The sequence below is a fragment of the Anomaloglossus baeobatrachus genome, chromosome 6 (genome assembly GCF_048569485.1).
Source record: "Anomaloglossus baeobatrachus isolate aAnoBae1 chromosome 6, aAnoBae1.hap1, whole genome shotgun sequence".
NCBI classification, from domain to species: Eukaryota; Metazoa; Chordata; class Amphibia; order Anura; family Aromobatidae; genus Anomaloglossus; species Anomaloglossus baeobatrachus.
In genome coordinates this window covers 479,392,439-479,536,617 of record NC_134358.1, presented here as the reverse complement: position 1 = coordinate 479,536,617, position 144,179 = coordinate 479,392,439, and the positions used below count along the sequence as shown (strand labels likewise).

Sequence of the window (144,179 nt, the reverse complement as noted above, 5' to 3'; positions counted from 1 at the left end):
GGAGGGTCTAATGAAACTGTCGCAGACCTTTGATTGGGTTCCCCTGCCTCTGTTGGACCTGATATGTCTACCTCATTTCTCCTTTTTGGTTGCCCAAGGAACTATAACCTCTTCCACCAGCATTGTTAGATGGTAATTTTTGTACTAATTGTTCGACTGGGACCTTTGGGTATTGCACCATTTTACTGGTCTTCTCCGCTGCAGGAAGGAGAGATGGAAAGTTCTCTTTGTAGCGTTAGTTGAGAAGGGTTAACAACCAGTAATCAGTGTTTGCTAAAAATTATAGGACCTCACAGACGTCAGACATTCATTGCCACTCATTTGTTAGTATACAGTTAGGTCCAGAAATATTTGGACAGTGACACAAGTTTTGTTATTTTAGCTGTTTACAAAAACATGTTCAGAAATACAATTATATATATATAATATGGACTGAACGTGCACACTCCCAGCTGCAATATGAGAGTTTTCACATCCAAATTGGAGAAAGGGTTTAGGAATCATAGCTCTGTAATGCATAGCCTCCTCTTTTTCAAGGGACCAAAAGTAATTGGACAAGGGACTCTAAGGGCTGCAATTAACTCTGAAGGCGTCTCCCTCGTTAACCTGTAATCAATGAAGTAGTTAAACGGTCTGGGGTTGATTACAGGTGTGTGGTTTTGCATTTGGAAGCTGTTGCTGTGACCAGACAACATGCGGTCTAAGGAACTCTCAATTGAGGTGAAGCAGAACATCCTGAGGCTGAAAAAAAGGAAAAAATCCATCAGAGAGATAGCAGACATGCTTGGAGTAGCAAAATCAACAGTCGGGTACATTCTGAGAAAAAAGGAATTGACTGGTGAGCTTGGGAACTCAAAAAGGCCTGGGCGTCCACGGATGACAACAGTGGTGGATGATCGCCGCATACTTTCTTTGGTTGAGAAGAACCCGTTCACAACATCAACTGAAGTCCAGAACACTCTCAGTGAAGTAGGTGTATCTGTCTCTAAGTCAACAGTAAAGAGAAGACTCCATGAAAGTAAATACAAAGGGTTCACATCTAGATGCAAACCATTCATCAATTCCAAAAATAGACAGGCCAGAGTTAAATTTGCTGAAAAACACCTCATGAAGCCAGCTCAGTTCTGGAAAAGTATTCTATGGACAGATGAGACAAAGATCAACCTGTACCAGAATGATGGGAAGAAAAAAGTTTGGAGAAGAAAGGGAACGGCACATGATCCAAGGCACACCACATCCTCTGTAAAACATGGTGGAGGCAACGTGTCGGCATGGGCATGCATGGCTTTCAATGGCACTGGGTCACTTGTGTTTATTGATGACATAACAGCAGACAAGAGTAGCCGGATGAATTCTGAAGTGTACCGGGATATACTTTCAGCCCAGATTCAGCCAAATGCCGCAAAGTTGATCGGACGGCGCTTCATAGTACAGATGGACAATGACCCCAAGCATACAGCCAAAGTCACCCAGGAGTTCGAGTGCAAAAAAGTGGAACATTCTGGAATGGCCAAGTCAGTCACCAGATCTTAACCCAATTGAGCATGCATTTCACTTGCTCAAATCCAGACTTAAGACGGAAAGACCCACAAACAAGCAAGACCTGAAGGCTGCGGCTGTAAAGGCCTGGCAAAGCATTAAGAAGGAGGAAACCCAGCGTTTGGTGATGTCCATGGGTTCCAGACTTAAGGCAGTGATTGCCTCCAAAGGATTCGCAACAAAATATTGAAAATATAAATATTTTGTTTGGGTTTGGTTTATTTGTCCAATTACTTTTGACCTCCTAAAATGTGGAGTGTTTGTAAAGAAATGTGTACAATTCCTACAATTTCTATCAGATATTTTTGTTCAAACCTTCAAATTAAACGTTACAATCTGCACTTGAATTCTGTTGTAGAGGTTTCATTTCAAATTCAATGTGGTGGCATGCAGAGCCCAACTCGCGAAAATTGTGTCACTGTCCAAATATTTCTGGACCTAACTGTATGCAGAGGCTGACCGTAATACAGATGGACATATTTTAGCTGGCATACAACTACTGCTCTCTGCTTCTCACAAAACCTTGCCAACATTTGTAATGTGGAGTTCCAGCACATAGGCACGTTGCACACCAGTCTGTGAACGGGCACTTGAAAATGCTGTTGCAGCACTGTCAGACCGGTGGCAGCTGTAGCTGTCTTGGAGAAATGGGCACATATGAGGCGCACCTTCACAAGTAGCTCAGGCAAATCTGGGTAGGTTTTCAGAAACCACTGAACCACTAAGTTGAGCACATCGGCCAGACTTGGTATGTGTGCGAGTTTGCCAAGCTTCAGAGCAACCACCAGGTTATGGCCTTTATTACATAACCATGCTTGGTTGTAGGTTCAGCGGTGAGAGCCACAGATCTGTCTAGTCTGTTATAGCTTTCCACAACTCTGTGGCAGTGTGCTGTTTGTCACCTAACCAAATTAGTTTCAGCAGAGCCTGATGGCACTTGACTGAGATGACAATTCGGAGGTGGAGGATGAGGAGGGGATGCAGGAACTGGTTTAGGAGGTAAAAGAAACTCTGATAGAACTAAGGCCTGTAGTGCTCAACGTCGGTACTCTGCGTGAAGTCCAAAGTTCTGAATCGGTCCAAGCTTCAACAGAGTTCACCCAGTGTGCTGTCAGTTAAATGTAATGTTCCTAGCCACAAGCACTTGTCCATGTGTCGGTTGGTAGACCTTCCATTATCTGCTTTGGTCAGTGTGTGGTGCCCCTGACCTGGTCAGGCACCACTGAGTACTGCACCCATGCTGGGACAGTGCTTCCAGGTAATTCCAAAAGGCCAGAATGAGGTGTGTACGCACAGACACATAGCAACCAGATCTCCCACACCATTAGATGGGACCCTTGGGTAGCCGCTGGAAGAGGCTAGCTTTCAATTCCTGTCAAGGGGTGGAGGGGAGGGGCTGGAAGCTAAGCTGCAGAGGCTGTAAGGAAAGTAGGAGGAGTGAGCCAGTCTGGGGGGCGGAGTGCAGCAGTTGCTGAGAGACGCAGTGACACGGACACTCTAGTCAGACCCTGCACGTGTAGTAGCTGTTAGCGGGAGAGAACAGTGACCAGAAAGTCAGTCAGAAAGACACCTGAAGAGAGGCAGGCGAGTACGGGGACTGCTGGTGACTAAGCACGCACAGGGAACAGGTCCCTAGAGCAGACGTTCATTTAGTGATCTGCTGAACCTGTCGGTGAGGGGACTGGAGGTCCCTCGCCAACCATCTAGAGTCCGAGCCTCAGCAGTAACAGGGGACCCATAAGGAGATAGGGCCAGAAGCCATCTCACCTGGTCCACGTTGCCGGCAAATGGGCCAGAAAGGGGAGAAAAAGCAGTAGCGACTTCCCTGGATGAATCCCACGATACTGCAAGTAAGGGGTTATCCGAAACAAAAGGAGTGCTAGGAAGGCGAGTTAACGGCTACCCTCAGTTCGGCCTGAAGGAGTTCCTGGTTCCACCTGGTATAATCTCAGCATCGCCTGGGTATCTCACCAACCATCTAAAAGTGAGTAAACAAGTTGAAAGACACTTTGGACTGAGACTGAGTTCTTCTGCGACCTCTTGTTCTACACACATACACCCGAGCCCCTGGGGCCAGCCTCACTCTCGGGAGGCCACACTATCCGACTGCAGACCCCATCAGCCCCAGACAAACTGCAGTGGCGGTCACCCATAACCCCGACCCCAAACCGAGAGTGGCATCACGACTCAGATGTAAATAACCTGACATACCTGTTGCCAGCGGTAATCAAGTGGAGCCCCTGTGGCGTCCCAGAAGGTGGAGTGACGTCCCTGAGGCGACCGCTACAGGTGGGCGACACAAGTGCACGGGTGATGTTATAGGGCATGTGCTGGTGTAAGGCGGGCACAGCACACTAGGAACAATAGTTGTGGCCGGGGACTAAGTAAAAAGGGATGGCCACCACCATAAGGTTCCGGAAAGCCTCAATGTCCACAAGCCTAAACATGAACATTTCCAGGGCAAGCAGTCTGTAAATTTGCCCATTTAGTGTATGGGCCTGTGGGTGGGTGGCTGGGTATTTAATTTTGCTTTCCAAGACCTGGCATAGGGACAGTCAAACGCTGCGATTGAAGAAAGACCCAGTCATGGTTGCTGATGGTGCTGTAGAATGTGCAATAACAAGTGCAGGTCGGGAGGCATCCGCTCCTGAGTACTGAACAGGGGACTGACAAGCACATGGCACAGGGAAAAAGGCAGTGATGTCAACAGTAGACACTGTTTGTGGACCAAAGTGTTCGGCCCGATGCTGTGATGACATGTACCTGAGCATGCTAATGGTGGTCAGGCTGGTAGTTGTCTGGCCCTTGCTGATCTTGGTACGGCACAGGTTCAAATGACCATATTTTTATCATCCGTACTTTCACCAAAAAAGTGCCAGACTGGGGAACACTTAACCCTTGAACTGGGAACTTGCCACATGTTGGTGCTACTGGATACAGTATACTGCCTTATCTCTCTGGCTACCCCACTGCCTCTTCCTTCCTGTTGCAGTACGGTGGATCCTTCCCCCTCTGCACTGCTGCTCTGCATTGCACCCTCCCAGGGTGGGTCAGTGACTTCATCATCCACCTACTTGTCTTCCATTTCTGCACTATGGTTCTCCTGATTTGTTGACTTAACAACATCACTTGTTGGCAATTATGTCCAATCATCTACATCTTGAGACACTAATTGCCGTTCCCAACCGTCGTCTTCTGACTATGGATGCTCAAATATTTGGGCATCACTACACACAATTCCCTCATGTCCCTCTTGAAACATGAAGGAGAACATTGTGCAAAGGGCCATAGTGGATCCTTACCAAATTCCTATCCAACGACTTCAAGTTCCCATAGCTGTGACATGTATGAATCTAAAACCTTTGACAGAGGTTGTCCAGTTCATCACCAAGGAAGTGGAGCTCTGGATGGAAATGCTGTACTATGAGAAGATCTCCTTCTACGTGTTGATTTGCCAAATCCACTGCTACTGGGACTGCAGTGGCTTCGTTAGCACAAACCGGTTTTGGACTGGAGAATCAGAGATGTGCTCAGATGGGGTACTGTCACAAAAGAAATGCCTCATTCCAGTTCATCCTGCCAGACCACCTGTGACGCCTTTAAATCTTCCTGGTCTGCCATCCGTCTACTGGTCCTAAACGGACATCTTCAACAAGAAAGAGGCTTAGACGCTACTGTCACATTGGCTGTATGATTGCCCTATCAACCTACGTCCGGATTGCTCACGTCCCCGTGGCCAAATTTACTCTCTGTCCCAGGCGGAGACTCCAGCCATGTCAGAGTACATTAAGGAGAATTTGTCAAGGTGATTTAACCAGCAAGAGCCGGGCTCTTCTTTGTAAATAAAAATATGGTTATCTCCGACCATGTATTGACTATAGACGTCCCAATCAAATCATGGTCAAGAATAAGTATCCGCTACCGCTTTCTCCAGGCTTGACCTCCAAGGTCCATACAATCTTGTCTGTATAAGGTTGGGAGATGAATGGAAGACTGCTTTTAACACTAGACGTCCCAGAGAGGGGTCATTTAACATTTCTACCACTGGAACCCTATGGAGCTCGAAATTTTTGGGACTTCTAGTGTTAACAAATGCGAAGGCCACTATGAGTATTGGGTAATGCCTTTTGGCCTCAGCAATGCTCTGGCGGTTTTCAGGTCCTTCTCTACTTGTGCGTGGTCATGTACCTTGACGACATCCTTGTGTTCTCTCCTGATCTGCCAACACACAGGAGAGATGTTTGCCAGGTTCTGCAGCAATTGAAGGATAATCGTCAATACGCTAAATTTGAGAATTGTATCTTTGAGCAGACTTCCCTTCCCTTCTTAGGCTACATAATCTCCAACACCGGTTGGAGGTTGGATCCGGAGAAGGCGTCAGCGGTCCTAAAGTGGTCTCGCCCTGATGGAGGGAAAGCAATTCAGCGGTTCCTAGGCTTTGTAAATTACTACCAACAATTCATTCAGCATTTCTCGTCCCAGATCATCCCTACCTCTTCCCTGACCCGCAAGGGGGCAAATCCTAAGATGTTGGCTCCAGGAGCAGAGAGTGCAGTTATCTCCTTCAAGCAAGCTTTCTCATTGGCTCTGCCACTGCATAGACTGGAGTTCAACAAGCAGTTTTTGGAAGTGGATGCTTCTTCCTCTGGGGTCAGTGCAGTTGTCAAGCAGAAATCTGCCACCAGTGAAAAGGTAACCTGCGGCTTCTTTTTCAGGCCTTCTCTGCTCTTGAATGCAACTTCTCAATTGGTGACCGAGAATTGTTGGCAATCAAGGTGGCTCTAGAGGAGTGGCAATACCTACTGAAGGTGCATCCCTCTGTCATCTACACCGACCAGAAGAACTGGTAGGACTACCTACAGTCAGCTCAAAAGCTCAATCCACACCAAGCCCTATGGTCACTGTCTTTAGCCCACTTTGACTTTGTTCTCTATTTCCGGACGGCTGAAAAGAATGACAAAGCAGATGCACTCTCCGAATCCTTACTGTTGGCTGACCAGGAGGAGGAGCCTCAATACATAATGGAGCCTTCCAAAATGCTCACAGTAGCTCCAGTAAGCTTGTGTCGGGGACCACCCCAAAAGACGTTCGTTCTGGAAGCGGACAGGAAGCATATGTTGCAGTGGGGTCATTCCTCTAAGCTGGCTGGTCATGCCAAATAGAAGACGATACTTCTTATCTCTATGTATTATTGGAGGCCAACTCTGCACAAGGACGTTGTGCACTTTGTCTCAGCCTGTCCCTCGTCTGCCCACAATAATACCGCAAATACGCTTCCTGCTGGGTGACTTGTACCTCTACCTGTGCTGTCAGTTTCTTGGCAACACATATCAATGGACTTCATCACCAAACTGCCAGTGTCCTCTGGTTGCTCCGTCATCTGGGTAGTAGTAGACAGGTTCTCTAAAATGGCCCACGTCTCTCCGTTGTCCGGTCTTTCTTCTGCACCTGTGCTCGCTTAGCACATCATCCAGCATATCTTCTGCCTGCACAGCCTACCCCTCCACATTGTGTATGATAGAATTGTCCAAGTCACATCTCGGTTCTGGAGGGCTACCTGTAAGCTGCTGGATGTCACCTTGGACATCTTGTCAGCCTTCCAGCCATAGTCCAATGGTGAAGTGGAGAGGGTCAACCAGATCCTGATGAATTTCCTTCGGCAGTTTGTCAACAAACACCACAGTGATTGGGTCAAGCTTTTACCATGGACGGAGTTCACCTAACATAATCAAGTAAGTCCTCCGCTAACTCTCCGTTCTTCATAGTATATGGACAGCAGTCCAAAATCACTTTCTTTTTGGCTATCGACTCCGGCAATCCTGTGGCCATTGCTCTCAACAATTACTCTGAAATCTGGGAGGAAACGAAGCTCTCTCTGGAGCAGTCCTCTATTCGGATGAAAAGGAAGAGAATAAGAGATGCCTGGATCCTCTCACGTTCCAGCCCAGAGACAAGGTATGGCTCTCTTCCAGATATGTCCATCTCAAGATGACTTCCTACAAGTTGGGTTCCATTCCAGTTTTATTGGTCCCTTTGAGGGGCACCAGCAGATCAATGCCATGTCCTATAAGCTTGTAGTCCTAATCCGCTTCTTCAGGAATCCTGGTATTCTGCTTTCACTGGTCAGTGCGAAGGAGGTCTTTGAGGTAAAAACTATTCCTGCTATGAACAAAAGTGAAAAGTAAAACCCTCTGGTTGGGAGACTAGAAGGGTTTTGGTCCTTAGGAGGGGTTAATGGGAGCCCAAGTAGAATATAATTCCCTTTCCTTTCTGGGGTGGAAAAGAGAGAGCATAAGGGGGGGGTGGTAACGCAATTACCGATGTCCCTGCATTGTCTCTTTTCCTTCCGGCAGGGACATCGGCATATTCACCCTCCTGTCCACTCAGTGGTGGCGTCTTGTCCGGTCTTTCTAAGGGTCTGTGCACGCTGCACAGATCTCCTGGGAGAGCGGTTAGGTCATGTGCAAGTTCGTGCACCTACTCTTAGGGGCTGTATGCCCTAACCAAGAAGTGCCTGTTAGCATAATGCAAAGAGGAACTAGGTACTTAAGGCATCCTCCCCCTAAGGGAGGTGCCTGGGCAATGTGGCCTATTGCTACAGACACATTGCTAATTGTCAGGTCCTGTTCCCGTGTTCATACGTGTACCTATGCTTGCTAATCCGTACCTTTATCCCAGAACCTGCCATACCTACTGCACCTGTCAATACATGTCATCCCACCTATATCTGTTACACCTGCCCAAACAGCTGTACACTCCATACCAGCTGCCCAGGCTGCATCAGCCGTTCAGGCTGCACCATAGACTGTACCTGCCTACACGTGTACCAATACCTGCATTCCCTACCAGGTCAGCTGTCCCAGTACCGTGTCTCCCTGAGTAGCACTTGGCGGCTACCTTCCAGCACAAGCCCATGCTCACCATCAGAGGCCCTCGTGAAGATGAGTTAGTCGCTTAATTACACCCCTCAGGTTGAGCCAGTACTGTGGCTCAGTGGGGCCACTCCTGCTTACATCTGCAATCATAAAACCCAGTTTCATGTGCAGAGGTGGGAATAAAATGTTCTTTCTGACAACAAGTGGCTCAAATAGAATGTTTGGATCACAAGGTTTGAGGTCAGATCTTGGAAACCAATTACTGTCCACCCAATGCTTCTCACGATCTCTGCTATTCTGCATGCACAGAAAAGAGGGGCACCTGGTGTAAACACATTGTGGACCAAGTAGTAAGCCTACCATTTTAAGGTCAATACAGATGATCCAATTATGTTTGTTATATTGTGACAACTCAATGATTCATTATGTTTCCATATTCCTTACAAAGAAAAACCATTGCGGACCAAGTAGTAAGCCTACCATTTTAACCCTCAACTGGTGAGGTGGGATTTTTGTCACGCAACTGGTGATGTAGGGCTTCATATACCCCAGTGTTTATAAATCTCTAATTTTTACAGAAAATGCAAAGATCACGTTTTTTCTAATCGTTTTCTGATTGGCGATTGATTACACATGAGTATACCGAATTTTTGACACCCACAAGTATCGAAAAATGTAATACGTTGATGATTCATACCAGCATTTTCCAATGAATGCCAGCTGAACAAAATTTCCCTGGGGTGTTGCAAACCCCACCTTACCAGTTGAGGGTTAAGGTCAATACAGATGATTCAATTGTGTTTGTTATATTGTGACAACTCAATGACTCATTATGCTTCCATATTCTTGACAAAGAGAAACGGAATATCCAATTGAGACTGTACCACATAAATTGCCATTGTGGAGGACACACTTTAAGCTCTGCTTTGAGCTATCGATGAACAGTTGCCATTCATTTAAGTTGAAGGTTGGAATTCTCAATTTCTCAATTAAACCATGTATGTGTCATGAGTGTGTAGCACCCTATTGTGACCTCGGGGAGATCTAGGATCAGAAGGTCTCAGAGTTTGTTTGATTGCAGATCAGTTTTAGATTCCGTTCATTGTTTATCCTGAGTAGGAGCGAATTTAATTCCATTCGGTGCTAAAGGGGTTAAGGTCTTTTTCTATCCTGCTGAAATTGACTTGTAGCTGTTAAATCTCAGCTGCAACCACACCTTTCTGCCTTATAAACTTACTGCTCACTCTCTCCTATGCCAGCTATAGCCCATTTTATAACTGATTTGTTTGTAGGAGCCAGGTTCTGGAGGTGCTGAGGTATTCAACAGATACAGTTAGGTCCAGAAATATTTGGACAGTGACACAATTTGCGCGAGTTGGGCTCTGCATGCCACCACATTGGATTTGAAATGAAACCTCTACAACAGAATTCAAGTGCAGATTGTAACGTTTAATTTGAAGGTTTGAACAAAAATATCTGATAGAAATTGTAGGAATTGTACACATTTCTTTACAAACACTCCACATTTTAGGAGGTCAAAAGTAATTGGACAAATAAACCAAACCCAAACAAAATATTTATATTTTCAATATTTTGTTGCGAATCCTTTGGAGGCAATCACTGCCTTAAGTCTGGAACCCATGGACATCACCAAACGCTGGGTTTCCTCCTTCTTAATGCTTTGCCAGGCCTTTACAGCCGCAGCCTTCAGGTCTTGCTTGTTTGTGGGTCTTTCCGTCTTAAGTCTGGATTTGAGCAAGTGAAATGCATGCTCAATTGGGTTAAGATCTGGTGATTGACTTGGCCATTGCAGAATGTTCCACTTTTTTGCACTCATGAACTCCTGGGTAGCTTTGGCTGTATGCTTGGGGACATTGTCCATCTGTACTATGAAGCGCCGTCCGATCAACTTTGCAGCATTTGGCTGAATCTGGGCTGAAAGTATATCCCGGTACACTTCAGAATTCATCCGGCTACTCTTGTCTGCTGTTATGTCATCAATAAACACAAGTGACCCAGTGCCATTGAATGCCATGCATGCCCATGCCATCACGTTGCCTCCACCATGTTTTACAGAGGATGTGGTGTGCCTTGGATCATGTGCCGTTCCATTTCTTCTCCAAACTTTTTTCTTCCCATCATTCTGGTACAGGTTGATCTTTGTCTGATCTGTCTATAGAATACTTTTCCAGAACTGAGCTGGCTTCATGAGGTGTTTTTCAGCAAATTTAACTCTGGCCTGTCTATTTTTTGAATTGATGAATGGTTTGCATCTAGATGTGAACCCTTTGTATTTACTTTCATGGAGTCTTCTCTTTACTGTTGACTTAGAGACAGATACACCTACTTCACTGAGAGTGTTCTGGACTTCAGTTGATGTGGTGAACGGGTTCTTCTTCACCAAAGAAAGTATGCGGCGATAATCCACCACTGTTATCATCCGTGGATGCCCAGGCCTTTTTGAGTTCCCAAGCTCACCAGTCAATTCCTTTTTTCTCAGAATGTACCCGACTGTTGATTTTGCTACTTCAAGCATGTCTGCTATCTCTCTGATGGATTTTTTCTTTTTTTTCAGCCTCAGGATGTTCTGCTTCACCTCAATTGAGAGTTCCTTAGACCGCATGTTGTCTGGTCTCAGCAACAGCTTCCAAATGCAAAACCACACACCTGTAATCAACCCCAGACCTTTTAACTACTTCATTGATTACAGGTTAACGAGGGAGACGCCTTCAGAGTTAATTGCAGCCCTTAGAGTCCCTTGTCCAATTACTTTTGGTCCCTTGAAAAAGAGGAGGCTATGCATTACAGAGCTGTGATTCCTAAACCCTTTCTCCGATTTGGATGTGAAAACTCTCATATTGCAGCTGGGAGTGTGCACTTTCAGCCCATATTATATATATAATTGTATTTCTGAACATGTTTTTGTAAACAGCTAAAATAACAAAACTTGTGTCACTGTCCAAATATTTCTGGACCTGACTGTATACTAGAAAGCCAGCTCCCCCTTTAGGATGCTGTGGAGAGGACTCAGTAAATCCGCACGGATAATACCCTGGCTTGGGCTTCAGCTTCAGGAGAAACAGTGAAAGGATTGCAGTGGAGAAGGCAGGGATAAAATCTTCATTCTTTAATAGAAACCATTAAAATGATATGTACAGCGGCATTGGCACCAAACAGACCCCTTAGGGGGTGTATCTGACTTGTTTCGATAGAGGTAGAATCTTATTCATGGATGAATGAAAATTTTATCCCTGCCTTCTTCGCTGGAATCCTTTCACTGTTTCTTCTGGTGCTGAGGTATTGTTACATTTTTAACTGTGAAGTGTCTTGCCTTAGCCGCTGTGGAGAACTATTTGTTGTGTCTTTCCCATTTGTCCTACCTCCCTAATGTTTTGTTGTAGTGGTGAAAGTAGCGTCTCGTTGGCCTTGGCATTAGTCAGTGTGAGTTCAGGGCCAGTGAGGACCAAGGCATGTGACGGTGCACAGGGGGAAGGACTCGTCTAGGGATGTTAGGGAAAGCAGGGATCAGCCTCAGGTGAGTGTTAGGAGGTGACCCCACTCCCTCGCACCAGTGCCATCTGTTGTCTTGTTTCCCTGGTGTACCCTTTGTGTTGCATTGCTTGCTGGGGGTCCCCGAAGTAACATTACGTTATGACAATACGCAAAGCCACTGTCACTTTTAAAGTATTGCAGAAATGCACACTTTCTGGATCAAAAGTCGGATACGTTTGATACATTTTCAAGCAAGTTTTTCTCATGCAGTCTTGATAAAAGGAGTTCGGAAGACTTTTTTGATAGTGCCAAATCGTGTACCAACTCATGCTGGTCAAATCACTTACGAATTGACACATCTTCAATTTTAAAAGCATCATCATCGCTGTAACTTTGTTCTTCACCATACTGATGTTCTTAAAAAAGAGGGTAGTTCAAGAAAAACTGGGTCTGGGATTTCCGCTGAATGATGCACCGGACATATGATGGCTGATGGAAGACTAGAATACTCTATTATATATTTATTTATCCTGAAGCTTTCATTATACAAAAGTAACACTCACTAGAATGATCTCTTGACTCTAACCAGATCAATAGGTACACAAGTGGGCAAAACTGTTGGTACCTCTCGTTTAATGAAAAAAAAAACAATGGTCACAGAAATAACTTGAATCAGACAAAAGTAATAATAAATAAAAAATCTATGAAAATGAACAAATGAAAGTCAGACATTGCTTTTCAACCATGCTTCCACAGACTTTTTAAAAAAAATAAAACTCATGAAATAGGCCTGGACAGAAATGATGGTACCCACCCCTGAAAATAATGAGACAAAAGGGACATGTTAAATCAAGATATGTCCACTAATTAGCATCACAGGTGTCTACAATCTTGTAATCAGCCAGTGGGCTTGCATATAGGGCTAGAGATACTCACTGTGCTGTTTGGTGACGTGGTGTGTACCATGGACCAGAGGAAGCGAAGGAAAGAGTTGTCTCTGGAGATTAAAAAGAAAATTATAGACAAGCATGTTAAAGGTAAAGGTTTTAGTTTTGAGAAGGAAGAAATGCAGGGCACTACTCTGAAGGATCGGAGAAGGTTCACAGTAAGCGTTTTCACCAATTAAATTACTGCCGATCTTGCATATAGGTAATATACTGCCAGGAACTATACAGCAACGTGGTGCTCATGTACAAAGTCCACAAAAATCCAAGCATCCAAAGGTAAGAAAAACATGGGCACTCACCGCTTGCTGCTGTGTAGAAAAAACGTAGTTAAACCCGTCGAAGTACTGCAGGTGTGCGAAACGGCCGTCGTCTAACGTGCTGTCCGCTCCCTCTCACTCCCCCTCAGCACAGCATGTAACTCCGAAGCCTGAATAAAGCATTTTTTTCTACACAGCAGCAAGAGGTGAGTGCCCATGTTTTTCTTACCTTTGGATGAAAGGTAAAGGTCTTAAGACCATCTCCAAGCAGCTTGATGTTCTTATGACTACAGTTGCACATATTATTCAGATATTTAAGATCCATGGGACTGTAGCCAACCTCCCTGAATGTGGCCGCAGGAGGAAAATTGATGACAAATCAAGGAGACGGATAATACGGATGGTAACAAAAGAGCGCAGAAAAACTTCTAAAGAGATTAAAGGTGAACTTCAAGCTCAAGGAAGCTCAGTGTCAGATCACTCCATCTGTCGTTGTTTGAGCCAAAGTAGACTTCATGGGAGATGACCAAGGAGGACACCATTGTTGGAAAAAAAACCAAAACATAAAAAGCCAGACTGGAATTTGCCAAGCTACATGTTGACAAACCACAAAGCTTCTGGGAGAATGTCTTATGGACAGATGAGATAAAAATGGAACTTTTTGACAAGGCACAACATCTCTATGTTCACAGATGGAAAACTCATATCAAGAAAAGAACACCATCCCTACTGTGAAACATGGAGGAGGTTCGGTTATGTTCTTGGGATGCTTTGCTGCATCTGGCACAGGGTGTCATGAATCTATGCAGGGTACAATGAAATCTCAAGACTATCAAGGGATTCTAGAGAAAAATTTGCTGCCCAATGTCAGAAAGCTTGGTCTCAGTTGCAGGTCATGGGTCTTGCAACAGGATAATGACCTAAAACAAACAGCTATAAACACCCATGAATGGCTAAAGGCCCCGTTACACGCAACGACATTGCTAACGAGATGTCGTTGGGGTCATGGAATTCTTGACGCACATCCGGCCTCATTAGCGACGTCGTTGCGTGTGACACATACGAGCGACCGCTAACGATGCAAAATACTCACCAAATCGTTGATTGTTCACACGTCGTCCATTTCCCAAATATCGTTGCTGGTGCTGGACGCAGGTTGTTCGTCGTTCCTGAGGCAGCACATATCGCTACGTGTGACACCCTAGGAACGACGAACAACACCGTACCTGCGTCCTCCGGCAACGAGATGGGCGTGACTGCTGTGTGACGTCACTGTGACGTCGTAAGGAAGGTAAATATGTGTGACGGAAGCTAGCGATTTTGTTCGCCACGGGCAGCGATTTGCCCAATGCACACAAACGACGGGGGCGGATGCTTTCTTGAGCGACTTTGCTAGCGATGTCGCTGCGTGTAAAGCCCCCTTAAGAGGAAAACATTGGACTATTCTGAAGTGGCCTTCTATGAGCCCTGACCTAAATCCTATTGAGCATCTTTTGGAAGAGCTGAAACATGCCATCTGGAAAAGGCAACCTTCAAACACGAGACAACTGGAGCAGTTTGCTCTTGAGGAGTGGGCTAAAATTCCTGTTGAGAGGTGCAGAAGTCTCATTGACCGTTAAAGGAATCGTTTGATTGCAGTGATTGCCTCAAAAGTTTGTGCATCAAAATATTAAATTAAGGGTACCTTCATTTATGTCCAGGCCCATTTCATGAGTTTTATATTTTTTTTTAAATTCTGTGGAAGCATGGTTGAAAAGCAATGTCTTACTTTTATTTGTTCATTTTCAAAGATTTTTTATTTATTATTACTTATGTCAGCTTCAAGTTACTTCTGTGACCATTGTGGGCTTTTCTTTCATTAAACAAGGGGCACCTATAATGATATTAGCTCCATAAACTGTTGACACAATACTTGTACACCCTATGAGGGTCTTATTTCGAAATATGTAAAATAGGTTTGCTTCACAAATGTGTTGATGTTCATCCTTTGACTAGGAATGTTGAAACTGCCACAGATACTGTATAACAAAAGGAATCAGGGCTGTTTAGGTACTTACGGAGAGAAATAGCAAAGACAGACATGATCTGAAAGAAAATAAATGAGAAAGCAAATTCTGCTAAACCCTTGTATACAGACTATCAGAATCAGCTTCACATTTTTGAGCGGAATACACAACCTCTCCCCACACTGTCTATACACAACCTCTCTCCACACTGTCTACCGTGTAACTGAATAGCTTAGGCCAGTTTCACACATCCTTCTTTTTGCCGGTTTGGCGGATCCGGCGGGCTCCCGTACAGTGAATACAGTACAATGACAGCGCTGTAACTTCCGGGTCACATGCGCCGGTCACATGCTGTCATGTGACCGGCGCTTGTTGCGCTGTCATTGTACTGTATTCACTGTACGGGAGCGCGCCGGATCCGCCAAACCGGCAAAAAGAAGGATGTGTGAAACTGGCCTTAGACAAATAATATGTTACCGATCGCCAAGGTGATCCTCCCCACTAGAGGGCGGTTCGCTCTCAGTCAATAGGAAAACCCTAGTGCTATCCTCAATCCAGCCTAGAGTATTAGGATTCAGATAAGCTGTAGAGAAAAAACCTGATATGATAGAAGAACACTAAGGCCTCTTTCACACGTCTGTGTTTTCGGTCCGTGTGACATCCGTTTTCACATGTACCGAAGACACAGACACACGTAGACCCATTAAAATTAATGAGTTTGCGCACACATCCGTGTTTTCTCGCAGACGTGTGTCTTTGTGGAGCACACGTGTGTCCGAATGTTCCGCACAGAGTCCGTTTTACTCCGGCAGCATGGATATCACATGAACCACATACTGATGTAATCCATATGATATCAGTGTGACACATACAGGAGAAAACAAGTGTCTCTGAAATAAAATAATTTTCTATTCTCTCCAGCCCTGCTGTCACTTGCTTTCGGGTCAGCTCATTGTGGTCATGCATATTCATTGCACTGCGGACCCAGAAGCAGCAGCGCCGGAGACAGCAGCACTGGGGACAGGTGAGTATAGAAGTTCCTGCTGTCTGTGTGTTATTGATCACACTGAAAGCACACGCTGAACACACACACGCAACACGCACACACATACGCACCCACATGACGGGCCGTGAAATACGTGCGTTTTATCACAGAAATATGAAGGGGGCCTAGCACAGTTTTGAAAACAGCATGCCTATTTTAGTCTAAATCAGTAGAAAAATCACACCCAACAAAAATGATGTTCAAAATTAAAGAAGTTGTCTGGTCAGAACAAATTGATGACTGAACCACATGATAGATCAATAATAAGAGTTCATTGAAGGTCTGAACCCTGCTACCTCCAGTGATCAGCTGTTAGGGTATGTGCTGACATTTTCTTCAGGTCATCAAAAATGATAAGTTTTCAAGAGAAAAACATTTCAGGAAATTTTTTTACAATGTGGAGGTAATAGACGTTTTCTTGCCCTGAAGTGTGTTTTATTGTTTCCTGAAGTGTTTTTTTGTAATAATTTTGCTTTTTTGGAGGTGATTTTCTCACGTTGACCAATGAATAAGACAGCAAAAACACCTAGGTACAGGTGTTCAAAAGTTTACATTCCCCGGCAGATTTTTTTGCTTTCTTGGCCTTCTTTCAGAGAATATAAATGATAACATAAAAAAATGTCCACTCATGGTTAGTGGTTAGTTGAGCCATTTATTGTCAAACTACTGTGTTTTCTCTTTTTAAATCATAATGACAACCAAAAATATCCAAATGACCCTGATCAAAAGTTCACATACCACAGTTCTTAATACCGTGTTTTGGACCCCTCTAACATCAATGACAGCTTGAAGTCTTTTCTGGTAGTTGTTGATGAAGCTCTTTATTTTATCAGATGGTAAAGCTGTGCATTCTTCTTGGCAAAAAGCCTCCAGTTCCTGTAGATTCCTGGGCTTTCTTGCATGAATTGTGTGCTTGAGTTCTCCTCAGAGTGGCTCAATGATATTGAGGTCAAGAGACTGAGATGGCCACTCCAGAACCTTCACTTTGTTCCTCTGTAGCCAATGAGAGATCAACTTGGCCTTGTGTTTTGGATCGTTGTCATGTCGATGTCCAAGTACTTCCCATGCTTAGCTTTCGGGCTGATAGGTGCAAATTTGCCTCCAATATTTGCTGATAACGTGCTGCATTCATCTTTTCTTCAAGATTGACCACGTTTCCTGTGACTTTGTAGCTCATTCCCCCCCCCCCCCCCCCCCACATCATCAGCGATCCACCTCCATGCTTTACAGTAGGAACAGCGTTCCTTTCATCATAGGCCTTGTTGACACCTCTCCAAATGCGGCATTTATGGTTGTGGCCAAAAAGTTCGACTTTAGTCTCATCACTCCAAATTACCTTGTTTCAGAAGTTTGGAGGCTTGTCTTTGTGCTATTTGGCATATTGTAGGCGAGATACTTTGTGGCATTTGCGCAGTAAATTTTTTCTTCTGGCGACTCGACCATGCAGCCCATTTTCCTCCAGTGCCTCATTATTGTGCATCTTGAAACAGCCACACCACTAGTTTTCAGTGAGTCCAGTAATTCAGCTGATGTTATTTGTGGGTTTTTCCTGGCATCTCGAACAATTTTCTTGGCAGTTATGGCCGAAATCTTTGATGATCAACTTGATCGTGGTTTGGTTTTTATAGAGCCCCTTATTTTCCATTTGTTGATCACAGTTTGAACACTGCTGACAGGCATTATCTATTCCTTGGAGATCTTTTTGTATCCCTTTCCTGTTGTATACAGTTCAACTATCTTTTCTCGTAGATCTATTGACAATTCTTTTGCTTTCCCCATGACTCATAATTCAGAAACGTCAGTGGCTGGATGAACGATGCAAGAGTCTGTCTGGATCCCAGAAACTCACTCAGCTTTTATGCACACGCACTGATTACAAGCAAACAGGTCACTGAGTATGTTACCTTTATTAGCCATTCAAACCAATTTGTGTCAACTTCTGTGCATGTTGTCAGGTCAAAATCACCAGGGTATGTGAACTTTTCATAAGGGTCATTTGGATGTTTTTATTTTGTCATTATGATTTAAAAAGAGAGAACAGTAGTTTGACAATAAATGGCTTCATCCAACTACTAACCATTAGTGGAAAAAAAGTTTTTGTGTTATCATTCATATTCTCTGAAAAAAGGCCAGGAAAGCCAAAAATCTGCTGGGGTATGTAAACTTTTGAGCACAACTGTATGTGCCCACGTTGCTTTTTTATATGCTTCTTTTCTGCACACAAAAAATGTTTTGGCAGGAAAAAAGCAGCTGAAACAAATGTGCATTTTTTATTGCATTTGCGAAATTTTTCACTTGCTTTTTCCTGCTTCTATTTGTGCTTTTTTTTATATTCATGGCAATCGCAGGGGTTCAGGTGCTGTACCCCTGCAATTGCTGCTGGGTCTTCAGCTTATGTTACAACTGGGACTTGGCTCTCTCTGCTTGGAGTGGTGCCCGCACAACTCATGGCAGTTTAACCCCCTGAATGCTGCGATCAGTGCGATCGTAGCATTCAGAAGGCAAGAGAGGAATCGATTACCTCTCCCTGATGATCGGGTCCCTGTAATGCGATCAAAGGGACCCGATCGCTGCCATGTTAACCCTGTGTTGTCACCATGACGACCCCGGTTACTAAGCTATGGATAGCCTCACAGACCTCGCTGTATGCACAGTGTGTGAGGTAAAGTGCTGCGTTATAATCCCCTGTAATGATAAAGCACTGAAGGTAAGTAGAGAAATGCAGAAAATAAACACAGAAACAATTGACATGCTGCTCTTTCTTTCAGCAACAAAATCTGCAAGGAAAAAAGAAGCAGTGTGTTCACAGCAAGTGACGAGTCTCATAAATAACGCCTTTTCCTTACTTTTATTAAAATCTACAAGGAAAAACGCATGAAAAAACACACAAAAAAAATCGCCACATGGGCACATAGCTTCAAAGAAATGCTCAAAAAGACACAGTCAATTTTCTAGCCTCCTTATTGCCTTGTATTGTAAAGTGGCTTCATAGTGGAAAATGCCTGAAGATTTGTCAGGTCAAGACTTTTGTCATTTTTGAAAATGCTGAACAAATGAACAGCAGGTTGTTTTTCAGTAGAAATAAATATGGAGAGCATTTCTCATATTTTGTCTGCAAGTGTTTCCATGGATAAAAGTGTCCCACTGAGAGTGCTCGGGCCAATCTTGTTCAATAAGGCTGTTCAGAACGGTTTTTACATTAACTGAATGTCCATGTGAAAAAAATCCCAGCATGCACTGGTGTAATAGTAGCATTCACTGGTGTAATCGTAGTATGCACTGGTGTAATAGTAGCATTCGCTGGTGTAATCGTAGTATGCACTGGTGTAAGACTGTCGAGACCCACCCACCGGTTCCCCTCCCCGTCGTGCAATGAATGAAAACACACATGGATTATCTTTTCTTTTGTACTTTATTGAAAGGTATCCACATAACAGCATTCAATATTGATATCAAAAGGGGGTTGCTTGTTATTTTTGGCCACAGCTCTATCCACAGGCACAAATCCGCCTTAAACCTGAGGGAGGAGGCCCGATGCCTACGGCTGTCCGTGGCAGGTTGGCTCTTACCAAATCCCTCTTCCACCGGCTGTGACTTCCAAACTTGTAACAAAAAACCTTCTTAAGTGAGGGAGGGCAGGCGATGCTCACCCTGAGGGCAGAGTGTGGTAAGAGGAAGGATGGACTCCGGACACTGCTTATAAGGCCTGGGGGAGGTCCCAGGAACAGGGAAGGGGGGGCAGCGGGGGGCATTGCACCGCGGAGAGAGGGAGAGGTGAACGTGGGAGGCCGTAGCAGGGGCTCAGCAGTCAGGGGCAGTGCCCAGCAGACTGCCGAGACCCACCCACCGGTTCCCCTCCCCGCCGCGCAATTAATGAGACCACACATGGATGATCTTTTCTTTTGTACTTTATTGAAAGGTATCCACATTACACCATTCAATATTGATATCAAAAGGGGGTTGCTTGTTATTTTTGCCCACAGCTCTATCCAAGGCACAAATCCGTCTTAAACCTGAGGGAGGAGGCCCGATGCCTACGGCAGGCCATGGCAGGTTGGCCCTCACCAAATCTCTTTTCCACCGGCCACGGAATGGCGAAAGCCTAAGCCTGAGCTGTGACCCCCACACAGAACCCTTACAGCCTGTTCGACCCCATCCTGAATGTCCGACAGGAATATATTTAGGCCTATATCATTGAGGCTAAAATCATCCTCTAAAACCAATCGGCTGATGTCTGACTCCAACAGCTTGTGCCCCACCATGATACCTCTTCTTGCCGTTACGAATTTTGCGATCCGCATGTTAACGTGCCGCCTTGACCGTTCCACAGCTGCTATATTCCTTGCCCTCGTCCAACTCAATCTCGGCACTATACTGGACCATACTATAAGTACGTTGTTAAAGAAACCGCTGAACCTATCCAGGTCCGCTTGCATGACCGCAAACAGGTCCTGGATCCTCACATTTACCAGGTCTTTTCCACCCACGTGGATGACCAGCACTGCTGGGCCCGTGGCTATTCTGGATATGCTCACTGCCTCGGGCAGGACCTGGGCCCAGGCCAGGCCCCGAACTCCTCTCCAGTGAAACTTGAGGTGACGAAATCCTAGCACACTTCCACCCGGTCTCGACTCGGCCCACCGTGCTGCCCAGAATATGTGGGAGTGACCTAAGATCCAGATGCTAGGTCTCGACTGATCTAAAAGAAAAACTGTTAGCTACTGTATGCAGACTTTTTTCATCATAGTGTCAGTGAACATAATTGTATTAATGTTTCCTTAGTTTTGAAGGTGCTTAGATAACCGAAAATGATTTTTCTTTTTTTTTTGGTGTGTGTAATATAAACGTGCTAAACAGTGGACACCTGGTGGCGGGGAACTACAGGACTGCACGGATAGGTATGACTAGCTATCTAAGGGATGGGGAAATGGAGTAGCAACAATCGCGGTTGGCGGGAGAGGAAACTTGGTGGTTAGTAGGGATCAGGGGGTCAAATTAGGTCTGGCCTGATATAGCAGAAGAAACCGTCTGATCGCCATCGCCTATCCGCTGTATCTCTTCATTCATGAAGCCGGCCCTTGCTGCCTCGGTTGCCGCGCCGATGCGGAAGGAGTGCATGCCATAATCTCCTGGCTGTAGGCCCAGTCTGGAAATTGACATTTTGAGCAATGCCGAAAACTGCGTTGCCATGAGCGGGGATCCATCTGCATGCTCTAAGAAGAATTTGTTGGGAACACGAGACTCTAATGCGGGTGTCACACGGTACGATCTATCGTGCGATCGCACGAGCGATCGTACTCGCCCCCATTGTTTGGGCGTCACAGGCAATTAGTTGCCTGTGGCGCACAAAGTCGTTAAACACCCGTCACATGTACTTACCTGCTGAGCGACCTCGCTGTGGGCGGCGAACATCCACTTCCTGAAGGGGGAGGGACGTTCGGCGTCACAGCGACGTCACACAGTGGCCGGCCAATAGAAGCGGAGGGGCAGAGATGAGCGGGACGTAAACATCCCGCCCACCTCCTTTCTTCCGCATTGCTGGCGGGAGCCGCGGGATGCAGGCAAGCTGTGTTCATCGTTTCCGGGGTGTCACACAAAGCGATGTCTGCTGCCCCGGGTACGATGAACAACCGGCGCCATTAAAAATAAACAATTTTTTAAAAATAAGCGACGAGTACACGACTCACGATTTGTGAGCGATTCTGCGTCGCTTTGAGGTGTCAAGCGAAAAGAAGTCGCAAGCGATGCCGGATGTGCGTCACGAAAACCGTGACCCCGACGATGCATCGCGCGATAGCTCGTCTCGTGTGACGCCCGCATAAGTATCGGTGCAAGATAAGGATGGGACACAGGGGCCTGGAAAATAGGGAACCAAACTCCTCTACCGAGCTGATCTGTTTTGGAGCGCCTTATGCGAACCCGTACTCCACCATTGTAAATTATAACATCGTCGCGGAGCAGACCACTGGGACGACCTAAGGACCTGCTAACTAAGTCGCTGACCCGCAATACTCCGAAGAATACGAGCGAGAAGGCGGCTGACAACAAGAGGACCTCGCTGTCGTTGGTGCAGACGTCGCCTAGCTGGTTTATTATGCCCGAAAGGATGGCAAACGAAATTGGCCTCCTGATTTCCATGTACCAATGCTTCCGCTTCCAGCCTTTACCAGCCTGCGTGAACAGAAAGGCCTTGGTGACATCGGGACATCCGCTAACCCGAAAGTGAATAGCAATACCTGCGAGCTGCTGGTATGTAGATGCGTTATGTATCGAGCAACAGAATTGCTGAGAAAGACCGCGGACACCTGGCTAGGCAGCGGTTGAGCTATATTGAACCATTCGTCCCAAGCCTTACCGTACAATCGCCACGTTAATGGAGCCTGGACCAAAGGCATGAGCTGTTCTCGGGGACCGTCCAGAGGAACTGTGGACACTTCTGGCCATTGCTGTCCGATTCTGGGTGCAATGCTATAAACTTCTGAAAATCAAAACGCGATAAGGCATCAGCAATACTGTTATTGATCCCCGACACGTGGCTGGCCCTGAACAAGATATTATGTTCGAGGCATTTGAGAACTAAGTATCGCAGCAAGCTGATCACCGGCGGGGAGGAAGATGCAAGGTGGTTAACGGCGTGGACGACACTTATGTTGTCAGTCCAGAAGCGGATCCGTTTGTTCGCCAGCTGTTCAGCCCAAAGAGCCGTGGCTACTATTATGGGGAACAGCTCAAGTAGAGTGATGTTTTTTGTCAAGCCTGACAGGTGCCATGTGTTGGGCCAGCGACTAGTGCACCAATTAGAACCTAGGAAAACTCCAAAACCGGTGGACCTGGCAGCATCCGAAAATAGAGATATATCAGAGCTGGAAACTTTCTGTTCCTGGAAACACGTGCATCCATAGTAAGTGGCTAGAAAGGACCTCCATACACCTAGGTCCTCACGTAGAGCCCTGGTGATGCGAATCCTGTGATGGGGGTCAGCTCTGCCCCTAGTGGCCAAACATAGCCTCTGGGAAAAGACCCTTCCCATGGGCATGACTGCATGCGAAGGTGAGTAAGCCTAAAAGAGATTGCATTTGCACCAGGGTTACCTTGCAAACAGTGCAGAACCCGTCAACGAGTGATGTGTTTTTTTTTACCTTTTCCAGAAGTAACTGAAACGTCATTTTATCGTTTTAATGTTTTGTTTATTGAACCAATATTAACAAAATGTATGCACATAACAAAGAGCATAGACATCACTAGCATCACAGTTAAACTAAATTGCATTAAACCGCATTAAACCGCCTTCCAGGTGCAATGTCTTCTGTGGGATAGAATCTCAAATCGATTAGAAGTCATTATATCAGGCGAGTATTGGAAGGCGAGCCAGACCATGCCTTGCTCTCATAACATTATAAAAAGGAGGAACAATTTTATCCTTTTTCTTATTGAAAGGAGAAAAAATAAAGGAGAAAACACATAGAGGAAACAAGAAAATAGAAAGGGGGGGGAATCACTGAGGATTCTGGAAAAAGCCTTTCAGCCCCTACAGCTCAGTTTTAGGAAGGGAGATAGAGGGTCTAAGAGATTTGAGAAAGGGAGAATAGATAGGGGGGGAATGGAGTAGGAAGAGGGTGTTGGTCTAGGGTCCATTCATCATATGTCTATAGTAATCAGGACTAGGTTATCAGCTCACTCTGTCCCCTAATGGGGGGGAGGAGACAACCTAGGTTTCTTTATGGCGTCTCCTGCGCAACCGCCATCAAAAAAGAAGATTTGGATTTGTAGTCCTTCCAGGCCTTCCAAACTTGCCCAAAGAAGAACACTTGTTGTCGTGAAAGGGCAGAGAGCTCCTCCGCGTAGTATAATTGGTCAATTTTCTGTAACAGCTGCGAGATGGTGGGTATCACAGTTGTGCGCCACAGTTGAGCAATCAGCAGTTTGCAGGCTGAGCTCACAAAAGACACGAGTTTCGAGTTAGCCTTATCATTAGGCCACAATGGGAAATTTAGTAGCAGATGCATGGGTTCTGGGTCCCCCTGCTTGTTTGTAAGGTCAAAAATCAGCTGGATTGCCATCTTCCAGAATATCTGGAGGCGAGGGCACTTCCACCAAATGTGCAGATACGTTCCTCTATCCCCCTCACATCTCCAGCAGAGATCCGAAGAGGCAGACTGCCAAGTTGCGGCCGTGTCCGGGACTATGTACCATCTCGCAACTACTTTGAAGGAACTCTCTTGAACCCTCACACAACATGACGGTCCATGCGAGGCACCGTAAATTTGGCTCGTTTGAGCGTCAGTAAATGTGGTGTTTAGATCTTTTTCCCACTTCAATATGTAAGCTCTTTTTACTACCAATTCCTTTGTAAGTAGAGTGTTATATAAGCGAGATAAGACTTTTTTAGGAGACCTTGTTTGCGAGCAATATGATTCAAATGTGGTTAAGGGTCTAGTGAGGTTGGACTGTGACAGTAATGGTTGAATTGTGCGTTTTATTGTCATATAATGAAGAAATGTGAGTTTAGAAAGGAGGGGGATCTCACCCATCTCCTGTCTCGAGACCAAAGAACCGTCTTTTAGGAGATCTATAGCTGGGATCTTTGCATTACTTAGATATGGAGGTTTCGCGGTGTTGGCGAGATTCAGGCTGGAGTCTAGTATATCGGAGATTAGAGTGAGTGGTGAAAGAGGAGGGGCCAGGAGCTCTATGTTACGATTCCAATTGTCCAGAAGTGTTCTAGTCAGGTCGTTGGTACAGAATCTTTTATTTCCCTGACAGGGGGGGGCGAGTAAAAGAGCTCGTAAGGGGGAGGGGGCCAGGTGTTCCTCTATTGTCGTCCACAACTTATTCGGAGGGCATCTGACCCAGTCTACTGCTCTAGAGAGGACAGCAGCTTTATAATATATGGCTATGTTGGGGAGTCCCATTCCCCCTTTGTCCTTTGGGAGACTTAGAGTGTGAAAATTGATTCTTGGTTTGTGCTTGTTCCAGATGTAATTGGAAATTAAAGAATTACATTGAGAAAGGAAAGATTTGGGGACTGGTATAGGTAACATTTGAAAGAGGTATATGAATTTTGGGAGTACGATGCTTTTGATTAGATTTTTCCGGCCTATCCAAGAGATGAAAGGCGCTTTCCATGAGGCTATTTGCGTGGTGAGTTTGGGAAGGAGAGATTTATAATTTAGGTCAAAGAGTGATTTGGGGGCTTTCCCTATTTTGATGCCGAGATAGGTAATGTGGCTTTTTGGCCATCTGAATGGGAACGACTTCTGGAGACGTTTGATGACATTGCTCGGGATGTTTAGACTCAGTGCTTCAGATTTGGAGAGATTGATTTTAAAGTTGGACCATTGGCTGTATTCTTCTAGTGTGTTCATGAAGGCAGGGAGGCCTCTTTCGGGTCTGGACATTACTACCAACAAGTCATCAGCAAAGGCGGCGGACTTGTGGTGAATCCCCTGTAGGTTAATCCCCTCAATTCCCAGGTTTTGTTGGATGGAGCATATCAATGGCTCCATTACCATGACAAAGAGTAGAGGGGACAAGGGGCAACCCTGCCTGGTTCCATTCTTGATGTCGAAGGGGTCAGTCAGCGTGTTATTTATTTTGATTCTGGCTGTGGGGGATGTGTACATCTGTAGTATTGCATGTATGACAATCTGAGGAAAATGAAAAGCCTCCAACGTGCCCCGCAAGAAGGTCCAGTCCACCCTATCGAATGCCTTCTCGGCATCCGTTCCCAAAAGCAGAAGGGGCAAGCTCCGAGTCCTAGCATATTACATTAGATGATGTAAGCGTAGCGCGTTATCCTTCCCTTCACTTCCCCGTATAAATCCGGATTGCTCCGGAGATATAAGGTCAGGAAGGATTTCCGCAACCCGGTTAGCGATTAAGCTTGCGTAGATTTTTAGGTCCACATTCAAAAGCGAGATGGGCCTATAACTTCCACAGCTTTCCGGGTCCTTCCCTTCCTTATGTATTAATGATATGTGGGCTTCCAGAGCTTGTTTGGGAATAGGATCACCCAGGAGTAGAGCATTGCATGTTGCCAGGAGGTGGTCCCCCAAGATATCAAAGACCTTATTATAATATATGGTTGGTAGGCCATCTGGGCCTGGTGCTCTTCCCATGGGGCATCTGGACAAGGTGGACTGAACCTCAGCACGAGAAAATGGTTTTGTCAGGGATTCTTGTTGTGCTTTGGAGAGTTTCGGGAGGTTTAGATTGGCTAGGTAGTTATGTATGCCGCGTTTTCTCTTGTCGGTTTCTGTTGTTGACTCTTCTGGCCGGGATTGATATAAACTCTTATAGAATTGTAAAAATTCATTTGAGATTTGTGAATAATCCTGAATGCGGTGTCCCTGTGGTGTTTTGAGTGTATGTATAAACGTGCGAGCCTGTCTTGTTTTTATTAGTGACATCATAAGTTTGGAGGCTTTGTCCCCATGTACAAATATGCGGTTTTTCCAGCTCAGGTGTAACTTGGCCGATTGTTTGTTGAGTATGTCTCTCAGTGCCACCCGTTTGGCAGTCAATAATTCTAAAGTCTGTTGGGACAGAGATTTTTTGTGTTGGGTTTCCAATATAGTTATATCTTCATACAGATTTTGTAGGATTAGTTTCCTCTGTTTATTTAGGTGTGAGGAAATGGAAATCAGTTCTCCCCTTATGACCGCTTTATGTGCTTCCCACAAAAGTGGTGCTTTGATGTCTTGTGTCTTATTCTCCGCAAAATAGTTGCGGAGACGATCAGAAATACGTTTCCTGTTGTCTTCTGAGGAGAGAACTGACTCATTTAACCTCCATGTGCGGTGAATCAGATATGCCCTCTGTAGTGTGAAACTTGCCGTGACATAACCATGATCAGAGTGTGGCGTAGATTGGATTGTTGTGTCAGTGACGTTAGGTAGTAGAAACCTGGGTAAAAAAAATGTAATCTATCCTGTGATATGATTTATGGGGGTGAGAAAAGAAGGTAAAATCTTTGGTTGTTGGATGTTGTAATCGCCAGACATCAGTCAAGGATAGAGAGAGGAGAGCAGTTTTGATTCGAGAAAGGTCCCTGAGTGATATGTGGCTCTTTTTTGAGGTTGAGTCTAATTTTGGTTCCAGAGCTACATTAAAGTCTCCACAGAGTATTGGAATGCCTTCCGAAAAGGTCTTGAATTTTTTGAGTGTGGAAAGCAGCCATCTCACCTGTTTGACATTTGGAGCATAAATATTTCCCATAGTTACCATTGAACCCGCTAATAGGCCTTTAACAAAAATGAACCGGCCCTCCGGATCAATTACTTCATGTTGGGGTAAAAAGGGTATGTCTTTGGCGAATGCTATCGACACCCCTTTAGTCCGTTTATTTGGAGAGGGAGCATGAAACCACGTATTATAGTATGCTTTTTCAAAGCTTGGAATTTTGCCTTTGCAGAAGTGTGTTTCTTGTAGAAAGATTATGTCAATATGTTTCTTGTGAAAATTAGATAAAGTTTGTGCCCTTGGTATGGGGGAATTCAACCCGTGAGCGTTAAAACTTGTCACATTAAATACCTTATGTTGTGTCTGCATAGTGACGATTGCAGGTGGATGACTCTTTTTCCGGTGGGATAAATGGACCAGACCAACGACCGTGCTGGGAAAGAAGGGAGCAGAAGAGATGGGGGATGGAGAAAAGATCAGATAAAGAACAAAATGTTAAAGTCAACAATAACAACATTTTCAACATCTAGATAAGAATAGATACGTATCAAGAGGGAGCAGAAAGTATAGAACCCCTAAAGTGACTTCATGCTTTTAACATGCATAAACAATGATTGGCAATAATAGGCTTGAGCCTAGGTCTTCTCATGGGGCTTGCTTTCTGAGTTCGTCTGGAGCTTCTGTGCCGCATTGCGTCTAGGCCTTTGGGCCTTCGGGATGACGCTGTGCCAGGGTGACGGCTCTGGAAGTTGCTGTAGCGCAGTTGCTGAACTATGGATTTCTAATTCAGGATACTTCTCCAAAGTAATCCCCAGATCTTCGCAGATTTGCCTAATTTCGCCTGATGTTTTGCCTTGATAGTGTTTCCCTTTTGCTGTTATTGCAATGCCAAATGGATATAGCCAGCGGTATGGGAATTGGCGTTGGCGTAGCTCTTCTGTGAAGGGTTTCAGTATTCGCCTCTTGGTCAGAGTGGTGGCAGCTAGGTCTTGGAAAATCCTGATTTCGGAGTCTTCATATTTTACGGTGCCAGCTTCCCTTGCTTTTTTGAGAATGAGCTCCTTAATACGGTAGTCCATGAAACGGCAGATGACATCTCTTGATGGTTCCCCCTGCCTGGGACGGGGTCTCAAAGACCTATGGGCTCTGACCAGTTCTATCGGTGGTACAGGGTCAGTGTCTATCAGGTCGGAGAAGATGCTTAGAAGAGCTGGGGTCAGGGCTTCGTTTACTACCGTTTCTGGGAGACCTTTTATTCTGAGATTGTTCCGCCTCTCCCTATTTTCATGATCCTCCAGAATAGTATGGATTTGGTTGACACTATCTTCTTGTTGGTGACGACAAGAGATGATGGCGTTGGATGTTGTGGTGATCGTGGCCTGGGAAGCTTCCAGTGTTTCCACTCTGTGGCCTATCTGGCCAATATCCTGTTTGATGTGGGAGAGCTCCTTCACTACCGGTTCCAAGGCTTTGTTGAGAATCCGTTTGATAAAGGACCTGGAGTTTGGGAGGTTTTTGCTAGAATCCATGTCCTCTGCGTCACTGGCGTCATCCTCCATTTCTTGTGAGATATTAGCAGATGAGTTTTGAAGACATTCAGCCCCCGCCTCTGCTGGCAGGAGATGTTTTTTGAGGAACTTATCAACATCTGCTTGGGTCGTGGTCACCGCTGGTTTAGGCAGGGCACTGGCCATTTTATTACCGAATTTGACCATGTCGAAGTCAGCTCTTATGGTATTATGTTATATCGAGTATAATGGGGGTCCGGTCTCTCCGCTCCCTCTGAACAGTGTGGGGTGCACCGCTTTACATGCCCCTGTGGGGGGGGGGGTGTCAGATGGACTGTGCTTATTTATATAATGTAGGACCACTTGGATGTCCTCTGCACTCTCTCTTCTGTGTTTTCCCATCAGCAGCCCCTGGGTCCAGGAAGATATATGGCTCCGGGTCCGGGAATATTGCTCAAGAGCCCTTCTTGTGACCCCTAATGCAAAAGTCTCGTCCCTGGCAGACCCTCAGGTAGTAGAGAAAGGAGTGGGGTGCCTCTTGATATGTTGTGGATGCAGCCCTTATGCTGTGAAGGGGGGGGGGGCTCTCGGTTCAGGACTCCCCCAGGTTTCCCTATCCGGTTCCTGAGTGCGGCTTCACCACGGGCCCGGGCCTGGCAGCCTTCTGACTCCCAGGCAGGCGTGCGACGTTCTGCTGTGGGAGCGGGGGGGGGGGGGAGAAGAAGGACGCCGTCCCGGTGAATGAGGGACGTGGTGGGGTATATCCCGGACTCTCCTGGGTCTCCCTGGATGGGCGCGTGGGCGCGAGAGGGCGTCCGGAGGTGCGGAGATATTCACTTACCGCCTGAACTCCTCTCCGGTCCCCGCAGGGTTTCTCAGAGCGTCACCTTCAGCCGTCGCAAGAATTCCGGTCGGGACTTCAGATCTCCCGGCGGCCTCCGGAAGGCCCGACGTGTCTCACCGCCCTCCCCTCTCCGGCTCTTTCTGTCTGATGGCCGGGCAGACGGCTGTCTCTTCTCCACTCCCTGTTGGCCACCTGGTCCGTGGCCTGCGGCTGTGCGTTTGTCGCGCCTGCCTCTGGTCCGCGGGATCAGGAAGGGGAGCTCAGGACTCCAAGATGGCGGCGGTCCCCCTCCTCCTTTCTCTGACTGCCGGACTTGCTGGCTTGTGAGGTCGATTCTGGGGGGTGGAGGTAGCAGCTCAGTGCGGTCCCAGTTAGTTCTGCCTGGGCCCCCTGCCGCCGTCTGGGTCGCCTCTGCACAAACACACCTCGTCACCGGGAGTGTTATTGCTTAGGCCCAGCGGCCTGCTGCATGGTTCCCGACCTCAGCCTCGAGGAGCCTCCACAGGGTCCCAGCGCTGATGTAGCTGTTTAATTTAGGATCAACTTCTGTCCACCCAGTCTCCGTGGCATAGGTGGAGGGTCTTGGACTGACTGTTGATGGCTGGAGGGCTGGATGCTATCAGATGGTCAGGAGCTCCCTCATGCACGTCTGCTGCTGACCGCGGCCATTTTGGACTCCCTGAAACGTCATTTTAATTGAGTTGATTTAGATTCCCAAAAATGACAGGCAGGTCACAGGACCCACTGTTTTTTTTGGCTGACAGCGGAACTCTAAACTTGTCCGCTATGACCTGAAACGACTCTAATGCGGTTGAGCATGCTCCAGAGTTGGCAGGGCCAATTAACAGTAAATCATCCAGATAATGGGTGACAGATTTCATTTTTTGCTACGTCCTTAACCACCCATTCCAAGAAAGAGCTGAAGAACTCGAAGTGTGAGCAGGATATGGAGCAACCCATGGGAAGGCACATGTCATAAAAGAATTTCTCGTTAAGGTAGCACCCTAGTAAGTGGTGGCAATCGGGGTGCACTGATAGCAGGCGAAAGGTGGACGCTATGTCTGATTTCGCCATGAGTGTTCCTTGCCCTGCTTTCCGGACAAGGGAGACCGCTTTGTCAAAAGACATGTAGGAAACCGCTGAGTGCTCTGCGGGGATGCCCTCAGTCACTGACCTCCCAGCCGAGAAGGACAAGTGGTGTATGAGGCAAAATTCGCCCTTTTATTTCTTGGGCACTACCCCTAAGGGTGATACGCGAAGGTTTGAAAAAGGTATATCTGAAAATGGGTCTGCTACACGGCCTAGCGCCACTTCCTTCTGTAGTTTCCTCTCAAGGACATGTGGGAGGTCCCCGGCAGATTTGAGGTTGGGGGCGAAAGTTGGTTCTGAGCAGAAAACAAAGGGGATAAAGAAACCGTGGGTGAAACCATCCCTGATGGTGTCAGCCGCAGTCTTATTGGGGTAACGTTCTAGCCATGGCTCCATCTCGTGCACATTCACTGGTGTCTTTGGGACCTGGTGGTGCAGTTTTGGTGTGGTGCCTGGCTGGTTGTTTGTTACATTTGGAGGAGGTGTGGTTGCCCCCGCACGATGCACACTCGTCCCTGAAACCTGCAGTGGCCTTCGTTGAAGAGCCAGCAGCAACCTGGTCTGCGGACGTTTGCAGCTCCCGATGTAGCGTGTTGGGAGCGAAAGGAAGGTGGCCCAGGAAAGGGTTGTCAGGCTTTTTGCACCATCATAAGTCTGAGCCACCAATCGGTGGCTTTCACGCCCCAATCCAATTGGAGTTGGAGTGCCAAGCGTCTCCGGAATTCTTCATCGTAGTTCCACCACGCAGAACCCCCATGAGTTTTATAGGACTTGTAAATGGTGTAGCAGTACGTGAATAGTTCTAAGCAGCGTTCGGGGTGCTTTTGACCCATCACGCACCCCAGAGCGCAAAAAAGCCTGCAATCAATTATTTATGGTCTTGGCTACAGTAGGTTTTCTTGCGAGCGGGCGGTCATTGACTCGCCTTTCTTTGTCAATAGTGTTCTGGCCACTGATACTAATGACCAGATGTCTACATATTCGTTTGCCCAAATTTTTTGTATAGTATCTGGGGTTAGGTGTGTTCCTAGCGGTGATACGCTGCAGTAGAACATGTCCCTGTGTAAGTCAGGTGGCTGTGTTACTTCTGGCCATTGGACAAAAGCGGGGTTGACCAGAACTATACCCGATGATGTACGACCCGATTCCCTCACTACCCCTGGATGGGCCCCTCCTGTCCATGCACTGGTCAAGCTGTACTCACCAGCCGATGTCAAAGGTTGGTCCGCTGGCGACGCATTCTGGGGTGGTTGTTCAGTTGCTAGTTCAACATGAGTGCGGTTGATAGACGACGTACCACCTGGAGGACCGCTTAACGAGCGGCTGCGGCATGAGTCGGATGAAGTAATGCTGGATGGTGTGCGATATCTCCTGCACGATGACCTCTCGCTCCACTTGGAGGAACGAGAGTGGTGATTCTGCCGTGAACACCAGGAATGGCTTTCATGGCTCCCTCAAGTCCCATGGGGGCCGCGTCAGCCGAAGGGACGCATCAGGCTGCATTAGTGAAGGGAGAGGTGCACCGCATGGCTGTTGGGACCGCACGTTCGGGGAACCCGGGGGCTCGCGAGCTGTAGGTGAGATCAGACCGGTCCTTCTGGACCAGGCCACCCTGCGCCTGGAAATTGCAATTTTTTGCCAAAAATCTCGTATTTATAATAAGTACAGTTGGAATTTTTAGTGCTGTAGTGCACATTTAGTGCTAGCTTTTTTGTTTTTTCTTCATTGAATTGGTCGGTGGCTGACCCCCACCTTGCTATGCACCCAAATTTGGGATGTATTCAACCTGTCTAGATTTTGGCGATTGGTGACTGTTCACATTCAGTCATCAGGCCCTGTCCACAGGCTATTTACTTCATGCAGCATTTGCTTGGACCTGTCCCGCCCACAGCCATGATTCAGTCATGGATACGGGATTGAAATAGACCAGGTGAGTGCTGCTAAGAGCAGTTCTACTATTTCATATGTGAGGCCGTTTGGCACATTTTATAAAAATATTTTAGTGTTAGGACTGCCCCAACAGAGATTTGCCGTGAAGTGGCGGGGTGCCTGAAGAAATTGCAATTTTTTGCCAAAAATCTCATATTTATAATAAGTACAGTTGGAGTTTTTTAGTGCTGTAGTGCACATTTAGTGCTAGCATTTTTGTTTTTTCACCCTGCGCCTGGGGTCTGTAGTGGAGCTCAAACGCTGTGATGGATGGGAGGGTTTGGAAGACCTGCGCCCACCGCTGCTGGGAACCGACAGGAGGGAGCTGGTGCCCACAAGGGAGGCAAGCCATTCGGCTCCCTTCCGTCCGATCCTTTCTCTTACTGCTGCTTCCAGGGGGTCCATCGACGATGCTCACCCTGAGGGCAGAGTGTGGTAAGAGGAAGGATGGACTCCGGACGCTGCTTATAAGGCCTGGGGGAGGTCCCAGGAACAGTGAAGGGGGGGCAGCGGGGGTCATTGCACCGCGGAGAGAGGGAGAGGTGAACGTGGGAGGCCGAAGCAGGGGCTCAGCAGTCGGGGGCAGCGGCATCAGCTGCCGTGCCCTGCATCGTAGCGTGCTCTAGTGTAATCGTACAGTGCACTGATGTAATCGTACTGCAGACTAGTGTAATTGTAGCGTGCACTGGTGTAATCGTACCATGCACTCGTGTAATTGTAGCGTGTACTGGTGTAATCGCACTGTGGACTTGTGTAATTGTAGCGTGCACTTGGTGTAATCATACAGTGCACTGGTGTAATCGTACCGTGCACTGGTGTAATCATACCATGCACTGGTGTAATCGTACCATGCACTGGTGTTATCATACCGTGCACTGGTGTAATCATACCATGCACTGGTGTAATCGTACCGTGCACTGGTGTAATCATACCATGCACTGGTGTAATCGTACCGTACACTGATTTAATTGTACTGTGCACTGGTGTAATTGTAGCGTGCACTGGTGTAATCGTACCATGCACTGGTGTAATCGTAGCGTGCACTGGTGTAATCGTACCGTGCACTGGTGTAATCGTAGCGTGCACTGGTGTAATCGTACCGTGCACTGGTGTAATCATACCATGCACTGGTGTAATCGTACCATGCACTGGTGTAATCGTACCATGCACTGGTGTAATCGTACCATGCACTGGTGTAATCATACCGTGCACTGGTGTAATCGTACCGTACACTGATTTAATTGTACTGTGCACTGGTGTAATCGTAGCATGCACTGGTGTAATCGTACCATGCACTGGTGTAATCGTACCATGCACTGGTGTAATCGTACGATGCACTGGTGTAATCGTAGCGTGCACTGGTGTAATCGTACCGTGCACTGGTGTAATCGTAGCGTGCACTGGTGTAATCGTACCGTGCACTGGTGTAATCATACCATGCACTGGTGTAATCGTACCATGCACTGGTGTAATCGTACCATGCACTGGTGTAATCGTACCATGCACTGGTGTAATCATACCGTGCACTGGTGTAATCGTACCGTACACTGGTGTAATCGTACCATGCACTGGTGTAATCATACCGTGCACTGGTGTAATCGTACCGTACACTGATTTAATTGTACTGTGCACTGGTGTAATCGTAGCATGCACTGGTGTAATCGTACCATGCACTGGTGTAATCGTACCATGCACTGGTGTAATCGTACCATGCACTGGTGTAATCATACCGTGCACTGGTGTAATCGTACCGTACACTGATTTAATTGTACTGTGCACTGGTGTAATCGTAGCATGCACTGGTGTAATCGTACCGTGCACTGGTGTAATCGTACCGTACACTGATTTAATTGTACTGTGCACTGGTGTAATCGTACCGTGCACTGGTGTAATCGTAGCGTGCACTGGTGTAATCGTACCGTGCACTGGTGTAATCGTACCGTGCACTGGTGTAATCGTAGCATGCACTGGTGTAATCGTAGCGTGCACTGGTGTAATCGTAGCGTGCACTGGTGTAATCGTAGCGTGCACTGGTGTAATCGTACCGTGTCTGGTGTAATCGTAGCGTGCACTGGTGTAATTGCACTGTGGACTGGTGTAATCATAGCGTGCACTGGTGTAATCGTACCGTGTCTGGTGTAATCGTACCGTGCACTGGTGTAATCGTACCGTGTCTGGTGTAATCGTACCGTGTCTGGTGTAATCGTACCGTGCACTGCTGTAATCGTACCGTGTCTGGTGTAATCGTACCGTGCACTGGTGTAATCGTAGCGTGCACTGGTGTAATCGTACCGTGCACTGGTGTAATCGTAGCGTGCACTGGTGTAATCGTAGCGTGCACTGGTGTAATCGTACCGTGTCTGGTGTAATCGTACCGTGCACTGGTGTAATCGTACCGTGTCTGGTGTAATCGTACCGTGCACTGGTGTAATCGTACCGTGCACTGCTGTAATCGTACCGTGCACTGGTGTAATCGTACCGTGCACTGGTGTAATCGTACCGTGCACTGGTGTAATCGTAGCGTGCACTGGTGTAATCGTACCGTGTCTGGTGTAATCGTACCGTGCACTGGTGTAATCGTACCGTGCACTGGTGTAATCGTACCGTGTCTGGTGTAATCGTACCGTGCACTGGTGTAATCGTAGCGTGCACTGGTGTAATCGTAGCGTGCACTGGTGTAATCGTACCGTGCACTGGTGTAATCGTAGCGTGCACTGGTGTAATCGTAGCGTGCACTGGTGTAATCGTACCGTGTCTGGTGTAATCGTACCGTGCACTGGTGTAATCGTACCGTGTCTGGTGTAATCGTACCGTGCACTGGTGTAATCGTACCGTGCACTGCTGTAATCGTACCGTGCACTGGTGTAATCGTACCGTGCACTGGTGTAATCGTACCGTGCACTGGTGTAATCGTAGCGTGCACTGGTGTAATCGTACCGTGTCTGGTGTAATCGTACCGTGCACTGGTGTAATCGTACCGTGCACTGGTGTAATCGTACCGTGTCTGGTGTAATCGTACCGTGCACTGGTGTAATCGTAGCGTGCACTGGTGTAATCGTAGCGTGCACTGGTGTAATCGTACCGTGTCTGGTGTAATGGTACCGTGCACTGGTGTAATCGTACCGTGTCTGGTGTCTACGTTATTTCAGCTGAGAGCCCATTCAAAGCTATAGGTGTACAATTACCTCAGTCTAGTACTCAGGGCACAATGGCCGCTCCTCAGCACACCTTTTCCCGCCTTTTTGCTGGGTCACCTCCCTCCCATGTACCTGCCTGCGCTCACCTATTGTTGCTATGTGGGCCAAAAGTGATAAAAGATGAGCAGGATTAGTGGGGGGGGGGGGGGTAATTTTCCGTCTTCCCCTTCTGTCACACAACTTTTCTCACGTCAGAGACGTTTAGGAGCAGGAAAAGCTGGATGCGGGGAGCCGGGGACGCCTGTTGTTGGCCATTTTGAGGGTCACCCAGCTTTCCCAGATACAATAAAGCTCCCCGGAGACACAGCACAGCGGCAGCACCAATGAGATGAGAGCAGGCTTTCCTCCTCGTCTGTCACTTTACTGTACAGTACGACATTCCCATCCAGCCGCCATTCTGCGCCGCTCGCCCCGCCCTCTCTGTCTCTGTCTTATGAACCGCGAGAGGACGACGACGACGCCATTTTATGAAGCGGTTGGAAGAAGACAAAAGCGGTGAGAGGAGCGGTCATACAGACAGAGAGGAGGGGGACAAGTGGACTACGGCAGCGGTCGGCTATCTGCAACTACCTATCGGAAAATCGTTAATCGGTGACGGAAAGTAACCACCATGAACGACGTGGAAGGGAGAAACTTCAAGAGCAGAGTAAGTGTAAGCGTCTGCGTGTAGCCGCCGTGTACATGACTGGATGTCTGACGAGTTTTTCCGGTGTACGACTTGTCTGAGATGAGGATTCCCGGCTGGCGGCATCGTCTGTGGTTAAAGATGGCTCCTACTGCCGGGGGTATGAGGGGAGCGCTGCTGCCTGTCCTGGCTCGTGTGCACACAGCCCATGGAGGGGAGCGCTGCTGCCTGTCCTGGCTCGTGTGCACACAGCCCATGGAGGGGAGCGCTGCTGCCTGTCCTGGCTCGCGTGCACACAGCCCATGGAGGGGAGCGCTGCTGCCTGTCCTGGCTCGCGTGCACACAGCCCATGGAGGGGAGCGCTGCTGCCAGTCCTGGCTCGTGTGCACACAGCCCATGGAGGGGAGCGCTGCTGCCAGTCCTGGCTCGCGTGCACACAGCCCATGGAGGGGAGCGCTGCTGCCAGTCCTGGCTCGCGTGCACACAGCCCATGGAGGGGAGCGCTGCTGCCAGTCCTGGCTCGCGTGCACACAGCCCATGGAGGGGAGCGCTGCTGCCAGTCCTGGCTCGCGTGCACACAGCCCATGGAGGGGAGCGCTGCTGCCAGTCCTGGCTCGCGTGCACACAGCCCATGGAGGGGAGCGCTGCTGCCAGTCCTGGCTCGCGTGCACACAGCCCATGGAGGGGAGCGCTGCTGCCAGTCCTGGCTCGCGTGCACACAGCCCATGGAGGGGAGCGCTGCTGCCAGTCCTGGCTCGCGTGCACACAGCCCATGGAGGGGAGCGCTGCTGCCAGTCCTGGCTCGCGTGCACACAGCCCATGGAGGGGAGCGCTGCTGCCAGTCCTGGCTCGCGTGCACACAGCCCATGGAGGGGAGCGCTGCTGCCAGTCCTGGCTCGCGTGCACACAGCCCATGGAGGGGAGCGCTGCTGCCAGTCCTGGCTCGCGTGCACACAGCCCATGGAGGGGAGCGCTGCTGCCAGTCCTGGCTCGCGTGCACACAGCCCATGGAGGGGAGCGCTGCTGCCAGTCGTGGCTCGCGTGCACACAGCCCATGGAGGGGAGGAGCGCTGCTGCCAGTCGTGGCTCGCGTTCCCACAGCCCATGGAGGGGAGGAGCGCTGCTGCCAGTCGTGGCTCGCGTTCCCACAGCCCATGGAGGGGAGGAGCGCTGCTGCCAGTCGTGGCTCGCGTTCCCACAGCCCATGGAGGGGAGGAGCGCTGCTGCCAGTCGTGGCTCGTGTTCCCACAGCCCATGGAGGGGAGGAGCGCTGCTGCCAGTCGTGGCTCGTGTTCCCACAGCCCATGGAGGGGAGGAGCGCTGCTGCCAGTCGTGGCTCGTGTTCCCACAGCCCATGGAGGGGAGGAGCGCTGCTGCCAGTCGTGGCTCGTGTTCCCACAGCCCATGGAGGGGAGGAGCGCTGCTGCCAGTCGTGGCTCGTGTTCCCACAGCCCATGGAGGGGAGGAGCGCTGCTGCCAGTCGTGGCTCGTGTTCCCACAGCCCATGGAGGGGAGGAGCGCTGCTGCCAGTCGTGGCTCGTGTTCCCACAGCCCATGGAGGGGAGGAGCGCTGCTGCCAGTCGTGGCTCGTGTTCCCACAGCCCATGGAGGGGAGGAGCGCTGCTGCCAGTCGTGGCTCGTGTTCCCACAGCCCATGGAGGGGAGGAGCGCTGCTGCCAGTCGTGGCTCGTGTTCCCACAGCCCATGGAGGGGAGGAGCGCTGCTGCCAGTCGTGGCTCGTGTTCCCACAGCCCATGGAGGGGAGGAGCGCTGCTGCCAGTCGTGGCTCGTGTTCCCACAGCCCATGGAGGGGAGGAGCGCTGCTGCCAGTCGTGGCTCGTGTTCCCACAGCCCATGGAGGGGAGGAGCGCTGCTGCCAGTCGTGGCTCGTGTTCCCACAGCCCATGGAGGGGAGGAGCGCTGCTGCCAGTCGTGGCTCGTGTTCCCACAGCCCATGGAGGGGAGGAGCGCTGCTGCCAGTCGTGGCTCGTGTTCCCACAGCCCATGGAGGGGAGGAGCGCTGCTGCCAGTCGTGGCTCGTGTTCCCACAGCCCATGGAGGGGAGGAGCGCTGCTGCCAGTCGTGGCTCGTGTTCCCACAGCCCATGGAGGGGAGGAGCGCTGCTGCCAGTCGTGGCTCGTGTTCCCACAGCCCATGGAGGGGAGGAGCGCTGCTGCCAGTCGTGGCTCGTGTTCCCACAGCCCATGGAGGGGAGGAGCGCTGCTGCCAGTCGTGGCTCGTGTTCCCACAGCCCATGGAGGGGAGGAGCGCTGCTGCCAGTCGTGGCTCGTGTTCCCACAGCCCATGGAGGGGAGGAGCGCTGCTGCCAGTCGTGGCTCGTGTTCCCACAGCCCATGGAGGGGAGGAGCGCTGCTGCCAGTCGTGGCTCGTGTTCCCACAGCCCATGGAGGGGAGGAGCGCTGCTGCCAGTCGTGGCTCGTGTTCCCACAGCCCATGGAGGGGAGGAGCGCTGCTGCCAGTCGTGGCTCGTGTTCCCACAGCCCATGGAGGGGAGGAGCGCTGCTGCCAGTCGTGGCTCGTGTTCCCACAGCCCATGGAGGGGAGGAGCGCTGCTGCCAGTCGTGGCTCGTGTTCCCACAGCCCATGGAGGGGAGGAGCGCTGCTGCCAGTCGTGGCTCGTGTTCCCACAGCCCATGGAGGGGAGGAGCGCTGCTGCCAGTCGTGGCTCGTGTTCCCACAGCCCATGGAGGGGAGGAGCGCTGCTGCCAGTCGTGGCTCGTGTTCCCACAGCCCATGGAGGGGAGGAGCGCTGCTGCCAGTCGTGGCTCGTGTTCCCACAGCCCATGGAGGGGAGGAGCGCTGCTGCCAGTCGTGGCTCGTGTTCCCACAGCCCATGGAGGGGAGGAGCGCTGCTGCCAGTCGTGGCTCGTGTTCCCACAGCCCATGGAGGGGAGGAGCGCTGCTGCCAGTCGTGGCTCGTGTTCCCACAGCCCATGGAGGGGAGGAGCGCTGCTGCCAGTCGTGGCTCGTGTTCCCACAGCCCATGGAGGGGAGGAGCGCTGCTGCCAGTCGTGGCTCGTGTTCCCACAGCCCATGGAGGGGAGGAGCGCTGCTGCCAGTCGTGGCTCGTGTTCCCACAGCCCATGGAGGGGAGGAGCGCTGCTGCCAGTCGTGGCTCGTGTTCCCACAGCCCATGGAGGGGAGGAGCGCTGCTGCCAGTCGTGGCTCGTGTTCCCACAGCCCATGGAGGGGAGGAGCGCTGCTGCCAGTCGTGGCTCGTGTTCCCACAGCCCATGGAGGGGAGGAGCGCTGCTGCCAGTCGTGCCTGGCTCGTGTGTCCACAGCCTGTGCTAATACTGGTCCTGTTCTACATTGGTCAGTTGTGAATATGGCGGGTACTGTACATACAATAGACTTGTCATCCTTGTTGCTTCATCTGCAGCTCTTATGTAAGGGGTTTGTGGTTGAGAGCAACTACTGATACGCATAGATCTCCAATCGGAGTGATCCACCGTCTGAGGGAAGTCTTCTGTGGCTGTGGATTCGTCCTTTTGTTCAGCAGGCGACACAAAGGTCCGACTGCTCAGCTGTGGAGTCACTATTGTCTGCAACGGGCCCTGCCTTGTGTTACTGATATTCTGCGTTATTCTCTGGGCCCTATCGCCCCACAATTTTTCCTTTGTCAGTAAAGACGCTTTATATAAAATAAGGCGTTTTATTACTCCCCCGCGTGGTATTTCTTGCATCACTGCAGCCTAATAAGGTTTATAGAAAAATGTCCCTATCGGTGACTTCAGTGCACTAGATAATAAACCATAGGATCATGAGGTCTGTCCCTATTTGAATTCTTGCTGTTAGTAACATTGCTGCTTATTTGGGGTTTCAATCTACCCCGCCTGTCTTCTCAATCTCACGTTTTATTGTTCGGATACAGGGGTCTTGGGACATTAAACATTTCGGAGAGGCGTTTATAAATGATTGTCAGTATGGCTTTCCTCATCACAATCTGTACGCAGTCTATAGATACAGGTTTATGTACCTTGTTTTTGATTTCTTTGAACACTTGTGGCGACAAGCATCACCTATTGGAATCTCACCGAGGGATTTTTGCATTGTGACTTATAAGGCTATGTGCGCACGTTGCGTAAAAACATGCAGTTACGCTGCGCTTTGTAGCGCAGCGTAACTGCATGCGTCCTGCGGCCCCTGCACAGTCTATGGAGATTGTGCAGGGGCCGTGCGCACGTGGCGTCTAAGAGCGCAGCGCTTCGGCTACTGCCGAAGCGCTGCGCAAAAAGAAGTGGCATGTCACTTCTTTCCTGCGCTTTGCCGGCAGCTCCTGCTCTGTCTATGGCAGGGGCTGCAGGCAGAGCGCATGGAATCGGCGCTCACTACGGACATTTCTGCAGCGATCTAAAGCGCACATGTGCTCTTCAGATCGCTGCAGAAATTTCTGCAGGGCTTGTACGCAACTTGCGCACATAGCCTTACAGCGGTCTCAAATGTTTCCATGGGGATTGGCTTTTTTTGTTGTGGTTGGAAGTTGTGAGACACTTGCCATAGACTTCAAAACACGTGACTGCGATTTGGCTTTTTTATTTATAGCTATTCAGGCAAGTTGTAATGTTTTGTTTTTGTTTGTTTTTTTTCTTGTTTCTTCCCCCCTCACCTGCTTTATCTGACAACTGTAGCCGTGTGCCATGTCACCATGTAGTTAGAGCCTTAGACCATTTTTACACGTCTGTGTTTAAAATGCACATGTTACACGTCCATTTTGTACATCAGTGTGCTCTGTCTGTTCGTGTGACCGGCATCGGGATAAAAAATGCATGATACTGAAAGGTTTGTTGATTTTTATTTATTTTTAATGTGTGAAAGATGTGTCAAGACAGAAGTGTTTTTGTTTTTTTTTTTTTTTTCTTTTAAATTTGAACAATAATTTTAATATTTCAAAATTAGCCAAGGGACAGCAGACAACTGGGGGCTATTATTTTTAAGATTTGAAGGGCCATTGTTATTTGGGCCTTCCTAGCCTAAAAATAGCAGCCTGCAATCGCCCTAGAGGTGGTACATCTATTAGATGCGCCAAATCTAGTGCTGTACTCAGCTGTTCATGGTGCTATGGCAAACGATAATATATGGGGTTCGTCTGCTGTTAATTGCAAGCTGGCATCAGGCCCTGATATTAGTAATGGGTGGGTGTCTATCAGATACCCCCACCCCATTACTAATCCAGTAATTGAAAAATAAATTGTATTTGAACAAACACCCCCCCAACTACATCCTAATTCATCAATTTATTTCAAATTTTTACTAAAAAAAAAAATGCCCGACGTAATCCATAGTGACGACCCATGACGTTCCCGAAAAGCAAACCTGAAAGATATATAAAAAGAGAAAAATTATTTTAAAGAAATAAAGACAAGAGACCCCCTCTTTTACCAATTTATTTCTTAGGCAAATCTCTAATCCGGGTCCAGCGTAATCCAATAAGGGAGTCCCATGACTATCCCATAATCGCTGTTCAAGTCAATGAAGAACAGAACGTTCCTCAATGGATGGGAGAGCAGTACCTGCAGCCTCACACACTGCTGGGAGAAGCACTGTGGTGACCTGAGATGACCTCATGAGGTCACTGCAGGGGCTTACACAGCAGTGTGAGCAGGCGTGATGTGTGGTGACGTCATGAGATTAGCTCAGTTCATTGGATAAGGCAATCCACTCATGATGCCCGTGCGCATGAGTTACACGACTGCTCTCAAGTGAAGTATCGCGAGAGCCTGCAATGTCGCAGGCTCTTGCGATACTTGGTATGAGAACGGTAGTGGGCATGGAACTCTGACAAGCACTGACGTCATGAGTTCAGCTGAGCTAATTTCTTCAGGCAATGAACTGAGCTAACCTCATGACGTCACTGCTTGTTGCGGCTGCTCACACACTGCTGTGTGAGCCCCTGGGCTGACCTCATGAGGTCCTCTCGGGTTACTGCAGTGCTTTTCCCAGCGGTGTGTGAGGCTGCAGGCACTGCTCTCCCAGCCAATGGGGAACGGTCTGTTCTTCATTGACTGGAACAGCAAGTATGGGATCATCGTAGGGACCCCCTTATTAGGTTACGCTGGACCCGGATTAGGGATTTGCCAGTGAAATAAATTGGTGAAAGAGGGTGTCTCTTGTCTTTATTTCTTTTAAATACTTTCTCTTTTTGTGTCTTTCAGGTTCGCTTTTGGGGCACGTTGTGGGACGTCTCTATGGATTACGCTGGACTTTTTTTTTTGTTTGTTTTTTGTTAAAAATTTGAAATAGGTGAATGGAGCTGTTTGTTCAAATAAAATTTTATTTTTCAACTACTGGATTAGTAATGGGTGGTATCTGATAGACTCCCTCCCATTACTAATAACATCAACCCCATATATTGCCCCGTTTGCCACCACACCAGGGTTCGGGGCATCTAATAAATGCGCCACCCCTTTGGCGACTACGGGCTGTTATTTTTAAGCTGGCAAGGGCCAAATAACCATGGCCCAGCCCACCTTAAAATATCAGCTCCCAGTTGTCTGTTGTCCCTTGGCTAATCGGGGGGTGGGGGGGGGGCATTTTTAATTTTTTTGGTTTGTTTCTTTGTGTTGGGATAATTTAAAAAAAAAAAAAATCAGTGTGGGATCCCCACTATTTTTAAAACCAGATAGCTGACAGCTGGGGGTTGCGGTCCATGTGAGTGAAACCATAAGAAATAGTGTGTGTACACTTATGCCACACGTGCTGGAAACATGCATGGATGTGTGAAAGAGGCTTTACAGGGGTTTTCACGTGAACAATGTATATTTTAATCACGTGATCTTGAAATTTTAATAAGTTCCACAATTGAATGTGTTAATAAAATGCTCCATGCTGAGAGAATATTTTGTGAGTCCCTGCTATGTACTGTGTAATGGTGATGTGTGACCCTACAGGTACAGTCTGGCAATACCACGTCTCCTGGGCAGGGGAGGAAGCTAGTATAAAGACAGGACAGCAGGAGTGGGGGATAGCAACCGATTCTTACTGAGGTAACACTTGTTTAAAATCAGGGAGATGTTTTACCTCACTGAATCAGCTGCCATCCCCCATGCTGTCCTGTCTGTATACTGTTTCGCATCCTCTCCTGCTCAAGAGCTTTGGTATTATTAGACCATGTCCCTGTACAGTCAGACACAACCATTACACAGTACATAGCACAGGGGTGGGGAACCTCCGGCCCGCGGGCCGCATGCGGCCCGCCATGACCTTTTATGTGGCCCCCCGGGCAGATTCCCGGGGTAGGCAGTGCTGATGCTGTCACCGCGGTCTTGCTGCCGGCGGCCCTTTAAATCCACACATTGCTGTTTGTGCTGCAATGTGTTCTCCTGTCGGCCCGTGCCAATTGTGGGCGGGTCCACAGCAGCCTCACAGCTTCCAGCCTTGTGTGTCCGCCCCCTGCCCTCCGGAGATCAGTGCCTGCCTTCTCCTTCTGATGCAGTATGTCCGGCTCCTGCACTCCGGTGATGTGAATGCAATGCTGCTGTGAGTCCAGCGCCGACCCTCTGCTGCTATGTGCCCTGCCCAATGCTTTGTGCCTAAACCCCAGTTCTGTAAACCCTCTCCCCCAGAGTTGCATGAAACTCTCAGCACAGTGTGCCCCCCAATGTCCTGTGTGCAGCCCCCCAATGTCCTGTGTGGACCCCCCACACAAATCCTGTGTGCAGACCCCCCCCAGTCCTGTGTGCACCCCCCACACAATCCTGTGTGCAGACCCCCCCCAGTCCTGTGTGCACCCCCCACACAATCCTGTGTGCAGACCCCCCAGTCCTATGTGCACCCCCCACACAATCCTGTGTGCACCCCCCACACAATCCTGTGTGCAGCCCATCACCCAGTCCTGTGTGCAGCCCATCACCCAGTCCTGTGTGCAGCCCATCACCCAGTCCTGTGTGCAGCCCATCACCCAGTCCTGTGTGCAGCCCATCACCCAGTCCTGTGTGCAGCCCATCACCCAGTCCTGTGTGCAGCCCATCACCCAGTCCTGTGTGCAGCCCATCACCCAGTCCTGTGTGCAGCCCATCACCCAGTCCTGTGTGCAGCCCATCACCCAGTCCTGTGTGCAGCCCATCACCCAGTCCTGTGTGCAGCCCATCACCCAGTCCTGTGTGCAGCCCATCACCCAGTCCTGTGTGCAGCCCATCACCCAGTCCTGTGTGCAGCCCATCACCCAGTCCTGTGTGCAGCCCATCACCCAGTCCTGTGTGCAGCCCATCACCCAGTCCTGTGTGCAGCCCATCACCCAGTCCTGTGTGCAGCCCATCACCCAGTCCTGTGTGCAGCCCATCACCCAGTCCTGTGTGCAGCCCATCACCCAGTCCTGTGTGCAGCCCATCACCCAGTCCTGTGTGCAGCCCATCACCCAGTCCTGTGTGCAGCCCATCACCCAGTCCTGTGTGCAGCCCATCACCCAGTCCTGTGTGCAGCCCATCACCCAGTCCTGTGTGCAGCCCATCACCCAGTCCTGTGTGCAGCCCATCACCCAGTCCTGTGTGCAGCCCATCACCCAGTCCTGTGTGCAGCCCATCACCCAGTCCTGTGTGCAGCCCATCACCCAGTCCTGTGTGCAGCCCAACCTCCGAGTGGTGCCTGTGCCCTGCGCCCCCAGTTAATTTAATTGTTTCACCCAATATAGCAGGGTCATTTAAACATTGATAATTTTGTGCGGCCCCCGAAGGTTGGTAGAAATTTCCAAATGGCCCCCAACAGAAAAAAGGTTCCCCACCCCTGACATAGCAGGTACACATTCATAAGATTGTCTCGGCACAGGAAGACTTATTTATTTATTTCTTTGTCGCTCCATTGGGAGACCCAGACAATTGGGTGTATAGGCTATGCCTCCGGAGGCCGCACAAAGTATTACACTAAAAGTGTAAAGCCCCTCCCCTTCTGCCTATACACCCCCCGTGCTCCCACGGGCTCCTCAGTTTTTATGCTTTGTGCGAAGGAGGCAGACATGCACGCACAGCTCCATAGATTGGTCAGCAGCAGCTGCTGACTATGTCGGATGGAAGAAAAGTGGGCCCATATAGGGCCCCCAGCATGCCCCCTTCTCACCCCACTCTTGTCGGCGGTGTTGTTAAGGTTGAGGTATCCATTGCGGGTACGGAGGCTGGAGCCCACATGCTGTTTTCCTTCCCCATCCCCCTCAGGGCTCTGGGTGAAGGGGTGAAGTGGGATCCTATCGGTCTCCAGGCACTGAGACCGTGCTTCATCCACAACTCCTGGGAGCCTGCTGGATAGGAGCCGGGTATCGTTCAGGGACATGGCCCTGCTACTTGGAGGTACTCTGTGTCCCCGTGGGGACCGAGCACAGCAACACTCCAGCATTGCTGGGTGTGCTAGTGCACCGGGGACCGCGGCGCTGACCGGGTTAAATGTGCCATTACACACTCAGCGTCGCTGAGTGTGTTTATGTAGGGGGACTACCGCGCTGACCGCCGCCGCCATGTTTAACACTGAGGCGCGGCTGGGACTTGTAGTGCGCCGGGGACTTCCGCGCGGCCGCGCTTTTACGGCGGCCACGCTTATTACTCGAGTCCCCGGCTTTTGCGGCCTAGTCTTTCTTCCTCCCGCCCACAGCCCTGACAAGCAGGGGAAGGGCGGGACGCTGTACAGACGAGCAGCAATGAGGGCTGGAGAATGCTTTGCATACTCCACCCCCCTCACTGTGCACTGTGGGGCACCAGTTCCCGCACTTTCTGGGTCACGCCCACGGCTCCCTCCTCTCCTCAGGACGCCGGCAGCCATTCCTGTCAGCTCCTCGGACGCTGCAGAGGGGGACAAATTCTGGGAGACCCAGGCAGGGATTCTGGTGGCCTCACAACCGCTTTAAGCGGGTGGTAAGCAGCACCTGTGGTGCTAGCCCCATTGTGCAGAGGTGTAATTATATGTTTATGGTATATACTTTACACTGTATAGTGCACAGTTGTTTTCTGGCTATATACTCTATTGTGTTGCTCAGGGAAGACAATAGCATGGCGCCCACAAAAGGCAGGGGTGCCAAAACACAGGCTTACTATGCTGCCTGCGCCGCATGTACGACGCCGCTACCGGCAGGTTCCACTGACCCTCATTGTGTGCACTGCTCGGCCCCTACTGCACTTACTTGCTCAGCCGGAGCCTCTGCTAAGAGGGGCCAGGGGGAGCCACCTGCTGACACTCTCCAGGTGACAGGGACGGAGTTTGCAGTCTTTACAGATAAACTCTCTGAAACTATGGCTAAGATACTAGAAGCCTTGCAGTCCAGACCGGTATCTCAGCACAGGGACTCTGTTGAGTCATTGTTCCCTGGCCCCCCTCAGTTGGACCAACAATGTCCCCCCGGGGTATCTCATAGATCCCAGGCTGGGGGCTCTGACACGGACCCCAGCCCCAGACCGATTTAAGCGAGCTCGCTTGGAAATTCCCTCGACATCATCATGTTGTTCAGGGTCTCAGCGAGGGGAATCTCTGGTTGATGACGCGGAGGTAGCTGATCAGGATTCTGATCCTGAGGCCGCTCTCAATCTTGATACTCCGGACGGGGACGCCATAGTGAACGATCTTATTGCGTCCATCAATCGAATGTTGGATATTTCTCCCTCAGCTCCTCCGGTGGAGGAGTCAGCTTCTCAGCAGGAGAAATTCCGTTTCAGGTTTCCCAAGCGTACACAGAGTATGTTTCTGGACCACTCTGATTTCAGAGAGGCAGTCCAGAATCACCATGATTGTCCAGATAAGCGTTTTTCTAAGCGCCTTAAGGATACACGTTATCCCTTTCCCCCTGACGTGGTCAAAGGTTGGACTCAGTGTCCCAAGGTGGATCCTCCAATCTCCAGACTGGCGGCTAGATCCATACTTGCAGTTGAAGATGGGGCTTCACTCAAAGATGCCACTGACAGGCAGATGGAGCTCTGGTTGAAATCCATCTATGAAGCTATCGGCGCTTCTTTTGCCCCAGCATTCGCAGCCGTATGGGCGCTACAAGCTATATCAGCAGGTCAAGCGCAAATTGACGCAGCCACACGCACTTCCGCGCCGCAGGTGGCGTCCATAACCGCTCAGACGTCAGCAATGGCGTCTTACGTTATTAATGCTGTCCTGGACTCTGCGAGCCGTACGGCGGTTGCATCCGCCAATTCGGTGGTACTCCGCAGGGCCTTGTGGCTACGGGAATGGAAGGCAGATTCTGCTTCCAAAAAGCGCTTAACTAGTTTGCCAATTTCTGGCGACCGATTGTTTGGCGAGCGTTTGGATGAAATCATCAAACAATCCAAGGGAAAGGATACATCCTTACCCCAGCCCAAACCGAACATACCCCAACAGAGGAGGGGGCAGTCGAGGTTTCGGTCCTTTCGGGGCGCGGGCAGGTCCCAATTCTCCTCGTCCAAAAGGCCTCAGAAAGATCAAAGGAACTCTGATTCATGGCGGTCTAAGTCACGTCCAAAAAAGACCACAGGAGGTGCTGCTACCAAAGCGGCTTCCTCATGACTTTCGGCCTCCGCAATCTGCATCCTCGGTCGGTGGCAGGCTCTCCCGCTTTTGCGACACCTGGCTGCCACGGGTAAAAGACCGCTGGGTGAGAGACATTCTGTCTCACGGTTACAAGATAGAGTTCACCTCTCGTCCCCCGACTCGATTCTTCAGGTCATCCCCGCCTCCCGAGCGAGCCGAGGCTCTTCTGCAGGCGCTGGGCACTCTGAAGGCAGAAGGAGTGGTGGTCCCTGTTCCTCTTCAGCAACAGGGTCACGGTTTTTACTCCAACCTGTTTGTGGTCCCTGTCTGTAGAGACAAGAGAAAGGGCAAAAGGAACGGGGAAAAAAAGGGGAAAAAAAATCATGTTGCCTCGTATCCAAAAAAAGTGTACCAATATTTATCCCTAAGGGAACCAGAACTGTGACGTGAATGTGATATACAGACTCACTTCACCCCTGCTTATATCACATTCACGTCACGGTTCTGGTTCCCTTAGGGATAAATATTGGTACACTTTTTTTTTGGATACGAGCCAACATGATTTTTTTTTCCCCCCCTTTTTTTTTTTTTTTTTTTTTTGTCCCGTTCCTTTTGCCCTTTCTCTTGTCTCTACATTTCTCGGTATTGATTACCATTCCTTCATACATCCTCTTTTCTTCCCCTCTTTTCTCTACAATTGTTTCACATTGTTCACATTTTCAACAGATCCCGATAACTTCTTAACGGTGGCACCAGCCGCACATATGAGAATTACCCGACAACTTTGATCAAATGTCACCGGACTATATGGTGTTCTAGGCAAGGTTGGGATTTCCTACATATACTCACTAGATATATATATATATTTTTTATTCCTGCTCTAATTTTTTAAAAAAAGAAGCAATCTTACACACATTTTGCACGACTATTTTTTTTATTCATATATTCCAGTCCTTGGGACAGAGAAAAGCGATTATAAGATGTTTTATTATGAGATTTGGTGAATATAACATACGTCATTTGGTTTTTTATAATGTATGGATTCCCGCCGATTTTAGAAAAAAAAAAACAAAAGGGGTGGATCATGACGTCATCAGTGAGGTATATAATGCTGTAAGCATTCCTTGTATAGCAGATTTGATGTTTCTTGCCAGTCGTTCCTGAGGAAGGGAGCTGTGTCTTCCAAAACGCGTTGACCTGTGCATTGAATAAAAGCAACATTAATCTACAATCTTCATGATCGGCTAGTCATTGGCGCGGCTTGGACACCCTGCTCTACTACTCTTTTATCTGCCAATTTGGGGACCGCTGCAGTGGCTTGGAGTAACGTACATGCTGTTATAGGAGTTGTGACTTTCACAACCCCTATAGGTGAGTCATACCACCCCTCTTCACCCACCCCCCTTGCTAGCGGGGTAAGACCCTATTGCGCTTCTTTTTCCACAGTTTATCACACATCTGTTTTAGCTATGTGGTCCATACATGATTTTCACAGAACATGTAGTTCCTATTTGACTGGTCACATTACCATGGATAATTTATTTTTTCCCCTCAATATGAAAATATTGCTGATTAAGCACTGATGATAAAAACTGGCATTTTAAAAAAGATTATATAATTAAACTTTTTATTTTTTTCTTCTCCCTTCCCTTGCATGTGGGGAAGAAATGGTGCCAGATTGAGGCCTTTGTCTTCCACTGCTGTTATGGTATTAGAACAGTCAATGGTTGTTCTGTATATTGCATTTTTCTGTGTTTGTTAAACTGGGCTCGCAGCATTTCCTTATAGATTGCGTAAGGTGGATCTAGTTGCAGCAGTCAAGGAGTTTTCTTCTTTGACTGGGGCCACACGGGGATTACTGCGATCCCCTCGCATGACACTCGGGTCACGCTGGCAGTACAGCAAAGCAGAGTGTCATGCTAGTGTCCCTGCGACTGAGGTCCGACTGTGCGAGCAGACGACCTCCGCTGCGGAGGGCGGGCCGGCACTGAGGAGGGGCGGGCCGGTGGAGGGGAGGGAGGGATTTATCTCCCTCTCTCCTCCGTAGCCAGCTATTGCCATTCTCGCCCTGCACTCGCGGTACACCGCAAGTGCAGTGCGATCTCTCTCGCTCCATACACTTGAATGGATGCGAGAGAAAGAGTCTCACATTACAATTGCAGCATGCCGCGATTGTTTTCTCGGTCCGATTTAGGGCTGAGAAAATAATCACTCGTGCACTGACACACAGGCTAAAATTGGTCCGAGTTGAATGCGAAGTTTTATTGCACTCTACTCGCACCGTTTTTCTCGCCGTGTGTCTTAGGCCTTTTCAGAAATCCTCTGTTCCCCCGGCTGCAAGTAAAAGCTGTGTGAAGTGGTTGTTTGCTTCTGTTTTAGGCTGTGTGCTTATTGAATGCGTTTTAGGTGCAGTTTGTGGTCCAAATCTGCATGTCTTGCTTCATGCTAGCAAAGTCGATGAGAATTATGAAGTGCTGTGCGCACTTTTCTTAGTTGTTTTAGATTTGGTACAGAAAATAAACTGCAGCATGTCAATTGATGCGTGTTTTGTTTTGTTTTTTTTTGCCCTTCCACCCATTGACATCACTACAAAAAAACGTGCGTTTTTGGTGCGTTTTCAGCTTAGTACATGTTCCGCCGGTCTCTGCTTCCTCCCGATGCACACACAGACCATGAGGTGGCCTTGGTGCTGGTAGGGTAGTCTAGGTTTTTTTTTTTTTTTTTTTTTCTATGCGAAAAAAAAAAACAGATTTCAAAAGATTCCTCATAAAATTGTGGTTAAGTCTTGTGTCTGATCTGTATTGATCTTGTATTTGTTGTGGCCACCTGTCAAATCGGGAGCCCAAAGCACTTTGTAAGTACGGTACTAGGACAGGGAGCTGCTCTGATTCAGAGACTCTCACTGTAACAGAAATGGATCACTTGCAAATCTGATCAAAAACTAATGTTATTACTTTTTAGATAATGCCTGATCTGTAGTATATACATTATACTTGGGTAGCTCTGAACTAAACTCTTTCTGGCTTGCGGCAAACAGTGTATAGAAGGATTAAGGCTGTGTGCACACGATGCGTTTTTTACCGCGGAAACGCTGCGTTTTGAACCGCAGCGTTTCAGTGGCAAATTGCATGCGTTCAGCTTTCCCAGCAAAGTGTATGGGAAAGCTGAAAAATCAGTGCACACGCTGCGTTTCTTTCCGCAGCGTTTTGGATGCCAAAAATCGGTGCGGAAAGAAAAGCAGCATGTCACTTCTTTTGTGCGTTGTGGCTGCGTTCTCTCCCCCATTGAAATCAATGATGTGGGGACAGAACGCAGCCACAACGCATGGACCTGCTTTTTTGTTGCGGTCCGCGGCCTTTGTCGGCACACAGAACGCAGGCATTTACCTGGAAGTGAGGTCAAGAGGCTTCCTGTTGACCTCACTTCCTGGCAAAGCCCCCGGTGTCGCCAAAGTGCCCGCCCCGACCCCCGACCCCCCTCCCGAAAATCCAACATGGCCGCGCGCACAGTAGCGCACCGGCCGCCCTGCTCCTATGATTTCTGTCGCATGTGCAATAACACATGCGACAGAAAACTGTTCCCCAGGCCCTGCCCGTTCACCCCCTATTCCCCCCGGTGTCATACATACCTGTCCGGTCGCAGCGCTGATCCCCCGCGGCCCCCTCCTCCTTCACAGTGCACGCCGGCCGGTCACATGAGCAGAGCAGCTGACAGCCAGCACAGTGTTCAGAGAGCTGTGCTGGCTGCTCGCACTCTGCAGCTGTGACCCGGGGAGAGTGGGTGCAGATTTTTGCACCCACTCTCCTCAAATGGAGGGTCTGCCCTCCTAGAAAATGGGGGATACGTTTCCTGAACGTGCCCCCATATTCTAGAAGGTCCAGAGGCGACGTGGGACATCCATATGGATTTCTGCGGACCCATTTTTTTTTTATTAAATTGGAGAACAAGGGAATGATTTGGGGAGTGTTTTTTCTAATAAAACATTTTTTGTTGTCTTCTTTTGCTTTTGTTTCCTGTCAATTAGTTATGTCGGGTGTCTGATAGACCCGTGACATCACTAATTGCTGGGCTTGATGCCAGGTGACATTACACATCTGGTATCAACCCCATTTATTACCCCGTTTGCCAACGCACCAGGGCGCGGGATGAGTTGGGGCGAAGCGCCAGGATTGGCGCATCTAATGGATGCGCCACTTCTGGGGCGGCTGCGGCCTGCTATTTTTAGGCTGGGAAGAGTCCAATAACCATGGCTCTTCCCACCCTGAGAATACCAGACCCCAGCTGTCAGCTTCACCTTGGCTGGTGATCTAATTTGGGGGGACCCCACGTTATTTTTTTTTTTATTCTTTATTTATATATATAAAAAAAAAACATGGGGAGCCCTCCAAATTGATCACCAGCCAAGATGAAGCTGCCAGCTGTGGTTTGCAGGCTACAGCTGTCTGCTTTACCCTGACTGGCTATCAAAAATAGGGGGGACCCCACGCCATTTTTTTCATTTTTTTTTTTTTTTTTTTTTTTTTTATTGGATAAATACTAAGCTAGGCACCCTTTAGTGCCACATGAAAGGTACTAAAGGTGCCAGCTTAGAATATGCAGGCGGGGGTAGGACGTTCTATATATTTGACATCCCTTCATCCATTGACGCTTTTTAGGCTGTGTGTCCACAATCAGGGTTTGCAGCGTTATGGGCGCTGAGTGTTTTCCCTGCGTCCATAACGCTGCGTTGTGCAGTAGAAGCACAGTGGAAGGATTTTTGGAGATCCCATGCCCACTGTGCTTCTTTTCTCCGCAGCATAAACTGACCGGTAGCGTGGCTTCCCGAGCCTCAGCATGTCAATTTATGCTGCGGAGACGAGTGTTCTCTGCAGGTAGTATAGAGCTCCACAGCAGCCTGAACCCAAATCGTGGGCATGGGCAGCTGCAGGAAGGCTGGCACTGTGTACTAGACGCCGTGTCGCTGGATCATGGCCACATAGCCTTAGGCCCCTTTCACACGTCAGTGATTCTGGGACGTTTGTGCTTTTTTTTAAACGTACCAGGATCACTGACATACGCAGACCCATTATAATGAATGGGTCTGCTCACACGTCAGTGATTTTTCACTGCACGTGTCTCCATGCGGCGTACCCGCGTGTGCGTGATTGCCGCACGGAGACATGTCCATTTTTTTCTGGCATCACTGATGTCCCACGGACCACGCAGTGGTGTGATCCGTGAAACACGTGCCAGAAAAAAACGTGCTTTTAAAATAAAAAAACATTTTAACTCACCCGGCTCCAGCGATGTCCTCTGCAGCCCGTCCTCCCTGTTCCTTCTGTGCCGGCTCATTATTGTCGCGCATATTCATGATGCACGACACAGCCAACCCGGAAGCAGCTGCTGCGGGGGTCAGCGCCGGCCGGATGCTGCACCGCGGGAGCGATCAGCACCATGGAGAGCGGGAGCGGGTGCAGGTGAGTTAATCTCTAAGTGCAATCACGGGCCACGGAGAACGGAGCCCGGATTGCACTTAGACAACCCACGTGTGCCGTGATTCACGGCACACGGAGGGACATGCGCGTGTTTTACACGCCAGTGAAAAACGTCAGTGTTTTTCACTGACATGTGAAGCGGGCCTAAAAGTGAGAATATTGTTGCTACAGCAACATTTTGGGTGAAGTAGCTGTGGATTCAAAATGCTTAATATACTCCTGAATAAAATCCTTGATGGGTGCAGATTCCAAAATGGGGTCACTTGTGGGGGTTTTCTGACGTATAGGTACCTAAGGGGCTTGGTGCGCGAAGTTTATTTCAACTTTTCCAAAATTCAAATGGTGCTCCTTCCATTCCAAGCCCTCCCATTTATCCAAACAGAATGTGGAGAAGGAAATGACATCACAGGTTTTTTTTTCCAAAGGTCTGTGTTCAACCAACTTTATTATCACTGACAAGTCTTAAAAAACGCATGAAAAACGCATGCGTTTTCGACAGGGCTGTGGAGTCGGTAAGCCAAACCTTCGACTCCGACTCCGACTCCTCAAATTCTCTTGCACCGACTCCGGCTCCGACTCCGGCTCCGGCTCCGACTCCGGCTCCGGCTCCGACTCCTACATATATTGCTTATAGTTAGGTGAAAAATTTATTGTAGTACATGAATATGTGTATGTGAACATCAGACATTTAATAATTTTTATGATACAATAATCAAGATATTTGGATAGAACATAAAATATATTTATTGGAATACAACTTTAGAACACAAAACACTGTAATAAATTGTAAATATGTAATACACTATGTAATATACAGTAGATTACATATATATCTTGTGTGTGTGTGTATATACACTGTATATATATATATATATATATATATATATATATATATATATATATATATATATATATATATATATATATTATATATATTACATATTTACAATTTATTAGTTTTTTTGTGTTCTAAAGTTGTATTCCAATAAATATTTTATGTTCTATCCAAATATCTTGATTATTGTATCATAAAAACAATTAAATGTCTGATGTTCACATTGTACTACAATAAATTTTTCACTTAAATATAAGCATTATACTAAATGTTGTTATTTAGTAAAATATTCAGCACATTCTGCATTGCACTCCTGTCCCCAATTTATTATATATTTTAGGAGTCGGAGTCGGTGCATTTTATACCGACTCCGACTCCGACTCCACCAAAATGAACTCCGACTCCGACTCCACGACTCCGACTCCGACTCCACAGCCCTGGTTTTCGATGCGTTGTTTCTCAAAAAGCATTGTTTACAATTCTCCCCTCTGCCAGAGGGTGCGTTTTTTTCCGCGCGGAAAAAAAAGCAACGTGTGCACATACCCTAAAGGAAAGAATGAGTAGTATACTGGAAATAAAGGGAGTTTTTTCTTTGTTTTTTGGCCCTCAGAAACTGGGTAGCGTGTTCAGGAATTTATGGCAGGCTTAGATAATGTAAGGTCTTATGTTTGAGATTTTTTTTTTTTTTTTATGGATGTTTTCGGCAGTAACAGGGAAATCATGATAAGTTCTGTGTATACTCTACCTGCTGGCTTTTCATAATTTCACTGCCGCAGACGAGTATGTAGTCCAGATTTGCTTAAATATACTAAATGTTCTTTTTCCATTAAGGTTAATTTTCGTGAAGAAATGGAAGAGTTTATTCCAAGAATGTTGAAGAGAATACAAGATAAAAGAAGGCTAATGAAAAGTTGTAAAGATCAGAAAATTTCTATTGAATGGGGGAAAAAAAATATATCAGAAGACTGTTCAGATAGAAGCTCTTGAATATAATTAAGGCTTTAATGAATTGGTTGCATTGGGGAAGAATTCACGAAGTTGAAAAATGAAAATAAGTAAATAAATAAAATAATGAAGAATGAAGAAAAGTTTAAAGCAAGAGTGTCGTAGAATTAAAAGAATCTGGAAGAATGAATGGGTCCTAGGTTAAGTAAATGTATGGTTTATGTTCCAGTGTCTGTATGATCAAAATAACTTTGCATGATTTTAGTTAACAGAATTTGGATTTGGTCATATGGTTCAAATAGGGTATTGATAGTGAATAGTATCTCTGAGTTAAATGCAGTGAATTAGAGGGCAGCGTAAACAGTAACCTAACCATTTTGATTTTTTTCAGGTTTATATAATTTGTCTATCAAGGTAGGCATGTCTAAGAACTGCTCCATTTTTAATGTACTTTGTTCTCTTAGGGGTCACGCTCTCGTTCCAAGTCCGCTGGAGAAAGTGCTCCATGTGCAAAATCGGAAAGTCAATCTCGCTCGCGTAGTCGATCAAGACCTTCCAAGAAGTCAGAGTCCCGTTCTCAGTCCAGGTCAAAATCTCGGTGAGTGAGAATTTTTAAAGTTGATATATTGTAACCATGGTGGTTTAGAGTTGTATTGCTCCTAATTAAAAGGAATCAAAATTTATTGTAACAATATAAAAAAAAAAAAATACATGTGCATATTGCTTTAAAAGGGTAATCAAGCCACAAACCTTTGTCAGAATACGATCCTGAATGGAGCGGTTTTGGAAACCGATGCATCCACTCTTCAGACCTCTGTCTCCCTAGCCTAAAGAGAACTTGTGAGGCGATTTATGCTGCCCAGGCCACAGGGTGCATGAATTGCAGCCAGTTATTACAATCTCTGAATTGCTGCGGCATGTATAGTTTAAAGATCCGGTTGAGGACCTTAGCCAGACAGGAGAGAAATATCAGTCGTCTGCAGAGGTGTTTGGAAGAGCTGTGGGCAGAGCTGGACAGTTTAGTCTCCAGCCAGATTTTCAAACTAGTATTCTGAGACACTGACATTTCAGATAACAATATACTTTGCTGTAATCGTGCATCCAGGGTAAGATTTGTGCAGCCTGGGTTTGGACAGCATGAATCAACTACAGGTTCCTTTTATAAGGTCTATTGCTTCATGTGACTGCACTATTATCAATCACAACTCTTATCGCAATGTGCTGATGGATTCCATGACAAGTGGGGTCCCCCGAAGGCACCCTTCATATGAGTGATCTCTTATATAATGCAATGCTGTATAAAATTATAGAGAGAGAGAGAGATAGAGATATAATATATATATATATATATATATATATATATATATATATATATATATATATATATATATATATATATATATATATATATATATATATATATATATATATATATATATATATATAAATATCTCTATCATCTCATTCCTGTTCAGATGTCTAGTGGGACTAAAAGATAACGTAACATGTACAGTGTAAGTAACTTGGTGTGCAAGTATTTCGCTATATGAGAAAAGCTTGGTGTAAATTTGTAACTCTATTTACGAGCAAGCTTTGCTGTACGAGCAAAATACCACACACACTTCCGGTTCCATATGCACAGACACACACATATATTATGCTCACGTATCCTCCGTTCCCTCGCCGGCCTCATACCTGGTTCTTGTAGTTCAGATATGTGGATCCGGTAACCAGCACAACTGATACAGGAGCTGCCGCTGTGCTTCCCAATATCAGCGCGCTGACCAATCAGAACCACTGACGTGGCCAATCAGAGGCAAGCGGCTCATGCCAATGACAGCCACTGAAGGCCTGGCATCGGCCGCCATGGATACCGGCGGACTGCAAGAGCTAGGACGGCGAGGGAACGGAGTAGAATAGTGAGCATAGTGTGCGCATGTGTGTGGAATGGCACAATAGGGAAGCAGGATGGGACATGCTACAAGTTGTGGAACGAATTGTCTGCATTCCAATGATTTCATGCGGGAAATCTTGCTTTGCTAGAAGAGTAAATTTGGTTTACGAGGAGCACACTCCCAGAACGAATTGTTCTCTTAAACCAAGGTTCCACTGTATATAATGGATATATTTGTACTACAGAGAAAAGACACCCCTTAACTTCTTTAGGACATTGGTACATCATGAAAGTCTGTGCCATTCCGGCCAATGCCGTACCCAATATGTCATGGTGATCACGGGGTTTCCTGCACTGTAACCCCGCAATCTCTGCCTGATCTCTGTTTATCTTGTAGCTGAGACCTGGCAGATCTCTGAAAGTTAGTGTCCCATAAAGGGGACTAAGTAAAAAAAAATAATTATTTAATTTTTTTTTTTCACTCAACTGATTTTTATGGTGTAAAAGCAGCAAAACAAAAAATATAAATATCATTCATTCATTCATACATACATACATACATACATACATACATACATACATACATACATACATACAGTCAGGGCCAGAAATATTTGGACAGTGACACCAGTTTTGTTGTTTTAGCTGTTAACAAAAACATGTTCAGAAATACAATTATATATATAATATGGGCTGAAAGTGCACACTCCCAGCTTCAATATGAGAGTTTTCACATCCAAATCGGAGAAAGGGTTTAGGAATCATAGCTCTGTAATGCATAGCCTCCTCTTTTTCAAGGAACCAAAAGTAATTGGACAAGGGACTCTAAGGGCTGCAATTAACTCTGAAGGCGTCTCCCTCGTTAACCTGTAATCAATGAAGTAGTTAAGGGTACTTTCACACATCCGGATTTTTGCTCTGCGGCACAATACGGCGTTCTGCAGAAATACCGCAACCGGCTTTTGTAACGCCGGTTGCGTTTTTTTTTTGCATAGACTTACATTAGTGCCGTATTGTGCCGCAGGGGTTGCGTTCGGTCCAGTTTTTACCGCATGCGGCAGATTTAGCCGATGCCGCGGCCGGATCGAACGTTCCCTGCAACGTTTTTTGCTCCGGCAAAAAACACCGCATTGCGCCGCATCCGGCCGCTGCGGCACATTTTTCAATGCATACCTATGGAGGCCGGATGCGGCGCGATGCGGAAAAAAACGCATCCGCTCGCCGCATGCGGTTTTTTCCACTGCGCATGCTCAGTAGCATGCCGCAACCGGAAAAAAACGGACGGGCCGCATGTAAAAACGTATGCAAAGGATGTGGTGTGATTGAGCCGCAGTGCTCAAACCGGATGTGTGAAAGTAGCCTAAAAGGTCTGGGGTTGATTACAGGTGTGTGGTTTTGCATTTGGAAGCTGTTGCTGTGACCAGACAACATGCGGTCTAAGGAACTCTCAATTGAGGTGAAGCAGAACATCCTGAGGCTGAAAAAAAAAAAAAAATCCATCAGAGAGATAGCAGACATGCTTGGAGTAGCAAAATCAACAGTCGGGTACATTCTGAGAAAAAAGGAATTGACTGGTGAGCTTGGGAACTCAAAAAGGCCTGGGCGTCCACGGATGACAACAGTGGTGGATGATCGCCGCATACTTTCTTTGGTGAAGAAGAACCTATTCACAACATCAACTGAAGTCCAGAACACTCTCAGTGAAGTAGGTGTATCTGTCTCTAAGTCAACAGTAAAGAGAAGACTCCATGAAAGTAAATACAAAGGGTTCACATCTAGATCCAAACCATTCATCAATTCCAAAAATAGACAGGCCAGAGTTAAATTTGCTGAAAAACACCTCATGAAGCCAGCTCAGTTCTGGAAAAGTATTCTATGGACAGATGAGATAAAGATCAACCTGTACCAGAATGATGGGAAGAAAAAAGTTTGGAGAAGAAAGGGAACGGCACATGATCCAAGGCACACCACATCCTCTGTAAAACATGGTGGAGGCAACGTGATGGCATGGGCATGCATGGCTTTCAATGGCACTGGGTCACTTGTGTTTATTGATGACATAACAGCAGAAAAGAGTAGCCAGATGAATTCTGAAGTGTACAGGGATATACTTTCAGCCCAGATTCAGCCAAATGCTGCAAAGTTGATCGGACGGCGCTTCATAGTACAGATGGACAATGACCCCAAGCATACAGCCAAAGCTACCCAGGAGTTCATGAGTGCAAAAAAGTGGAACATTCTGCAATGGCCAAGTCAATCACCAGATCTTAACCCAATTGAGCATGCATTTCACTTGCTCAAATCCAGACTTAAGACGGAAAGACCCACAAACAAGCAAGACCTGAAGGCTGCGGCTGTAAAGGCCTGGCAAAGCATTAAGAAGGAGGAAACCCAGCGTTTGGTGATGTCCATGGGTTCCAGACTTAAGGCAGTGATTGCCTCCAAAGGATTCGCAACAAAATATTGAAAATAAAAATATTTTGTTTGGGTTTGGTTTATTTGTCCAATTTTACTTTTGACCTCCTAAAATGTGGAGGGTTTGTAAAGAAATGTGTACAATTCCTACAATTTCTATCAGATATTTTTGTTCAAACCTTCAAATTAAACGTTACAATCTGCACTTGAATTCTGTTGTAGAGGTTTCATTTCAAATCCAATGTGGTGGCATGCAGAGCCCAACTCGCGAAAATTGTGCCACTGTCCAAATATTTCTGGACCTAACTGTGTGTATGTATGTATGTATGTATGTATGTATGTATGTATGTAATATCACTAATTGTACTAACCTGAAGAATAAAACTGTCTTATCACTTTTAACAGTGTTTAAAAAAAAAAATAAAAAATCCTGAATTGCTGTTTCTTCATAATTCTGCCTCACAAAGGTGGAATAGAAAGCGATCAAAAAATGTTACCAAAAATGGTAGAAAAAAAACTACAACTCTCCCGGCAGAAAATAAGCCCTGATATCCCTGCCGTCAGAAAAATAAACCATTTTTTTTTTTTTTTTTATGTGATGGTAGCAAACCTAAAAAAACTATATATAAACCTAGTATCCCTGTAACCATACTAACTGGAGGAATAAAGCTGCCCAATCACTTATACTGCAAGGTGAACAGCGTAAAAAATAAATAAATCCAATTCTTCAACTGCTGTTGATTTGGTCTTTCTGTCTCCCAAAGATCACAGTATGGCCTAAGCTCATATTTATCCTGCGTGCTACACTGCGTCTTTACACCGAGGATTACATGTATATCTGAAAAAACGTGAGTGAGACAAAATTCACTGTATTGAGCCAGAGGGCGTCACTTCGACATCAAGTCTGGCCTGTCGTCCGGTGGTGTCCATCCTTCTTTTTCTGCATGCACAAAAGCACGGTCAACAACAGTTTTGTTCACCTTTTTTCTTTGTCGCTCTATTGGGAGACCCAGACAATTGGGTTGTATAGGCTATGCCTCCGGAGGCCGCACAAAGTATTACACTCAAAAGTTTTAAGCCCCTCCCCTTCTGCCTATACACCCCCCGTGCTCCCACGGGCTCCTCAGTTTTTTGCTTTGTGCGAAGGAGGTCAGACACACACACAGCACAGCTCCACAGATTGGTCAGCAGCAGCTGCTGACCATGTCGGATGGAAGAAAAGTGGGCCCATATAGGGCCCCCAGCATGCTCCCTTCTCACCCCACTCTTGTCGGCGGTGTTGTTAAGGTTGAGGTATCCATTGCGGGTACGGAGGCTGGAGCCCACATGCTGTTTTCCTTCCCCATCCCCCTCTGGGCTCTGGGCGAAGTGGGATCCTATCGGTCTCCAGGCACTGAGACTGTGCTTCATCCACATCTCCTGTGGAGCCTGCTGGATAGGAGCCGGGTACCGTTCAGGGACATGGCCCTGCTACGTGAAGGTACTCTGTATCCCTGTGGGGACCGCGCACGGCAACACCTCAGCTTTGCTGGGTGTGCTAGTGCACCGGGCCGCGGCGCTGACCGGGTTAAACTGTGCCATTACACACTCAGCGTCGCTGAGTGTGTTTTATATGTAGGGGCTACCGCGCTAACCGCCGCTGCCATGGGAAACTGCGGCGCGGCTGGGACTTGTAGTTCGCCGGGGACTTCGGCGTGTGCCGCGCTTTTACGGCGGCCACGCTTATACTCGAGTCCCCGGCTTGCTTGCGGCCTAGTTTTCCCTTTCTCCCGCCCTCAGCCCTGACAGGCAGGGGGAAGGGCGGGACGCTGCACGGAACGAGCAGCACTGAGGGCTGGAGTATGATTTGCATACTCCACCCCCCCTCACTGTGCACAGTGTGGGCACCAGTTCCCGCACTTTCTCGGCCACGCCCACGGCTCCCTCCTCTCGTCAGGACGCCGCAGCCATTCCTGTCAGCTCCTCCGACGCTGCAGAGAGGGACAAACCCTGGGAGACCCAGACACGGTCTCTGGTGGCCTCACAACCGCTTTAAAGCGGGTGGTAAGCAGCACCTGTTGGTGCTAGCCCCATGGTGCTGTAGTGTATTGATGCATTATTTGTTTATAGTATATACTCTACACTGTATGAGCACAGTTCATTCTGGCTATATACCCTATTGTGTTACACAGGGAAAACAATAGCATGGCGCCCACAAAAGGCGCGGGTGCCAAAACACAGGCTTATTATGCTGCCTGCGCCGCATGTATGACCCCACTACCGGCAGGTTCCACTGACCCTCATTGTGTGCAATGTTCGGCCCCTGTGACACTTATTCAGCCAGAGCCTCTGCTAAGAGGGGCCCAGGGGGAGCCACCTGTTGACACTGTCCAGGTGACGGGGACTGAGTTTGCAAAACTCTCTGAGACTATGGCTAAGATACTAGAAGCCTTGCAGTCCAGGCTGGTATCTCAGCAAAGGGACTCTGTTGAATCATTGTTCCCTGACCCCCCCTCAGTTGGTCCAACAATGTCCTCCCGGGGTATCTCATACATCCCAGGCTGAGGGTTATGACTTAGACCCCAGCCCCAGACCGAACAAGCGGGCTCGCTTAGATTTTCCCTCGACATCATATTGTTCAGGGTCTCAGCGGGGGGAATCTCTGGTTGATGATGCGGAGACAGCTGATCAGGATTCTGATCCTGAGGGCGCTCTCAATCTTGATACTCCGGACGGGGACGCCATAGTGAACGATCTTATTGCGTCCATCAATCAAATGCTGGATATTTCTCCCTCAGCTCCTCCGGCGGAGGAGTCAGCGTCTCAGCAGGAGAAATTCCGTTTCAGGTTCCCCAAGCGTACACAGAGTATGTTTCTAGACCACTCTGATTTCAGAGAGGCAGTCCAGAATCACCATGCTTGTCCAGATAAGCGTTTTTCTAAGCGCCTTAAGGATACACGTTATCCTTTTCCCCCTGACGTGGTTAAAGGTTGGACTCAGTGTCCCAAAGTGGATCCTCCAATCTCCAGACTGGCAGCTAGATCTATACTTGCAGTGGAAGATGGGGCCTCGCTCAAAGATGCCACTGACAGGCAGATGGAGCTCTGGTTGAAATCCATCTATGAAGCTATCGGAGCTTCTTTTGCCCCAGCATTCGCAGCCGTATGGGCGCTACAAGCTATATCAGCAGGTCAAGCGCAAATTGAAGCAGCCACATGCACGGCCGCGCCACAAGTGGCATCCATTACCACCCAGACCTCGGCAATTGCGTCTTACGCTATTAATGCTGTCCTGGACTCTGCGAGCCGTACGGCGGTTGCGGCCGCCAATTCGGTGGTACTCCGCAGGGCCTTGTGGCTACGGGAATGGAAGGCAGATTCTGCTTCCAAAAAGCGCTTAACCAGTTTGCCAATTTCTGGCGACAGGCTGTTTGGCGAGCGTCTGGATGAAATCATCAAACAATCCAAGGGAAAGGATACATCCTTACCCCAGCCCAAACAGAACATACCCCAACAGAGGAGAGGGCAGTCGAGGTTTCGGTCCTTTCGGGGCGCGGGCAGGTCCCAATTCTCCTCGTCCAAAGGGTCTCAGAAAGAACAAAGGAACTATGATGCATGGCGGTCTAAGTCACGTCCTAAAAAGACCACCGGAGGCGCCGCTAACAAAGCTGCTTCCTCATGACTTTCGACCTCCTCTAGTAGCATCCTCGGTCGGTGGCAGGCTCTCCCGCTTTTGCGACACCTGGCTGCCACAAATAAAAGACCGCTGGGTGAGAGACATTCTGTCTCACGGTTACAAGATAGAGTTCACCTCTCGTCCCCCGACTCGATTCTTCAGGTCATCCCCGCCTCCCGAGCGAGCCGAGGCTCTTCTGCAGGCGCTGGGCACTCTGAAGGCAGAAGGAGTGGTGGTCCCTGTTCCTCTTCAGCAACAGAGCCACGGTTTTTACTCCAACTTGTTTGTGGTCCCAAAGAAGGACGGGTCTTTCCGCCCGGTCCTGGACCTGAAACTGCTCAACAAACACGTAAAAACCCGACGGTTCAGGATGGAATCCCTCCGCTCCGTCATCGCCTCAATGTCCCAAGGAGATTTCCTTGCATCGATCGATATCAAAGATGCTTATCTCCACGTACCGATTGCTCCAGAGCACCAGCGCTTCTTGCGCTTCGCCATAGGAAACGAACACCTGCAATTCGTGGCACTGCCGTTCGGCCTGGCAACAGCCCCACGGGTTTTTACCAAGGTTATGGCTACTGTAGTAGCGCTCCTACACTCGCAGGGTCACTCGGTGATCCCGTATTTGGACGATCTGCTGATCAAGGCACCCTCTCAAGAGGCATGCCAACGCAGCCTCGACGCTACCCTGGAGACTCTCCAGGGTTTCGGGTGGATCATCAATTTTCCAAAGTCAAATCTGACACCGGCCCAATCGCTGACATATCTTGGCATGGAGTTTCATACCCTCTCAGCGATAGTAAAGCTTCCGCTGATCAAGCAGCAGTCACTACAGAAAGGGGTACAATCTCTCCTTCAAGGCCAGTCACACCCCTTGAGGCGCCTCATGCACTTCCTGGGGAAGATGGTGGCAGCAATGGAGGCAGTCCCTTTCGCGCAGTTTCACCTGCGTCCCCTTCAATGGGACATCTTACGCAAATGGGACAGGAAGCCGACGTCCCTCGACAGGACCGTCTCCCTCTCTCAGGCGACCAAAGCTTCCCTTCGGTGGTGGCTCCTTCCCACTTCTTTATCGAAGGGGAAATCCTTCCTACCCCCATCCTGGGAGGTGGTCACGACGGACGCGAGTCTGTCAGGGTGGGGAGCGGTTTTTCTCCACCACAGGGCTCAGGGTACGTGGACCCAGCAAGAGTCCTCGCTTCAGATCAATGTTCTGGAAATACGGGCAGTGTATCTTGCCCTGAAAGCGTTCCAGCAGTGGCTGGAGGGCAAGCAGATCCGAATTCAGTCGGACAATTCAACAGCGGTGGCATACATCAACCACCAAGGCGGCACTCTGTTGCCGCTGGGGGGTGCCGGACGTCGACCTCATGGCGTCCCGGCACAACAACAAGGTACCGACGTTCATGGCACGGTCTCAAGATCCCAGAGCTCTGGCGGCAGATGCCTTAGTTCAGGATTGGTCGCAGTTTCAGCTCCCTTATGTGTTTCCTCCGCTGGCACTGTTGCCCAGGGTGTTACGCAAGATCAGGGCCGACTGCCGCCGCGTCATCCTCGTCGCTCCAGACTGGCCGAGGCGGTCGTGGTACTCGGATCTGTGGCATCTCACGGTCGGCCAACCGTGGGCACTACCAGACCGACCAGACTTGCTATCTCAAGGGCCGTTTTTCCATCTGAATTCTGCGGCCCTCAACCTGACTGTGTGGCCATTGAGTCCTGGATCCTAGCGTCTTCAGGGTTATCTCAAGACGTCATTGCCACTATGAGACAAGCTAGGAAACCAACGTCCGCTAAAATCTACCACAGGACGTGGAAGATTTTCCTGTCATGGTGCTCTGCTCAGGGTTTTTCTCCCTGGCCTTTTGCCTTGCCCACCTTTCTGTCCTTCCTTCAATCTGGACTGGAAAAGGGTTTGTCGCTCGGCTCTCTTAAGGGACAAGTCTCAGCGCTCTCTGTGTTTTTTCCAGAAGCGCCTAGCCAGACTTCCACAGGTACGCACGTTCCTGCAGGGGGTTTGTCACATAGTCCCCCCTTACAAGCGGCCGTTAGAACCCTGGGATCTGAACAGGGTGCTGTTGGTTCTTCAGAAACCACCATTCGAGCCAATGAGGGATATTCCTCTCTCACGCCTTTCGCAGAAACTGGTTTTTCTAGTAGCAGTCACTTCACTTCGGAGAGTGTCTGAGCTAGCAGCGCTTTCATGCAAGACCCCTTTCTTAGTGTTTCACCAGGACAAGGTGGTTCTGCGTCCGGTTCCGGAATTTCTCCCTAAGGTGGTATCCCCCTTTCATCTCAATCAGGATATCTCCTTACCTTCTTTTTGTCCTCATCCAGTTCACCAATGTGAAAAGGATTTGCACTTGTTAGATCTGGTGAGAGCACTCAGAATCTACATTTCTCGTACGGCGCCCCTGCGCCGCTCGGATGCACTCTTTGTCCTTGTCGCTGGCCAGCGTAAAGGATCACAGGCTTCCAAATCAACCCTGGCTCGGTGGATCAAGGAGCCAATTATCGAAGCTTACCGTTCGGCTGGGCTTCCGGTTCCCTCAGGGCTGAAGGCCCATTCTACCAGAGCCGTGGGCGCGTCCTGGGCTTTGAGGCACCAGGCTACGGCTCAGCAGGTGTGTCAGGCGGCTACCTGGTCGAGTCTGCACACTTTCACGAAACACTATCAAGTGCATACCTATGCTTCGGCGGATGCCAGCCTAGGTAGACGAGTCCTTCAGGCGGCGGTTGCCCACCTGTAGGAAGAGGCCGTTTTACGGCTCTCTTACGAGGTATTATTTTACCCACCCAGGGACTGCTTTTGGACATCCCAATTGTCTGGGTCTCCCAATAGAGCGACAAAGAAGGGAATTTTGTTTACTTACCGTAAATTCCTTTTCTTCTAGCTCTAATTGGGAGACCCAGCACCCGCCCCTGTTTTTTTGTGTACACATGTTGTTCATGTTGAATGGTTTCAGTTCTCCGATATTCCTTCGGATTGAAGTTACTTTAAACCAGTTTGTAATTCTTTTTCCTCCTTCTTGCTTTTGCACCAAAACTGAGGAGCCCGTGGGAGCACGGGGGGTGTATAGGCAGAAGGGGAGGGGCTTAACACTTTTGAGTGTAATACTTTGTGCGGCCTCCGGAGGCATAGCCTATACAACCCAATTGTCTGGGTCTCCCAATTAGAGCTAGAAGAAAAGGAATTTACGGTAAGTAAACAAAATTCCCTTCTTTTAAAAGATGCAGACCACTGAACAGAGGCCAAACAAAGTCAGGAGTAACGCCGCTGTCTCATTACTGAATTAATTCTTCGGGGGGCTTCACCTGAAGCACTTATTTCGGAGATGTAGGTGGAAACCCTGATGTAAGTGCTCAGCATAGAGCACAGGATAAATGTGAACTGATCCAAAATGTCCTGCCACCAAATAGCATTTAATTCAACCCACTAAAAACACAAGTCCCCCACTCGGGTCTGTCATCTGTTAACAGCAATATAGGGGTCTTCCACATTAGGAAGGAAATTTATGCTCAATTTTGTCCTGTTTCTCCTGTGAAAATGAAAATTTTAGGGTTAAAGCAACATTTTTGTTGGAGATGGGGTGTGTGTGTGTGTGTGTGTGTATGCTATTTAACTGTTTTGTGTGAAATAACTCCGATTTTTAATGGCATAAAAGTTTGGAAACTGCAAAATTTTCTCTAAATTTCCAATAGTTTCACAAACGCAAAAAAATATTGACTTTAATTTTCCACTATCGTGAAGCACAATATTTCATGAAATCTCAATCACTGGGATCCTTTGGAGCGTTCCAGAGTTATAACCTGTTAGTTACACTGATCAGATTTGTAAAAAATGGCCTGGTCATGAAGGTGAAAACCATGCTTGGGGGTAAAGGGGTTAAATATACTTAAAACTACCTGCGACTTTACCATACCCTATTGAGATACCTAGAGGAACCAGACAGGGATGGCCACTATCCCCGCCCCTCTTTGCTCTAGCAATGGAGCCGCTAGCTGATGCAATTAGGAATCACCCAGACATTAAAGGATTTGACACGCCCTCAGAAACCTACAAAGCGAGTCTTTTCGCAGATGACCTACTACTCTCAATATCTCAACCAACAACTTCTTTATAAAACTTATTTGACCTGCTTTATAAATTCTATGCGATTTCTGGTTTTAGGGTAAATATAGACAAGTCTGAGGCCCTGTATCTAAATTTGCCCATCCAAGACTAGAATAACAACACTGCGCGATATGGTTTTACCAGAAGAGACCAATATATCACATACCTGGGTATCAATTTAACCACACATATATCTTTTAAGTGGAATTATGCCCCCTTTATTAATAGCCTGACGAGTGATTTGGTTTAGATGGTCCCTGACATCACTGTCTTGGCTAGGAAGGATTCATAAAAAAAAAAAAATGGTGTCTCTGCGAAGGTTCCTCTATTTAGATTCACTCCCCATTGAGATCCCAACAAAAACTCTCAGCTTTTCATACGTTGACCTCAAATTTTATATGGAGAGGCGGGAGATCTAGGATAAAGCTATCCACGATGTCTTACCACAAAAAATGGGGGGGTTTTTGCTCCCAAATTTTGCTTTATACTATAAAATGGTTTAATTGGCCACTAGATCTGCCACAAACAATGGTCCCAGATGGGTTTGCCTAGAATAGTCCCTTGTAACACCACATTCGCTATTGGGGCTGCTCTGGTCCACAGTCCCATCCAACCCTTTTAAAATCCTTATTAAGCAATCCCATGTTTCCACCAGGACTTGAACCAGGGGCCTTCAATTAGTGGAGACCAAGAGGAGTCGCCCTATTAAAACATCTGTGGTCTTTTTCTCCCAAGATTGGAATTTATGCAGAAATACAATCCTGCACCTAGAGAGGCAATGCGTATAAATTAGGTCCTCCCATTTTGCAAACTATTTATCAATAAGTAACCATAAAAACCCACCAACCTATTTTGAAACTATTTGTTTGCAAGACCCCTTGGGTAGAGGTCTAATTTCTAGACTATTGTCTACTTTTAATACACCCCAAGGAAATACAAACCCAATTCATGGTGCAATGGGAGCAAGCAAGACCTTAACCAATCTATGACCCTAGAAAGATGGCAACATTGCTGTACCACACTGACAAGAGGGAGTAACCAAGCCCCTTTAACAGAAACGGAGCATATTTTGTCACTGCTAGATTGCAATTATTATACCCTACCGTCTCCGATCAATGTTTCAGAGGATGTAGCATGGTAGGAGACATGAAGCACACATGGTGGTCCTGCACTCTGGTCCGAACGTTCTGGAAACAGGTTTGAGCATCTAATAAAAAACATTATTGGAAGCTCTATTCAATTAGGCCTGACAGTCCTCCTCCTAGGTGATTAAACCCAGAAGACTCCCTAATAAATCCTTTCGCTCGTTATGCTATGTCACCATGGCTGCGAGAATACACCATTCTACCAAATAGAAATCCCCCCCACGCTTTCGATACAAATGCTAAAGGATTAACAAGATTATGCTGTTCGAATGCATAGAAGCAACAAGATTGGACAGCCTAGAGTCTTATCTTGAAATATGGTCACCCTGGATAGACCTACACCAGGACCTGTCCAACAACCTCACCCAAGCCTACCACTTGTCTCCCTGACATAACTTGTGATGGAGTATTCCATTCCTAATGACACACTTGGGGTGGATTCTCACTTGCGAGTTTCTCGCAGTAGAGCAATGCGAGAAACTCGCATTGGAATCGGACACATGTTAGTGAATGATTCAGCTCGCATTTGCGTTGTTTTTTTTTTTTTTTTTTTTTTTTTCCCCTCAGTCCAAATCGGGCTGAGGAAAAAATCGCAGCATTCTGCCTTTTTGCGAGTCTCTCCAATGCAAGTCTGTGGGAGCATGTAAAAAAAATCGTATGTCACGGGACTTCACTCACACCATCCTAGTGACATCCGATTTTCTAAATACATTTCTCGTATGTTTCCTAAAACACTGGAAACGAGTGATGTGTCACAATGTCTGTCAATCTCTGTTCTGTCAGTCGGTCTCTCCCTCTCGGTCTCTATTCTCTCTGTCGATCGGTCTGTCGGTCGGTCACTATCTCTGTCCCTCTCTTTCTGTCAATGTCTGTCTATCCCTCTGCCCCCATCTCTCATACTCGCCGATCACCAGCGCGGCGCTGCACGGTGTTCACACTGCTCTGGCGGCTTTTCCTCTTTTGAAAAAGCCGGCCGCTCATTATTCAATCTCGTATTCCCTGCTTTCCATGCCCACCGGCGCCTATGATTGGTTGCAGTGAGACAGCTGTCACTCATTGTGGGGGCGTGTCTGCTGCAACCAATCACAGCAGCCGGTGGGCGTGTCTATGCTGTGCATTTAAAAAAAAATAAAATAAATAAAAAAAACGGCGTGCGGTCCCCCCCCACCCCAATTTTAATACCAGCCAGATAAAGCCATACGACTGAAGGCTGGGATTCTCAGGATGGGGAGCCCCCCCCCCCAGCCTAACAATATCAGCCAGCAGCCGCCCAGAATTGCCGCATCCATTAGATGCGACTGTTCTGGGAAAGTACCCGGCTCATCCCGATTTGCCCTGGTGCATTGGCAAACGGGGGTAATAAGGAGTTAATGGCAGCCCATAGCTGCCAATAAGTCCTAGATTAATCATTGCAGGCGTCTGAGACACCCGCAATGATTAACCTGTAAATTAAAGTTAATAAACAGTTAAAAAATCCTTTATTTGAAATAATAAAATAAAACAAATAACCCATCCTTGTCCAACGTAATCCACGGAGGTCCCGCGACGCTCTCAGCTCTGCTACATGAAGGTGACAGGAGCTGCAGAAGACACCGCCGCTCCTGACAGCTCCACGCAGCAACTGAAGAGTCGCGCGATCAGCTGATGATGTCACTCGGGTTACTCGCGGCCACCGCTGGATCATACAACTGAGACAGCAAGTCGCCCGAGTGACAGCGATGAAGTCACAGGTGAGTTGCGGTCACGGGGGGGGGGAAGAATACAGCTAGCCGCGTGTAACCTGAGTGACAGCAGCACTAATCGCGCTGCTCAATTCAGTCACACTCAGGGGATTAGCGGTCACCGGTGAGTCCATCACGGGTGACCTCTAATCAGGATACGACAAAGACAGAGCCGCGGTATGACAATTAAGTCGGGTGAAGTTCATTCCTGATCGTGCGGCTCTGTCTGCTGTCGTCTGCCATTCAGCTCTGCTTCATGGCTGTGTCTGCTGTCAGCGGCCATGTAGCAGAGCTGAATGGCAGATGACATAGTAAAAACTGATCCCCCTACGCATTACACACGCATTACACATGTTAGGCAAGTCATTAAATAAAAAAAAAGCATCGCACTTGCGTTACACTCGGACCTAACGTGAACTAAAATCAGCCGAGGTTTTTTTTTTTTTTTTAGTCCAGTTGGACCTTTTTTACTCACATAGATGTGTTTCCAGCCTTAGAGTACGGTTCCACTTGTGTCTGACTCGTGCGAGTCTCTCATCGGTATCACCCGGCACGGCCTGACGCTCCCCAGACTGGAGTGCCTCAGCTGCATAGAAATACATGCAGCCGACCTGCTTCTGTTGGAGAGTGTGCGGCTGTGCTAGGTGATACCGATGAGAGACTCGCATGAGTCATACGCAAGTGGAACCGTACCCTTAGGGCAGACCTGGGCAAGGGGCGGCCCGTGGGCCACATCCGGCCCGCCTACTCTCTGTGACCGGCCCGCCTGGCTCAGGGCGTCCTTGCTGGCCGGTCACTGATGAGGGCAATCTGACCTGTTGTCCGGAGCTCCAGGCTCCGGGAGGCCCGTGGTCAGATTGCCCTCATCACACGCTGCGTGCCGGGTAGGAAACAGAGGACAGATCCTGCAGCTCCGCAGTCGGTGCAGGCAGCGGAACGCAGGAATCTCTCTCCTCTGTTCCCTGCGGCAGCTTTTCTCTGTGACACACGCGCGCCCTGATATCGTCAGTACGGCGCGCGTGTGTCATTTGAAAAGTTCTCGCCCGGCAGCAGAAGACGCTGCAGCAGCCGGGGCCGCACGGAGAGAAGCAGCGGCTCCTAGGAATACAGCATCGGCGCAGCCTGGGCATGTGAAGGAGAAGCCGCTCAGCGGAGGGAACGTACGGAGGAGCCTGAGGAGGGCAGGGCTGTGGAGTCGGTAAGCCAAACCTTCGACTCCGACTCCGACTCCTCAAATTCTCTTGCACCGACTCCGGCTCCGGCTCCGACTCCGACTCCTACATATATTGCTTATAGTTAGGTGAAAAATTTATTGTAGTACATGAATGTGTATGTGAACATCAGACATTTAATAATTTTTATGATACAATAATCAAGATATTTGGATAGAACATAAAATATATTTATTGGAATACAACTTTAGAACACAAAAAACTGTAATAAATTGTAAATATGTAATACACTATGTAATATACAGTAGATTACATATATATCTTGTGTGTGTGTGTGTATATACACTGTATATATATATATATTATATATATTACATATTTACAATTTATTAGTTTTTTTGTGTTCTAAAGTTGTATTCCAATAAATATTTTATGTTCTATCCAAATATCTTGATTATTGTATCATAAAAACAATTAAATGTCTGATGTTCACATTGTACTACAATAAATTTTTCACTTAAATATAAGCATTATACTAAATGTTGTTATTTAGTAAAATATTCAGCACATTCTGCATTGCACTCCTGTCCCCAATTTATTATATATTTTAGGAGTCGGAGTCGGTGCATTTTATACCGACTCCGACTCCACCAAAATGAGCTCCGACTCCACAGCCCTGGAGGAGGGGACAATAAGAAGACAGGTGAGTGGTTACTAGTAACCTGCGGGGGAAATGGGGGGGGTTAACTGTTGACAAATATTTGGGGTGTAGTGGTTTAGTATATGGGAATGTAGTTTTACAGGTGTGGTATATGGGGGGGGGTGTAGTGGTGTAAATAGCGGTGTAGTATAATACAGGTGTATATAGTGGTGTAGGGGTGTAGTATAATACAGGTGTAAATAGGGGTGCAGTGGTGTAGTATAATACAGGTGTAAATAGCGGTGTAGTATAATACAGGTGTATATAGTGGTGTAGGGGTGTAGTATAATACAGGTGTAAATAGGGGTGTAGTATAATACAGGTGTAAATAGGGGTGTAGTGGTGTAGTATAATACAGGTGTAAATAGGGGTGTAGTATAATACAGGTGTGTGTGTGTGTGTATATAGGGATGTAGTATATAGAGGTGTAGTTTATTACAGGTGTAGTGTATAGGGATGTATATTACAGGTATATTATGTGGCAGGTGTAGTGATGTAGTATATGGGGATTGTGTGTGCATGTATGTTTGGTGTGTGTGTGTGTGTGTGTAAAATTATATATATATATATATATATATATATATATATATATATATATATATATATATATATATATATATATATATATATATATATATATATATATATATATATATATATATATATATATATATATATATATATATATATATATATATATATATATATATATATATATATATATATATATATTAGTAGGACCGAGTTAATTATATTAGTCCGGCCCTCTAAAACCATCCCAACTTCTCATGCGGCCCCATGGGAAAATTAATTGCCCACCCCTGCCTTAGGGTGATGGTCAAGAGAGTACCAAACATGTAAATTAGCGTAGTAACATTCCTGTCTCTACACTTCCATCTTTGTTCTTCTCTCCAGTTCACATTTTGCTTCTTTTGTTAGTCCCCCCCTTGTTTATAGCCTATTCACCTCAGGAGTGTTTTCCTCCTCCTTTTCCCCTCCTCCCTCTTGTTCCTACTTCCTTCCCTTTTTCCTTTCTTTTCTTCTCTTATCTGAAAAGTAGTTATCAACTTGGAACCTGTATTCTCCAATGATATTGTGCCCTCTGTACCCTTTACTTTGTGTCAATCTCAAAGTTAAGAGCCATAATATATTAAGTACTTTCGAAACTCTTCTGTATTTTGTTGATATAAAACAATACAACATTTTTGGAACTAAAGGGGTTAAATATCACTCATTGGATGGACATTGAGCCCCTCACCCGCAGTAATAGTTTGGGAGACAAACCTCTTAAAAGGAACCTGTCACCAGATTTTTCCCTTATGATCTACGGCCACTACTGCCAGCTCAGCTCTCCTCAGCTGAGTGAGGCTGTGCGCACGTGTGCATAATTCATGCAGTTACGCTGCGCTTTGTAGCGCAGCGTAACTGCATGCGTCCTGCGTCCCCTGCACAGTCTATGGAGATTGTGCAGGGGCCGTGCGCACGTGGCGTCTTAGAGCGCAGCGCTTCGGCTGCTGCCCGAAGCGCTGCGTTCAAGAAGTGACATGTCACTTCTTCCGTGCACTTTGCCGGCAGCTCCTGCTCTGTCTATGGCAGGAGCTGCAGGCAGAGCGCATGGAATCTGCTTTTTTTTTTTTTTTTTTTTCTACGGACATTTTCTGCAGCGATTTGAAGCGCACGTGTGCTCTTCAGATCGCTGCAGAAATTTCTGCAGGGCTAGTACGCAACGTGCGCACATAGCCTGACACTGTCTATGCAGCTGGTACTCAGCTCAGAGTTGCCGATGATTGCGATGTGATCCTCGGGCTGCAGTAATCAGTAATACAGCAGGCATAGTGCAGGTGCAGTGCAGGGCTCAGAGCGGTAGGCAGGATTATGGGAGAGGAGGGTGAATATTCATTCTCTAAAAGGGGCAAATGTGGTAACCTATTCCCTATGTAAATTACAGTGAGAGCAGCCATCGCACTGTTAATGCCCCTTTTATTTATAATAAGCTCTGGAGGGCGGCGTTCCCTTCCAGGAAACATCCACCCCATAGCCTGGAAGAGATTATTTAATCCACAACAAGGCATCTGATGTGAGGAAGATTGGTATGACTTTTTTTTTTTTTTTTTTTCCACAGCATTCTATAATCTGTTTTTCCCATATAAAAATCTTCCTAGTGCTTATTTTCTGGGATACCGTAGAATCTCATAAGTAACTGCCATCTCCTATCTAGTACATCAAATACATTGATGGCTTCAGTGGGTTTGTTACTGACAGATTCCCTTTTTAAATGCTTCTATATCAACTTTTTATTTAACTGGGCGATTGCTGAAATTTTTAGGTTCACTTTCTTCAAATGTGATATAGTTAAACATTAAACATATTATGCAAACAGTTTTAACAAAGAGCTTAATGGCAAAACTCACAACAGGTGTTTGATCTATGGATCGCCCAATGAATTTTGGGGTACGATTGGAATTTGTATTTAAACAGTCCTCCATATGATGCTGTTCACATTTTGACATCATGACACAAAGATAACTCCAAACAATTGATCAACAGTACCTCGCCATTGTGAGACTTCAAGCAGGATGTTCTCAGATGGAAGTGCCAACTGAGCTTACAGTGTCAGTGTCACCAGCAGGTTACAACATAGCAAGAGACTGGAAAAGTCACAGAAAGGCATAGAAGTTTGCGTCCTTCGGCCACATGATCCCACTGATTACCACTTCATTGGCAACAATGCCCTTCAGAACCGGATGATGGATGCCACACAACTCTAGGCACATTTTAAAGGGAATCTGTCAACAGGTTTTTGCTACTTCATCTGAGCATAACATGATGTAAGCAAAGAGATTCTGAATCCAACGATGTATCTTAGATTACTGGCTGCAGCCGGTCTGACACAGTGAAAGATATATTATTTTTTTTGTCTGTAGCAGAGCTCTGGGAGCTGCTCCTACCCACACCATATACCCACACGCTATATGTGCATTTCCACAGACAGAAGCTGCAAATCACAAAAGGGGGCGCAGTTGGACTACAGCTCACTTGCTCCACTAATGATAAAGCTAAGAATCTTAAAGGGAACCAGTCATCAGAACTTTTGCTTTAAACCGAAATGTTTCCCCTTCTGCAGCTCCTGGGCTGCATTCTAGCAAGGTTCCTGTTGTTTTTTTGCCCCCTTTTAGACCAAATATAATACTTTATAAAGTTGTACCTTTTGGGATGCAAATCTTCTAAATTATCCACGGGGGCGGGCTGTCTGGTGTCCGTTACTGTCCCTACTGCCGATTTTACGCCGTCACCCCAACACTCCATTTCATACTTCAGGACGCCGCCCAGTGCGTCTGAGGTCCGGCGCATGCGCAGTGCCACTGTAGTGGGACTGTGCACTGCGTGCAGTGTGACCGCTGGTGACGTTTGCGCAGACACGAGATTATGGGCGGCGCTGATTGTCATCGCAAGTGCACGCCCATAATCTAGTGCCCACGCTTTCCCCTCTGCCTCCAGCATTCTGCGCAAGCGCTGGCCAGATGACCGCACGTCCCCTCTTTCCCATCTTTCCCTGGAGCAGGAAATAGATGGGAGGAGCAGAGCAGGACACCACCGGTTACGGCCAGCGCTTGCGCAGAACGCTGGAGGCAGAGGGGAAAGCGCGGGCACTAGATTATGGGTGGGCACTTGCGATGACAATCAGCGCCACCCGTAATCTCGTTGGGGGATGACGTAAATCTGCAGGATGGACAGTAACTGACATCAGAGAGCCCACCCCCATGGACGATTTAGAAGATTTGCATCCCAAAAGGTACAACTTTATAAAGTATTATATTTGGTCTAAAAGGGGGCAAAAAAACAGGAACCCTGCTAGAATGCAGCCCAGGAGCTGCAGAAGGGGAAACATTTAGGTTTAAAGCAAAATATCTGATGACAGGTTCCCTTTTTAAATGAACATTTCAGGTAAACAAAAACAGACTGATAAGAGCTGGCGGTAAAATTACATCATAGTGTTAATCTGCTGCTGCCGGCAGCAGCGGAAGATCGGCACACATCTCGGCTGATTTATACAACTGATATGTGTGCCTGCTAGGTATGAGCGGAATCATTATCTGCCCGTGCCGTTTAACCCCTTAAATGGCGCTGTCAATAAGTGACAGCGCCATTATAATCACGATCGTGGTAAACGTTTACTTAACGCCCAATACCGGAAGTCACGTGACATGATCACGTGACTACTGGTTGTTGTCATGGTAGCACAGGGTCATGTGATGACTCCTGTAGCTCACATGACTCACTGTTTCACCCGGCCGAGAGCTGGGTGAGACGGGAAATGAGCATATCTGGTGATCACAGCTGTGTAGCCGTGATCCGCAGATATGGAAGAGCGATCAGACATCTGATCCATATAGTCCCCTAGGGGACCTAGTAAAATAAAAAAAAGTTTTACAAAATTAAAAAAAAAAAACTAAACCTAAAAATTCAAATCACACACCCCCCTTCGCCTTATTAAAAATTAAAGGGTTAAAAAAAATAAAAAATACACACATTTGGTATTGCCGCGTTCAGAAATTCCCGATCTATCAAAATATAAAATCAATTAATCTGATCGGTAAACGATGTAGCGGCAAGAAAATTCCAAATGCCAAAATTACGGATTTCTTTTTGGTCGCCACAAATTTTGCACTAAATGCAATAACAGGCTATCAAAACGTAGCCTCTGCACAAAAGTGGTACCATTAAAAACGTCAACCTGAGGCGCAAAAAATAAGCCGTCGCTGAGCCATAAATCCCAAAAATTGACAATGCTACGGCTCACGGAATATGGCGTAACGTGTGCCACTTTTTTCGGACAAACTTCTGATTTTATTTTAACCTTTTTTTAGATAAAAGTAAACCTATTCATGTTTAGTGTCTACGAACTCACACCGACCTTAGGCATCACAGCCACACGTCAGCTTTACCATATAGTGAACACAGTGAATAAAATATCTCAAAGACAATAGTGCTATCGCACTTTTTTTTTTTTTTGCATTTTTTTCCGCATTTGGAATTTTTTGGCCGTTTTTCAGTACACTATATGGTAAAACTCATGCTTTCATTTTAAAAGTGCAGCTCGTTCTGCAAAAAAACTAGCCCTCACATGACCATATTGACTGAAAAATAAAAAAAAAGTTACGTCTCTCGGAAGAAGAATGGTGGAAAAAAAAAACAGCGCAAAATCGGCTAGTCGCGAAGCGGGTTAAGGAAGGTGAGATTCACCCAAGTGTCACATCAGACCATTTACATCAGAGTGATCTGCGTGCTAAACTACATAGGTACCTGGCCATACCACCAGGCACAGGTATCATCATCTTTCTGGACGAGGGACCAGTGGGCCTCAGTGCTGTTCACTGATAACACTGTTCACGCTGAGCAGAAGTCCTGGCTGCCAACTATGTTGGGGACTTAAAGGAGACTTGTATGTATCAGCCACTGTCCTCACTATACGAGCCTTTGCTGGAGGTGTTAGTGTTGGCAGGTGTGTCTAGTCAATACAGAACACTACACTTTGTCAATGGTAGTGACAAGCCCCTACTACTTGAATAATATCCTGAATCCAGTGAACAACACAGGCCTAATTTCATCTTCATGGACGATTAGGCCCCATGTGCACGCTGTTTTTTTTTTGGGGGTTTTTTTGCCGCTTTTTTTGGGTGAAGTTTGTGGCCACAGGGTGCTGCTTCGTGGTGAACACAAAACTGCAGCATGCGGACATATGAAATGCTCCAGCTCATCGAGATCACATCATTGGGAAATGGCTGCTTGAGACTTGGGTACATCAAATGGAGTGGCCTGCACTTTCTCCAGACATGAATCCCATAGAAAACTCATGGGATCAGCTGAGAGGCTCGTAACTCTGTACCCTAGAACCTAAATGAGCTGAGGGCCGCCCTTCAAGAATAGTGGGACACCATGCCTCAGAGACCATAACTCCCACTTGTGAACAGCATGAGACGTCATCAAGATGTAATTGATGCTCAAGGCCACATGACGAGTTATTGAGCCATTTGGGTTGGGTATAATCACCACTGTTGCCTTTTTATTGAGGGGGGGGTGGGGAATTGTTTGAGATGAGGAAATAACTACATTCTTCTACTTAAATGCGCTACTTTTTCTACTTTTATGATTAAAATATCTGTTTAGTTGAAACTTTCACATAATTTCACCTGAAAGCCAAATATCCCTAAGTTTTTGTGAGTGGTGTATGTTGAGATCATTTGACTTTCTTTCTACAAGTCTCGTTTATCCCAATTTCAGATGTCTTATTTTTACATTAATCTGAAATGTGCAATAAGGTAAAACACGCTGCAAGTGATGGGGTTTGGCCAAACCTTCCTCATTTGCAGCAGGAAAATTGGCAGATCTTTCACACGTCCGTGAAAATCATGCACGTTTTTCAAGGATGTGTCAAAGGTGCGTTTTTGCCTCCGTGTGCTGTGTTTATGGCACATGTGTGTTCTCCTTGTGTTATCCATGATAACACACAGAGAACGGGAACTTTCTGCTCACCTGGCCCTGGCGTTGCTGTCTGTGGTGCTGATCTTCGGTCTCCGGTCCTGCTGACTCCCTGCTGCTGCTGCTTCCAGCCGCAGTGAAGTGAATATGCAATGAGCATAATAAGCGGCGGTCGGAAGCAAGTGACAGCGGCAGAGACAGCAGGCCTGGTGAAGGTGAGTAAAGATTTGTTTTGCTTTTTTAAGCAGACAAGTGTTTTTCTCCGGTGCGTGTCACACGGAACACCTCCGTGGGGTCCGTATGCGGGCCGTGTGACACCCGTGATGCTGGAGAAAAATGGACGTGTACGTGTGGGGCACACGTATGCTCCACACGTTCCATGGCAGAAAACGCACGTGAGCGCAGACCCATTGATTTTAATGAGTCTACGTGTGCCCATGTCTCCGGTACGTGAGGAAATGGACCAAACACGTACCAGAGACACGGACGTGTGAAAGAGGCCTATGGGTGATTAATTTGACTTCTTTTCTGCCTTTTTTTTTTGTCAATGTTCCTTTTGAAATCCTCGTGTTAATGAGCTTTGTTTGTTTAGGTCAAGATCTCGACGACGTTCACGTAGAAGATATTCTCGCTCTAGGTCTCGATCACATTCACACAAAAGGCGATCAAAAAATAGATCATACACTCCAGAATACAGACGAAGAAGCCGAAGTCACTCACCAATGTCCAACAGAAGGAGGCACAATGGGAGCAGGGTAAGTTATCCATACAGCTTCACCTCATATTGTAAATAAAAAAATTAAAAAATATTTCAAGCACGAAGTGATTTTTGTTTTTTTTTCTTTTTTTGTTTTGTTTAGGCAAACCCAGGTCCAAACACATGTGTCGGGGTCTTTGGTTTGAGCTTGTACACAACTGAACGAGATATAAGAGACATCTTCTCTCGCTATGGCCCTCTCAGTGGTGTCAATGTTGTTTATGATCAGAGAAGTGGCCGCTCAAGGGGATTTGCATTTGTCTATTTTGAACGTATAGAAGATTCCAGAGAGGTAAACATCAGAATTAAGTGTTGAGGGTTTGGGGAGGGGGGGTTCTCCTCCTTGGGTTTTGGGCGGAGTTGCATGCTGTTTTCAAGGATGGGTTGAAGCATTCATTGATCTGCTCTGATATGGGATCAGGAATTATTTATGTGACACTTCTTCACATTTTAGCACACATGCATAGTTCTTGTGTACACAGTCTAACAGGCCATCTTTTACATGCTGGCAAACCCACTGAGTTTTCCAAGGCACTGATACCAGATATTTCTCCTGAAAGCTCTTCTCTGGGGTCTTTCCCTTTTAGTTAACTTAAAGGGCTGTCCACTACTTATACAACCTTCTCAATCCCAATGTTTTGCCCCAGTAAATGACACACTGAACTCCAGGATTGATGCCATTACAATGGTGTTGACACTGGCTCTCTCAGGGACATTGTCACACAGTGCTTGCAGCCAATGTTACGCTATCCCAGGAAGAACCAGTGTTGAGACCACTGGAACATCACGGAGGTCAGTGTATTATTTTACTGGGGGCAAACATTGGGATTAAGAAGGGGTTGTACAAGTAATGGACTATGGCTTTGAACTATAAAAACTGAACGTTGTTGCACATGATGATCATTCTTTGGTGCTTTTTGGGCTAGTCACATGTGCAGTCCCTTTGAAAGATGTATGCACATAAGCTTACATACTATAGTCAAATAGCATGTGCCTGACGTTGTAGAAGGCCTGAGATTATTACTGGATGCCACAGTGTTGCATGTGGCCAAAGTTGCTCCGACTTGCAGGGGCAAATAAGGGCACAAATTCGTGGTGGGTGGGGTTCCTTTTCCTCCCTGGTGGTGAGAGACCAATCTGCAGAGAGCCTTCCATAAATCATATCCTAGCGCTATATGGTGACTGACTATGACAGCTGACTGCTCTATACCGCTGCAACATTACAGCACTAAACACGTGAATGAGGTCTCATTACAACACCTACACAACCACGTCACAAAAGCTACATAAAATCCAACAGAGTTGGCGTTCCTGCAACTTGTTTGTTAAAGCGGTATAGGTGTCGCAATGCAACCCTCCCATTATTTCCACTCAAAGAAAAAATCTCTACATCAGATGGCAGGTCATAAGAAAGAGGTGGGTGGTGGTTTTACGACTGCTTTCTGCACAGTATTCACTAATGGCTTGTGTTACCCAGGGTAAGCGTCCTATTTTCAACAGCACATACAGAACCTCTTGTATTAAAACTATTGTGCAAATTTGAGTTTCTATGTCTCCCATCTTGTCATTAGGTAGAAGGCCTTGTTCACACACTGCGGTTCTACCTGCGTTTTTTGTTTTTGTTTTTTTCTGCAGAAAATGGTTGTAACCAATTGGAAAAAAAATAGCTGTGCGCACCTTTTTTTTTTTTTTTTTTTTCCCCAAGAACATTCTGCAGAATTTCTTGAGGAAAAGAATGAGCATGTCACTACTTTTGTGCAGGTACATGCGTTTTTTGCCATAGATAATGGTAAACTGCAGGGACCAACCTGCGGCAAAAAGCGCACCAAAAAAGCATCAAAACCGCGGTAAAACTGCATGCGTTTTTTGGTGCAGTATTGGTGCGGTTATCTTTCAGACTAACGAAATTTCTTGAGAAAAATCCTTTTTCTAGTGTGAACAAAGCCTAAGGCTATGTTCACACACTGCGTTTTTTACCTGCGTTTTGGGTCCGTTTTTGCTGCAGAAATTTCTTGAGAAATTCTTGTAACCTTTCTGCAGACATTCCCCAGCAAAACCTATGGCAAAAAAAATTAGCTGTGCACACACTGCATTTTTTTCTTAAGAAAATTCTTTCTGTAGATTTTCTTAAGAAAAAGAATGAGCATGTCACTTCTTTTCTGCAGCTAACTGCGTTTTTTGCCATAGATAATTGGCACAATAACGCAGGGAGCAACCAGCGGTAAAAACGCACCGAAAACGCGGCAAAAACGCAGGTGCGTTTTTGATGCGTTTTTTAACGCAGGTGCACTAATCCTTCACTCTTAAGAAATTTCTTAAGAAATTTCTTAAGAAAAATCATTTTTCTAGTGTGAACATAGCCCAAGGCCTCCTCTAACAGTTGGTACTCTGATGCAGCCTGTACTGTGTGTGCGTGCGTATAGCCGTACAGCAGACTGCAATGTAGCACGTGAGCCTGGTGATGTAGGTCTGCAGTATATGCACTCGGTCTATAGTGTGAAGGATGCAGCCTACACCAATCCTTCATGAAGCGTTTTGTTTGGTTAGTGTTTAGAAGAATAAAGTGGGGTGAATATTGTACTGTTCTGTGTGACTCCAGGCTTACTTGACTTCTGGTGTAATGTGCCCCTCTTTATTTTTTAGCCTATAGCCACATGTGAATTCATTTGATTACCACTAGGCCTTCTGGTATTCACAGATGTTCACTGGGCCGAACAATCCCACATGGTAAATCTACTGAAGGTTATTTTATACAGTAGCCACATTTTCCACAGCACTTACAATGAAGCCAGGACGTGATCAGACAATACAGTGGAACCTTGGTTATCGAGAACAATCCGTTCTGGGAATGTGCTTGTTAACAAAGTTACTCGTTCAGCAAAGCAAGATTTCCCATAGGAAGTCATTGCAATGCAGACAATTCGTTCCACAACTTGTTAAATGTCCCATCCTGGTCCCCTATTGTGCCATTCCACACACACTTAGAAACACACATATTATGCTCACCTTACGTTCCCTCGCCGGCCTCCTGGAACTTGCAGTTGCCTTACAGGCTGTGTATAGAGTAACCATCGCGACCGATGACTGACCTTTCGCTTCCAGCGTGCTGGCCAATCAGAGGCAAGCGGCTACTGCCTTTGAGTAGCGGCTGACAGGGGAAGGTCCACCCTTGTCGCGATGCTTGCCGATACACATACTGTAGTGGCAAACTACAAGAACCATGAGGCCGGCGATGGAACGGAAGGCACACATATTATGCTCACCTTAACTTCCGTTCCACCGCCGGCCTCCTGGAACTTGAAGGTAAGGTGAGCATAATATGTGTGCGTGTTTGTTTGTGTGGACTGCAAAAGTGTCAGAGCGCGGTGGATGTATGGAACCGGAAGTGTGTGCGGTGAGTATTTCTTCGGCGCTCCATTGGGAGACCCAGACGATTGGGTGTATAGCACTGCCTCCGGAGGCCACACAAAGCAATTACACTAAAAAGTGTAAGGCCCCTCCCCTTCTGGCTATACACCCCCAGTGGGATCACTGGCTCACCAGTTTTCTGCTTTGTGCGAAGGAGGTCAGACATCCACGCATAGCTCCACTGTTTAGTCAGCAGTAGCTGCTGACTATATCGGATGGAAGAAAAGAGGGCCCATATGGGGCCCCCAGCATGCTCCCTTCTTACCCCACTTGTGGTTTGTAAGGTTGAGGTACCCATTGCGGGTACGGAGGCTGGAGCCCACATGCTGTTTTCCTTCCCCATCCCCCTGAGGGGCTCTGAGGAAGTGGGATCTTACCGGCCACCAAGCCCTGGGGCCGGGCTCCATCCACAGACCCATAGAACCTGCTGGATGTGGAGCGGGAGTGCCGTTCAGGGACAAGGCCCTGCAACTTTCAGGTACTCTGTGTCCCCGTATGACAGGCCACGCACACCCCAGACTTGCTGGGTGTGCTAGTGCGCCGGGGACTGTAGCGCTGTGCGCTGGGCTTATAGTCCCCGCAGATTACTGGGGGACTTTATGTGTGTGGATCGCCGCGCCGACCGCCCCTGGAGCGGCGGCGCAGCTGCGACTTGTAGTGCGCCGGGGACGCGCCGACCGCGCTTTTACGGCGGCGGCGCTTCTAACTTTAGTTCCCGGTTTTTCTGCGGCCTAGCTCCGCTTCGTTAACGCCCCCCACCCTGTCAATCAGGGTAGGGGAGAGACGTTGTTCAATCGGCAGCGCCGAGGGCTGGAGCACGATTTACATGCTCCAGCCCTCTCACTGAGCACAGTAGGACACAGGCTTCGCGCTTTTTCTCTGTGCACGCCCTAGGCCCGCCCCCAGGCTTGCAGCTCCCCAGGACGCCGGCAGCCATTATACACATGCAGTCTGGCTGGAGAACGGACGCAGGCTCTGGGGGACCCAGGCTAGGGATTTCTGGCGACCACACACCCGCGCTAAGCGGGCGGTAAGCAGCACATACGTGCGGCCCCACTAGTGCCACAGTGTTATATTTGTGTACTGTTTTTCGCTGTACCAGATATATTTATATATATTTATATATACTGCACTGTTCGGTCGCTTCTTGGCTGTATACCCTATATTACTCTGGGGAGACAACAACATGTCATCCACAAAACGCAAGGGTGCCAAGGCAAGGGCTGCTTACACTGCTTGTACAGCATGTGGGGCTAATCTACCAGCAGGCTCCAACGACTCTCATTGTGTGCAATGTTCAGTCCCAGTGGCACTTCGTCAGCCAGAGCCTATGGTGGTGGTAGCCCAGGCAGAGTCGCCTGCGACCCCTGCCCCGGTGACGGGGTCAGAATTTGCAGTTTTTGCTGATTAAAATGTCTGTGACTATGGCAAAAATCCTGGAAACCTTGCAGTCCAGGCCAGTTGCTCAGACCATGGACACCGCTGTGTCTATGTTCCCCGGCCCCCCTCAGCTGGAATTAATCCGTAATTCAAGGGGGTCCCAGGCATCACAGGCTGAGGGCTCTGACTCCGATGGCAGTCCCAGTCCGCCTAAGCGAGCTCGCTGGGAGAGACCCTCCACGTCATCACGCGGATCAGGGTCTCAGCGAGAAGGGTCTCTATATGATGACTCAGAGGTGGGTGATCAGGAGTCTTGTCCTGACGCCGCACTCAATTTGGATACGCCAGATGGTGACGCCATGGTAAATGACCTTATAGCGGCCATCAATAGGCTGTTGGATATTTCTCCCCCAGCCCCTTCTGCAGAGGAGGCAGCTGCACAGCAGGAGAAATTCCATTTCCTGTATCCCAAGCGTAAATTGAGTACTTTTCTGGACCACTCTGACTTCAGAGAATCCATCCAGAAACACAATACTTATCCGGACAAGCGTTTTTCTAAACGCCTTAAGGATACACGTTATCCTTTTCCCCCTGACGTGGTCAAACGCTGGACCCAGTGTCCAAAAGTGGACCCTCCAATATCCAGGCTGGCAGCTAGATCCATAGTTGCAGTGGAAGATGGGGCTTCACTTAAAGATGCCAATGACAGACAGATGGACCTTTGGTTGAAATCTGTCTATGAAGCTATCGGCGCGTCGTTTGCTCCAGCATTCGCCGCCGTGTGGGCGCTCCAAGCTATTTCAGCTGGTCTGGCACAGGTGGACTCTCTCATACGTCCAGCAGTGCCGCAAGTGGCGTCCCTAACTACACAAATGTCTGCGTTTGCGACCTACGCTATCAATGCGGTACTGGACTCTACGAGCCGTACCTCAATGGCATCCGCCAACTCTGTAGTTTTGCGCAGAGCCTTGTGGTTAAAAGAATGGAAAGCAGATTCTGCTTCTAAAAAATGTTTAACCAGCTTGCCATTATCTGGAGACAGACTGTTTGGTGAGCAATTGGCGGAAATCATTAAACAGTCCAAAGGTAAGGACTCCTCCTTACCCCAGCCCAGATCAAGCAAACCTCCACAGAAGAAGTGGCAGTCAAAGTTTCGGTCCTTTCGAGGCTCGGGCAAGCCCCAATTCTCCTCGTCCAAAGGGACTCAGAAAGAGCAAAGAAGCTCTGATTCCTGGCGGGCTCACTCACGCCCCAAGAAAGCAACCGGAGGTACCGCTTCCAAGGCGGCTGCCTCATGACTTTTGGCCGCCTCCCTCCGCATCCTCGGTCGGTGGCAGGCTCTCCCGCTTTTGCGACATTTGGCTGCCACAGGTCAAAGACCGGTGGGTAACAGACATTTTGTCTCACGGGTACAGGATAGAGTTCAGTTCTCGTCCTCCGCCTCGGTTCTTCAGAACTTCCCCACATCCCGACCGAGCAGATGCCCTTCTGCAGGCGGTGAATTCTCTAAGAGCAGAAGGAGTGGTGGTCCCTGTTCCTCTTCAGGAACGAGGTCAAGGTTTTTACTCCAATCTCTTTGTGGTGCCAAAAAAGGACGGCTCATTCCGTCCTGTTCTGGACCTAAAACTGCTCAACAAGCATGTGAACGCCAGGCGGTTCCGGATGGAATCCCTCCGCTCAGTCATTGCCTCAATGTCTCAAGGAGATTTCCTAGCATCAATAGACATCAAAGATGCTTATCTCCACGTGCCGATTGCTACAGAGCACCAACGCTTTCTACGCTTCGTGATAGGAGACGACCATCTTCAGTTCGTAGCTCTGCCATTTGGTCTGGCGACAGCCCCACGGGTGTTCACCAAGATCATGGCGGCAGTGGTAGCAGTCTTGCACTCTCAGGGACACTCTGTGATCCCTTACTTGGACGATCTACTGGTCAAGGCACCCTCTCAAGAGGCATGCCAACTCAGCTTGACTGTTGCACTGGAGACTCTCCAGACGTTCGGGTGGATCATCAACTTCTCAAAGTCAAATCTGTCACCGACCCAATCACTAACGTATCTTGGCATGGAGTTTCATACTCTCTCAGCGATAGTGAAGCTTCCGCTGGACAAGCAGCGGTCTCTACAGACTGGGGTGCAGGCTCTCCTTCAAAGTCAGTCGCACTCCTTAAGACGCCTCATGCACTTCCTCGGGAAGATGGTGGCGGCAATAGAGGCGGTTCCGTTTGCGCAGTTTCATCTGCGCCCACTTCAATGGGACATTCTCCGCCAATGGGACGGGAAGTCAACATCCCTGGACAAAAAAGTCTCCCTTTCCCAGACGGCCAAGGACTCTCTGCAGTGGTGGCTTCTTCCCACCTCATTATCACAGGGAAGATCCTTCCTACCACCGTCTTGGGCGGTGGTCACGACAGACGCGAGTCTGTCAGGGTGGGGAGCAGTTTTTCTCCACCACAGGGCTCAGGGTACGTGGACTCAGCAGGAGTCCACCCTTCAGATCAATGTTCTGGAAATCAGAGCAGTGTATCTTGCCCTACTAGCCTTCCAGCAGTGGCTGGAAGGAAGGCAGATCCAAATTCAGTCGGACAACTCCACAGCGGTGGCATACATCAACCACCAAGGGGGGACACGCAGTCGGCAAGCCTTCCAGGAAGTCCGGCGGATTCTGATGTGGGTGGAAGCCACGGCCTCCACCATATCCGCAGTTCACATCCCCGGCGTAGAAAACTGGGAAGCAGACTTCCTCAGTCGCCAGGGCATGGACGCAGGGGAATGGTCCCTTCACCCAGACGTGTTTCAGGAAATCTGTCGCCGATGGGGAAGGCCGGACGTCGACCTAATGGCGTCCCGGCACAACAACAAGGTCCCAGCCTTCATGGCACGGTCTCGCGATCAAAGAGCGCTGGCGGCAGATGCCCTAGTGCAAGATTGGTCGCAGTTCCGGCTCCCTTATGTGTTTCCACCTCTGGCACTCTTGCCCAGAGTGCTACGCAAGATCAGATCCGATTGCAGCCGCGTCATACTCGTCGCCCCAGACTGGCCGAGGAGGGCGTGGTATCCGGATCTGTGGCAGCTCACGGTCGGCCAACCGTGGGCACTACCAGACCGACCAGACTTACTGTCCCAAGGGCCGGTTTTCCATCGGAATTCTGCGGCCCTGAACCTGACTGTGTGGCCATTGAGTCCTGGATCCTAGCGTCTTCAGGATTATCCCAAGGGGTCGTTGCCACCATGAGACAGGCTAGGAAGCACACGTCCGCTAAGATCTACCACAGAACGTGGAGGATATTCTTATCCTGGTGCTCTGCTCAGGGAGTGTCTCCCTGGCCATTTGCATTGCCTACCTTTCTTTCTTTCCTGCAATCTGGGTTAGAAAAAGGTTTGTCGCTCGGCTCCCTTAAAGGTCAGGTCTCGGCGCTATCCGTTTTTTTTTCAGAGGCGTTTGGCACGCCTTCCTAAGGTGCGCACGTTCCTACAGGGGGTTTGCCATATCGTACCCCCGTACAAGCGGCCGTTAGATCCATGGGATCTGAACAGGGTACTAGTTGCCCTCCAGAAGCCGCCCTTCGAGCCTCTGAGGGAGGTTTCACTTTCTAGACTATCACAGAAAGTGGCTTTTCTGGTAGCGATCACATCTCTTCGGAGAGTGTCTGAGCTGGCAGCACTGTCATCCAAGGCTCCCTTCCTGGTCTTCCACCAGGACAAGGTAGTGCTGCGCCCCATTCAGGAGTTTCTCCCGAAGGTGGTATCCTCTTTTCATCTGAATCAGGATATCTCCTTGCCTTCCTTTTGTCCTCATGCAGTTCATCAGTATGAGACGGATTTACATTTGTTAGATCTGGTGAGAGCACTCAGAATCTACATTTCCCGCACGGCGCCCTTGCGCCGTTCGGATGCACTCTTTGTCCTTATCGCTGGTAAGCGCAAAGGGTCGCAGGCTTCTAAGGCCACCCTGGCTCGATGGATCAAAGAACCAATTCTTGAAGCCTACCGTTCTGCTGGGCTTCCGGTTCCATCAGGGCTGAAGGCCCATTCTACCAGAGCCGTGGGTGCGTCCTGGGCATTGCGACACCAGGCTACGGCTCAACAGGTGTGCCAGGCAGCTACCTGGTCGAGTCTGCACACTTTCACCAAACATTATCAGGTGCATACCTATGCTTCGGCGGACGCCAGCCTAGGTAGAAGAGTCCTGCAGGCGGCAGTTGCCTCCCTATAGGGGAGGGCTGTCTTGCAGCTCTAACATGAGGTATTCTTTACCCACCCAGGGACAGCTTTTGGACGTCCCAATCGTCTGGGTCTCCCAATGGAGCGCCGAAGAAGGGAATTTTGTTACTTACCGTAAATTCCTTTTCTTCTAGCTCCTATTGGGAGACCCAGCACCCGCCCTGTTGTCCTTCGGGATTTTTGGTTGTTTTTCGGGTACACATGTTGTTCATGTTGAACGGTTTTCAGTTCTCCGACGTTACTTCGGAGTGAATTTGTTTAAACCAGTTATTGGCTTTCCTCCTTCTTGCTTTTGCACTAAAACTGGTGAGCCAGTGATCCCACTGGGGGTGTATAGCCAGAAGGGGAGGGGCCTTACACTTTTTAGTGTAATTGCTTTGTGTGGCCTCCGGAGGCAGTGCTATACACCCAATCGTCTGGGTCTCCCAATAGGAGCTAGAAGAAAAGGAATTTACGGTAAGTAACAAAATTCCCTTCTTTGCTCCTACAGCAAAGCATGCTCGTAAACAGTTACAAATTTACAGCAAGCTCTGCTCGTTAAGCGAAATACTCGCTAACTGGGTTACTCGTTAAGCGGGGTTCCACTGTATAGACAAAGTAACACAAGTCACTGGTTAGGCTGCTTTCACACATCCGGTTTTTCCTGTACGGCACAATCCGACGCTTTTGCAGAAAAAACGAATACACAACTTTTTTTTTTTTTTTTTGCCGCCGGTTGCGGTTTTTTTTTTTTTTTGCATAGACTTACATTAGTGCCGTATTGTGCCGCATGGGCTTGCGTTCCGTCCGTTTTTTGCCGCATGCAGCAGATTTAGCCGATGCGGCGACCGGATGGAACGTTGCCTGGCACATTTTTTTTCGTCTGGAAAAAACCCCGCATCCGGCTGATGCGGCACGATTTGCAATGCATGTCTATGGCCGCCGCATGTGGTGTTTTTGTTTTTGTTTTTGTTTTTTTTTTTTATTTTTTTTTTCACTGCGCATGCTCAGTAGCCTGCCGCAAGCGGCAAAAACTGGATGGGCCGCATGTGAAAAAGTTATGCAAAGGACGCGGTATTGTCGCTGCATCCGTTGCATAGGTTTTAGAGCCGGATTGGCCGGCTCTGCTAAAACCGGAGGTGTGAAAGCAGCCTTAGAACGCGCGCTTCGGGCAGCAGCCGAAGCGCTGCACTCTAAGACGCCACGTGCACACGGCCCCTGCACAGTCTCCATAGATTATGCAGGGGACGCAGGCAGTTACGCTGCGCTACAAAGCGCAGTGTAACTGCATGTAATTACGCAACGTGCGCACATAGCCTTACAGGGGTGAGGGCCCTGCTCAGTGTGAGGAAATGGGGGGGACACAATAGGTAGTAAGTGCTTCTCTGTACAGTCCGGCCACCATAATGGGGATCTGCTGAAAGTCTGCGTCCTAGAAGTCAGGACCACTTGCAGGAACCTTCAAGATAACATAGTATGAAGTTTTGAAAGGATGGACGTGTTGTCACATCAGCCTTGGTTTAGGAGGGACTTTACTGCAAACAGAAACCTGCCGTCATGCTGGGGCGGCCCCTCCCCCCTCCGCTGCCGCCTGCATGTGAACATTGCGGTTCTGTGCCGTATCTGCCGCTGAGCGCTGTCGCACTTCCACTCTCCACCGCTAGGTGGCAGGCTGCGGCCGTGTTTTGCTCGTGCTGTGTAGCCGCGTGCTGTTACGTGCGGCTCCGTGGTGTATTCCGTGCTGTACACAGCGCTGTACTTGTATACTGGGCAGTGACCGTACACGGCGGTATATACGGTGCTGTACACTACACATAGCCGTGCTTCTCTATACGGTGCTGTACACATAGCCGCGCTTCTCCCTGTACTCTGGCTGTCAGTGTGAGACCACGTGATAACGTGCACGTTGTGTGGCGTTGCTGGGGACTTTCCCTCCTTCCCGCCACAGTAGAAGCATTTTCCTCAATCTGAGAGGCCGCAGTCAGTGAGGAGAGCGGCAGCCACCGCCGTCCGGTACCCGTCCGCGCTCAGCACACGTTACCCGGAGCTCCCGCTGCCTGCTCGTGCTGTACATGCGGCCAGGCGGGTGGCGCCGGTTACAACATGGTGTCGCTTCGGGCAGGTGAGGCGCCATTTTAGCCTTGTGAATAGGCGCAGTGGGGGCGGGGAGCGGCGCGTGAGATGGCAGCTAGAGGCGGAGACCCGCGTGTAATGGCAGTCTGACCGCGTGCACGGAGCACGTGGGAGCTTAACTCATGGTGTGCCGGCCCGGGCTGTGCTGGAGCCGCGCAGCGCAGCTGCCTCCTCCGGCCCCAGGACGCCTCTGACTGCCGGGACCTGTGACTGTAACCTCTTGTCACTTCCAGGCGATGGAGCATGCGGATGGTATGGAGCTGGACGGCAGAAGGATTCGTGTGGACTACTCCATCACTAAGCGAGCACACACTCCAACTCCAGGCATCTACATGGGCAGACCCACCCAGTAAGTGTCCTACATCACTGCATGCAGGGCAGCCCCCCTAGTAATGTCCTACATCACTACATACAGGGCAGCCCCCCTTAGTAATGTCCTACATCACTGCATGCAGGGCAGCCCCCCTAGTAATGTCCTACATCACTGCATACAGGGCAGCCCCCCTAGTAATGTCCTACATCACTGCATACAGGACAGCCCCCCCAGTAATGTCCTACATCAGTGCATACAGGGCAGCCCCCCTAGTAATATCCTACATCACTACATACAGGGCAGCCCCCCTAGTAATGTCCTACATCACTTCATACAGGGCAGCCCCCCCTAGTAATGTCCTACATCACTGCATACAGGGCAGCCCCCCTAGTAATGTCCTACATCACTGCATACAGGGCAGCCCCCCTAGTAATGTCCTACATCACTACATACAGGGCAGCCCCCCTAGTAATGTCCTACATCACTACATACAGGGCAGCCCCCCTAGTAATGTCCTACATCACTGCATACAGGGCAGCCCCCTAGTAATGTCCTACATCACTGCATACAGGGCAGCCCCCTAGTAATGTCCTACATCAGTGCATTCAGGGCAGCCCCCCCCCCCCCCCCTTAGTAATGTCCTACATCACTGCATACAGGACAGCCCCCCCTAGTAATGTCCTACATCACTACTTACAGGGCAGCCCCCCCCCCCCCCCCCCCCAGTAATATACTATATCACTACTTACAGGGCAGCCCCCCCACCCCCTAGTAATATCCTATATCACTACATACAGGGCAGAACCCGCCCCAGTAAATGTCCTACATCACTACATATTAGATTGTGTTATTTATTTTCCCCAGTGGAGGAGGAGGCAGTGTTGGCAGACGCCGAGATTACTCTGATCGAGGGAGTGATCGAGGAAATGATCGGGGAAATGATCGAGGTTATGATAGATATGAAGACTATGAGGACAAATACAGGTATGTGGAGTGCTTCGCTCTTGCTATACTCCTTATTGTGTTTTTTGTGTATTTTTTTTTATTTTTTGTTTGTTTTTTCCAATGCTGTCTGTAGTATATCTATCTGAGCAACTAGACACTGTGTGGCCAATACATGAAGACTGGCATTGTTCACTTTGGTTTTGATGAGATGTGCTGGAGTCAGCCACTGTTGATCCATGGAGATGCATACCCCGAATCTTGAGCGCCGCACTGGTGATTTACCTCTGAGCAGCTCGCCACAAAGCCTACTCCAGTCTCTGCAGAAAAGACTTGTACTGTAGCGAGCGCCACCCCTAATAATGAGCTTGAATGGCTTCTGCCGTGCCCAAGTTCTGCCTAGTTTTTAAGAGCTCTGTGAAAATGGCATGAGAATACCGAAGGATGCATAATTTATTTTATTTTTAACCCCTTCACGACCGCGGGCAGTAAAATTACGTCCTATTTTAACGTGACTTAACGACCAGGGACGTAATTTTACTGCTTAAACTTCATTTGATTGCCGTGGCCATAGCAACGGCTTTCAAATGATGTCCCCTGCTGTTTCTTACAGCAGGGGGACCTTTGCTTGACCCCAGGGGGGGCGGCATCGCCACCCCCTATCGACGATCGATGTGATTGGCTGTTCAAATATGAACCGCCAACCACATCGATCGCACTAATTTCGGCAAAAATAATGCCCGAATTAGTGCGATCCTATGAGATCCAGCTATGAGATGCCGCAGCTGCTGCAGCATATCATAGGTGGACCTCAAACATGTCGCCCCCAGCCCCTGCAGCACTGATTGGAGCGATTGCGCGTCATAGCACGATCGCTCCAATCAGTGTGCAGTGGGGCGGTCTGATCTGCCGGTGGCCACCCTCCCCAGGCCTGTGCTGGCCTGCGAGCCCTCCCCCAACATGTCTGCAGCGTACTTGTGGTACCACGCCACCGCTGCTGCTGCCGCCGTAGCTGAGGTCACCGCTGCTGCTGCACGTGAGTACTGTGCTCACTTTGCAGCCAGCCCGTGCGCGCTCCCGTGGTGCCCCTGCGCGCTGCCGTGCCCCCCCCCCCCCCCCCCCCCCCCGCGATCTGCTCCCCCCGCGATCTGACTGCCTCCCCCATTATCTCTGTTCTGCTTCTGCAGCTCCCTCTCCGGTCTCCCCCTCTGCTCTCACCCCCCCCCCTCCCCCTCTGCTCTCCCCCGACGTCCTCTTACCTGTCTTCACCGGCCTGATCACATCTGCGTCCATCGCTGGGTCCTTCCTGGGCATTCTGCTGATCTGCCTGCTGCTCCTGTAAAGCTTTCCATCTCTCTGCCATCTGTTCCTCTGCAGCTCTTCTGGTCAGTGATCCTCCTGCTAGTCCTCTGGGTACTGTGAGTATAACTTTTTTTTTTTTTTTTTTCCGTATCCCCTGTCCATTTTTACACCTCATCCGTCCGTGCGTCCCGCCGAGCGCTGATCAGGGATGCAGATAACTGATCGGCATCCCTGCTCAATTTTTGGCGTGACTTTTTTCCGTATTCACGACGCTTTTTGTATCACATCCGTCCGTGCGTCCCGCCGAGCGCTGATTAGGGATGCAGATAACTGATCGGCATCCCTGCTCAATTTTTGGCGTGACTTTTTTCCGTATTCACGACGCTTTTTGTATCACATCCGTCCGTGCGTCCCGCCGAGCGCTGATTAGGGATGCAGATAACTGATCGGCATCCCTGCTCAATTTTTGGCGTGACTTTTTTCCGTATTTGCGACGCTTTTTGTATCGCATCCGTCCGTGCATCCCACCAAGCGCTGATCAGGGATGCACATAACGTATCTGCATCCATGGTCAATTTTTGGCGTGACTCTTTTTTTTTTACGTATCCCCGACGCTTTTTTTTTTATCGCATCCGACCGTGCGTCCTGCAGCGGCCGATCAGTGCACTGCGTCTGTGCGTTTGAAAAGTCAAATGGCGCTCCTCTTCTGAGCCCCGCCATGCGCTCAAACAATTACTTTCCACCACATATGAGGTATCTGCGTACTCAGGAGAAAATGCACAATACATTTCTTCGTCGCTCCATTGGGAGACCCAGACAATTGGGTGTATAGCTACTGCCTCCGGAGGCCACACAAAGCATTACACTAAAAAGTGTAAGGCCCCTCCCCTTCTGGCTATACACCCCCAGTGGGATCACTGGCTCACCAGTTTTCGGCTTTGTGCGAAGGAGGTCAGACATCCACGCATAGCTCCACTGTTTAGTCAGCAGTAGCTGCTGACTATATCGGATGGAAGAAAAGAGGGCCCATATGGGGCCCCCAGCATGCTCCCTTCTCACCCCACTGGTGGTTTGTAAGGTTGAGGTACCTATTGCTGGTACGGCGGCTGGAGCCCACATGCTGTTTTCCTTCCCCATCCCCCTGAGGGGCTCTGAGGAAGTGGGATCTCACCGGCCCCAAAGCCCTGAGGCCAGGCTCCATCCACAGACCCATTGAACCTGCTGGATGTGGAGCGGGAGTGCCGTTCAGGGACATGGCCCTGCACCATTCAGGTACTCTGTGTCCCCGTACACACGGGCACAGCACACTCCAGACTTGCTGGGTGTGCTAGTGCGCCGGGGACAGTAAAGGGTTACAGTCACTGCAGCCTAGCTGAGTGACTTTATTTATTGGGAACTACCGCGCCGGACGCTCCGGGAGCGGCGGCGCGGCTGGGACTTGTAGTGCGCCGGGGACTTAGCGCCGACCGCGCTTTTACGGCGGCGGCGCTTATAAATCCAGTCCCCGGCTTTTGCGGCCTAGCTCCGCTTCGTTCCCGCCCCCCACCCTGTCAATCAGGGTAGGGGAGAGACGCTGTACAATCAGCCCTCTCACTGGACACTGTGGGACGCCGGTTCCCCGCTCTGACTAGGGGCACGCCCACGGCCCGCCCCTACTCACACGAGCTGGAGAAGGACGCCGGCAGCCATTCCTGCAGTCCGAGCTGAGAGAACGGACTCTGGGCAACCAGGCACAGGACTAGGGCGACCACACACCCGCTTATAGGCGGGCGGTAAGCGGCACCTGAAGTGCTGACACTAAATACCGCAGTTTGTCCATTTGTATTTTATGCTTACACTGCATAGGTCGCTATTTTTGGCTATATGCCCTCTTAGATGGCGACACATCAGCAGCAGGAAAGCATGGGTGCTAAAGCACAGGCTTTCTATGCTGCTTGTATTGCACGTACTGAGGTGTTCATGTGTATTTATGCTTGGGCAGTGGTAGCAGTCTTGCACTCACAGGGACACTCTGTGATCCCTTACTTGGACGATCTACTTGTCAAGGCACCCTCTCAAGAGGCATGCCAACTCTCAGCCTGAATGTTGCGCTGGAGACTCTCCAGACGTTCGGGTGGATCATCAACTTCTCAAAGGCAAACCTGTCACGACCCAATCACTAACGTATCTTGGCATGGAGTTTCATACCCTCTCAGCGGTAGTGAAGCTTCCGCTGGACAAGCAGCGGTCACTACAGACTGGGGTGCAGACTCTCCTTCAAGGTCAGTCGCACTCCTTAAGACGCCTCATGCACTTCCTCGGGAAGATGGTGGCGGCAATGGAGGCGGTTCCGTTTGCGCAGTTTCATCTGCGTCCACTTCAATGGGACATTCTCCGCCAATGGGACGGGAAGTCAACATCCCTGAACAGGAAAGTATCCCTTTCACAGATGGCAAGGACTCTCTGCAAGGGTGGCTTCTTCCCACCTCATTATCACAGGGAAGATCCTTCCTACCACCGTCTTGGGCGGTGGTCACGACAGACGCGAGTCTGTCAGGGTGGGGAGCGGTTTTTTCTCCACCACAGGGCTCAGGGTACGTGGACTCAGCAGGAGTCCACCCTTCAGATCAATGTTCTGGTAATCAGAGCAGTGTATCTTGCCCTACTAGCCTTCCAGCAGTGGCTGGAAAGAAAGCAGATCCGAATTCAGTCGGACAACTCCACAGCGGTGGCATACATCAATCACCAAGGAGGGACACGCAGTCGGCAAGCCTTCCAGGAAGTCCGGCGGATTCTGATGTGGGTGGAAGCCACGGCCTCCACCATATCCGCAGTTCACATCCCCGGCGTAGAAAACTGGGAAGCAGGCTTCCTCAGTCGCCAGGGCATGGACGCAGGGGAATGGTCCCTTCACCCGGACGTGTTTCAGGAAATCTGTCGCCGCTGGGGAAGGCCGGACGTCGACCTAATGGCGTCCCGGCACAACAACAAGGTCCCAACCTTCATGGCACGGTCTCGCGATCAAAGAGCGCTGGCGGCAGACGCCCTAGTGCAAGATTGGTCGCAGTTCCGGCTCCCTTATGTGTTTCCACCTCTGGCACTCTTGCCCAGAGTGCTACGCAAGATCAGATCCGATTGCAGCCGCGTCATACTCGTCGCCCCAGACTGGCCGAGGAGGGCGTGGTATCCGGATCTGTGGCAGCTCACGGTCGGCCAACCGTGGGCACTACCAGAACGACCAGACTTACTGTCCCAAGGGCCGTTTTTCCATCGGAATTCTGCGGCCCTGAACCTGACTGTGTGGCCATTGAGTCCTGGATCCTAGCGTCTTCAGGATTATTCCACGGGGTCGTTGCCACCATGAGACAGGCTAGGAAGCCCACGTCCGCTAAGAACCACAGAACGGGGAGGATATTCTTATCCTGGTTCTCTGCTCAGGGAGTGTCTCCCTGGCCATTTGCATTGCCTACCTTTCTTTCTTTCCTGCAATCTGGGTTAGAAATAGGTTTGGCGCTCGGCTCCCTTAAAGGTCAGGTATCGGCGTTATCCGTCTTTTTTCAGAGGCGTTTGGCACGCCTTCCTAAGGTGCGCACGTTCCTACAGGGGGTTTGCCATATCGTTCCCCCGTACAAGCGGCCGTTAGATCCATGGGATCTGAACAGGGTACTAGTTGCCCTCCAGAAGCCGCCCTTCGAGCCTCTGAGGGAGGTTTCACTTTCTAGACTATCCCAGAAAGTGGCTTTTCTGGAAGCGATCACATCTCTTCGGAGAGTGTCTGAGCTGGCAGCGCTATCATCCAAGACTCCCTTCCTGGTCTTCCACCAGGACAAGGTAGTGCTGCGCCCCATTCAGGAGTTTCTCCCGAAGGTGGTATCCTCTTTTCATCTGAATCAGGATATCTCCTTGCCTTCGTTTTGTCCTCATGCAGTTCATCGGTATGAGAAGGATTTACATTTGTGAGATCTGGTGAGAGCACTCAGAATCTACATTTCCCGCACGGCGCCCTTGCGCCGTTCGGATGCACTCTTTGTCCTTGTCGCTGGTAAGCGCAAAGGGTCGCAGGCTTCTAAGGCCGCCCTGGCTCGATGGATCAAAGAACCAATTCTTGAAGCCTACCGTTCTGCTGGGCTTCCGGTTCCATCAGGGCTGAAGGCCCATTCAGCCAGAGCCGTGGGTGCGTCCTGGGCATTGCGACACCAGGCTACGCCTCAACAGGTGTGCCAGGCAGCTACCTGGTCGAGTCTGCACACTTTCACCAAACATTATCAGGTGCATACCTATGCTTCGGCAGACGCCAGCCTAGGTAGAAGAGTCCTGCAGGCGGCAGTTGCCTCCCCGTAGGGGAGGGCTGTCTTCGCAGCTCTAACATAAGGTATTTCTTTACCCACCCAGGGACAGCTTTTGGACGTCCCAATTGTCTGGGTCTCCCAATGGAGCGACGAAGAAGAAGGGAATTTTGTTACTTACCGTAAATTCCTTTTCTTCTAGCTCCTATTGGGAGACCCAGCACCCGCCCTGTTGTCCTTCGGGATTTTTGGGTTGTTTTTCGGGTACACATGTTGTTCATGTTGAACGGTTTTTCAGTTCTCCGATGTTACTCGGAGTGAATTTGTTTAAACCAGTTATTGGCTTTCCTCCTTCTTGCTTTTGCACTAAAACTGGTGAGCCAGTGATCCCACTGGGGGTGTATAGCCAGAAGGGGAGGGGCCTTACACTTTTTAGTGTAATGCTTTGTGTGGCCTCCGGAGGCAGTAGCTATACACCCAATTGTCTGGGTCTCCCAATAGGAGCTAGAAGAAAAGGAATTTACGGTAACAAAATTCCCTTCTTTATGGTGCATTTTTTTCCTGTTACCCTTGTGAAAAAAAAAGCTACCTAGTTGAAGCAACCGTTTTGTGGTAAAAAAAAAAAATTTTTTTCTTTTCACGGCTCAACGCTATAAACTTCTGTGAAGCCCCCAGGTGTTCAAAGTGCTCACCAAACATCTAGAAAAATTATTTGAGGGCTCTAGTTTCCAAAATGGTGTCACTTGTGGGGGAGCTCCATTGTTTAGGCACCTCAGAGGGTCTTCAAACCCGACATGGCGTCCGCTAACAGGTGCAGCTAATTTTGCACTCAAAAATTTAAATGGCGCTCCTTCCCTTCCGAGCTCTGCCGTGCGCCCAAACAATTGATTTTTACCACATATGGGGTATCAGCGTACTCAGGAGAACATGCACAATAAATTGTATTGTGTACTTTCTCTTTTCTCCCTTGTAAAAATGAAAATTTTATGGCTAAAGTAACATTTTTGTGTTTAAAAAGTAAAATTTTCATTTTTTCCTTCCACATTGCTTTGGTTCCTGTGAAGCACCTAAAGGGTTAATAAACTTATTGGATGTGGTTTTGAGCAGTGTTAGGGGTGTAGTTTTTAGAATGGGGTCACTTTTGGGTATTTTCTGTCACCTCGGCCTCTGTCACCTCAAATGTAATGTGGTCCCTAAAAAAAATTATTTTGTAAATTTTGTTGGAAAAATGAGAATTTGCGGATGACCCCTTCTAACTTCCTAACGGAAAAAAAATTTGTTTCGAAAATTGCGCTGATGTAAAGTACACAAGTGGGAAATGTTATTTAGTAACTATTTTGTGTGACATATCTCTCAGATTTATGGGCATAAATTTTCAAAGTTTGAAAATTGCGAAATTTTCAAAATTTTCGCCAAATTTCCTAAATTTTCACAAATAAACGCAAAAAATATCGGCCTAAATTTACCACTGACATGAAGTACAATATGTCACGAAAAAACAATCTCAGAATCGCCAGGATCCGTTGAAGCGATCCAGAGTTATAACCTGTCAAAGTGACACTGGTCAGAATTGCAAAAAGTGGCCCGGTCATTAGGGTGTTTTAGTGGCCGGGGGTGAAGGGGTTAATAGCTCCGCGTTGAGTTACGCCATAATTTTGCAACTTTTCAAAGCTTTTTACCCCAGAATTGTGGCATGAAAACTTTGAATTGTGCCCTTTTATATTTTTTAAGAATATTGACTTAGTAAAATGTTTGCTATTTGGGCATGCTGCTAAACAGAAGTTAAGCCCACATTTGTGTGAGACCATACTTATCTGCAGTGCAGTTGCTCTAAGATGTCAGTGAGGCGATTGAAGCTTTACTGCAGGCATCTTGCATGGTAAAATTGTGTATCTAATAGAATTGCTTCTCCACAGGCGACGATCACCATCACCTTACTACAATCGCTACAGATCCAGGTCAAGATCCCGGTCATACAGCCCAAGTAAGTACCAGAAATGTGTCAGTAGAGTGGGTATATTAGGAAACACAATCTAGTATGTACAACAGATCTTCTCCAGTCTTTGCTCTGTGCATAACCATGGAGTCAAGGTGCATTGTTCGTGTCATCAAGCAAATAAAAAAAAAAAAAACCAAACACACGTGACCAGAGACAAATCTTTAACCGGTTCACAACATATGACACTGCTTCTTTCCCTCCACATGACAGCTGATTTCATCAGGCGTCATGTGCCTTTTAACAACTACGGGTGTATGGGAGCTGTTAACCTGTTAAATATTGCTGGCAATCTCTGACAGCGGGATTTAACATGTGCCGGCAAGGAGGGCGTGATTCCCTGCACCCGTGCCGTGATCCCAGAGCGCCGATGAGTTGTCATGATAGCCAGGGGTCAGACATTCCTGCGAGCCGGCATTCACAGGGGATAGTGATTTGTGCTGTACAGAGCAATGCTGATGGCTTGCTTTGTATAGCAGAAGTGAACAATCGCAACTTTGAGTCTAGTAAATATAAGTAAAATTTAAATATGAGGGGGGTTCAAATCCGCCCCTCCTTTTTTTCTTTGTTTTATTTTCAATAAAGAAAAGAGAAAAAAAAAATCGTGTAGAAAAAAAAAAGTTGGTATCTGTGTCCAGAAATGTCTGACTGTTGGGTCAATTTTACCAGGTGGTGAACATGGTAAACAAAATTGTGGAATTGCACAATCTCTTTGCAATTTCACCGTATTGGGCCCCCTCACCCCCACATTCTCCAGTACATGATATGGTACAATGAATGTTGTCATTCAAAAGTAGAAATCATCCCACAAAAAAAAAAAAGCCCTCATACGGCTATATTGATGTAAAAATAATAAGTTAGGGCTCTTGGGGGGGAAAAAAGGAGAAAAAAACTAAAGCGCAAAAAATGGAACCTAGCCATGGTGTTAAAGGGTTGAGACAAGATTTTGTAATGTCTGAAAATCTTTTCCTGACTCCACAATACTGTACATTGGAAATGGAGGGAATATTTTACTATATGCCACAGACATAAGCTCCAGTGATAGGTGGTTATGTTTAACGTCTTTTTTTTTTTGTTTGTTTTTTTTTTCTCTTTTATAACCTTTCTAGGGCGTTACTGATACATGGAAGATGGAGAATGTTCAGTGTCTGCAGCATCAAGTTAACCCTTCCCTTTTTATTTAAGAGTTTAATACAATTTTTCAATTCAAAGTTTTCTGTTTTGTATTGTTCAGTGAAACTCAAACAAATGATATTGCTGCAGCTGTGTGGTGGGCAAATGGGCTTCAAAGCGATACCTAGTAGACTCAAGACCTGTGCAAATAGTTTCCCTTTATCCCTATATTAGGAGGACCCCCCCCTTTTTTTTTTTTTTTTTTTTTTTTTTTTTTTTTTTTCTTTTTTTAAATAAAGGAGATTACTTATTTTACTGTTCTGTTTGTAAGCGAACCATATTTTGTGATGGCGCAGCACGTTTAATAAAATTACAATGTTTGTCAGACTTGTTCTCATTATTCTATCTTTATTCATCAATTTGATCCTCGATGTTTAAACAAGAGTATAATGCCAACGTCAAAACCCTGCTTTCTTCGGCGCTCCATTGGGAGACCCAGACGATTGGGTGTATAGCTACTGCCTCCGGAGGCCACACAAAGCATTACACTAAAAAGTGTAAGGCCCCTCCCCTTCTGGCTATACACCCCCCCGTGGGATCACGGGCTGCTCAGTTTTCAAGCTTTGTGCGAAGGAGGTCAGACATCCACGCATAGCTCCACTCTTTAGTCAGCAGTAGCTGCTGACTATATCGGATGGAAGAAAAGAGGGCCCTTGCTAAAGGGCCCCCAGCATGCTCCCTTCTCACCCCACTCTTGTTGGCGGTGTTTGTAAAGGTTGAGGTACCCATTGCGGGTACGGAGGCTGGAGCCCACATGCTGTTTTCCTTCCCCATCCCCCTGAGGGCTCTGGTGAAGTGGGATCTTACCGGCCTCCAGGCTCTGAGGCCGGGCTCCATCCACAGACCCGGAGATCCTGCTGGATACGGAGCTGGGTACCGTCAGGGACAAGGCCCTGCAACATTCAGGTACTCGGTGTCCCCGTACAGACAGGCACAGACACACTCCAGCGTTGCTGGGTGTTCTAGTGCGCCGGGGACAGTAGCGCTGCGCGCTTGGGTTATACTCACTGCAGCTTAGCTGAGTGAGTTTATGTGTGGGGAACTACCGCGCCGGCCGCCCCCGGGGACTGCGGCGCGGCTGAGACTTGTGGTGCGCCGGGGACTTCGCGCCGACCGTGCTTTTACGACGGCAGCGCTTATAAATTTAGTCCCCGGCTTCTGCGGCCTAGTTACGTTTCGTTCCCGCCCCCAGCCCTGTCAGTCAGGGAAGGGGAGAGACGCTGTACAATAGTCAGCGCCGAGGGCTGGAGTCTTATTTACATACTCCAGCCCTCTCACTGGGCACAGTGGGACGCCAGTTTCCCGCTCTTTGTCTGCAGCACGCCCACGGCCCGCCCCTCTTCACAGGACGCCGGCAGCCATTCCTGCACGCAGTCTGAGCTGGAGAACGGACATAGCCCTGGGAGACCCAGACAGGGGATTCTGGCGACCACACACCCGCTGTTAAGCGGGCGGTAAGCAGCACCTAGGTGCTGACCCCACTAGTGCCACAGTGTTGTTTTGTGTACTTTTGCCTGTACCTATATATTGCACTGTACGGTCGCTTCTTGGCTTATACCCCTATATTGCTCTGAGGAGACAACAGCATGTCATCCGCAAAAAGCAAGGGTGCCAAGGCACGGGCTTTATATACTGCCTGTACCGCATGTGGGGCTGATCTACCGGCAGGTTCCACTGACCCCCATTGTGTGCAATGTTCGGTCCCTGTGCCACTTCGTCAGCCGGAGTCTATGCTAGTAGTGGCCCAGGCAGAGACGCCTGTGAACCCTGCCCCGGTGACGGGGACAGACTTTGCAGTTTTTGCTGATAAGATGTCTGTGACTATGACAAAAATTCTAGAAACGTTGCAGTCCAGACCGGTCACTCAGACCATGGGCACTGCTGATTCAATGTTCCCCGGTCCCCCTCAGTTGGAACTAATCCGTGCTCCAAGGGGGTCCCTGGCATCACAAGCTGAAGGCTCTGACTCGGACGACAGTCCCAGGCAGCCTAAGCGAGCTCGCTGGGAGAGACCCTCGGCGTCATCACGCTGGTCAGGGTCTCAGCGAGAGGATTCTCTGTATGATGAGACAGAGTTAGGTGATCAGGAGTCTAATCCTGAGACTGCTCTCAACCTGGATACCCCTGATGGTGACGCCATGGTGAATGATCTTATAGCGGCCATCAATAGACTGCTGGATATTTCTCCTCCAGCGGAGGAGGCAGCAGCACAGCAGGAGAAATTCCATTTCAGGTATCCCAAACGTAAATTGAGTACCTTTCTGGACCACGCTGACTTCAGAGAAGCAGTCCAGAAACACCATGCTTATCCAGATAAGCGTTTCTCCAAACGTCTTAAGGATACACGTTATCCCTTTCCCCCTGACGTGGTCAAACGCTGGACCCAGTGTCCAAAGGTGGACCCCCCAATCTCCAGGCTTGCGGCGAGATCCATAGTTGCAGTGGAAGATGGGGCTTCACTTAAAGATGCCAATGACAGACAGATGGACCTTTGGTTGAAATCTGTCTATGAAGCTATCGGCGCGTCGTTTGCTCCAGCATTCGCAGCCGTGTGGGCACTCCAAGCTATTTCAGCTGGTCTGGCGCAGGTGGACTCTGTCATACGTCCATCAGTGCCGCAAGTGGCGTCATTGACCTCGCAAATGTTTGCGACTTACGCTATCAATGCGGTCTTGGACTCTACCAGCCGTACGTCAATGGTGTCCGCCAACTCTGTGGTTTTACGCAGAGCCTTATGGTTAAAGGAATGGAAAGCAGATTCTGCTTCCAAAAAATGCTTAACCAGTTTGCCATTATCTCAAGACAGGCTGTTTGGTGAGCAATTGGCTGAAATCATTAAACAGTCCAAGGGTAAGGACTCTTCCTTACCCCAGCCCAGATCAAGCAAACCTCAACAGTGGAGGGGACAGTCGAGGTTTCGGTCCTTTCGAGGTTCGGGCAGGGCCCAATTCTCCTCGTCCAAAAGGACTCAGAAGGAGCAGAGGAGCTCAGATTCCTGGCGGACTCACTCACGCCCAAAGAAAGCAGCCGGAGGAACCGCCTCCAAGCCGGCTGCCTCATGACTTTCGGCCTCCTCTCTCCGCATCCTCGGTCGGTGGCAGGCTCTCCCGCTTTTGCGGCATTTGGCTGCCACAGGTCAAGGACCGGTGGGTAACAGACATTTTGTCTCACGGGTACCGGATAGAGTTCAGTTCTCGTCCTCCGCCCCGGTTCTTCAGAACTTCCCCACATCCCGACCGAGCCGATGCTCTTCTGCAGGCGGTGTGCTCTCTAAGGGCAGAAGGAGTGGTGATCCCTGTTCCTCTTCAGGAACGAGGTCAAGGTTTTTACTCCAATCTGTTTGTGGTGCCAAAAAAGGACGGCTCTTTCCGTCCTGTTCTGGACCTAAAACTGCTCAACAAGCACGTGAAAACCAGGCGGTTCCGGATGGAATCTCTCCGCTCCGTCATTGCCTCGATGTCTCAAGGAGATTTCCTAGCATCAATAGACATCAAGGATGCTTATCTCCACGTGCCGATTGCTCCAGAGCATCAGCGTTTTCTACGCTTCGTCATAGGAGACGAACACCTTCAGTTCGTAGCCCTGCCATTTGGTCTGGCGACAGCCCCACGGGTTTTCACCAAGGTCATGGCAGCAGTGGTAGCAGTCTTGCACTCTCAGGGACACTCGGTGATCCCTTACTTGGACGATCTACTTGTCAAGGCACCCTCTCAAGAGGCATGCCAACACAGCCTGAACGTTGCGCTGGAGACTCTCCAGACTTTCGGGTGGATCATCAACTTTTCAAAGTCAAATCTGTCACCGACCCAATCACTAACATATCTTGGCATGGAGTTTCATACTCTCTCAGCGACAGTGAAGCTTCCGATGGACAAGCAGCGTTCACTACAGACAGGGGTGCACTCTCTCCTTCAAGGCCAGTCGCACCCCTTAAGACGCCTCATGCACTTCCTGGGGAAGATGGTAGCAGCAATAGAGGCAGTTCCGTTTGCGCAGTTTCATCTGCGCCCACTTCAATGGGACATTCTCCGCCAATGGGACGGGAAGTCGACGTCCTTGGACAGGAAAGTCTCCCTTTCCCAGACGGCCAAGGACTCTCTTCAATGGTGGCTTCTTCCCACCTCATTATCACAAGGAAGGTCCTTCCTACCCCCATCCTGGGCGGTGGTCACGACAGACGCGAGTCTGTCAGGGTGGGGAGCAGTTTTTCTCCACCACAGGGCTCAGGGTACGTGGACTCAGCAGGAGTCCACCCTTCAGATCAATGTTCTGGAAATCAGGGCAGTGTATCTTGCCCTACAAGCCTTCCAGCAGTGGCTGGAAGGAAAGCAGATCCGAATTCAGTCGGACAACTCCACAGCGGTGGCATACATCAACCACCAAGGCGGGACACGCAGTCGGCAAGCCTTCCAGGAAGTCCGGCGGATTCTGATGTGGGTGGAAGCCACGGCCTCCACCATATCCGCAGTTCACATCCCCGGCGTAGAAAACTGGGAAGCGGACTTCCTCAGTCGCCAGGGTATGGACGCAGGGGAATGGTCCCTTCACCCGGACGTGTTTCAGGAAATCTGTCGCCGCTGGGGAAGGCCGGACGTCGACCTAATGGCGTCCCGGCACAACAAGGTCCCAACTTTCATGGCACGGTCTCGCGATCACAGAGCTCTGGCGGCAGACGCCTTAGTGCAAGATTGGTCGCAGTTCCAGCTGCCCTATGTTTTTCCCCCTCTGGCACTCTTGCCCAGAGTGCTACGCAAGATCAGGTCCGATTGCCGCCGCGTCCTGCTCGTCGCCCCAGACTGGCCGAGGAGGTCGTGGTATCCGGATCTGTGGCATCTCACGGTCGGCCAACCGTGGGCGCTACCAGACCGGCCAGACTTACTGTCACAAGGGCCGTTTTTCCATCTGAATTCTACGGCCCTGAACCTGACTGTGTGGCCATTGAGTCCTGGATACTAGCATCTTCAGGATTATCTCAAGGGGTCGTGGCCACCATGAGACAGGCTAGGAAGCCCACGTCTGCTAAGATCTACCACAGAACGTGGAAGATTTTCTTATCCTGGTGCTCGGCACAAGGAGTGTCCCCCTGGCCATTTGCATTGCCTACCTTTCTTTCCTTCCTGCAATCTGGTTTGGAAAAAGGCTTGTCGCTCGGCTCCCTTAAAGGGCAAGTCTCAGCGCTATCGGTATTTTTTCAAAAGCGTCTAGCACGACTCCCTCAGGTACGCACGTTCCTGCAGGGGGTTTGTCACATCGTCCCTCCGTACAAACGGCCGTTAGATCCATGGGATCTGAACAGGGTACTAGTTGCTCTCCAGAAGCCGCCCTTCGAGCCTCTGAAGGCTGTTTCACTTTCTCGACTCTCACAGAAAGTGGCCTTTCTGGTAGCGGTCACGTCTCTTCGGAGGGTATCCGAGTTGGCAGCGCTGTCATCCAAAGCTCCCTTCCTGGTTTTTCACCAGGACAAGGTAGTGCTGCGCCCGATTCAGGAGTTTCTCCCTAAGGTGGTATCCTCTTTTCATCTCAATCAGGATATCTCCTTACCTTCCTTTTGTCCTCATCCAGTTCATCGGTATGAAAAGGATTTGCATTTGTTGGATCTCGTGAGAGCACTCAGAATCTACATTTCCCGCACGGCGCCCCTGCGCCGCTCGGATGCACTCTTTGTCCTTGTCGCTGGTAAGCGCAAAGGATCGCAGGCTTCCAAATCCACCCTGGCTCGATGGCTCAAGGAACCAATTCTTGAAGCCTACCGTTCTGCTGGGCTTCCGGTTCCATCAGGGCTGAAGGCCCATTCTACCAGAGCCGTGGGTGCGTCCTGGGCATTACGACACCAGGCTACGGCTCAACAGGTGTGCCAGGCAGCTACCTGGTCGAGTCTGCACACTTTCACCAAACATTATCAGGTGCATACCTACGCTTCGGCGGACGCCAGCCTAGGTAGAAGAGTCCTGCAGGCGGCGGTTGCCTCCTCGTAGGGGAGGGCTGTTTTGCAGCTCTAACTTGAGGTATTAATTTACCCACCCAGGGACTGCTTTTGGACGTCCCAATCGTCTGGGTCTCCCAATGGAGCGCCGAAGAAGGGAATTTTGTTACTTACCGTAAATTCCTTTTCTTCTAGCTCCAATTGGGAGACCCAGCACCCGCCCTGTTTCCTTCGGGATTTTTGGTTTTTTCGGGTACACATGTTGTTCATGTTGAACGGTTTCAGTTCTCCGATGTTACTTCGGATTGAATTTGTTTAAACCAGTTATTGGCTTTCCTCCTTCTTGCTTTAGCACTAAAACTGAGCAGCCCGTGATCCCACGGGGGGTGTATAGCCAGAAGGGGAGGGGCCTTACACTTTTTAGTGTAATGCTTTGTGTGGCCTCCGGAGGCAGTAGCTATACACCCAATCGTCTGGGTCTCCCAATTGGAGCTAGAAGAAAAGGAATTTACGGTAAGTAACAAAATTCCCTTCTTTTATAGTTTGGCTGGTTTTATCAGTCCTCCGGTACTGTCTCTGTATATCACCAAGCACAGCAGCACTATATGTACCAGGAGAGCGAATTGTCAGAATACCCGGTCTGCAGAAACCAGCAAGTGAGGTCACTGGCCTTTGCATGGGAGGTATGAGGACACCACTCTGGTGCCACATCGTTACTGCTGATCTTGAGCCGACAACAGAATGCTATCACTGATGATGCTTCATTTCAGGGAGGTGACAGGCTGCAGCAGTGACCCCAGCCTTTTCCCCCTGATGATGCTTTGAGTATCCCATCATGCACGAGGATTCCCAAGCAAAGCATCCTCAACAAGGAAGGGGGGGGGGGGGTGAATAAAAAAGCAGAGCAGTAGGTTAACTAGGAAATTTTTATTGCAAGTGTATTAAATATTTAGCTTATGCCACTAAATAGTGATTTAGAATTAAAATTAGTTTGACCTTTTGTACTCCTGACTCTTAGGCTGGCTTCTCTCTTGCGATTTTCTCGCAGTAGTGCAATGCTAGAAATTCTCACATTGCACTCGGACATATGTTAAACAATGAATCCGCTCCCATCTGCTATTTTTTTCTCAGTCCAAATCGGACTGAGGAAATAATCGCAGCATGCTGCGGTTTGGAGAGTTTCTCTCGCGAGTCTCTCCAATGCAACTCTATGGGAGCGTGAAAAAAAAAAAAAAAACACGGACCGGCACTCACACCATCCTAGTGACATTCTTTTTTCTAAATACATTAATCGCATGTTTCTCAAAACACTGGAAATGAGTGAGATCTCACAATGTCTGTCAATCATAGAGATTGACTGACATTGTGAGACCTCACTCATTTCCAGTGTTGCGAGAAACATGCGATTGTCAGTCGGTCTCTCCCTCTCGGTCTCTATTCTCGGTCGGTCTGTCTCTCTGTCCATGTCTGTCCATCCCTCTCCCCCCTCTCTGATACTCACTGATCCCCGGCGCTGCACGGCGGGCACACTGCTCCGGTGGCTTTTCCTCTTTTGAAAAAGCCGGCTGCTCATTATTCAATCTCGTATTCCCTGCTTTCCCCGCCCACCGGCGCCTATGATTGGTTGCAGTCAGACACGCCCCCACGATGAGTGACAGCTGTCTCCCTGCAACCAATCACAGCTGCCGGTGGGCGGGTCTATATAATGCAGAAAAAAAATAATAATTTAAAAAAAAAAAAAACGGCGTGCAGTCCCCCCAATTTTAATACCAGCCAGGGTAAAGCCACACGGCTGCAGGCTGGTATTCAGGATGGGGAGCCGCACGTTATGGGGAGTCCCCCACCCTAATATCAGCCAGCAGCTGCCCGGAATAGCCACATCCATTGGATGCGACTGTCCTGGGACTGTACCCGGCCATCCCGAATTGCCCTGATGCGGTGGCAATCGAGGTAATAGAGTTAATGGCAGCCCATAGCTGCCACTAAGTCCTAGATTAATCATGGCAGGCGTCTCCCCGAGATACCTTCCATGATTAACCTGTAAGATTAAGAAAATGAAGACATACACCCAAAAATCCTTTATTTGAAATAACAACAAAAAAAACAACCTCTTTCACCACTTTATTCAAGACCCCAAATACCCTTCCATGTCCGACGTAATCCACAGAGGTCCCTCGACGCTGTCAGCTCTGCTACATCGGAAGCTGACAGAGAGCGGTCACAGAACACGACCACTCTCTGAGCTCCCCGCAGCGACTGAAGTGAGTCGCGCTATCAGCGATGACATCACTCAGGTTACCCGCGGCCACAGATCTCAGCGGGAGGACTTCAGCTGTAACCTCAGTGACGGCACCGCTGATAGCGCAACTCACTGCGGTCACTCGGGGTTTCCGGTCACCGGTGAGACTTTCACCAGTGACCGAAAATCAGGCCATGCCGCTCAGAGCCGCGGGATGACAATGATTTCAGGTGACATTCATCCGACTTCATTCTGATCGTGCGGCTCTCTGTGTCTGCTGTCAGCAGCCTTTCAGCTCTGCTACATGGCTCTGTCTGTGTCTGCTGTCACCGGCCATGTAGCAGATCTGAATGGCAATGACAGCTGCTGAGAAAAAAAGATCACACATGGATCACACACGCATTACACACGCTTTGCTACCCTGGAAACAATTTTTAAAAAAGCATTGCACACTGACCTAACGTGAACTAAAATCGGCCGAGTTTTTTTTTTTCATGCAAGTCGGACCGATTTTACACGCATAAGTGTGTTTCCAGCCTTAAGTTAAGGAGTACAGATTTCACAAGATCTTAATGGGACAGAAGGGTTCAGCAAAGAGAACAGGTTAAATGTGAACTGAGCCTTTTTTCTATTTTTTTTTTTTGGGAGACAAAATGAAGAAAGGGGGAAAAAAGCAGTTCAAGAATTGTCTGTGTATGAAATAAATATACCATATATACCAGAGTATAAGCAGAGGCCCCTCATTTTACCACCAAAAACTGGGAAAACCTATTGACTCCAGTATAAGGCTAGGGTCGGAAATGCAACAGCTACTAGTAAATTTGAAAAATAAAAATAGATTCCAATGTACCCATCCTAGTAATGTGACCCAGCCTGGTCCATCTTGTAGTAATGCCCTAGCCTGGTCCCCTTGAAGTAATGTGCCCCATCCTGTAGTAATGTGCCCATTGTTTACTAATATCCTCATTAAGGTCCCCTTGTTCCCTATTATGCCGTTGTTCACATACACACAAACAAAATTCTCTCTCCTGTGCTCCGTTCCCTCTGTGTCCTGTTACATGCTTCTTGCATTCCACAGGCACATGGATCCCCTCGATGATCTCGTCTGGTGCACGGTGCTGCCATCTACAGTCATCGCTTTACTGCTGTTCAATGGTTTGCGGCGCCGCAAAGTATTCCACTGCAGTAAAGCGATGGTGACACTGTGGACTGGATGCGATCGAGGGGTGTTTCTTGCGAACCGCAGGCATATAGACCCCTGCATGATCGCATCCGGTACATGGAGCCTCCACTTCTAGAATGCTTTGCGGTGGCGCAAACAATGCAACTGCAGTAAAGCGATGATGGTAGACAGAATCTTTGGCCCTGTGCACCAGACGTGATCATGCAGGGGGCTCTGTGCCTGAGGTCCACAAGAAGCATATAAGAGGATACCGCAGAAACTGAGGATAGGTGAGAATATTTTTTGTTGGATTCTCCACTCTAGTGTAAGCCAATGGGGGCGTTTTCATCGTAAAAAAAAAATAGGCTGAAAAATTCGGCTTATACTCTAGTATATACGGTATGTTATACACCTTATTTTTCAGACTAGAACACACCCTTTAAGATAAGGCTATGTGCCTACGATCAGGACCTGCTGTGTTCTCAATGTGGTGGGTCCTGACCTGTGGGACTGACTGTTTCCTCTGCAGGAGACAGCAGCTGCTCATGCCCACAATTGGGGTTTGGGCAGTTGTGGTCTCTCTTCTGTTCTCCCTATGGAGAAAGAACACTTGTGACTCCACAGCAAAGAATTGACATCCTTGCAGCTCGGAAAGCCACACCGCAGGTCAGTTTGCGCTGAGGGCCGTACACACACAGTGGGCATGGGATTTCTGCATCCAAAACGCATTTTATCGTGGGCATGCAGCCTGAGACTCGCACCAGATGTAGACAGAAAATAGAAGTCATTTTTGCCTGTGAATTAAAACTTCCCTGGTGGGGTAGAGTGGGAGGGATCATTATCACTAATTTTAATGTACTAGGGTAGCATAGAGAGAAAATCTATTGTCTCTCTGCAGTGTGTATTACTGTAGCCAACTCACTATATGTTATGATATGCAGCTAAGGGCTAAGCCACACGGCGAGAAAATCGGTGCGAGTGGAGTGCGATAAAACATCGCATTCCACTCGGACCAATTCTAGCCTGTGTGTCAGCACACATGGGCGATTATTTTCTCAGCCCTAATCGGACTGAGAAAACAATCGCAGCATGCTGCGATTGTAATCCGAGACTCTTTCTCTCGCACCCATTCAAGTGAATGGGGCGAGAGAAAAATCGCACTGCACTCGCAGTACACCGGTGTACTGCCAGTGCAATGCGAGAATGGCTATAGCTGACTACGCAGGAGAGAGGGAGAGAAATCCCTCCCTCCCCTCCTGAGTGCCGGCCCGCCCCCCGCAGCGGAGGTCTGCTCGCACGAACGGACCTCAGTTGCAAGGACACACGCATGACACTCGGCTCTGCTGTACTGCCAGCACGAGCCGAGTCTCATGCAAGGGGATCGCAGTAGTGCCCGTGTGGCCCCAGCCTAATACTGAAGTTCACTGCACAAACTACTGCTTCTTTTTATTATAGCTGACAATAACAAGAACCCCTACCTCTAGCCAGTTATCATATAAGGGACTTTGGTTACAGTTTTATTAAAAGGGGTTGTCCTGTCTAACATGAGCAGTCTGCAGTTACTCTGACTGCGGCCTTGTGAATTTTCACATCACATGCTGTGACAATTCTCTGGTGAAAGAACGCTGGTCATGTGACAAAGTACGCAACCAAATTCAACATCTATGATGGTTTCTACCACCGTGGAGGCAGCAAGTGCTTATCACTGGTACGGTGGCGAGTCTGGTAATGGTGCATTGTCGCAGCTTATAGTTCAGCCTGGAGCTCGTCCACAGTGATGTCATGTCTTGGTTCGAACCCTTGAGCCTTTGCTTTGTGGTTGGCTTGTCTGTCCACTGAGCCACCACAGCAAATACCACAAAGCACAGGCTCAAGGGTTTTAACCCCCAACACATGATACGTCACTGTGGATGCGCTCCGGGCTGCTCCAGTACCGGCCTCGCTACCATGTCAATAATGACCACCTGCTGCCTCCAGTGTGTTAGAAACTACCATCTGCGTATACTCACAGCCAGAATGCTGCTTGACCGTTTCTGGCCTCATGCAATACACTTGTATTGAGCTTGCTTAAAATGGCTGGATCCTGGCCCGGAATATGCATATTGCATAATTGTGGTCACATGGCGGCAAATCAGTATGCATGCATTCAGTCTAAATACTGAGTATATGATGCTTTTACTATTAATTTTAATAATTCTAACCCCCAAAAAAACACTGAAAGAAAATTCATTTTTTATATAAATAAAAGCTAGATTTTAATCATATGCCTGTTCCCTTTTGTCCTTTCCCTACATATGCACCTGAAGGTTGGCTACACAAACTGAGCAGCTAAAGAAACTTATGCGGGCTTTACACGAGGCGAGCTATCATGCGATGCATCGTCGGGGTCACGGTTTTCGTGACGCACATCCGGCATCGTTCACGACGTCGTCTCGTGTGACCCCTCCGAGCGGCGCAGTATCGCTCACAAATCGGGAGTCGTGTACTCGTCGCTCAGTTTTAAAAAAAAAAAAAAAATTGTTTAATCAAAATGGCGCCGGTTGTTCATCGTACCCAGTGCAGCACACGTCGCTCCGTGTGACACCCCGGGAACGATGAACACAGCTTACCGGCGGAGGTAAGGAGGTGGGCGGGATGTTTACGTCCCACTCATCTCCGCCCCTCCGCTTCTATTGGCCGGCGGCTGTTTGACCTTGCTGTGACGCCGAACGTCCCTCCCCCTTTAGGAAGAGTATGTTTGCCGCCCACAGCGAGATCGCTCAGCAGGTAAGTACGTGTGATGGGGGTTTCACGACTTTGTGCGACACGGGCAGCGATTTGCCCGTGACTCACAAACGACGGGGGCGGGTACGATCGATCGTGAAATCGTAAAGCAGGCTTAACACACAATCAATCATCTTTTCAGGTCATTTGATCAGTTACATAACTTGACAGGTCTTTGACTTAAGGTGGAAGGTCCTTCAGCTGCTTAGTTCGTACAGCCACTGTTCAGGTCCTGGTAATCTACTGCTCTTGCTCTGCACCAATCACAGATCAGTGCAGAGCAGGAGGAGAGAAAGTGGTTTTCTGTGATTGGGAAGGATCAGTCTTCTCCGTCACAGGAAGGTTCCTCCATACTATAAGATGCACACACTTTTTAAGTAAGTTTCTTTGTCGCTCCATTGGGAGACCCAGACAATTGGGTGTATAGCTTCTGCCTCCGGAGGCCACAAAAAGTATTACACTTAAAGTGTAACCCCTCCTCTCTGCCTATACACCCTCCTGTGCATCACGGGCTCCTCAGTTTTATGCTTTGTGTGGAAGGAGGCACACATCCACTCATGCATTCTCAGATTAGTTATATCGGTTGGAAGAAAAGAGGACCCCCACGGGGCCCCCGGCATGTTCCCTTCTCACCCCACTATGTCGGCGGTGCTGTTAAGGTTGAGGTACCCATTGCGGGTACAAAGGCCGGAGCCTCATGCCGGTTTCCTTCACCATCCCTTAGTGGCTCTGGGAGAAGTGGGATCCTGACCGGTCATCCATTCACTGGGACCAGGCTCCCTCCGCAGCCCCTGTGGGAATCTGCCGGACAGGAGTCTATTCATCCTCAGGGACCGGGCCCTGCATCTATAAGGTACTCTGTGTCCCCATGGGGACTGTGCATGGAGCGCCTTCTTCCCGGACGCTGCAGCAGCTGCTGATTTGTGAAGACCGGCGGACTTCCGCGCCTGCTTGTCGGCCGCGGTCTTAAATTTAGTCCCCGGCTTCATTGCGGCCTAGTAGCAAAAATCCCGCCCCCGGGCCTGCCTGTCAGGGGTAAGGGCGGGACGGCCGGCCTGACGTCGGATGTGAGGGCCGGAGCATCCTGTATGTTTCCTCCCCCCTCACTGATCACTGTGGGGACCCCAGATTCCCGCACTTTTTCTAGCACCGCCCACGGCTCCACTCCTCCCCTGAGAGCTCTGGCAGCCATGTTTTTGGCATTCTGCCGGTGGAGGATTATCAGAGAAGAGCTCTGCAGCTCTGGGAGACCTAAGGCAGGGAATCTGGAGGACACACACTCCGCTCTTTAGCGGTCGGTAAGCCACACCGGTCACCCGGTGCTGGTCCCCCCTAGGGTGCCGGAATAGATACGTATTTATATACATATTTCTGTTCGGTCGGGCTGTATACCCCTTCCCATATACCCTCAGTGATCACTCTCCTAGGAGACAACAGCATGTCGTCCACAAGGAGCAAAGGTGCTAAGGCACAGGGTTTTTTTGCGACCTGTACCTCTTGTGGGGCTATGTTACCTGCGGATTCCACCTACCCTCACTGTGAGCAATGCTCGACCGCTGTTTCGCTTGCTCAGCCGGAGCCTCGGTCACTAGTGGGCCCCTCCGCTCAGGTAGACCCCCCTGCTCCCCCTATCCAGGCGGCAGGGACAGAGTTTGCTGAGAAAATCTCTGAGTACAATCCATGGCTCAGTCTATGGACAAATGGTCTGCCAAGCTCCTAGAAGCTTTGCAGTCCAGACCGGTCCTTACACAGGCCCCGGTCCCCGTTGGATCGTCACCTCCAGGCCCCTCTCGGTCCGCGCCGCAGCGCGCTCCCATGTTGGGCCCTAGATCCCACGCGGAGGACTCCTGCCCGGACCACAGTCCCAGACCGGCTAAGCGGGCCCGCTGGGAATCTTCCCCGACTTCTTCACACTGCTCGGGTTCCCAGCTTGAGGACTCTCTGGAGGACGAGGCGGACGTCGCAGCTCAGGGCTCTGAACCTGACGTTGCCCTCAATCTTGATACACCTGAAGGGGACGCCTTAGTAAATGATCTTATCTCGTCCATCAACCAGGTGTTAGATCTGTCTCCCCCACCTCCACCTGTAGAGGAGTCGGCTTCTCAGCAGGAGAAACACCAGTTTCGGTTCCCCAAACGTACACAGAGTGCGTTTTTCGATCACTCTAACTTCAGAGATGCTGTCCAGAAGCCCAGAGCGGTTCCGGACAAGCGCTTTACTAAGCGCCTTACTGACACACGTTACCCCTTCCCCTCTGACGTAGTTAAGGGTTGGGCTCAGTGTCCCAAGGTGGATCCTCCAGTCTCTAGATTGGCGGCTAGATCTGTGGTATCGGTGGCAGATGGTTCATCGCTAAAAGATGCCACTGACAGGCAGATAGAGCTCCTGGTGAAATCCATCTATGAAGCCACGGGCGTGTCTTTTGCCCCGGCCTTTGCAGCCGTGTGGGCACTCCAAGCTATCTCAGCTTGTCTGGCTGAGATTAATGCAGTCATACGTAATTCTGCTCCGCAGGTTGCGTCTCTGACTTCTCAAGCGTCAGCTTTTTCTTCCTACGCCATGAACGCAGTCCTAGACTCTGCTAGCCGTACAGCGGTGGAATCCGCTAATTCTGTGGCAGTCCGCAGGGCCATGTGGCTGCGCGAATGGAAGGCAGACTCGGCCTCCAAGAGGTTTTTAACCGGTTTGCCGTTTTCTGGCGACCGATTGTTTGGCGAACGATTGGATGAGATTATTAAGGAATCCAAGGGAAAGGACTCCTCCTTACCCCAGTCCAAACCTAAGAGACCTCAGCAACGGAAAGTTCAATCGAGGTTTCGGTCCTTTCGTCCCTCCGCCAAGTCCCAATCCGCTTCGTCCAGCAGGCCAGAGGAACTCCTATGCGTGGCGGTCTAAGTCATGCCCCCAAAAGGCCGCCGGAGGCACTGCCTCCAAGGCGGCCTCCTCATGACTCTCGGCATCCCCGAACCGCATCCTCGGTCGGTGGCAGGCTCTCCCGCTTTTGCGACGCCTGGTGGCCACATGTTCAAGACCGATGGGTGAGAGACATTCTGTCTCACAGTTACAGGATAGAGTTCAGCTCTCGTCCTCAGACTCGTTTCTTCAGAACCTCTCCGCCCCCCGCTCGAGCCGACGCACTTTTTCAGGCAGTGGACGCTCTGAAAACAGAAGGAGTTGTGATCCCTGTTCCCCCTCAGGAACATGGTCGCGGCTTTTACTCCAACTTGTTCGTGGTGCCAAAGAAGGACGGATCATTCCGTCCCGTTCTGGACCTCAAACTACTCAACAGACATGTGAGCACCAGACGATTTCGGATGGAATCTCTCCGCTCGGTCATCGCCTCGATGTCACAAGGAGACTTCCTAGCATCGATCGACATCAAAGATGCTTATCTCCATGTGCCGATCGCACCCGAACATCAACGCTTCTTGCGTTTCGCCATCGGGGACGAACACCTTCAGTTCGTGGCATTGCCTTTCGGCCTGGCGACAGCCCCACTGGTGTTCACCAAAGTCATGGCATCCGTTGTGGCGGTCCTACACTCTCAGGGCCACTCGGTGATTCCCTACTTAGACGATCTCCTAGTCAGGGCACCTTCTCAGGTGGCGTGTCAACACAGCCTTAGGGTGGAAACACATCTATGCGAGTAAAATCGGTCCGACTGGGCTGAAAAAAACTCGGCTGTTTTTAGTTCACGTTAGGTGCGAATGCAACGCAAGTGCGATGCTATTTCTGAGATTTTACTAGCGTGTGTAATGCGTGTGTAATGCGTATTTTTTACTATGTCATCTGCCATTCAGCGCTGCTACATGGCCGCTGACAGCAGACACAGACAGCCATGTAGCAGAGCTGAATGGCAGATGACAGCAGACACAGACAGAGCCGCACTGTCAGAATGAACTCGGGTGAACTTCACCCGACTTCATTGTCATGCTGCGGCTCTGTCTGTGCCGCGTCCTGATTAGCGGTCACCAGTGAAGGGCTCACCGGTGACCACTAATCCCCCGAGTGACTGAAGTTAGCAGCCCTCTCTCATACTCACCGATCCCCGGCGCGGCGCTGCACGGCATTCTCACTGCTGCGGCGGCTTTTACTATTTTGAAATAGAATAGAGACCGAGAGGGAGAGACCGACTGACAGGGAATAGTGATTGACAGACATTGGGAGACATCGCTCGTTTCCAGTGTTTTAGGAAACATGCGAGAAATGTATTTAGAAAATCGGATGTCACTAAGATGGTGTGAATGCCGTCCCGTGACATCCGATTTTTTACACGCTCCCATAGACTTGCATTAAAGAAACTCGCAGTAGAAACTCGCAAAAAAGCAGCATGCTGCGATTTTTTTCTCGGTCCGATTTGGACTGAGAAAAAAATCGCAGATGAGAGCTGAATCATTCACTAACATGTGTCCGATTCCAATGCGAGTTTTTCTCGCATTGCTCTACTGCGAGAAACTCGCAAGTGAGAAGCAGCCCTTACCATCGCTCTGGCGACTCTCCAGCAGTTCGGGTGGATAATCAATTTCCCAAAATCCAAGTTGACACCAACCCAATCACTGACTTACCTCGGGATGGAGTTTCATACACAGTCAGCGGTAATCAAGCTACCGCTGGACAAACAGCTTTCTCTGCAGGCAGGGGTGCAATCTCTTCTTCGGGGTCAGTCACACCCCTTGAGGCACCTCATGCACTTCCTGGGGAAGATGGTGGCAGCGATGGAGGCAGTGCCGTTCGCGCAATTCCATCTGCGGCCACTCCAATGGGACATTCTCCGCAAATGGGACAGGAGGTCGACTTCCCTCGACAGGAACGTCTCTCTGTCCCTTGCAACCAAGACGTCTCTTCAGTGGTGGCTCCTTCCCAATTCTCTATCGCAAGGAAAATCCTTCCTACCCCCAACCTGGGCTGTGGTCACCACGGACGCGAGCCTGTCAGGGTGGGGAGCGGTTTTCCTACACCACAGGGCTCAGGGAACCTGGACTCCGGTAGAGTCCTCCCTTCAGATCAATGTTCTGGAGATAAGGGCAGTGTATCTAGCCCTATTGGCTTTCCATCGGTGGCTGGAGGGCAGACAGATCCGTATACAGTCGGACAACGCCACTGCCGTCGCATACATCAACCACCAGGGCGGCACGCGCAGTCGTCTGGCCTTCCAGGAAGTCAGACGGATTCTGCAGTGGGTGGAAGCCACAGCCTCCACGATCTCCACAGTTTACATCCCGGGCGTAGAAAACTGGGAAGCAGATTTTCTCAGTCGTCAGGGCATGGACGCGGGGGAATGGTCTCTTCACCCAGACGTGTTTCGAGAGATCTGTCGCCGCTGGGCAACGCCGGACGTCGATCTCATGGCGTCACGACACAACAACAAAGTCCCGGCATTCATGGCCCGGTCCCAAGATCACAGAGCTCTGGCGGCGGACGCATTAGTTCAGGATTGGTCGCAGTTTCGACTGCCTTATGTATTTCCTCCTCTGGCGATGCTGCCCAGAGTGTTACGCAAGATCAGGTCCGACTGTCGTCGCGCCATTCTCGTCGCTCCAGATTGGCCGAGGCGATCGTGGTACCCGGATCTGTGGCATCTCACGGTGGGTCAACCGTGGGCGCTTCCAGATCGCCCAGACTTGCTGTCACAAGGGCCGTTTTTCCATCTGAATTCTGTGGCCCTCAACCTGACTGTGTGGCCATTGAATCCTGGCTCCTAGCGTCTTCAGGATTATCTCAGGATGTCATTGCCACTATGAGACAGGCCAGGAAACCAACATCCGCCAAGATCTATTACAGATCTTGGCGGATCTTCTTATCCTGGTGCTCTGATAATGGTTTTTCTCCCTGGCCATTTGCCTTACCCACTTTTCTTTCATTCCTTCAATCCGGAATGGACAAGGGTTTGTCACTCGGCTCTCTCAAGGGACAAGTATCGGCGCTCTCCGTATTTTTTCAAAAGCGCCTGGCCAGGCTTCCGCAGGTCCGCACGTTCCTGCAGGGAGTTTGCCACATAGTCCCACCTTACAAGCGTCCGCTGGAACCCTGGGACCTTAACAGGGTGCTAACGGCTCTTCAGAAACCACCTTTCGAGCCGCTGCGGGATGTCTCTTTATCACGTCTTTCGCAGAAGGTGGCATTTCTAGTGGCAGTTACATCACTCCGGAGAGTGTCTGAGCTTGCAGCGCTGTCATGCAAAGCCCCCTTCCTGGTTTTTCACCAGGATAAGGTGGTTCTGCGTCCTGTCCCGGAATTTCTCCCTAAGGCGGTATCTCCTTTTCATCTCAATCAGGATATCTCCTTACCTTCATTTTGCTCTAATCCAATTCACCAATGCGAAAAGGATTTGCACTCATTAGATCTAGTGAGGGCACTCCGGTTCTACGTGTCTCGCACGGCGGCCCTGCGCCGTTCAGATGCGCTCTTTGTCCTTGTCGCTGGCCAGCGTAGGGGTTCGCAGGCTTCCAAGTCAACCTTGGCTCGGTGGATCAAGGAACCGATTCTTGAAGCATACCGTTATTCTGGGCTTCCGCTTCCTTCAGGGCTGAAAGCCCATTCTACCAGAGCCGTGGGTGCGTCCTGGGCATTGCGGCACCGGGCTACGGCTCAGCAGGTGTGTCAGGCAGCTACGTGGTCTAGTCTGCACACTTTCACGAAACACTATCAAGTGCATACCTATGCTTCGGCAGACGCCAGTCTAGGTAGGCGAGTCCTTCAGGCGGCGGTTGCCCACCTGTAAGAGGGGGCCGTTTCAGCTCTTTTTATCGAGGTATTCTTTTACCCACCCAGGGACTGCTTTTGGACGTCCCAATTGTCTGGGTCTCCCAATGGAGCGACAAAGAAGAAGGGAATTTTGTTTACTTACCGTAAATTCCTTTTCTTCTAGCTCCTATTGGGAGACCCAGCACCCGCCCCTGTGCCCTTCGGGCTGGTTGTTCTTTTGTGTACACATGTTGTTCATGTTGAATTGTTCTTTTGGTTCATGGTTTTCAGTTCTCCGAACATCCTTCGGATTGAATTTACCCTAGACCAATTTATAAGTTTTCTCCTTCCTGCTTTTGCACCAAAACTGAGGAGCCCGTGATGCACGGGAGGGTGTATAGGTAGAGGGGAGGGGTTACACTTTTAAAGTGTAATACTTTGTGTGGCCTCCGGAGGCAGAAGCTATACACCCAATTGTCTGGGTCTCCCAATAGGAGCTAGAAGAAAAGGAATTTACGGTAAGTAAACAAAATTCCCTTCTTTTCTTGTTAAAAAGTACTTATAGTTTAGAAAAACTGTGTGTGATGGATATAGATAAGTGTTTTTATATTATACATACAGTGGGTGACACATAAGTATTGAACATGTCACCGATTTTCTAAGTAAATATGTCTAAAGTTATTGACATTAATTTCTCATCAGATGTCAATAATCCATCCAATACACACTGGCAAAGAAATCACATTTTAAGATGTCTGTACATTTTGTGCTGTATTACCAATTACTGGTGGAAAAATATTGAACACGTTTATTTTTAATACTTTGTACAAAAGCCTTGGGTGATGAAAGTTCAAGACACCTCCTGTAAAGAGACACTATTAGGCTGGAGTCACATTTGCGATTAACTCGCACGAGTGCAATGCGAGAAAATCTCGCATTGCACTCAGACCAATGTTAATCAATGAGACAGCTCCGATGTGCTAATTTTTTTTTTTTTTTTTCTCTCTGTCCAAATCGGACTGAGAAAAAAATCGCAGCATGCTGCGTTTTGTAGAGTTTCACGTGCGAGTCTCTCCAATGAAAGTCTATGGGTACGTTAAAAAAAAAACAAACAAAAAAAACGGATGTCACACGGATGGCACACACACACCATCCTAGTGACATGCATTTCTCTAAATGCATTTATCGCATGTTGCAGAAAACACTGGAAATGAGTGAGGTCTGTCGATGTCAGTCTATCTCTGTCAGTCGGTCTCTCCCTTTCGGTCTCTATTCTCTCTGTCGGTCTCTCCCACCCCCGCTCTTATAATCACCGATCACCGGCGCGGCGCTGCACGGCTGTCACAAGGCTCCGGAGGCTTTTCCTCTTTTGAAAAAGCCGCCCGCTCATTATTCAGTCAAACACGCCCCCACGTTGAGTGACAGCTGTCTCACTGCAACCAATCACAGCTGCCGGTGGGCGGGTCTATATCGTGCAGTAAATTAAATAAATAATTTTAAAAAAACGGCGTGCGGTTTCCCCCAATTTAGATACCAGCCAGGGTAAAGCCGAGGCTGGTATTGTCAGGATGGGGAGTGCCACGTTATGGGGAGCCCCCCAGCCTAACAATATCAGCCAGCAGCCGCCCGGAATTGCTGCATCCATTAGATTTCACTCCCGGGACTGTACCCGGCTCATCCCGAATTGCCCTGGTGTGGTGGCAATTGAGGTAATAAGGAGAGTTAATGGCAGCAGCCTTAATTAAAATCCTTTTAATTGTAATAAATGACGAATAAAGTGGTGAAAGAGGGTGTTTTTTTTTTTTTTAAAGTCCCCAAATACCCCTCCAGATCCGACATAATCCACAGAGGTCCCACGACGCTTTCAGCTCTGCTACATCGGAAGCTGACAGAGAGCGGCCACAGACCACGACCGCTCTCTGTGAGCTCCCCACAGCGACTGAAGTGAGTCGCGCGATCAGCAATGACGTCACTCAGGTTACCCGCGGCCACAGATCTCAGCGGGAGGACTCCAGCTGTGGCCGCGGGTAACCTCAGTGACGTGCCGTGCGGTGCCCGCTGATAGCGCAGATCACTTAAGTCACTCAGGGGATTTGCGGTCACCGGTGAGACCTTCACCGGTGACCGAAAATCAGGCCATGACACACAGACAGAGCCGCGGGATGACAATGAAGTCGGGTGAAGTTCATCCGACTTCATTCTGATCGCGCGGCTCTGTCTGTGTCTGCTGTCAGTGGCCATGTAGCAGAGATGAATGGCAGATGACCTAGCTGCTGAGTGAAAAAAAACGGATCCCATACGGATCACACACGGATTGCACATGGACTACAATAATGAGAAAAATCACAGAATCGCATTGCAGTTGCATTACACACGGATCAACACTCGGACAGAGCTCATGCTACTTTCTAGCATGAGAATCTGTCCGATTTTCCAATCGCAAGTGTGACTCCAGCCTTAGCATGCATTGCTCAGGTGTGATTTTGGCACATTATTCCAAACAAATGCTTCAAATCTTGAAAGTCCCATGGCCTCTTTCTATGAACTCTTGAGCTTTAGTTCCTTCCATAAATTTTTTATTGGATTCAGGTCAGGTGATTGGCTGGGCCATTCTAGCAGCTTTATTTTCTTTCCCTGAAACCAATTGAGGGTTGTCTTGCTGAAATGTCAACCCTCATTTTATCCTCATCAGCCTGGTAGATGGCAGCAGTGTATCAAGTACATCTCAGTACATTTGTCCATTCTTCCTTCCTTCAATCATTACTGACGTTTGCCAGTGCCATATGTTGAAGAAGAAAGAAAAAAAAAAAAAAAACTCCCCAGACCGTGATGTTCTTACATCCATAACATCACTGTTGGTATGAGTTTTTTTGCTGTGATATGCAGTGTGCCTCTAAACATGGTGTGTATTATGGCATCCAAAGAGTTTAATTTTGGTCTCATCTGAGCAGACTATATTCTCCCAGTATTTCACAGGCTTCTCTTAGGCTATGTGCCCACGCTGCGGAAAATGTGCGGATTTCTCGCGGAAATGCCATGGATTTTTCAGAAATCTGCAGCACAGCTACTCCCCAGCCATTTCTATGGCATTTGGGAAATGCTGTGCCCACGCTGCGGATTTTTCCGCAGCGGAAATCATGCGGATTTCCGTGCGGAAAAATCTGCAGCATGTCAATTATTGTTGCGGATTTACCTGCGGATTTTGCCTATTCAATTGAATGTAAAAAAATCGCAAAATCCGCATCAAATCCGCAACAAATCCGCACAAAATCAGCAGCTATGAAAAGGTGCGGATTCCGGGGGGTTATGCTGCGGATTTAGCTGCAGAAAAATCTGCAGATACAGAGTCCCGTGGGCACATAACCTAAATGTTGTTTGAGGAAACTTTAAACACACTTGAACATGCAGAAAAAAGGGTTTACATATATCCTGAAACCCCAAGATACACAGGCAGCTTTCTATCAGGATCATGACAATGAATCTAACTGCAAGATGGGGAGAAGAGGGTTATTTTGCCAGCAGTCAAAATTCTAGTCATTAGTAATAGTTAAAGCAGTTATCTGCATATTGTCTTTGGTCGGGTTTTTTTTCTTCTTCCAAAACTATGGGGCTAAACATTTTACCAGCAAACAAGTTGCTAATAGAGATGAGCATATCTGTGGAAGTTCAGTTCGGCGGATGTTGCTGGACTTTAGATAAAGGTCAGTTTGGGACCTGAACTCCAATGGAAGTCACTAATTGGGTAGTTTGGGTCTCTGCCCACATGCAACCTGCCATTAACGGTGCACTTCCAAGGGGGGGGGGGGGGTTCTTCCTTTTTGTTCGGTGCACACTACGTCTGAACGGCGTGCACTGGTGGTCCCAACACTGGGTGGGGTGTAAAGTTTGTGTATGAACACATTGCTCTTCTCTAGTTGCTAGAAGAGTCTGGTCATCTGCAGAGTGCGTCTGAAGCCAGCAAGTGAACACCCGGAAAAGGCTCGTTGTCTGTTTCAGACGCGCTCTGCGCATGATCAGAAGAGTCTGATCATGCACACAGTGCGTCTGAAGCCGGCGAGTGAACACCCGGAAAAGGCTGCGGGAATGGTAAGTGCAAACATGCGCAGGATCTGAAGGAGCGATGGGGACGTCACTCATGGGAATCCATGGAACCACGCCCACAGGGGCGAGTGATACCATGGAAAGTATGCACACGCCCACAGGGCAATGAGACGCCCATGGGGCGATGAGCTCTGCTATTTACATAGGACATATGAAAGTAATAAAACTTTTTTTTTTTTTATTACTTTCCTTATTACACAATTTTACAACACAGGGATGGGTAGGGAGGTGTAATTAGGGCACACATGCATCTGTTGATAGGTCAGAACGCATATTCTACATGACAGGTTCCCTTTAAAGGGAACCTATCCGGTCCCATATGCATTCTAACCTACAAGCAGGGTGATGTGTGGCCTAGACACCCCTTCCTATCCATTCCTGTGTTGTAATAGTGTGTAATATGAATGTATTAAAAAAGTTTTATTACTTCCATGTTCCCTATGTAAATGATCAGAGGCTCTAGTCCCCTGGGCGTCGCATCGTCCCGTGGGCGTTTACATGCTTTCCGTGGTATTACGCCCTTGTGGGGGTGATACCATGGATTTACATGAGCTACATCCCCGTCAGCTGCTTGAGATCCGAGTGCTTACTTGCCAGCCTCACATGGTCGGAGAGTCTTTTGAGCATGTGCAGTGCACGTCTGAAGCCGACAAGCAAACATCCGGATGAGGCTGCGGGAATGGCAAGTGCGCACGCGCGGGATCTCAAGGAGCTGACTGATGTCGCTCATGTAAGTCCATGGTATCATGCTCACAGGGGCGGGATACCACAGAAAGCATGCAAACGCTCACTGGGCGATGCGACGCCCAGGGAACTAGAGCCTCTGATCGTATACATAGGGAACATGTAAGTAATAAAACCTTTTTTTATACATTCATATTACACAATATGACAACACAGGGATGGGTAGAAAGGGGTTTCTAGGCCACACATCACCCTGCTTGTAGGTTATAATGCAGATAGCACCTGACAGGTTCCCTTTAAGATCAAACTGAGGGTTATAGAGTGAACGCTTTAAATGTCCTCCATTCATCACTTATGGCTAATTAAGGAGGATTGCATTATATGGTTTCATTTTGCCATGATGTATGCATTTTGATATCCCCAAATAACAATATTTATTTGATATCTCCTCCCCATATGACTTAATATACTGTATTGAGTACACAATTTGTGTTTTAGGGAGTTTGGGTGTGTATCTGACGTTTTAGGGAATTTTACTGCACTGGACACTTTAGGGTTAAGGTCGTGGTTTCTCTGTGAAGGTATACTTTTGGTCAGCCAATGTGGAGTGGGGACACCAAATAACTTAGAGTGAACCTTCAATGACGGGTAGGGATTTATCAAGGGAAAGCTTTCTCCCTGGCGGCTGCTTCCCCCTACTAAGTGGGGGTCTGTAGCCAAATACCCTTTCATGAACATTTGTAATAGTGATGAACGGACTTGCAGATAACCGGGACCGGCGGGTCCCTATTATCTGTTTTTTAAAATCCCGAATTGCAGCAGAGTTCCTCTCCCTAATAAAAGTGTATGGGTACCAGAATCCAGCAATTAAAAATGGTGGTAAAAGGGATAGGAGATGGGAGCAAGCGTGCTATACTTACCGAAGCTCCAGCGCAGCTGTACGCTGCTTCCAAGCAGCACATTCACTTCTGGGGCCGCTCATTTACCTCCATCCATATCCACTGCTTTCCCCACCAATCAGCACCTGTGAGTGGTAGCCGTCAGATGTGCCCTCACACTGAGTGGCAGCGTATCAGCTGACTGCTTCCAATCACATGCGCTGTGTAGGTGTGTCTTGGTATAAAAATAAAATTGGCGTAGGGTACCCCCTCAGATTGATACCCAGCACAGGTAAAGTATACGACTACAGGCTGCAGCCCCCAGCTATGCGCTTATCTCGACAGTGTATCAAAATAGGAGGAACTGCATGTAACTTTTTTTTTTTAGTTGTGCATAAAAGGTATCACAAGATTATAATTTTGTTTCTCTCACTGAGAACATTCAATATTTTTATTTTATTTACATTATTTAAATAAATTTAAAACAAAAAAACAGCGTGTGGTCCACCCCAATTTTGATACCCAGCCATGATAAAGCCCGACTGCTGGGGGCTTGTATTCTCAGGCTGGGAACATCCATGGTTATTGAGAACCCCGCCCCAGAATTGTTGCATCCATTAGATGCGACAATCCCGATGCATTACCTGGCTTTTCCAGATTGCCCTGGGGCAGTGCTAATCTGAGTAATAAGAGGTTAATGACAGCGCACAACTGTCATCAAGCCTAAAATTAGTGGCGGGTAGGAGTTTGAGACACCCCCCCCATCACTAATCTAGAAGTAAAAAGAAATAAACATAAACAAAGAATACAGCACCCTATTTAAAACCCCCCAAAAGACCCTTGAAGGGTATCAAATTTGGGTTGTTTTTTTTTTTTTTAATCTAGTTAAATTAAAAAAAAAAAATTCTTGCCGTTCCTCCAATTTTGATACACAGCCAAGATAAGTGCACGTCTAGGGCTGCAACCTGTAGCTGTATAATTTCGGTGCTCTGTATCAAAATATGTGTGGACCCTACGTAAAATATTTTTTTATTTTTACTGTACGCCATAGACCCGCAGACAGCGCCTGTGATTGGTTGCAGAAAGACGCTGTCGCACAGGTTGAGGGCATGTCTGACTGCAACCAATCACATATGCTAGGACGGCTGGTGGGCGAGGAAAGCAGTGCATATGCAATGAAAGTAAGGAGCTGCCCTTGAAGTGAATGGGCGGCCGCGGGAGCAGCTACAGCTGTGACAGAGCCTCGGTAAGTATGGAGCACACACTTCATTCTTCTTTTTCTTTATTTTTCCTTTTTCCTTTTTTTTTTTTATACATATTATATATTCCAGAGTTGGCAGATCGGGATCAACACCCGGAATCCCAGGTCCGGCACTCGCATAAGTTTGAAATTGCGCGGCTCACTAGTAGTACATGAACGTTTGCTGTCTAACCGAACTAACAAAGTATTAATTTTAGAGCATTTTGTTGCGGTTCACAAACAGGTGGCCTTACCACTCAGTATTCTAATGTGGGGGGGTTGGCGTCATGTTTATCATTTATATTATTGCTTTGTATGTATTATATTTTTTTTTTTATCAGGACGTCCATCCTGACAGCACACAAGGAGGTTGTCCTCTCTATAGGGACAGGAACACACAAGATTAATTTTTCTCTATCGCCTCCAGTGGCTTTCCTGTCCCTACAGATCATGCAAGAGGTGTTATCAAGACCTTACATTACTCAAGACAGGCTCATGGCAATCAAGGGAATTTTTCATTCTTCCTCCTGCCAAAAGTCCATTGGCTTACCTCTCTGGGTACAAATCGCTCTTTTTAACCGGGTAGACCAGGAAGGAGTGAGCCAGGTCTAACTGAGCCACTTCCCTCAAATTTGCGTCTTTCAGCTTTTTACTCCCCATGCTCAGAGAGCAGTGCTCTGCAAGCTTGCAACCCAGCCTGGCCATAGTGTGTATAGACATGGCAACACTTTAAGTTCTGGCATTCCAGTTTTGCTTTCCACCCTGGAGTGCATATTCTACATCCGTTTCCAGGGAAAGGATCCTCTTGCACCAAGGGATGTGTTCCACATTGGAACACAAATATTCAACTTCTGATAGCAGACACTGGGAGAAGGCGATATGACAGCCTAAGTTATTCTATTGGATATAGGAGATGATGCTGGTGGGGCGCCCTGATGTAGTGAGGCGGAGACTAAGGTAGGACCCCTGTGTTTTCCAGTTCGGTCTCTGTCCTATTCAGTTTGTGTGTCCACTGTGGATGGGCCCCAATCTGGCTTCTGCTGAACTTGGTTTGGAAGGGATATTCAGTCAAGTGAGTGTCATGCAGTTTGAGGGACTAAGGGGTGCTTCACACACAGCGAGCTCGCTGCCGAGATCGCTGCTGAGTCACGCTTTTTGTGACGCAGCAGTGACCTCATTAGCGATCTCGCTGTGTGTGACAATGAGCAGCGATCTGGCCCCTGCTGCGAGATCGCTGCTCGTTACACACAGCCCTGGTTCGTTTTCTTCAAAGGCGCTCTCCCACTGTGACACACAGATCGCTGTGTGTGACAGCGAGAGAGCGACAAATGAAGCGAGCAGGGAGCAGGAGCCGGAGTCTGACAGCTGAGGTAAGCTTGTAACCAAGATAAACATCGGGTAACCAAGGTGGTTACCCGATATTTACCTTAGTTACCAGCCTCTGCAGCTCTCACGCTGCCTGTGCTGCCGGCTCCGGCTCTCTGCACATGTAGCTGCTGTACACATCGGGTTAATTAACCCGATGTGTACAGCAGCTAGGAGAGCAAGGAGCCAGCGCTCAGTGTGCGCGGCTCCCTGCTCCCTGCACACACAGCTAAGTGGTGTGCGCTGGTAACTAATGTAAACATCGGGTAACCATACCCGATGTTTACCTTAGTTACCAGTCTCCGCAGCTTCCAGACGGCGGCTCCGTGCAAGCGCAGCGTCGCTTGCACGTCGCTGCTGGCTGGGGGCTGTTCACTGGTCGCTGGTGAGATCTGCCTATTTGACAGCTCACCAGCGACCATGTAGCGATGCAGCAGCGATCCTGACCAGGTCAGATCGCTGGTCGGATCGCTGCTGCATCGCTAAGTGTAAAGGTACCCTAAGTGTTACCTTATCCAGGGGCAATAATTGTGTTCATATTTGTTTTTGGGGGGATAAAAAGCCTTGCTGGAAATTATCCACCACTATTAAAAAGAGGGGGGGTGGATGTGCTACTTGTAATACAAAGCTTTTCGACAAAGAAAACAGCAATGTCCTAACTAGATTAGAAAACTTGTTAAAGAAGTTTACCCCTGCCCTAACTCATTTAATTTATTCATTAATTGTGCGATTATGTGCAGCTAAATGGATCCATACTCTTTTATTATAGTAATATAAACTTTTTTTCATACAGATGGCATCACTTAGTGGCTGCAGCTCTGATGTTTACATCCATTTACTTCTCCTCCCCATGCTTCAGTGCTCTATTAGTACAAGTTTCATCATGCATTGCAGTGGCCTGTGAGAGAGCACTTAGCAAACCCCCTCCATTCCCCGCCCAAAGTTATTACCATAGAAACAGTCCTGACAAATATTGGGTTATAGCAAGTGTCAGAGTAGCCCAGGGTAGGTCACTATGTTTGTTATGCAAATTTCGTCACTTTTCAACTGTCCTTATAAGTGATTGTATAACCTAAACTATTGCTTTTGAAATGCAGATCACAGCAATTCACAGCAAAGGTGTCAGCCCCTGCTGTTACTCCTGAATGAAATGGTCAGCTCACTTGTGTGTGGCAGACGAATTGTGTCTTCAAGACACAAGCTCAGTAGTTGTCATTCACTCCTTATCTTCCACACCCACCTTCAGGAGCCCAGTGACAACTTCCTTTCATTTGGTCTGATTTCTGTTCCTGAAAGTTAAGTATTAGACATAACAGGAGGAATAAGAATCTGCATAACAATCCATTACTATGTGATCCCTGCTTAGAAGCGCTCATACATCCAATACAAGTATGTTACAAAAGGTATTGTTTTGAAGAGCTATGACATATGGCAAGGGGGTGAAAAAGTAGTGGAAAACCCCTTGAAGAAGCAACAATCTTCCTTTATGGTTGAGATGAGCGCCATAATTAGAGAAGTTGTAAAACACTGTGAATAATATTATTCCCTATCAAGCTTCATCTACTTCTCATTACAAAAGACCAAGAATGGATTTAGAATCCAGTTCAGCAGAAGAAAGAGATGTATCTTGCTATTCTTAGGTAGACCTAGAGGAAGGGGAATTAATTACACCAGAAGTGAAGAAAAAAATGCTACTATTCTGCTGATAATACAGACAAGCTTTTACTTGCAGTGAGAGGCACTATGTATATTGATGTTAAAGAATCTTGCTCCATCTTTCTGGTTTACAAAAATATTAAACAGATGATCCTGGAGGAATGGGAAGATTCAGAGAACAGGTTAGTCGTGCCAAAAGATTTTAAAAATTGTTTGCCACTAAATTCATAGGACGTTAAAAAGTGAGAAGAAATTTCCAGGATTGATATTCCTTTCGGGTCCAACAAAGAGGAAAGCAGACGCATTGCTTAGCAGAACTTGCAAAACTCTATTAGCCATCATAAAAGCAAATATTGCGGCTACATCAGTTGCACAGTCCATACATATCTTGCTTGACCACCTAGAGAGGCATCTGAAATTGAAAACATTGAGAGAAGACCTTCCTGAGACCGTACCATTGCTAAAATTAGCTGTGGGCTTCATGGCGGATAATTCGGCTGAATCCATTGTTTGAAGCGAGGAATGGGGCGCTGTCTAAGCAAGAAAGGCTATCTGTTTAAAAACCTGGTCCAACAACGTCATTCATAAAACAAGCTTTGTTAAATTCACTTCTCGGGCATTCAAGGGTTCGGTCCCGTTCTTGATGACATTCTAGAAAAGGCTTCTGACAAAAGGAAGGGTTTTCTAAAGGAAAAACCTAGAAGAGTTCCATCCTTTCATAAACCCCATTACTAACCCAGTCAAAGGTAAAGGACAATTCTATAAACAGTTACCCAAATAATGGAAGAGGTTGCTTGCTTTTTCCAAACTGGGAGACAATGATGCCAACAATATAGTGTGACGTTTACAGTATTTTTTTCCATGCAAGGAAGGAGGTGACAAAAAAAAAAATCGGTGAGTTGAGATTTATTATATAAGTATATAATAAAAACCTGAGCAAACATTTAAGCAACTAAAGAGATGGGTATTTTCCACAGGTTTCAAGAAAGAGTCTGTCAGGGCAGTAGTCCCATTAATAAATCAAAGGAGATCTAACCAATGTTTATTATACCTAAAAAATGCATATTAGCAGGTGTCCATTCACAAATCTTGTCAAAAATACCTCACTTGCAATACCAACCAACTTAAAAATATGCCATTACCAATTTCACTTTCTTCCCTTTGGGCTATCATCCTCTCCTCAAATTTTTACAAAAATTGTCAGAGAATATGGCCTTTCTAAGGGGTAATAGAGTTATAGTAATTACATATCTGGACGATTTGCTACAGACTCTCCTCAGGAGCTTCGATCTCACCTGGCTTTAACCATCTCTTCTACGAGGGGCTGCTGATAAGTCTCTGACTTTATGATTTTTGCTTCTATGGTAACGAATGTTACATCACATTCTGTGTCTAATATAGGTTTTTAAAATGTTGTGTTTGTTGCTTATTGCAACAGTGTTCTACACACGCGGAAAACAAAATGGCGGAGTCTAATGCGAGATTCACAGCAACTGAGAGCAGAGGAGTGGTAAAATTCTTGTTTCTGCCAAGAAAGTCCACGGAGGATATTCATGGTGATATGTTGCAGACAATTGGGGGATCAATGCCCTTCATATTCCACATTTAAGAACTGGGTTGCCAAATTTAAAACGGCCACTTCACCACCAATGATTAGGAACGTCCTGGACGACCGACAGTGTTAGCTGTTATGGAGATTGTCGATGCTGTGCACAACCTCATACTGGAGAATTTAAGCTAAATCAGTAGCAGACATCATGGGGATTTCCCGTGAACATGTTTGTGTCATTATCCATGAGCATTTGGACATGAGGAAGCTATCTGCAAAGTGGGTCCCCAAATGTTTGATAACAGATCAGAGAAGCATGCAAGTGAAAACTTCCCGGTCCATTTGTCAGCGTTTTCGGACTGATAAGAACTTCCTGGATTGACTGGTCATTATGTATGAGACCTGGATTTATTTGTATGACCCTGAAAACAAGGAGCAGTCAAAAGAGTAGAGGCACAGTGGTTCTCCTCGTCCAAAGAAGTTCAGTGTGCAAAAATCAGCCACTAAGGTGATGGCATCTGAGCTCTGGAATAAGGAGGGCTGCTAGTGGACTACCTTTAAAAGGGTTCCACTATCAATGTAAGGTATTACATTGAACTTTTGGATCAATTGAAGGGTGCTCTGCAGGCCAACAGGTGCGGCAAGCTGTCCAAAGGAATCTTGTTCCTGCAAGATAACGCCTCCGCTCACACTGCACAAGTGACCATGGCAAAACTGGCAGATCTGGGCTTCCAGCTGGTTGACCAACCAACTTATTGACCAGAGGTAGCTCCCTACGACTATCATCTGTTGCCAAACCGGAAGAAACACCTCAAGGGTACCAAATTTCACACCATTTCTGATGCCATGGCTGCTACGGATGCCTGGTTTGAGGCACAACCGAAATCCTTCTTTTTGCTAGGCTTACAGAACTTGGAATACCGATATAAGAAGTGTGTTGACATCAGTAGAAAGTATGTGGTATATATGTAAAGTTTCATCATCCTATCTCGTTTCTTTCTGGTAAAGTCAAAGGCTTATCAGCAGCCCCTCGTATAACAAAATTGGGCTGGATTATAAATATAAAAATTTCAGATCTGGTTCCTGAAACGTGAGAACTTTTTATAGGTGTGCTCCTAGATTCCAGACGCCTTCAGAAACATCAGAAACATATCAGAAACAGGAAGACATCAGGAGAAAGATACTAGCCTCTCAAGCGAATAATTGGTGTACAATAAGAGAAGCGATTACAGTCTTAGGCCTCATGGCTTTCTGTATTCCAAATGTACAGTAGAGCTAGTTTCACTCCAGGAGCTTACAACAACCAACTCTTTTTCCGCTGACAAAAATCCAGACTCATTAGACAAGAAAATTCTGCTTCCGGTGTCAGTGACTGAATCTGGTAGGTTTCATCAAGAATTCTGCAGAAAGGAATGGCCTGAATCTTTTTTTCATATATCACAATAAATACAGCTTCCAGCCTCAAAGTAAAGAGGCATGTGTGCAAGGGAAATATTTTCGTTTTAGCCAATATCCGTTCAAAAGATATCCTCAGACTTCAGAGAATTAAAGGCATCATGGGAGACTACAGAAATGTCAGGATTTTCTTCAGAATTAACACATATGGACGTTATCAGACAAAATGGCAGCAATACTCTTTCTTTACCACGAGGAAGGATCAAGATATCGTCACCTTCTGTCTCTGGCCAGAGAAATATTCAGTTTTGCAGAAAAAATTCCTTGCCATTTCAAAAGTCCATCTTAAAGGTTTGGAATATTGCACAGTAGATTTCCTTCGCCAGAAGACTATACACCCTGTATTACGCATCTGTCCCAAATCTGGGCTTTTCTTCCCTCACCCTGGTCTGCAACACTCTGTTGCGCTCAACATCGGGCTTTGCAGAGGACCTGCCATGATCTTATGTGATCATCTGCCTGTGCCAATATAAGGCTCACCAAGACACACACCTCTGCCTTGCTATTAAGACTTTAGTGTTCCTTAGTTCTGTCTGTTGGCAGCTTTCAGTACCTCTACTAACAGACTCCCTGTCTGCCAGTGGCTTCCAGTGCATCTGCTACTAGCTTCCTGTCTGCCTGCGGTTTCCAGTACCTCTGCTACCCATCTGTGATGTCCAGGATGTCTCCTGTCTGCCTGCGGCTTCCAGTACCTCTGCATCCTGTCTACGGTCTCCGGGACATTTCCTGTTTGCCTGCGGTTTCCAGTACCTCTGCTACCCATCTGTGGTATCCAGGATGTCTCCTGTCTGCCTGCAGCTTCCAGTAACTCTGCATCCTGTCTACGGCCTCCAGGACATTTCCTGTTTGCCTGCGGTTTCTAGTACCTCTGCTACCCATCTGTGGTATCCAGGATGTCTCCTGTCTGCCTGCGGCTTCCAGTACCTCTGCATTCTGTTTACGGTCTCCAGGACATTTCCTGTTTGCCTGTGGTTTCCAGTACCTCTGCTACCCATCTGTGGTGTCCAGGATGTCTCCTGTCTGCCTGCGGCTTCCAGTACCCCTGCTTCCTGTTTATGGTCTCCAGGACATCTGTTTGCTTGCGGCTGCCAGTACCTCTGCTACCTATCTGTGGTGTCCAGGATGTCTCCTGTCTGTCTACGGCTTTCAGTACTGTCCCTTCATGTTTCCCATGTTCCTCACCTGCCTGTAGCACCGACTCCTGTGGCCTATGTGCCCACCCAGACCTAGGGCTTGAAGGATCCACCTCACCAGGTGAGCCTGACATCCTACAAAATGGACTTCAATCCCTTCCTACATGTACATCATTGCCTCTAAAAACCGCCGGTGAATCCGAAATCTGACGGTGGCATTTAACATGCACTGAAAGGAAGTGCATTACTAATCCCACCCATGCTCCGGAACTGAGCTTTTCCTGCTGCTGCCAGCGGCACCAAGAACAGCTGATCCGTGAGGATGCAGGGGGTTGGACCCCGGCCAATCAAACATTGATGACTTATCCTAAGGATAGACCATCAGTGTTAAAATAGTGGACAACCTCTTTAAGTTGTTTTTTTATTACCCTTTAACAAATCATCCATAAGTAATAAAGTTTCTAGAAACCATAATCAGATTTAGGCTAACCTTACAAAGTTCAGTACCTTCCTGGGACCTGAACTTTGTCTTGTACAGTCTGGGTAAATCCTCATTTGAACCTCTTCATTCTATAGAATTGAAGTTTCTATCTGTCAAATCAGCTTTTCTTGTTGCGATAATGACAACATGAAGAACCGGACAAATGACAAATACAGGCACTCTTCATCAGAAAATTAAACCAAAAAAGAGGATACAGATCCATATCATAACTCAATAATACTTATTACAGCAAATCTCACTGAAAATTGCATATACCCCGATAAGAGGAGAGCGCTGTTCCCAAAAGGGTCACAATAATATATCAGACACATTTACAAATATATAGTTTTTTTATTATTTCATCTGAATATCATATTTTATATTTCAAGAAGATAACAATACATAGAGTGCTGGTGCTCACAGAAAATTAAAAACCCCTACCCCATAAAACCATTCAGAACCAAACTGGTGCGTTGTGGAACCAATATAATCAATAAATATATATGACTGAGTATCAAAAATTTCATGAAAGGAACCCCCAAATCACCACTCACAGCATACATAAAGTGCTAGTGCGTTCATATAGTAGTACAGACCACCAATAAAAGCCCAAACCCTATTGATTTGAATAACAGCAATCTTAATTATTGAGTATTCTGTAATATAAATATGTCACCATATAATTGCAATTCAAATCATTCATGAGGTAAAGAGCTTTTATCCACATGTCTGGGCAGCCATTGAAGTTACCGTTATGGCTGGAGGGTGAGACAGAGGAAACCAGTAATAATAATGATCCGAGTTGGTGAACCACAACGCCCAGCACCTCGACGCGCGTTTCGCCTCTCGCTTCGTCAGGAGGTGCTGGGGTAGCTGTGGGGTCACCTATTTATATTGTGAAGCCCACCTGAAGTCCATTGTGGCGCGCGCCGCGCGGAGGAGTCCGCGTCATCCATCCCAGTCGGCGTCCCAGAGGAGATCCTGCGCGTGCGCAAGGGAAACTCCCTCTATTGGACGCCGGCCGGGAAGGGGAGGCAGACTCAGACGCGCAGAGCGCGCTCTGACATCAGTGCAGCCTTGTGGCCATATTAAAGAAGGGCAAGAGTAATGGCAACCATAACGAGCAAGTATAACGGGACATAAGAGCAGCAAATCCATATTTAGTGACAATCACAATCATATACATATGAAGAAATCCCCATATACCAGCATAAAGATATAATTCAATAAGTATAGGAGAGCCTGATAAATACATATACAACAAGGTGAGATCTACACAATATAATGAACATACACATATGTATAAATCATGTTTAAAGTGCAAGATCTGTCATATAAGAACAGTTTTAAACAAATCCCAATCCTCGGTCTCCATATATATTGAAAATAATGATTTTCACATTGGTCATTTTCCATGCTCTGCAAAGTGTAGTCCATATAATCCATATATATACTTCATCCCATCAGATGCTCGACATGGGTGCAAAACGGATTCTATGTAAAAAGACATATATATATACACTGATGTTAGAAGGTGACCATACAGATTAAAAGATGAGATAGTTGGCAGCAAACAAAATGTCAGAAACCCAACCCTCATACCCAATCCTCAATTCTAATCCTCACTAACCGAACCAACAAATCATAAAAGGACCATACCCACAGAGAGCGGAGAGAGCAAGGCGGAAGGCAAGGAGGCTTATCGGACAGAGAGCGGAGAGAGCAAGGCAGAAGGCAAGGAGGCTTATTGGGCAGATCACGTATTGGAGAATCCCGTCACAAGAATGGCCTGAAGGATATAAAATCATTCAGACCATTCGGTTTTTCAGTCTCCAACACCGTGATCCACCTGACCTCTTTTTGTGCAAGGATTCTCTTAGGGTCACCACCCCTAGGGCTCAAATAGATCCTATCAATGCCTCGAAATTTAAGGAGGCGCCAGTTGCAATTATGATTTTCCTTAAAATGCTTGGGGATGTTCTTTAGCATTTCAATTTCCTCCAATTTAACAATCTTGGCAGCCTTCTTAATGTCCCTGATGTGCTCAAGGATCCTCACCCTCAATTCACGAGAGGTGAGGCCCACATAGATGAGACCACAGGGACATTTTGCCCAATAGATCACATAGGTCGTCCTACAATTAATACTATGGACTATCTTAAAACTCCTATCATTGGCAGAGTTATGAAAGGTAGTTGCCCTCTCCATCTGCAAACAGGCCCCACAATCCCCACAACTAGAGGAACCCCATCTGGGTCCCCTAGTTTTCTCCAAGAAGTTCGAAGGTGGAGGTATATAGTGGCTTTTCACCATTATGTCCTTGAGGGTCCTGGATCTCCGCGGGGTAATAGAGGGTCTGTCTGACAGAACGGACTTCAAGTCCCTGTCTGACAGGAGTATGGGCCAATATCTTTCAATTACCTGTTTCATTTCAAACCATTTGGAATGATACGGTGTTATCAGCCTCACCTGGTTATCTATTTTCCTTGCGGCTGGTCGTAACAGGTCATCCCTTGGTGTTGTTCTAGCCCTATCATAGCCACGTTTAATGGCCTGATCATTATAAGATCTATTTCTAAACCTTTTTTTTAATTCCAGGGCTTGGCCCTCGAACAAATCAGAATCTGAACATATACGACGGGCTCTGAGGAACTGACCTGTTGGGACTGAGTTAATCACTTGTGGAGGGTGAAACGATCTGGCATTCAAGAAGGAGTTGACAGCTGTACTTTTCCTATGGATGTCAGTCTTAATGGAGCCATCCTCACCTTTCACAACCTTCACATCCAAAAAGTCAATGGAGTCCATGCTGTAATGATATGTCAAGTTAATATTTAGGACATTGTCATTTAACATCCGCATGAACATATCCAGTTTCCCCCGCTCACCCTGCCAAATCGCAAAAACGTCATCGATATGTCTCACCCACATCAATACTGTACCACAATCCTCCCCAGGGAATTGTATCAGGCGCTCCCAATACCCCAGGAAGAGGCACGCATACGAGGGCGCACAAGACGCCCCCATAGCGGTGCCCCTCTCCTGAAGATAGTAGCGCCCCCTGAAGAGGAAATAGTTGTTGGTGAGAATATATCGAAGCAAGATGAGCAGGAGATCAATCAGACACCTATCCAATGTTGTGGTGTTCAAAAAGAAATCCACTGCCCTCAAACCATCATCATGTGCAGTGGATGTGTACAAAGACTCCACGTCTGCGGTTAACATTATGGAGTCCCCATCCAGATGTAAACCCTGCAGACGAACCAAAAAGTCCGTGGAGTCTCTTATGTACGAGGGGAGATCGAACACGAGGGGTTTCAAGTAGTGGTCCAAGAACTTGCAAACAGGTTCACAAAGACCATTAATCCCTGACACAATTGGTCTACCCGGGGGATTCTCTATGTCCTTGTGAACTTTTGGCAGAAAGTATATTGTAGGTGTCATGGGGAGTCTATTGATCAAACCATCAAATATTGACTGTGGTATAATATTATCATCCAAAGCTTTTTTCAGGATGATTTCAAGTTCACACAGGAATGATACAGTCGGGTTATTCTGTAGTCTACGGTAACATGTGCGGTCATTCAACTGTTTGAATGCCTCGCATTCATATTTTACCGTAGGCCAAATCACGACATTACCCCCCTTGTCGGCCTGCTTCACCACAATATCCTTCATCCCAGAAAGTTCCTCAATTGCTCTACGTTGTTTCTGGTTCAAGTTGTCATATGATCTCGTTTCAGGCAACTTGCGCAGCTCCTGAATGACCAACTTATTGAAGAGTTCTATTGTGGGGCAGGACGACAAAGGGGGGAAAGTCGTGGATTTTTTCTTTATAGATTGTGGAAATTTAACCGTGGCAGGGTCTTCTTGTTCAGCCAACAGAGATTCCAAAAGACCCACAATCTCCCTGTCCTGTTCAGACAGGTCAGACAAGTCATCACTGTCCCTATTTCTAGCAAAAAACTTCTTATAAAGAAGCTTACGGCTAAAAAGTTGGACATCCTTGATGGCCGTAAATCTATCAAATTTAGCCACTGGTGAAAATGACAACCCTAGCTGTAACACCTCCAATTGTGACTGTGTCAATATTTTATCTGAAAGGTTAATTACCTTAATATTTTCTTTAGGGCCAAAATCCTTCATGCCGCCCATTGGGTAATTTGCCTTTCTCTTTGAAGAATTGCGCGTCACAACTCCACCCATCATAGATCTTTCAAGGGTATCGCCTGATGATGGATGGTCCAGACTGGGATGAGGGCTCCTTGACCGGTCCTCAGACGAGAATGAAGTGTTTCTCTGATATGACCTTGTTCTTGACCTTGAGCCAAATCGTCCAGCCTGGTGCCACCTAAACACACTGTTTGTTTCATGGTCATTGATATCCCGTTGAAATTTCTTAAGTTTGAATTGTTTTATCTCACTCTCCCATTCAGCACATTCTTTTTGTATGTCTTTCTCCAAAGTATCAATAGTCTCCTTAGACATTTTTGACCTGATCTCGATGTTAACTTGCCCGATCTCGGCTTCAAGAGATTCAATTTTTTTCTTATCTAATCCAATTAATAATTCGAGCATTGTACGTGTGCAAAGGTTACAAGCCTCCTCCCATCTTTTCTTGAAAATCTCATCTGAGATCTCAAATGAGGGAAATACCTGGACCCTAAGGCCCCTAGGGGTAATCCCTCTAGCCACACTAGCACTAGCACTTTATGTATGCTGTGAGTGGTGATTTGGGGGTTCCTTTCATGAAATTTTTGATACTCAGTCATATATATTTATTGATTATATTGGTTCCACAACGCACCAGTTTGGTTCTGAATGGTTTTATGGGGTAGGGGTTTTTAATTTTCTGTGAGCACCAGCACTCTATGTATTGTTATCTTCTTGAAATATAAAATATGATATTCAGATGAAATAATAAAAAAACTATATATTTGTAAATGTGTCTGATATATTATTGTGACTCTTCATCAGAAATCCTAACCTTAGAATCGTAGAGGATAGGGTTATTCTATGGCTGTGGTGACACATCCGTAGATTCTCTCATCTGAGATTATCGGAACGATTATGAAAATGCCACTCTGATCCGAGTTTGATCCAAGTATCAGGTTTGTGTGATCAGATTTTCTCGGATGAGAGAATCGGAGCACACTGTCAGGAGAAGACAAAGAACAACATTTCTCCAACTTCTCCATTCTGTGAGTCAGCAGAAAACAGACTAATTTGGATGTCATCAGTCCAATGTTTTCCACGCACCCATAGACTTGAATGGGTGAGTGGCATCCAATTTGCTAGTCAAATCAAAGCATGCTGCGATTTTTTTCTCATACCGAATCAATATGAGGAAAAAAAAATGCTGATCAGCACTGCCCCATTCAGGGTGGATTGATTTAAATCACGCCGATTTAAATCATGATTTAAATCACGATTTAAATCAAAAGATTTTTTTCTATTTAAAGCGGATCGATTTAAATCATGATTTTAATCATGATTTAAATCAAAAGGTTTTTTTTTAATATAAATCACGATTAAAATGAGAAGTGAGAGCAGTGTGCATGTGCGCCCATAGTTACACGGACGAAACTAGGGGCAACGATCTAACGCCAGGGTGAGGGGGGGACCCCAAAGTAAGTAAAAATCTTTTTTGTTTTACTATATGGCAATAGGTAGGTGTTTAAAAGCAGCATGTCTTAATTGTATAAACTATTAATAGCCTCACATTTTGTTCAGACAATATGGGAACCCTGGCACACTCACAATCACCCTTTGAGACACAGAAAGTCAGAAAACATAAGGCTGATGTGAGACTCACAGGACGTGCGGTTTACCCCTGGCACCACGGAACGGCATGCGACCCGGATTCCCATTACTGCACCTGAAGGACCTTTTTCCAGACCTTATACCAGTAGAGTCGCAGTTAGATAGTTACCTGAACCAGCAGCCAACCCGCCCCTATTGCTGACAAGAGTAACCACACAGTGGATATTTATCTTTGGTTCCCATATCTTACCCAAGAAATTACTGCATCACACAGACCATCCAGGACGTCCATTTACGTCAGAGACCTACACACATGTTATGGACCAATGAGGAGTTGGCTCCAGAATAAATCAGACCCTTTACGCATGACCATGCAGTACTATATCATTGACTAAGTAGAATGTCTGGGATTGATACTTTTCAATAACAGTGCTATTCTCCACGTATAGTGTATTCCGAAACTGACCACCTTGTATTCCTTGATTCATACGACTTCCCAGCATTGGTTGAACAACAGTGTCCTGCACATATTCATCCCCATTTTTTCGTCCTTCCATTCTTAAGCCTGTCCGACCTGAAGAAGGCCATATTGGCCGAAACGTTGAGATTGGCGGACTATTGTACAGCACTTTTTGGCACTTTTTTCACTACAAAATAAAAAGAAAAGGATTTTGACATCAGCCTTATGTTTTCTGACTTTCTGTGTCTCAAAGGGTGATTGTGAGTGTGCCAGGGTTCCCATATTGTCTGACTTATTTTTCTCCTGAGCACCCACAAGAGGTGATGCGAGGTTTTCTCTGCATCATCACATTTTGTTCATACTGCCCCTTTAATTCCACACTTCTAGCTTGGTTTCAGTTTTGGTTTAGTTTCTTTTTCCCTGCATTCAGTTGACATGCCCAAACTTGTTGGATAGTCAGCAGTACTTGGCTCAGGCTGTAGTAACATCAGCAGTGCTTGGCTCAGGCTGTAGTAACAATCAAACTTCATAAGTGATCTGTGTGAGCCATGGCAGCAGGTCGTAAGAGAGACCCTATTTGGATTCATTTTGTTGAGATGCCAGCAGCAGATCTTGGAAAGAAAGGTGCAAGAGCAAAGTGCAAATACTGTCAAAAGGATATCCAAGGACTTGTTTGCCGTTTGAAATCACATTATGAAAACTGCAACCAGAAGGGAAATGAAGATGTTGATAGTGATACAACTAATGTCAATGAACCCCCACAGCTTCTTATGCACCAGGAGCCTAGTACTAGTGGTAAGTCTGGCAATTAATTTACAACCTATTTTTTTAACAGACATTTTACTGGGATGGTTAAAGTCTATGAAAAGAAAAATTTCTAGCACTGGTAGTTCTGGAGTATAGAATTTAAATTTATGTTAAGGCAATATTTCACAGAAAATTAACGCTAAAGGACATGTGCACCTTTATTTTTTTTAAGGTGCACATGTCCCCCCCCCGCAGCGCTCTTACCTCCGATCCCCGCAGCGCTGAGATCCGTGGCTTCGTTTTGACCGTCCGCCTCCCGTCCTCCGGTTGCGGCCTACTCGCAGTGATCCAGCGGCGTGACGTCAGCGGGCCGCACGCTCCATTGAAATGAATGGAGGCGCGCTCGCGGACAGGCAGAACGAAGCCACGGATCCCCGCAGCGCTGACATCGGAGGTAAGAGAGCTGCGGGGGGAGGATATGTGCACACTGTGACTGGCTGCACCTTAAAAAATAAAGGTGCACATGTCCTTTAAGTAAAAATAAAGTGTGTATACGCTTATTTTTTTTTTATTGTAGGCTGCAATTCACTTTTGAAGTCTGCCAAATTGACCATTTTAAAAAAAAAACATTTTTAAAACTTTTGTGACATAATTTTTTTCAGTTGCTGAGGCTCTGATATTAGTTACCAGTATTACAGCAACCTCACCGGAAAACTTGAGTAGCATAACTTTTGAGACAGCCCTTATAGGACGAGGACCATTACATTGTTCAAAAAGTTTGTTTCAATATTTTCGTTATATTTCTTCAAATACGCAGTCGATTTATATTTTTAATTTCTGTGCTTTCAGGGTCAAATATGGCTTGTGCTGCACGTGACAATCAATATCTGGGTACAACTTCAACAAAGCAGCCCAAAAAAAAACTTTGCGTGCAACAAAGTGTAGAAAAATTCATCTTAAAGACTACGACGAGCCAGAAAGAACATTTTGATGAATTAATTGCTAAATTCATATTTGCAACCAATTCTTCTTTCCGACTAGTTGAGCACCCATTGTTTGTACAAATGATCGAAGGAATTAGACCAGGCTACAAACCACCAAGTAGATTTGATATCTCAGTAAAACATCTTCAGGCTGTATACGACATAGAAAGAGCGGCTTGTACAAAATATTTGAAAGACAAGGTTGTTAACATGAGCTTGGATGGTTGGAGCAACATCCACAACGACCCCATAATTTGCACTTGTGTCACAACAGAAGATGGTGAAACTTACCTTACAGACACAATCGACACATCTGGAAATTCACATACTGCTGAATATTTACTTGAAATTGCTAAGAACTCAATTCACCAATGCCAAGAACAGTTTGGATGTAAAGTAAGGAGCTTAGTTACTGATAACGCAAGCAATGTGGCAAAAATGCGAGCGGAACTGGCACAGGATGACACAAATGTCATTACATACGGTTGTTCTGCCCATTTGTTGCATCTTTTGGCAAAAGACCTGCATATTTTGGGTGTCAAGGAACATGTTGTAGAAATTGTTAAATATTTCCGCAATAATCATTTTGCACATGCAACCTACAAGGAAATGGGAGGACTGAAGTTGGTTCTACCGCAAGATGTTAGATGGAATACCTTGGCTGACTGCTTGGAACTGTTTATTAACAACTGGTCAAAATTACTGTCCATTTGCGAAACACATCGGGATAAAATTGATGCTAATATACGAAGCAAAGTATTAAATCTTGGTGTGAAGAGAAATGCCGAGGACCTTTTGGAAAGGTTAAAGCCAATATCGATTGCGTTGGATAAAATGCAGAAAGATACTGCAACCATAGCTGATGCCACAGAAGTTTGGAAAGATTTAGAAGGTTCTCTAGATCTCTTGAACCTCTCAAACAATGTAAAGGTTGCAATACAGCACCGCAAGGACCAAGCATTAAAAGAAGAACACTATTTAGCCAATATCTTGCATCCCATCTACAGAGGGAAAAAATTATCTGAGGCGGAAATCAACTCTGCAATGGAGTGGCTCGCCAATACTAACCATGACATTGTGGCAACTGTGCTGAAATTGAAGTGTGAATCTGCACCATTTCAAAAATACATGTTTGCAGATAACGTCGTTAATGAACTAAAACCACTGGACTGGTGGAAGTCGCAATCACTTGTTCTTCCAGCAAAGATAATAAATCTAGCTACTCAGCTACTGACTGCATCGGCTTCATCCGCAGGAGTAGAGAGATTGTTTTCTTCATTTGGTTTTGTGCACACAACAGTCCGAAACCGCTTAGGAACTGCTAAAGCAGGACAACTGGTTTTCCTATTAAAAGTCCTAAATAAACAGTAGGCTTAAGCTGGTGTCACACATAACGACGACGACAACGACGTCGCTGCTACGTCACCATTTTCTGTGACGTTGCAGCGACGTCCCGTCGCTGTCGCTGTGTGTGACATCCAGCAACGACCTGGCCCCTGCTGTGAGGTCGCCGGTCGTTGCTGAATGTCCAGCTTCATTTTTTGGTCGTCACTCTCCCGCTGTGACACACACATCGCTGTGTGTGACAGCGAGAGAGCGACGAAATGAAGCGATCAGGAGCCGGCACTGGCAGCTGCGGTAAGCTGTAACCAGCGTAAACATCGGGTAACCAAGGGAAGACCTTTCCCTGGTTACCCGATGTTTACGCTGGTTACCAGCCTCCGCTCTTGCTGCCAGTGCCGGCTCCTGCTCTGTGCACATGTGGCTGCAGTACACATCGGGTAATTAACCCGATGTATACTGTAGCAAGGAGAGCAAGGAGCCAGCGCTAAGCGGTGCGCGCGGCTCCCTGCTCTCTGCACTGTGACATGTAGCTGCAGCACACATCGGGTTAATTAACCCGATGTGTACTGTACCTAGGAGAGCAAGGAGCCAGCGCTAAGCGCGGCTCCCTGCTCTCTGCACATGTAGCACAGCGACGTTATGATCGCTGCTTCTGCTGTGTTTGACAGCTAAGCAGCGATCATAACAGCGACTTACAAGGTCGCTGTTACGTCACCGAAAATGGTGACGTAACAGCGACGTCGTTGTCGCTGTCGCTTAGTGTGACACCAGCTTTAAAGCCAAGGACTGATGTATTCACTGAAGATGTTTGCTTACTTCAAACGTTAGAGATAGGCTGTTAAAAAGTACTTACTCTCTGTAGTTCAATTCTGAGTGTTTAATAGTGCAAATAAAAATTATTAGGTTTCATAATCAACTGTTTTAATATTTGTATTTGTGTAAAACAATTAGATTTGCAAAAAGACAAAGTTTTGCTTGTGTACAACTTGATTAAAAAATCTGATTTAAATCAAATGATTTAAATCAAAAAAATCTGATTTAAATCAAAAAAATCTGATTTAAATCAAAAAAATCTGATTTTTTTGATTTTTTTAAAAAAATCAAGATTTTTATCCACCCTGGCCCCATTACATATTGGTTCAAGTATTATCAGATAAAAAATGGAT

The 144,179-nt window shown here is 47.9% G+C and overlaps 1 protein-coding gene across 1 annotated transcript; it reads left to right on the top strand.

The window, feature by feature from the left end:
- The first annotated feature begins 36,285 nt into the window (after positions 1-36,285).
- On the top strand, positions 36,286-100,728 carry TRA2A (transformer 2 alpha homolog). The gene is made up of 8 exons (XM_075315363.1): positions 36,286-36,561; positions 55,704-55,837; positions 79,125-79,287; positions 79,393-79,581; positions 90,646-90,761; positions 91,590-91,709; positions 99,151-99,218; positions 100,340-100,728. Exons 1-8 carry the CDS (start codon positions 36,520-36,522, stop codon positions 100,348-100,350), a joined length of 843 nt encoding a protein of 280 aa, XP_075171478.1. The 5' UTR covers positions 36,286-36,519; the 3' UTR covers positions 100,351-100,728.
- Positions 100,729-144,179: the final 43,451 nt, after the last annotated feature.

Coding starts and splice junctions, on each gene's coding strand:
- TRA2A (XM_075315363.1), top strand. CDS start 36,520: ATGAACGACGTGGAAGGGAGAAACTTCAAGAGCAGAGTAAGT. Junction 36,562..55,703: donor ACTTCAAGAGCAGAGTAAGT/GTAAGCGTCTGC, acceptor TTGTTCTCTTAG/GGGTCACGCTCTCGTTCCAA. Junction 79,582..90,645: donor GTATAGAAGATTCCAGAGAG/GTAAACATCAGA, acceptor TGTCACTTCCAG/GCGATGGAGCATGCGGATGG.